The sequence below is a fragment of the Pagrus pagrus genome, assembly GCF_965226575.1.
Source record: "Pagrus pagrus genome assembly, chromosome: 8".
Classification (NCBI taxonomy): domain Eukaryota; kingdom Metazoa; phylum Chordata; class Actinopteri; order Spariformes; family Sparidae; genus Pagrus; species Pagrus pagrus.
Genome location: NC_140192.1, coordinates 25,299,618 through 25,421,513, shown reverse-complemented (window position 1 = coordinate 25,421,513; position 121,896 = coordinate 25,299,618). Strand labels below are relative to the sequence as shown.

The window sequence follows — 121,896 nt, the reverse complement described above, 5'->3', positions numbered from 1 at the left end:
CAGTCGCATTTTTCGTCAAATATTCTAGTACTGAAGAGGGGAGCTGCTGCAGCAGCCATGTCGAGCTTATGACAGAGGAACCTTTGTGATGTCATGAAGTCACAGAGTTAAAGGCGGGACTACTGACGAGGTGTTTTAGGAACAGCGTTTTCTGTTGGAAAGAGGATCTTCTGTTGGTACAGCCTCTCAAGTTCTTCTTGTAATAGGTCTCCTTTAAATTATGTGATGCATTTCAGTTATTTTCAACATTTCGTACAGGCTGTGCTATGGGGAAAAAATAGTGTTCTTATTTCTAAGCTGTTAGGGAGTAGATACTCTCTTGAAAGTGAAAATCTATTTACCCGGTACTTCAAATCCTGTTGCAGTAAAATAATTGCCATGTTTTGTTGTAAACTGATGTGCCGGCAGTGTAATCTTAGCAGGGAACCTGCATCTGAACTCACTGAAAGTGGGCATGATTGTAGAGGAGTGTTTGTCAAGAAATGGCATGAGATGAGTCTGATAATTAAGCACAGCACAAAACCCAGCTCCCTCAATTCTTTGGTGAACTTTGTCCTAAGGTTAGGGAAGGTATCGAGTGATCGCATTCAGTCAAGGGAGTGAGCTCTCATAAACCTGCCAGGCAGTCACACTCATTTACCTTCAGACATTATTTACAGGGAATCACATGAACAGTGCCACAGCCCAGATAATATTGCTCACAGACACGTCTTACCTGCTGCACCACATTTCTTCTTGCGTTATCTCGCGGTGCATCAACTCTCCATCTGTCTGCCTCGCTCTCTTTGACCTTCTTGTGTGAATGACTGACTGCTGGTGTGCGTTCGTTAAAATAGCTCGTGTGTGTGAAATAATAGCAGCCCTTTTTTTTAAACTACTGTACATGCTCGACTGCAGACTTTACATCATCTTTAAGCCGCCCTTTGTGTTCGGGCGACAGTCGCTATTTGTGTAGCCCTGCGCCTCGACATCATACAGTAGGTGCGAGTACAGTGTGCCTTCGGAAATAGAGTGTTGTGAGAAGAGAGCGCTTAGTTGTGAGAAAAAAACCGAGCTACTGTAAAAGTCCTCCGAGTGAAGAAAACCACCTTGAAGATATTACATGTGCACCGAGAGCAAGTTTAACCACATTAAAATTATCTTAACCAGACGTTCTAATTCCACAATACAATTATCACTCACTGAATAGGAAGGCACATGCCAATAAAAATAAGTCATTTCTGTTTTGCTCTGGCCCACCTCTCAATAATGCTCGACTCTGCAGCTGCACCGTGCTGTGGAAAACAAACAGTGCAGTGCAGCTGGGCTCCTCAAGACAGCGAAAGGGGAATTTTAATCCCATTTTTTTTTTTCTTTGGCACCAGTCAGATTTATTTGGTCATAAAGAAAGGAACAGCACCCCACCATCTGAGAAGGATTGGGAAGTGAGAACGCAAATTATGCCAGAACCCTACTTGCAGACTTAGAAACACAACAGGCCAGGAAATGAATCCCCAACAGGTCAAAGTGCTCAAAGCACACAGGAGTCTAATTAACTCAGATAGTGACACATTACTGGGATACCTGGACAGCCCCCTTCAGCCTGTCACACTTAGAGGGAACACTAAGAGCAGACTAAATATGCTGCAGTGCAGATTTTTACAGTGATATCATTCACAGTAACAGTTTTATCACCATGAGACACAACAGCCAAAGGCGAAGCTACACGTGTCTCTCGTCCATTCCCTGCAGCGTGGTCTGAAAACAAACTATCCAGAGAGCCTCAAACCATTTCCAGCTGTCACGTCCCCGCTCCAGTAAAACTCCTAACCTGATATGACAGGGCAAGACGAGGTGAGGGTCAGGCCTGCAGGAAGATTCATGACATGTAACTCAAACTATGAGCATATATTCATAATTGCCTGTGGTTGAAAAGTGAAGATGGCCATGTGCTGCGCCTATTGTCTCTCACGTTACCTTTATTAACTTCTCATCTTACATAAGACACTGCGAGTCTTCATACATACCAAAACGAACAATGAAATACCACAATTATTCAGTGGTGGAATGCAACAAGTAACTTACTCATGTAGTACTGTACATGTTGTTTTGATATTGTATACTTCCTCCTTTATCTTTCACAGGGAAACATTGTACTTTACTCCATTGCAGCACATTTATTTGACTGTTGTAGTTTCAATTTTCTGGTCAACATTTTGAATACTAAAAACCTCCACATAATAAAATATGGCACATTATTACAGATTAAACTACTCAACACCACATAACACAATAGAAATATTCAAAACAGTCAATTCTAGTTCCACAGTAATTAAATTAGAATATAATGTGTACACATTCAACAGATTCTTTTGTTTCTGGCCACCTGATGAATGTAAATCCAACCTTTACTTATTCACTTTAACTTTATTTTGCTCTGGTTTTGGTCTCTATTGACTCCCGAGACAAATATCAAACTCTTACGCTGCTAAATGCCGCCATTTTGTTCAACGGATAGTTGCTAACTGGACAGCTACTCAAACTCTAGCTGCATAAAGTCACAGGGAATGCAGATTCCAGTGATAGTTCTCTAGAGGTTTAGCACTATACGCTGCCCTTTTCACATTTTCACATTGTGGTATGGTTAGTTAATGCATTGGTATCATAAAAAAATATGAATAATTGCTGCTTTTAGTAAGACTTTGAATGAAGGATAATACTTTTTTGTAATCAAATTTTTATTTTTTAATTATAGAGGTTAGGTTGAGTGTGACAGCAAATCATGAGTCTCTACATACATTTATAATATTAGACATTGTACTCTTTGTTTTCCCACATGTTTTTATGACATTCATCAGTTAACTGACAGACGGGCTCTTATTTGCCCCTCCAGTCTTAAAAGTTTCCCCTCCTTCCTGCCCCCACCCTGAATGACACATGGTTAAGACAACTGCAAAACAATAAGACATGAAAAAAGACTTATCTATACATATATACATACATATACACTTAGTGTTGTAAAAAGTACCCAGAAGTCATACTTGAGTAAAAGCAAAGAAAGTGTGTTCAAATGTTATTTATGGTCAAAGTGACAGTACCAATACAAAGCGTACTTGAGTAAAAATCTTGAAGTATCTGATATTAAATGTACTTCAGTATCAAAAGATTTACAGGCTGATTGTCCATTTAAATTAATTTAAAAATGCATTACTTTGGCTCTGATGCAATCTGCAATGTAACTAGCAACTAAAATGATCAAATAAATGTAGTGAGTAAAAAGTACAATATTCTCCTGTATTGGAGTGGAAGTATGTAGTTGCAGAAAATGGAAATACTCAAGTCAACCTTAAAATAATAATAAACTGAAGTACTTGAGTAACTGTACTTAGTTACAGTCCATCACTGCTTATACATACATTGAAATACATACAATAAATGATATATATATAATTATAAGAATTAGGTACATAGATCTATAAATGAAACAGCGATTACACATGTCACAAACAATGTACGTAGCCCATCCCTTTGTAATGTTATGAACTTTTCTGTACAGTCACCGCCATTATTCCACATCTGGGTTAGATAACATGATCTGATTTTTTCCGGTGTCTCCAGTATTTCCCTTCACACTACTGGTTCCAGCTAAAGAGAGTTCCAGACAGATAGAGTCTAATAATAAGAGCATTTATTTTGAAATCTTAAATGTATGAGGAGGCTTCCACCTTAACGCTAACAACTATACAGGATACTACTTGAGGTATCTTTAAACTGTTGTTGGTATTTTTACTAAAGTAAAAGATGTGAATACTTTTTCTCTGTTGCTTCACCATCCACCAAATATGCAAGTAAATAATTTAGTTAAATGTTTTACCTCTGAATGTGAGAAACAGATCATCTGTTTGCACTCGAGCTTCATCGAATGTGATGCAATACATAGATGAAAATAATATTAGTTTAGGGAGGAATAAACATAAAGGATCAGAGCATTTTTGTTGCTGTCGAGGTGCTGTGGACATTGATTCCATCAGTATTAGGCAGATAAAATCCAGTGCAACAAGCATCTGGAATATTGTTCAAAGCTCCAGTTAGCTTAGCCCCATAAAAAAGATAAATGTGTCCCCGTGAATGTCTAGAGAATAGCATGTCTACTCATTCCATTCCTCTGGTACACTGAGGCACAGGACAGACTGCAGGCCCTAAAGCTCTTCGGTTCAAGTGCAATAAAAAAAAAAAAACAAGACTATTTCTCAAAAGCCTTAAAAAATTAACCTCACAGGACATTATTGCACACCAAAACTGTGATTGAGTTTGTATGCCATTTTAAAATAGGTGCAAGAAGTTTCCATTTTGGCATCTTGGTGCTTCTGTTTGAATATTATAAACATCTGCTGTTATGAGGCGACATATTTAATCGGGCAGCAAAAACAGCATTTATATGAGTGTTTATTTGCTCGGCTGTTTAAAAGGTCACTGCAATCAGAAGCACGTATCTGCGCCATAGTCTCAGTCTCAGTGTCTGTGGTTAAAATATAACATTTGTGTGGTGAGACTGGTCCAATACAACCACTCCTTTCTGAGCTGTTTCTTTCTTTAATGATATGCCTTACCCTCTGTTAGCTGCTCGGATTGAATTTCCCATTTTTTTGTATGGGAAAGCTTGTGGCCCTCCATTAAAGATATGCAAAGAACGCACGCAAGGAACAGAGCTCTACAGAGGCAATCAGGATGTTCAATATGAAATAGTCAGTCGGAGCATTGTCTTGGTTCCATTTCCTGAAACTCTTGATAGTGACTGGGATCTCCAATGAAAGACGGCGTGACAAGAGCGAGGAAAAAAGTGGCAATTTTAATGTTTTGTTTTTTAAGGGGTGCATTCGTGGAGGAGGAGAGGGGGTTAGCTCTTTATCATGCCTCACTATCCAACCTCTTACCTCCCCTTTTGGGCCTTTAGGAGCATCCTGTGACCCCCGACCTCTTGGACAATAGAGGCCAGGACGTTTCCCAGTGAGCAGCGATGGAGCCAACAACAGGAACATGAGGGGTGCTCCTGGGAAACAAACTGTTTATTGTGCAGCAGGATGGACAGCCCCCCCGTGTCCCCGTCACTTGCTTTCGCACACAATCACAGACACTAACTACACACCTCTGCACAGGAAAGTCCTGTCAAACGACAGGTGGCAGCTTTAATGCCTCTGGACCGAATAGCAACATTAAGCTTCAGGTCTGAGGAGAGGGTGTGCATGTGTGTGTGAGTGTGTATGCTTGGCTGCAGCAAAAGTGCAAAGAGCATATTTCCTTTTCTACGCAGTTCACACAATATGAAGATATGCTGTGACTTTTACTTCTTTTATTTGTTTCACATGAATCGACCGTCTGTCACAGCCTGTAGAAAACATGTACAAATTGTTTCAGCTGTTAGTTTCTCCATCATGTCTGCACTGGCAGATGATAAGTTTATATTTAGTCAGACTTTCTATTTGATAACAGTACCAGGTCGTTTGTTGGTGCTGCCACTGCCTGTCTGTTTCAGAGGAAATCCCTCCTTTGTCTCTCAAGGAAGCTCAGCAAACTCGGAAAACCTGAAATTGTCATCAGAACTCAAACAGCTGGAACACATTTGATTACGACGAGTCACCGCTAAATGTATTAGTCAACACTCCAGACTAGTTATTACCTCGGCTCGGGAGACTACTCATTGCAAGAGCAGCACAGTAAAACCGTTTCCAGAGCTGTCAATCACCGTGCCAGAACTGTGCTGCAACACAGAGACACAGGGGGCTCTGGGGATTGCTCTTTAAGTGCTTAACCCCAAAGGATTACTGGTTCTTTATGACTATATGGGTGGTTTGTGCCTGTGCTCCACATGATGCACATCTGATAAGGGTGGATCAGAGGTGACAGACACAGGGGACGGGATCTGAGCTCATTCTCTTCGCCCTCTCTGGAGAGACATTAAATCCTGATAATCAGAGAAGAGTTGGAAAAAAAAAAACCTAAATCATTTTAGAGATTATGAATCCATAACTCATGCTTGCTGTTGTAATAATAACAGTGTTTGGTGATATTATTTTGATCCAAATGTGGAATGCAAAGTATGTTTGGACAAGAACTTTACATAAGTGCAGTTTGAGGCTCTGCTTTTACCTGCACTTTCACATTTTATGAGACTTGTTTCTTTTCTTTTAGCACATTTTAGAGGCAAATCATCCACATTTACTTCACCTCACAGGGCTCCAGGGTGCCACTATTTTGGTCGCACATGCGCTCAAAGATTTATCACGTGCAACTAAACATTTTCATTGGTTGCATCAGTGCGCCTGATATTCAGAAAGCACTTTAAACATCATCACTTTTAAACTTATCATAATTTCTTGTTGCGTGTGCTGCGATTTCAATGAAGAAAAACACTTAGCTTCTTCTTGTTCTGTTTACAACCATTTACATGAGTTGTTATATAAAGAAAGAAATTAAATTGAAATGGTTTTTTATTCCGGTTGCACCCTGAATTATTTGCTTTAACCAGCGTAAAAAGTTAGTCTGGAGACACATTTCTACAATAGCTAAATGTACATTCTCAATAAGGATGGTACATGCAAAACATATGATAAGTTCTAAATTGTTTAAACTATCTAATATATGTTTTAAACAATAATGGCAACACTTTGGAAGGGAACATTCTTCAAAATTATTTTTTATATTTTTGATCCTAAAAACTCCCAGCCTCTGACTTTTAACACGTCTGCTCTCTGAAAACACTAAAATGAAGTATGATTTTTGTACCATAGGACCCCTGCTTGTAAATGAGGCATCCCGTAACCGGCTTGGCAATTAAGCCAAACATAAAACCTGCAGAGTTCCCTACAGCCACAGCTACAGCATATAATGTCTTTTAATAAGCACATCCTTGAAGCCGTAAATGTTTATATGACTGCATCATTTAAGCCGTGAAAGCCAAAAACAACATGCAGTCACCAGCTTGTTTTAATACCCCAAACAGGAGAAGAAGCTACAGAAGGATCTTATAATGGACTTTTAGTTATTGATCCAAGTTGTGAAGCTCACAAATACCGATACAAGAAAGCAGAGGAAGATTTCAGGGATGATTCAGAGATTTTTTTCTAGGTCAAAGGCCACCTCAACACTGACAAGCAAAATCAAATCACAGCTAAGGAAATGAGCCATGAAACGCTGATTGCTCCATACATAATGACCCTTTTTTCCAGTTGCTTAGCTCAAGAATTATTTGATTGTGCAGAGTGCTGACTTCACTGCAAACATGAGCAGTGCTTGCACATATTGCCTGAGTGTATAATCAAATCAAGACCATTGATACAAGGAGTGAACAAATATCTCTTAGTATGTGGGAACAATGGATCTTTGTTCCATAAGAGAGCCCTCAGAAAGCTAATACACTGACCGAAGGTAGAACACCTCTGGGGACTGTGAGCCCGGCTTGTGCTCGGCATTAATTGGTTGCGCTTTTATTGGATAATTCAGACATTAGCGAGATCCATTTAAGTTAATTTTGAAAATGACAGTGAGCATATGTGCTTTGTCGTGGCAACCATGGGAAAAGTGCCACAGATAGGAAAACGCTTAAACTCAGACGCAGCTTTGGCGTAATTGGCCACAATAAGTGGAATGCTTTCTGTTATACAATAGAACTTGTACTTATGATGATTCATGTGACCAAAAGAGATGGATCACTGGAGTCTGCTGAGTCCAGGGTTTCAAATAACAAGACTATAGGCTATAGTCCTCATGAGACAGGTCAGCTAAGCTCCTACCCCCACCCATATCATCCCAGTTGTGACACATTCACACCTTAGCTCATACATCATTCAGAACTTAGGGCACCAGTCATGTAACTAAAAACTGAACTTCTGGATATAGGTGGGAAATTCCCCATACAGGTCAGTGATATGTCGCCTGATAGAAACAAAGACATTACTTGCTTATTGCTTCAAAAGTTTACAAGGTAGCATCAGGCTGTAACTGAAGGGCTCACTCGTGTGTCAGCAACAAACCCTATAGGTTTAAAAGTACACAGTAGCAAGAAAACCAATGTGATTTGAGATTTCAGAGGAAACTACAGTGGGTGACTGTGGGAGGCTTTGTGAACTGAGGCTTCAAGCCAACAAAGTGTGGGCTTGACTGTGTCTGAAAACCTCATGCTGATAAATGGCCTCTCCAAGTAGACAAACTCAGACCACAAGGCCCCTGCTGCACAAGACCCAAACTGCTACCTCTGCTGCTGGCTGAATCTGATTACAGGCAGGCCCTGAGGACAGGCAGGTCATTGAGAGCACAGGGATGAGCAAACAATAAGATATTATCTGAAGGAATCTTCAGCTTTCCAAAGGAAAATGGTCCCTCTCAGTGTCACATTGACGATAGGATCCTCAACCTGACACTGAATCAGCCATTTAAGAAGAATGAACACTGCGACCCATTCATACATACTCACTAAAATAATGAGAGCTCTTTTTTCACTCTTGTTAAGACATATAAAGGGAAGCTCATGAGGCTTTGCGAGACAAGGCTGTGCAGAAACCGGAGCATGCAGCTGACTCGGATGAATATGCCTTTACAATGATTGGGTATTGAATGAACAATTCTATAGTCTTTTTCTTTATTCTTGTGTTCGTGTACATAATGCACGTGTTTGGCTTCATTGTACTTTGCTGCTCCATTGTCATGCTACATTGCACTTGAACAAATTAATTTGTAAACAAAACTTTTCAGTAAATTAATTGATTCTGAGCATGCAACATTCAACGTGATGAATGACAAATGTAAATATTGCAAAAACATTTTCCTGTTGAAGTTATGCCTAATCTATTCTAGCCATGTCTTTCCTGTGTGTGTTTTGCTCTTTTCAAATAGTGACATCTTGTGGACACCTGGCCTCAGTCATTGTGTTAAAGACTGTATATATAAATATATAGCCAAATAGCCATTTATTACCCTTACGTTATACCATTGCCTTCCTATGTATGTTACTACTGCTGTGAACTTGATGATTAGGATGATGTTTCATTGATCAAAATAAGAATCACTTCAATACAATTACAATAAAAAACTTGATTGAAAGCAGCATGTAATAAAGTGGCAAACAGAAGTGACAGAATTGGTAGCTGCAGCCAAAATAGAAGTAGGCATCCAACAATATCTAGGAAGCAGTTGTGTGGAATTTTGGTTCAGAGCATGACATCATGATAAAATTGAATTTTCAAGATTCAAGATTAATTTAATTGTCATTATGCCACACAAGATTGTATGACGAAATGTCAGTTCTAGTTCCCAGAGCTGCACATACAAATAAACAAAAACTATACAATTATAGACCTAGTTGTATATTCTATAACTATAGTTTTGATCAAAAAGTGGGTCATATGCAGTTTTTGATGAAATAATTATTGTGATGATTTGCAGTAATTATTAATAGTAGTTAGAATTCGATTTTTTTAAGTAGACCATGTCAAAACTGTCAATAATAATAATAATAATAATAATAATAATAATAATAATAATAATAATAATCAAAATGTATTTTGAACTACAACTATGGGAGATGAAATTGTCGATCACGATGTCACAAAAGTCTCGCGATATTACCACAACCTGATTGCCAGGCACGAAGAGGAGCAGCGATGAGAGGAGAGAGCAAAATATCTCGGTTGTTCTGTAGCGCTAGCTAAAGAAAAAAAACAAAACAAGATTTAACATACAGTTTCTCGCCTAGGTTGAACAAGAGACCAAAATCCCCAAGCCTGTTATATGTTAGACGTAATTTCTTGATAAAACGTGAAGTGAGATTTGGAAGTACGTGGCCAAAGAAGCCAAATTGTATGTGTGAAGTGCTAACTGTTAGCTGACAGGCTACCTAGCTTAGCCATTGATGCAATGGCGTTGAAGAGAATTCAGAAGGTGAGTATGTGTTTTTTCTTTCATGTGCTAACCATACCTTCTTGTAGACATATTTCTCTGGGTGTGGAATCCTCTGGGAAGATCATACCAGTGTGTACCCATTTATGTAGCTCGACTTAGCCTTACTTTCCTGCTTTTTGTGCTCCTTTATAAAATAATTCATAGACAAAGACGAGCTAACAACTGGTGGCCCTGTTGGTGCATTGCTACAGTAACGTTAGCTATCAGTAACCATTCAAACAGCGCCATTATTCTGACAGCTATGTTTTGTTTGTGTTTAGCATTTCGTCTCTCTTTCTGACTCTTTACCAGTAAGGAACTTCAGTAAAGGTGGCTAGCGTTAACTAATAAGCTAAACAAGTCATTTCGTCGCAGTGCAGCGCTACGCTAGCAGCTAGCTAACGTTGCTTTGGTTTGACCGTTTGACATGTACAGGATTGGCTTTTCATTTCTGAGCTTGTCAGTTGTCTTTATCCGTGTGTTTGGTCACTAAGAGTTTGGCTGTCGGTGTGTTTAGTCGCTGAATGACAGCTGCTTGCTGGTTGCCAAAATTGAATCCTAGTGTCAGTGTTGCCATATATGGAATGGTAAATGGGGCACTGGAGCAGGCCACGGTGTGTATTTATATAACAGAATAGATACGCTTCCTTTCAAGAGATGTTAAATAACAGGCTTTATTTTATATTTAACCAACTGTTGTTTTCCCGTCAGTGCCGGTATGTAATGGGGTTTTGCCATAGCGTTTACAGTCATTGTTGATGTAATAACCAGGATTTTACATACTAGTTTCAAGCATAACATATTTGTGTCTTTCTTTTGAGTTTTGTTACCCCCGTAGTCAACATCCATGGGCTGAATTACACTGTTGACAGAAATGTTTATGATGTCATCTGTCTCATAACTAACATGTACATGTCAGCAGCCCTGGATCATGACTGCATAGCAAACATGGCTGCCAATAAAACCTAGTAGTAATGACAACATGGCTAAAATGTATGGTTGAACCCCTCAAAAGGTTAAGTTGGCCCTCTTTACATAAAGCCAGACAGCTGTAGCCATGCTTTTCTCTTAATCCCTCAGGATAAGTGGAAGTTATTTCCAAATAAACGTAATTCATCCATTGCCCTGATGTTGAGGCAAAGGATGTTAATGATTAATAAGTAACTGATCAATCGCAGTTGACAATGTACCCAATTAAAAATGTATTAGCCAACAATCAGAAAGAGACACAAAAACACTAAAAAGTCTCTTGTTACAAATTACAAATACTTTCTTATCAAATCTATCAAAATAAAACTGGTATGAGAACATGTATTTAGATAAAATAAAATGAAGTAAAGTAAAATACATTTTGATTTAAAAATGATACCAAAGGACAAACTTAACAGATTGATATTATATTTTAATCATTTAGTAGCCTAAGTGTAAGGTTGACATTTTTTATGCCAGTTGTTGAATGGGGAAAAAAAATAATGGCATAATTCAAAATGATGCCATTATTTTCTGTTATTTAGTTATCATTCAAGTAACTTGGTGTTTACTTTATCTGTTTTGTTTTTAGCTATGTGTAGCCTTCTCTGACCTTGGATTGAACATGGATCATGTCAGTGGTTGTTTTCTAGTGGAAAAATGTCCAACATATTTCATATATTATTAATGGTTAACTGATAATCGATTGTTAAGGCAGACAACTATTAACTAAAGAAATAGCTTTAAATTTGCATCCCTGTGAATGTATACCTATTTTAAATACAATGTGATTGTCTTGCCTTTAGGAACTGTCTGACCTGCAGAGGGACCCACCTGCTCAGTGCTCCGCTGGACCAGTTGGAGATGATTGTAAGTAGTTAGAAAATTGCTGCATCAGTGTCAGCCTGAATATTTTTCACATCATTAGATTACATCAGCAGAGAGTATGCCATTGTGTGTCAGAAGTTTGCATCCAAATGTTTATACTAATGCATCATTAATTGTTTTTCCCCAGTGTTTCATTGGCAGGCAACAATAATGGGTCCGGTAAGTAACACTGTAACTCAACCTAATTGATGTATGATTGAAATAAGCATAAAAAACAATAAACTTGCTGTCAACAAACTTATCTTGCTTCTATTTTTACTTCCACAGAGTGACAGCCCATATCAGAGTGGAGTGTTTTTCCTCACCATTCACTTCCCAACAGATTACCCCTTCAAACCACCCAAAGTGAGTCAGGGTCTGCTTTGTGTGTCACCTAATAACAAACATTCCTCAACTCACTTCTCATTCGTTTATTTTTACTGTGGTAACGTTAATTGGCTTCACTGGAAAATTTCAGCATTCTTTCCCTCTTTTGTCACAGGTTGCATTCACAACGAAAATTTACCACCCTAATATCAACAGCAATGGAAGTATTTGTCTGGATATACTGAGATCACAGTGGTCACCTGCTCTTACAGTATCAAAAGGTAAGGGATTATACAAGATTCACACTAGAGCTGAAATTGTATTTATTATAACAGTTGTGAATGTTAACAAAGATGCACATTATCATATCCCTGACTCTGTCACAGTAAAATGTGATTCAGTCATTTTTAGTTATGAGCTACACCTAGGTTTGACAGGTCAAATCAAGTTTGACTGCATAGACAGTTGTATCACTGCAATTTGCAATTCTGATTATGAAAGCTGAATATAAAGTGCTATTTTGTTGAAAGTATGTGACATTTTTTTGGGAAAATCATACCTTACACTATCTTGTGGACTACTAGATTGTATCCTGACTGAAGTCCAGGGCTCTTGTATCCCTGCAGGTGCTGTTTCGTTTACTTCCCCAGTGATAAAATACTGTATATGTCAGATAATTGAATTTCTTGCCACATTGCAGTATCAAAAGAACAGACTCTCAAGTAGTGTTGTCCAACAGACTGATTTTCCAATACACATTGATTCTAAATATTTGTCTGAAATTTACTTATTATTTACTTATTTTGTACTAGCTGCACTTTCTCACTCTTTTCTTGAATACTGGTAGTCATTTTTTTCGACCTTGCAATACGAGGTTGCTGGTCTTGTGTGATATGTAATGTTTACTACAGTCATTTTGCTGTGTCAAATTCCAGTACCATGACAACACTACTCTCAGGTACTTTGTACAGATCATTTTGATTCTGGTAGCCTTTACCGTTTCCTCCTGGTATTGATTTTCCTCCTGTTGAAAGCAGGCAGAGCAGGTTTGTATAATGTCAAAAGGTGATGCTGACACATTCCCTCCATTTGCACAATCCAACTTTCTCCCAGCTGATGTCAGTCTTCAACCTTGTGTCTCAAATCAGGTGTTAAGACCAAATTTGAAATACCATTTTGAATCAGGTCCATGGCATTAAGTGTCATGTTTATAGGAAAAAAGGCACAAAACATATTGAGATTGGCTTTTGTCAATTTTGCTCCGCCATATTTTCCTGTCCTGAGCATGTCAGGAAATGTACTGAAATGAGACTATGTAGACAAAAAACAACTACTAATGTGATTGTCATGAAATGGTTAAATTATCATACATTATGGCAATTTTGGCATTATTGATCATGCATCCTAAAGAAGGCAAAATTACCATACAATTACCATAATGATTGTACATCTGGCAACCCTGCTAATCAAGGCTATGGCCGATTAATCCCCTCTCATTGTCACATTGAGTTAATTGTAAACTTCTTTCTGAATTATTCTTCCACAGTATTATTGTCTATCTGCTCTCTTCTTTGTGACCCAAACCCGGATGACCCACTGGTACCAGAGATCGCACATACATACAAGGCTGACAGGGAAAGGTGAGTGCAAAGCAATAATATGACTTACCACGTCATCCAAGTTTGCTCACTAGTGTTTTTGAAGATGAAGTTAACCTGAAACCTTTTCTGAACAATGTGTTTTACAGGTACAACAAATTGGCAAGAGATTGGACACAGAAGTATGCAATGTGAGAATGCCAGGGAGATCAAAATACAATTAAGAACAAAAGAAACACGTTTGATTTGTAACTTGAGGCAAATGAGCAACAGAGGGAAAAAAACTAGACAACAGCCCATCTTTTGGAGGAGGAAGCGATACAATGAGGTACAGTGCCACCTGGCTTTCCATGTGCTGAGCTGCTACCATGTGCTGTCCTTCATGACTTGTATGGATCTGCTGAGCAGGACCTGATGGACTCCTTAAAGCACTCCCATATGGAATACCGGAAACTCTTCACAGTTCATACCGCCACACTCAGACTTTAAACTGTTACTCCTGCTATTGTGATTATCACTAGCATTGTTGCTATTCATACGCATCATTTTCACTGTCCATGATTCATATCATTGTGCTACTCAGAAAATGTTTGATTTAATTTAGGAGATTGGTTGTCCCTTCATGTTCAGAGGTACTGTCTGTGTCCCACTGGATTTCTTGTTATTACTGTATTTCCATGTATTTAGTGGCCTTTCTGTGTTGTTCTTTTCGGTAAATGTGCAATTGAGGCAGAATGTTCCCTGTCCAACACAAAATGGTGCAGTGCCATTACCAGCAGCTGATCTGTTGGCACACACTGTCTCTACCCCGAAACAATGTGAAAGATATAAAGAGTCACTTCAAATTGCATCAGTATTTAGAGGTTTTGAAGACACTGGAAAGATGCTCTTAGGAGCCAGCGGGCCCTGGTCTCACTAGGGTGAATGTCAACTTCCATTTTTCTCACTCATGTTGTCATTGCCCTAATATCCTGTATAAGTAACCACCCATGGCTGGTGTCCATAGTGCACAAAATACTACTGTTGTTTGACTTGTTACTTGTTGTGTAGCTATGAACATAGCTACTCTTTGGCCCATAGCTAAGCTGTGTGCCACTTCCTCAGTACAGTTACTCAGGTATCTAACCAACTCATCAGCCTTTACATGCAGTGACCCATGGTGAGAAAAATGACCAGGGCTCATACGATCAGGCTTCTAAAAAATGGTACTTATCTAAGTTCACTGTTTAGTTCACATAAAAGAAAAGATTACACTTCCTGAAGAGGCAAAATGATCAAAGCACTCCTGAAAGTCCTTTATGCATATAGGCTCTGATGTCCTGTAGTTCACAAAAATATGCTGTCCCAGAAGTACTGTCATTTCTTCACAGAGAGGATTTTTTTTTTTCGTCATTGTCCCTCTCCAGTTCTACTCGTCAACATTTCAATTTATTTTCAGAAGACATCTGCATGTGAACAGCTTTTAAATGACGCTGTTGAACATGCTACTGTTTCTCTAAAATGAAATGGCCTTTGGTTACAGCTAGTGTCACTTAGTATACTCAAAATGGGAACTTAAACATTCTTGACATTTTGCAGAACCTAGTCAATTCAAGTCATGTGCATCCTGTTACTTAAGGTGAATAAATACAGCAATTGCCATGACAATGTAATCTGCTTTAAATATCAGGTGATGTTCAGTTTGTCAACATTTCTTATATTCATGATCAGGTCTACAAACACGTTTTGTTTGGGGATTAATAATCCACACTGACAGTAAAACAGGTAGTCTGGGTGATACATTTGTGACCTTTTGTATTGTATCTTTGAAAGCTTTAGGTTTAGGCATTTTTTTTTTTCCATTAATGTCACCAGAATTGAACATGATTGTGATGTGTCATGATGTAATATTAGTTTTAATATAATCCATTGTGACCGTTGGATAAAGTAGTTAGGAAATGCTATAATTTTGTTTTATTTTTTATCTTGGCTCATAATGTGCTGATGCTGCCAATATAAAGGGAATTATTTGATATTATAACGGGATACATTTTGTTATTGAGACATTATTGAGTGGATTCACCCAGAAAGGTTCATAGTAAAGCATGAAAAATTTTAGAAGCTTTGATTGTAGAAATAACACCACAGTTTAGGCACCAAATATAGATTTGCATCATTGTTAGCTGCTGTAGAGAAAATTATTAAAACAAGTTGTCCTGAAATACAGTATATACTAAAAGGTTTAAAAAATGTATACTCAAAACGCAGTGAAAAGTCCCTCTGCTGCCAGACCACAATTGAAAATGACTTGTGTGTTATAGTACTAGTTAAAACTTTGTGTGCATTGTTGTTTGTTCATCGGGCTATTTATTTATTTGAAAGCTGAGTATCTTCCAACTGTACGATTGAATGCCACCTCAATTCATCACACGAGTGATGTGACATTGACTTCCTATGTCCAGTGTGCTCAGTAGAGTTTATATAGGCAGCTTGGCATGCTTTGCACTCTGGAGAACCTTCTCACAGCCATTTGCCAGATATCAGGGATTTCGTTACAATTCATTTGCCTAACACCTCTGACTAAAATTTTAGCCTTAACCCTCATTTGTGTATATATACAGAGAGAACATTGTCATGAACTGTAAATTTGCTATCAGGGCTGTATCCCCGAAATGGGCGATTCACTTCATCAGTAGACATGAAATCCTGCTTGAACAGCACCAATATTTTTGTTGAAAATTTCAGCCTGGCTTTCTCTGAATGCAGGACCAGCCTTCATGCATCTTAAAATTTGAAATATGTGTGCTTGAACTGCCACCATGAACCTCCACATGTCCTCACATAGCCTACACAAGATAACTATTGACCGTGTCATAACATATGAATAAAACTCATCTTGGTTTCCTGTTGTCTGCAGTCATTTTTTGTGCGTCTTTACAATAAGTAAAAAGTTTGAGCCATAATTATAATTAAAGGCTGAGCTGATGTCAGAAAAAAATGCTCTAAATAATAAGTGAAAATGTTGATATACTGTACCTGTGAGCACATGCCTACATAACCAGAAATAATGCTCTAAATATTCAGAAAAATGTGGGAATGTTGTACCTAGGAGCGCTGAACATCAGGGGGCGTTTGAGTCGACAATATCTCATGCGAGGTTTTGCGGAGATCTTTGCACAGAGCGATCTTTATCTCGACATCGCTTTGCTAAAGTGGAAATTTGGCTCTGATTGATGATATTTAAAGCTGGGTCATCAAAAATAATAGATGAGTTTGTAAAAGCTAAAAAAGCGAACTAACTCCGCGCTTTCGGAGTGTCACGGTGAAAAATATGCAGCGCTCCATGGAGCTGAGACGTAGCCACTAGCTGAACTAGCTTCCTGTGCGGCTGAAAGTCAGCAGCATCATCGCCACTCCTCCCAGTAGGAAGGGCGCATCCCGGATAGCTAGCTGGCTAGCTGTACTCAGCACAACGATGGCAGTTAACCTCAGCAAAAATGGCCCTGCATTAACAGCTGCATTCAAAGAAGTGGTAGATGAAAAATCAAGTACCAACTGGTAAGGAGCAGCATTTAAAAACGGGTAGCCCTGTGTGGGAGGTGTTATGTTAGCTGCAGTTTTGGCTAGCACTGAGCCAGTCGTCACCCTAACGTTAACTACATAAACTTAACCTTAGACTTAATGGTACTTTGTTTACCACACCAGACATTTTAATTAGTAAATTAGCGATAACGTAAGATGAAGTCGGCTTTGTTTATATGGGAGCTTGCTCACATTTACCGAGAGTCTGACGTGTATTAACGCTTGAAGATGAGCTAACTGAACAGCTAGTAACATTGTTAATTAGCTAGATACACTCACCAACTAACCAACAGGCTAAGTTAAACACTTCACCGTTATGCTTTGCATGTGTTTTTGGCAATATTTTGACACGCTTGACTGGCAAAATTTGAATGAGCAAGTTGCTCGCTACCTCACCTACTTCCTGGTACGATATCAGAAGTTAGCTAAATATGGATAAGATGAGAAAGTCAAATCTAGGAACTTCCTCTATGCGTCGCCTAACGCCACAGTGTCTGTTGGAGTGTCTGTGATGCCTGGAGGTTAAAATGACCTGTTGATGACAGCTTCTGTGTTTAATGATGACCTGATATAATTAATCCCTGGCAGGAATTGCCCAGGGACTCCTGCTGGTCCCACACTCAGCCTGAAACAATCTCTTCCGTGAACGTTTGCCACCCTTTTCTCAGTTTGAGCTATTTAAGTCAGCCACCGCCCTGTAATATCACAACTTGCTGGTATCGTAGTTTTTCTGAAATGGTGCTGACAGCAAAAAGTAAAGATGTTTACGTAGAATAAAGAAGTGATCATTCACGGCCTAGTTTCAGTGTGAGTAAGTTCCACTTACCTGGCCCTGAGAGTATGCACTGAATACAGGGTACCGAGCAAGCAAATACAGTTAAGGCCACTGAACCTTGTTTTCCAGGCCTCATTTTATTTTTACAAACATTAAAACACACTGATCTGAAATTGTCATTCCAAGTAGAGATGTAATAGGTACTGTAATATGCAAGGTGATCATCATGTCATGGCTGCATGACAATAATATGAGCAGATCTTCTGTATTGGAGCACAGCAAGTTTTAATTGTTTTGTGTCTCAATCATTTAGCATCAATGGTTTTCTATTAAATGGGACCTAAAGGTGCAGATAATATTTGCAATCTTAATTAAATCTTCTCCATTAAATTAGGGCTCCCATTCATTGATTCATCTGCAGATTCTCTATTAATTGATGAGTTATCTTGACTGTAAAACATCTGAAAATAATTAAAAATGCCCACCACGGTTTCACAGAGCCCAAGGTGACATTTTTAAATGTCTTGTTTTATCAGTTTACTATCATATGCATCAAAGAGAAGGATTAAATCTGTTCATTTGAGAAGCGGGAACCAGCAGGTTTGAAAAACTGACTGAAATGATTAATCAAGTATTAAAAATAGGTGCAGATTAACTTTCTGGCGATAGACTAATGGTCTCGGCTCTATGTTTATTTATAGCTTTATCCCTGCCTCATCTCCTTATTCCCAGCAATGACTCCTGAGCACAGTGATATAACAATAAAGGCTACAAGATGTCCTTAAAGTATTGTTTATACTTTCCTGAACAACTAACCTAAACCCGACACAAGAAAGACACTCTCGTAAGTGTGTCAGCATAATGTTTTGATTAATATGATTATAATATCTAGTATTTACTTTATATTCAGGGTCTAAAAAAATAATCTCAACCCGATATAATACCCACTGTTAAACATAACCATACATCAAGGAGACAGACTGTATTTCAACTAAAAGAGCACAGAAGCTAAGACTTTTTCAAATTCCTTAATGCTAATGAAATGGCAGAGAAAAGGTGGTGAAATGTGCCTTTCCTGCAGGAAATAGTTGGTTATTAACGAGGGATTCAGTTTGTATAGGGCTGCAATCTTCACTTATTTTTATTGGGCATGTACTACGTAAGAAAAGTTGGTCTGCCTGTAAAAGCTCCTGACATGACTGATTTAAAATGGGATTACTCTCTACATATATCTACACTAGCCCACTTCCTCTGAGTGAAATGTACCCTGTTGGAGGGTGAAGGAGCTTAAAATGGGTTTACAAAACATCCATTGTTTTGTTTAGTGTGAAATGGTGCACATCAACTTCTGGAACAAACTCTTTTCTGTCTGTCAGTGTGATCTGTGTTGCTGGTATTTTAATATCTTTAATCTGTTGTTTTCCACAGGGCCTTGTTCACCTATGAGGGAAACAGTAATGATATCCGTCTGGCAGAAAAAGGGGGTGAGTAGATATTGCATTTTTTTATGATGGCAACACGATATTATCAAATGTGTGCAGGAATTTCATTGTCAGCAGCATACAGCTGCAGCACTGGAACATCGGCACAAAAGGATTGCGTGCCTCTGCTTTCTCACCCCATCATTTGTCGAGGGAAAAATGTCAGCCGTTACACAACCGACCACAGTAATTTGACTTTTCCACAATGTTTATGTTTCAGATGGAGGACTGGAGGAGTTGGTTGAGGAACTGAACAGTGGAAAAGTGATGTATGCTTTCTGCAGGGTCCAGGATCCCAATTCTGGTCTACCCAAATATGTCCTCATCAACTGGGTTTGTGCTTCATTTAACTATTGTGCATTGGTTTGTCCTCTTTGTAGTGGTCATCTTTGAACTGTTGAACAATCCTTTGTGTTGCAGACTGGAGAAGGAGTGAAGGACGCCAGGAAAGGAATATGTGCAAATCATGTCAGCTCCATGGCCAATTTTCTTAAGGTAACACTTTACTTGTATTTTGGTCTAGTTTAAATATGCATTTGGATTTCTACTACACACTCTGTGCTTACAGAGGAGTTTAATGTGTTTGCTATTGATGGCTTTGAGTAGCACTTACAATACTTCAAAGCATGCTGCAGGCAAAGCTTTGCCTTTTATCATACGGGAAAAAAACACGTGCGAACCAACTGCTGGGTGGTGCATGCACAAATCAAGATAAGTGCAAGTGTTGCTCTATTTGTGTGAGCATTAAAATGAACTTTCGTGCTGTTTCAGGGGGCCCACGTCACAGTAAACGCCAGAGCAGAGGAGGACGTGGAACCCGAGGCGATCATGCAAAAGGTGGCCAAAGCCTCAGGAGCGAACTACAACTTCCACAAAGAATCCTCCAGCCGCTTCCAGGACAGCGGTCCTCAGGGTCCTGTGGTATGCAGCGCATGCAGTTCCTGCTTATGCCCTCCTGTTTGTTTGTGCTTCATGCTAGAAAGATAAGCGGAGCGCAAGATCTTAAGTAGGCTTCTTAATCTCCAAATGTGGATACATTTAAAGTGTTTGTGTTTTTTCCTCTTTGTTATGGCCTTTCTTCCACACACAGACATTTCTAGCTCTGACAACAATTGTTCAAACCAACTCTCCAAAGCAGAATTGGAAAATGCCGACCTCCAAGAACAACCTTACCCCAGTGACTTTAGTTTATTTTGTTTGTCTATAATCATGCTCTCTTTTATGAGAGAAAGCAACCGTTCATTCATATCTGATAATTGGTTGATAAAAAAAAAATCAAAAGAAGACACACTGTATTAATTACACACATCATGTCTTCATACTTTAATGGAATATACAGTATATTTCATCAGTTAGAGAGAAGCTATCATTTTCACCCATTTAATGATTAATGACTGAATAGCAAGTAGTGCGAAATGGAGCTTTTCCATACACATCTGCTGGCTCAGCTTGACTCAGTTTGACTTGGCACATGATTCCAGCGCAGCAGGGATTTGCATTTCAACAACAACATGGCTACCTGTTTGACGGTGTGTCTTTAGTTGATGATGCACTTGTCTTGAGAAATGGTTGAAGGAGCGGCTCTAAATACTCTTCCTCCCTGCAGTACTTTCAAAGAATAGCTGCTAACAAAGATCCAAGAATTCAGTGATTAACATGTGTATTTCTCATAAATTTTCACAATAAAAGTCCTCCCTAATTTAGTTATTTGAGCTTTTTTATTATGAAGCAGCAAAATCAGGAAATGTTGGGTTTTCACCAGCAGTCACTTATCAGGAATCGTGAAACGTCTGAAAGCGAACATGATGAAACTGTACTTTCAGGGACGCAGGAGAGAAACTAAACTTCAAACCACAGAGATTCAGTTAGAAGCTACAAAATTACTGGGAGCTGGTCCATTGTGGGCACAGCCTGGCTCAACTCAGCACAGTTAAACTGGTAACGAGAAAGCAAATCACCATGGCACGGTTTCACTCAGTGCGGCCAAAAATTACGGTGTAAAGCCCCAAAAGGCACAAATGTATTAGGATGAGTAACAACATGCTAACAAACTGCTAACTGGTATTTGGATCCAACCATTTTTGGTCTGTTTCTGTGTATCAATAAATGGTCTTTTTTTCTTCATGTAGGGCTCAGTGTACCAGAAGACCAACGCTATGTCTGAAATCAGGAAGACCAACAAAGACAACTTCTGGGCTCAGGCAGAGGTAGGCTCCTGAACTCTTTGCTGACTTCAACTTTACCATAAGTAACTGCAAAAAAGTTTTTTTTTTATTTATTTAAGATTTCTTAAAATCACCAACCTCCCTCAGTATCGCAAGAGTTAGCACTTTTGAAACATTTGACAAATATCGCCATGTATTTGTAAATCTTGTATAAAAATCCCAGGCAGGCAGTTTTTATGCATCATGAATGTAACCGTAGTCAGCGAAAGCATTGTTGTAGCTCTGTCCTTTGTTTGCAATTTTGGCTCATCACCATACTGTCACAGATGCACCCAGAAAGTGGTGCTCATTGCTTGCACTTTTCTTAGAAAAACTATTTTGTAACCAAGCTTATTAATGACAGTAGTATTTGCAAAACAGTCAAACCAACACTGACCATGTCGGTGTGTTCGGCCTTTAGAAAGAGGAGGAGAAACGTCGCCAGGAGGAGCGACGCAAGGCCGATGAGGAGCGCCAGAAGCTGGAGAAAGATAGGAAAGACAGAGAGGCCAAGGAGGCACTGCAGAGGGACAAGAGGGACAAGGAGAGAGCCACTCAAATTGACCAACAAAAGTAGGTAGCAACTGACGGAAATTCACACGGTTGAGACCGGTTTCCAGTTGCAGCTGGTGATAGTCGTCTCAAATTTCATTTGTTTAATAGGAAGTACCAGCAGCAGGTGGAGGCTGAGAGTAAAGAGCAGGAGAAACAACGTTGGGTGAGTGTCTCGCTGTCCCATCAGCTGACTAGATTACACCTTAAGTCAATGGGTTTCAGTGTGAAGGCAAACGGATCAGATGCCGAAATCGGTATGAATGTGGATTTGTGTAAAATGTACTTTTATATCGAGTGTTACCCACTTTTCTATGATTATGTTGATAGTTAAACAAGTCTGGGTAGCACTCACCACTTGTAAACACTTAAGTCAGGGAGGTAGCTAACGTCAGCAGTACCAACATTGATATGACACCATCAGGAGGAGCAGGAGGAGACCCAGGCAGCCCAGAAGAAAGCAGTCAACAGAGGTGAATCTGTGGAAAAGGTCAACGTGAGTTCCCCTACCGAAAGTGCTCTCCTCTGGTCAAACTTCTTCTTCATGCTTCTCTCCAAACTATTGATTTTTTTCTTACCCTTTCAAGCTCAGCGTAACATCTTCCAGTCTTTACTGCATGATCTCTCCTCTCTCTATGATCATTTACAGACATCAGTTCTGTAGCTGCTCTCTCAGTCAGTCACTACATTATTAATAAGCCACGGCTGTCTTATGCTTATTGTGCGTATTATTTGTTTCCCTACATCTAGGAGGCGGCGTCTCTCATTTCTCAGCGTGCTCTAAACCCCAGAGAGATGTTCAAGCAGAGAGAGAGAGGAATAACTCCAAGTGACTCCGACGTGCCCTCTGCAGCCCCTGCTAGCCCCCAGCCAGGTATCACTGTGACCTCGCCATATACATCTGTTTGCTTTAAATGTCCCTCCTGCAATACTGCAAAGCTCTGTTAGCCTCGCTGTCAGGTAGCGGTAGGTGCAAACTGGATTTTTTTCTAGTGGAGATGGTCTCCCACTGCTGTCTTTGTTAGAGCTTTAACTTTCCATCAGACTGTCTACTGGTCTCATAGTCATAAATAACACTGTGTCTCCATTATGGTGTCTTCTCTACTTCTGCTCAACCTCTCTGCACTTCTCTCTCGTCCATTGTTTTTGGCATGTTTTGGGGGTTTCCATGTGTCTCCGCTCAGGGCGTCTGCAAAGCCCTTTTCTGTCTAAGACAGTGTATGAAAGTGAGCGACCCAGCTCACCTCAGCGCCAAGCTTCTCCTGTGCCTGCAGGCTCCGCCTCTCCTGTCCGTGCCACAGGTGTGAGCTTAAAAACACACACACACTCAAAGAATCCATACACATCTTATTGGGTTCCAGTCTCATACTCATACTGAAAGCTGCATGCTTCATTTCTCATTGTTGATTCTGTGTGTCATCATCTTCATAATCCTCAAAATCATCATGAGTCATGCTTCCATTGAGTGTATTTTCTGTTTCCTAAGAAACTCCCAGATAATTAGTTTGTTATTCCATAAGTAAAATGTGGCCCTCCTGTCTGGTGGTGTTCATCCTGTGTGGACTTGTGAACGTGTTCCTCTGTGTACATTGCATGTCTGTGCTTGTGTTTTGGGTGATAAGAGCCTGATGAGGCTGATGGGCAGTCCAGGTGTGAGTATGATGAGCAGGAGACAACACCCGAGGAGCCGCTGAAAGGTGGGGCCCATTTCACACAAGAAGTTAACCCTTTACACACCACCTTCCCAACCCTTCCATCTGCTTCTCATTAAAATGCTGTTATAATTTGTTATGAGCACTTATTAATCCCTGCTGCCAAATCGGGCTGTCAGGATCCGCTGCTGCCACCTGCTGGCAGAGAGACGGACCAGACGCAGTCACACTGATGGTAATCTGTCTTTACAGAGGAAGCACCAGCTGCCAACTCCTACGTCCAAGAGCCGGCTTATGAAGAGCCAGCTCATGAAGAGCCAGCTCATGAAGAGCCAGCTCAGGTAGTTGTTTACTTCCCTTCAGCAGGAAATGCTTTGACTATTTTTTTCCACCATGTAAAAAATTCTGAAGCAACTTAATCTTATTTCAGCCGCAGGTGGTGGAGGAGAATAACTATGAGGCGCCTGCTGAGGAGACATCAGACAAAGGCATCTGTGCCAGAGCCTTATATGACTACCAGGCTGGTGAGTTTTTTTTTTTTGTCCTACACCATAAAAGCACAATGGTCAGTCAAGTAATTGTCACAAGGATTAAAGAGGAACACAACACACCATTTAGCCTCAATGTGCCCACTTCACGAATTCAAAAGATGCATTCAGACCCACAGTCTCAAACAAGAAGTATATCTAGTGCTATGTTCCACGAAAGTCATACTCCTTTCCCACTGGACATGGACACCCACTTACCTCTGTCGTATAAATAGTTTTCTGTCCAATCAAGCAGTGCTTACACATCGATTAGCTGGTGTTTCAATCTGAAAGAGAGACTGAGGTAAAAGGTTAGCGTGTCACAATCTCCAAATCTACAATTCAATTTGACTTTCAATTTTAAGGTCATTTTTGATTCATTTTGATGTTAAATACTACCAGTAAACTAGTTGTGTCGTTTTTTTCTCTTTCGCTCTCTCTCTTAAGATGTGTGCCATATACGCACAAGAAGTTATGGGTGGAAAGAAATTTAAAGCCCATTTCAAATTATTTTCAACTTAGATCTGAATCATCCTACAAAGTATCACAGAAGTAATCAGCATAACATTGTCACTGGCTTCCACAAGTGCATTTGTGACATTGAATGTGACACAAAAACATAAAAATATGAAAAGCAAACTTACCTACTGGCAAAATGAAAGGAGTCAATCACCTAATTAGAGTAGGTTTACCCATGTTTAAAAAAAACCTGCATATACACACTAACGTTGGTGTAAAAATGATTAAATAATAGTATTGTTTGCTTGTTTGTAATGTTTGCAGAGTTGTTATTATAGTCTAATGAACTTTTTCTTAAAAGTCCAACAATGATCATAAAGTGTGCTCATCATAAAGCAACTTTGCTGACTTTCATGAGACTCTGCTCCTCTCCTTCAGCTGACGACACGGAGATCTCCTTCGATCCTGACGAGATCATCACCGGGATCGAGATGATAGACGAGGGCTGGTGGCGAGGCTACAGCCCAGGCGGCAGCTTTGGAATGTTCCCGGCCAATTACGTGGAGCTCATCTAGCCCAACGCAGCTCTCCACACCCCCACCACCCCAGATTATCGCACTGGCAGCCCTGGCAGAGGACCTCTGCAGTAAAACAACACACAGCAAAGTCAGCACCTCGCACACAAGTGAGCTGAACAGGCTGGAACGGAGCAAACCATCCTCCACATCATGGACCAATGAACGGATGGTAATCGAGGGCCAGAAGTTTTTTGAAATCTCTCCTCATTTCAAGAAAGCAATTCCATTAAATTGTTGATGTTGTGAGCAAATGATGGCATAGTTTAGGGATTTGTGAAGACCCATAGGCCGACCAAAACTCCCTCCCACTCGCCCCAATAATACATCTCTTTACCTATAAATGTGATGCAGTAAAATATCAGCCTTTGTTAAGTCTTCAATTCAATTGTGAGTATTAACAGCACTTCTTGTTAGCATTCCTTACAAAGTGACTTTGGTTCTATTTCAGGTATAATTTTGTTGTATTTGTAGCAAATGCTCCTGTACATTTCAGGATTTAAAAAAAAAAAAAATCAAAGATGGTGGTACCGGCTACAGTATAATCTTTTGCCTTTGCTTTTGCCTTTCTTTACCGGCAGACTGAATTTTCCTGTGTTTTTTTATGTGATTGAACTTACATCCTGTGTGAATTTCAAACCATGTTTTACTGATCTGACTGTGGTTGAAGTGAATATTTAAAAACGAAAAAAACAACAACAGATGTTTGCTGTGCTGTGGGTGGCTGATCTTAGTGGGGGGGAATGCATAAAACGGTTCAGTTCCCTTTAACTGTGAGTATAGAACAGTTGTTTTTCATTTCAAGTCTTTAATCATCTGAACCAGATTATTTCAACATATTTAACTTTTCAGGGACGAGCTGAAGAGAAGAAATCACATTTCTACGTTATTTTTCTTTTTTTGGATCTCGCTGGTCTGAGGTTGATTTCTCTGATAATTAATATGTGGTATTATGGTGCCATAATGAGGGGAAGTGAGTGCAGCGATTGGTGGCATTTTAATCAAACATTTGAGCAGTTTGACAGCAGAAGTTCGCGGTTTTTATCATGGAACAAAATTCTTGCTCTTTCAGGCTTTTAGGTCAGTCGACAAAAAGGAAAAATGAATCGATCGTGAATAGAAAAGGGCATCGTGTATCCAACGCATTATTCATGTTTTTGTTTTTCCAGAGTCTATTGTAATGCACAGACAGTCTTCATAATAAAATAAATAAACAAGCTGTGTCGTCATATCACTTCTTTCACAGGCTGCAGACGTTTTAGAACAGTTAGAAATAACAGAACACCATGAGGGATTTTCAGAGGTCTAACAGGAACTCAGACGTATACACAGACTCAGTATGTGCTCTACAATCGGTTTCCTGGAATGAGGCAACAGCTGGGGAATTCACCTCTAATGCATAGGTTTCATTTTCACACGAAAAATTTGATTTTACTTCTCCCACATCCTTCAGTTAAATCTTTGTTCGGCTGAATTGCAAATGATTTGCCCTGCAGAATTCAGTTAGATTTTTTAAATAAATTCAAAATATTTTCCCCTCATACATGTCATATTTTTGGTCCATATACTTGCATGTCTGACAGATCATACGTGAAGTTTGATTTCCACTGTGTGTTAAAGGTGCAATACGTAAGAATTTGCCACCTTTTGATTTCATACTCAAAACAAACAGAGTAACCGCTAACTGCAGCTGCCCTGTCAGTTAGCCGTGCAGCTAGTGATTAGGACTGGGAGCTCAGGGACTAAGGACCACCTTGCCTGAGTTTCTGACTTGGAATTCCGACAGTTTGTTTTTTGGTTTTTGGTTTTTTTTGCGTTTCAAGTGCAATGGAACGCAGCATTGATGTGCTAGTCAGCACAGAAGCTTCGGACCGTGACGGGGCTAACTGGTTAGTATGCTAATTTCAGCAGATATGCTGCAACTTAATACATAGACATAGTCCTGCTATTTATTCACATTCTTTTGATCATTTTAGTTGATTTTTGAATGTTTTCAACTAAAATTCTTACACATTGACATTTGTCACAAAACGCAAATCTTTTATTGTGCAAAATCACACTTTTCTGCTAAATATTGCTCCAGAAGAAGAAACAAACTTTAACATTTTAGGTCATATTGTTGAAAAAATGTCGCTTTAATAGTTCAATGAATAGTTCAAAATAGTTTAATGTCCCGCTCCTGTGAAATGGAACTGTACAATACTTCCCCACCTGTAAACTGTCATGGAAAATGTCTTTAAATGTATATATATATATACTAAGATTGTTCCAGGTAACCCAGTTTCATGATGAACTCCTCTCACACCTACACCATCTAGAAACTATAGATAAAAATATGAACTCCCACTTATATCTGCAAGTTATATCAGTTTACACCTCTGCCTTTAATGATTGTAGATAAACTTCTGTGAGTTTGTTTGCATCCTACAACCCGTTTATTGTGGAAAACCCTGCTCTGCACATAGTTTGTGACAGTTTCTCACCATGACTTGAATGTTACATGTTTGCATTGTGTTCCCAGGATAGTGACTCACTTCAGATAGGAAATCTTTTCTGTGTTGGATTCACAATATTTTCTCCACACCCTCTCATTTACATTGCGCTGCCCTCACCTCAACCTCGTATGTTCGTGTCAGTGAAAGTCTGAAATGAATCGCTGGGGATTTTTTTCAGTCTCACAAGCCATGTTTTTGCTCATCGCATTTGTTGTCAGCTGCAGGAGACGGAAGAGTTCTGCAAAACATATTGTCAGATTTAAATGGAATTAAAATACATTTCCTATAAAGCCTCAAGTATGACATAAACAATGAATGCATAACAGTTCAAATCTCACCACACGCCTGCTCTCTGCAGGTAATTCCTGCATCAAGAGTTTGTTTCTCACACTCTGTGTCTACATTTGAGTGGTGAATCAGACATCTAATCTAGATTAAATGCTTTATTGCTCAACTAAGTAAATACTCATTGGTAACCAGGTGTTATTTACATATCTGTTTTAATATCTTGTTTCTGTCTGAGTCAATTTCTTCATTTGAGATATGTGAATATCACATTTCTTCCATTTTTGCAGAGAGCCTTGTTGATCACAATTTCTCAAAAAGCAAAACAAAAACTTTTTTTTTTTTTCAAACCCCAGAAAAAAATCCCGCTGAGACTTGGACAGTCTGCAGATATTTGGTTATTTTGACATTTAAATGTTAATCATTTTTGAAATGTCACACTCTATCCGCACCAGATGGGGGAATAGGGCATCCCCCTTTGAAACAGATCAAAAACATGCGGAGGAAATGTGGATAGTCGAGAGCAGCTTCATCACTCAGTCAGTGCTTCTTTATCACGAGATCTGTGTGATTTGACTGAGTGTAGGACAGTCGAAGGAAAATGGAGGGGAAATACAGTAAGTTTCAAATGTGACCTCGTGAGAAAATATCAGAAAAAACTGTCTTTTTGATATATTTTTAAATCCATAAGGTCTGTTAAAAGCAACTTGATGCTTTCCAAGGTCCCTGGCATGTGGCCATGAGGAACATAAAATCTCAAGACAACTCCCTCTGACTCATTACTGGCATTAGAGAAATGGATGACCGTTTTTTGCTCATCTCTAGTGGAAAAAGCTGTTTCCGCATTGTCCTGGCATTTTATTTTTAACCAGCACCTTTAATGCAATAGGCAGTAGAAACCTGTTTTAAAGAAGTAGTGATTCTCCTCTTCCTGAAAATATGAAGTCTATAATCCCTGCAGCTACCAGCTTGTCTCAAAACGTTCTTTTAGATTACAGACATATGAGCTATTAGTGATAGCATTTGGTCCAGTTTAAAGTGCTTTTTACCCTGAACAATTTGATTTAGTTTAAACTGCACGATGCAATCAGAAACAAGGTATACACGTCACAGAACATGATGTTCTCCTCCTATAATAGTACTTACGTTTTGAACAAACCTTCCCTCTGTCGTGTTTTATTTTAACATCCTATACACTCATGTCAAATTAAGGAAGGAAGATACTCTCACAGTGCTAATTCATTGTGGTATTTTTTACGTCACGTTCTACTTCTTAGGAGATATTTTGTGACAGAGGAAATGTCTGAACCTTTTCACACACAGCCACAAGCTTATGTATAAACGCAATATTTATTACCACGCTGAAGCAGCAGCACGCATTGTAGGGACCAAGTAATGTCTCCAACACTTTCTCTATAAAATGAAAACAAAATGCGTCACTTTGTTCTGAATCACGTTATCTGATCTGCTGTGTGATTAATCATCTTCAAGATAAATTTGATGCTTTCTCGCGCACCAATGTTAACAGACAAGAAGTGGTTGATGAAATACCGTAAATTCAGTAATGTGATAGTGAAGAAGACATCTGGTTATTTATTTTTTTTCTACACTTAGTCACCTTTAAACCTTTATTTGGCCTTGAGTTAATGATTATTTTACCTTTATTTCTTCGCCATCATTAATAAATGATAACATTTATGGTCAATTAAACTTTAGTTAATAGTTATTTGACTGTTATAAAGGATAAAATAAAACAAACAATAAAATGCTTTATAAACCATTTATTATGCAGCTGTTAACTGTAAAGTTGCAACTGATGTTTAAAATATTTAATAAATAATAATGTAGTAAATACTGTGTAGGTCATCTATAAACATTATCTGGATGCTATTATTAAGTTGAAACTGATGTTTATAAACCTTGGGAATTTATTCGTAAATTGTTTATAAAGCCTTTTTATTGTTTTTTTTTAACAGTCAAATAACTATTAGGTAAAGTTTAATTAAACATAAATGTACCATTACTTAATGATGGTTATTATAAAGTGTTACCAACCAAGATTGTAATCACTACACTAAACTTAGTAACAGTGGAAACAGACAACTTCCCCTCCTTGGTGTTATTGTTGGCGCCGCTGTTGTAAAGACGACCTGATCACTTTCTATCTTCCGCGCAGTAGCGAGTAACAACAACAGAGGACAAAACATGAGTTTATTCAATCATTTAGTCCACAATGTAGATGTGGAACCAAGCAGAAATGGTGCCAGGCTGCCAGCACGGCTGCATTGCCCGGCAGCAGACAAAACAGTTTACAGAACACAAGAATCAATCTAAGCGTGGAGGGTATTGTTATTCTATAGCCATTACACTGTGCATTCAACACTTACTACGTAATCATAAGTTCAAGCAAAAAAGTTGCGTAGTGCCTGTTTAAGTTTATGTTTTCGCATGAGTCCGTTTGTTGGTCGGTTGGTTTGTGAGCAGGATTACACAAAAACTACTGAACGGCTTTTCACGAAACTTGGATGGAGGATGGGTCTTGGCCCAGAATAGACCCCACTGACTTTTGGTGCAGATGCAGGAATTGTTTCTCACCTCATTTAACATTTTCACATTTTTGTTAATCTCTCAGGGAATAAAACACGGATCTTGATTTTTTTTTTAAATCAGGCATATTTAAGGGGCTGGTATCTATGAGGGAGTACAATTTGAAGTGGATGCTAATAAAAATCCAGATACCACCGATGTAAAGCTGAGATCATTGGGATTCAGAAATGTACAAACGGTTTTTAATGTATCTGTTATAGTTTTAGTAGTATAGTTAGTTTTAAGTATATCCAAAGGGATATGATGCATTGTGTTGCAGATTCAGATCTGTGGGAAGCGTAAACTACACTCAGCAGCTTAACATTTAGACGTTTAAATCTTATACCCAGTGGGATCTGCTTTAATTATCATGGTTATTATCAGTTATGGGTGGTTTAAAATGTTGTCGTGATACAGGGCTATCAAGTTTGATTGTGAATCAGGCTTGACTGAATTAAAGGAACTGTTGTCTATTCTATTTCACTAAAAACATACCATTTATTAATGATGGTTATTATAAAGACGACCAGGTTTGAATCATTGCATCACCATACTGACAAACTTAGTTAAGTTATTATAACATAGCAAACTTATATTTTTCCTCGCACAACAATTTGTGGTGCCACATACAAAAGCAGCAGTGACATTACAGTTCATCCGTTGCCAACAACACCATAAACAAAAGACACCAACTTAATTTTCACGTTTATTTACCTGTAAATAAATAATAAACTACTGATTGAATGACCGTTATAAGTGCAGCTGCTGTCTTCTTCTGCCTAAACCTCAATAGATGAAACAGAGAACAGACATTGTGAGACTCGAGTGACCAGAAAAACAGAAGAAAAAAAACTCTGTTTCCCAGACTTGAGTGCTGATGAGCGATGATTCGACCAATGAAACTGTTCTGTGGAGACGCCTTCCTGTTTCGTGGTGTGAAGTCGAGGAGAGCGCCTCATGAATTACTGTCACAAAACACAGTCAAGCCAGAGACTGAAGACAACGTCTGGAAATGGGTGAGTGTCGCTTTCATCTTTATTGAGGGCAGATACTCTTCATTTTTACTGTTTCATGTGTTTACTGTAACATGTTTAGTGCTGTATAGTTTAGTTATAAGTATAGTTTGTGGACTTGACAGATACAAGACTTTATATGACATGAAAAAAGTCTGCTTTTACAAAAGTCAGTAAATGTACATTACATATGTGAAAGAAATTCACTGTTTTGAGGAGAAAAAACATAATTTCTCAGTAATTTATTATCATTTTCGATATAAGGCAAGTGCTAAAATTAACCTATCATAATATTTTGCCTTAGATCAATATCAAGAAAAGATAATGTTAATGCATTTAATACGAAAACAAACCCAGAAAATGTTCGGTGCATGTTTGAAAGCGCACGAAAATTAACGCAGTATATGAAAAATATGTCTTCAGCGCCTGAAATGGAGAAGTTAGAGGCTACTGAAAGCAGAATTAAAGGTTCAAGCCACAGCACAGGAAACAAGTGATCTCAAAAGAGAAGCATATTGGTTTTGCATACAAATGATATCACCGTGGGTGGAGGGCTACGAGGTTTGTGAGGAACAACGTTTCATTCTCAGAATCTGGCTGTATTTCATCCCCAGAGCTTTTTGTTTTTAATATCCGTGTTTTATTTTGTTCACAAACGAACGAGAAATGCAAAAGTACTCCCCATAAAAGCCGTAAGAATGAAATGTTAAGTATTTCTTAATATCTCATATTGCACTGGTTTTTAATCAGCCTTCCTCGCAGGCTGTTATGCTTTACACGAGGTACATTGCAATTTATTGCTTGAGATTATCTCACTATTGCCAAATACTGTAGTTTACGTGTTACAATATCATACAGTGAACTATACAAGCGGTTTTGTTCATGAGCAGGAAGTGGTTTTGCAACCTGTGGTTTTATATCACACTCAGTTGACAATATGTTCGACAGATTTCTATTTTTTGTGCTGGTCGATCTTACGACCGTTACACAAATGACCAGAACTGCTACATTTCCAGCAGTGTTGACAATGAGTTTGGACATTCTTTAATGAATGATAGATTCGTGCTCGACTTTTTGAAATCAGGAGTGAAATCAGGAGTAAGATGGTTAAAGGTGCACCGTGTAGTTTTGAGGAAGAATTTTTAATCAGAAGAGAAAGACTGATGTTTTATGCCTAAACAAACTAAACAAACAAACTCTCTTTGTTTACATGATTAAATAAACTGAATAAACAAACCGACCTTAAAGGACAACATTCATACTGTTTATAGGGACCTTATTTTCCTTGCTTATTCACATATGGAATAAAATAAATATCTCTGACTTTGTATAATCACCTCATTAATATTTTAAATATTAAAATTCTGAGTTTGAATTTCTTTTTCCAAAACCGCATAGTGCCCCTTTAATTTCTGTGTGTCTCAATGTTTGTAGCTCAAGAGGACCAGAGCGAGACGTCACAACAAACGTCGGCCAGTGATGACGAGAAGGGGCCGGAGAGTCAGGTAACTGTGCTAACCTCAGGCTCCTATAAATGTCAGTTGGCCTTCTGGCAACAGTTTGGGCAATTTCCATCAGTTACTGTTAATTGGTGACTTCACGTACGATTACTCAGAGTGAAATATACGTTGTGTTTCATTTCCCCTTTTTTTAGTGAATTTGAGATAGTGGCAATTTTTTGAAGTACTGATCTTGTGTGTACAGTTGTTTCATCTTGGTGGCAGATTGTGAAATGACTAACAAGGAATTAGTGATTCTGTATTCTGAGAGGGCCGAGTAGGATCACACGCACATCTCACGCTATAAGACGCAACACAATATTTCATTTGCACATACAGAAACTGCAGGAGGTCCTCAAAGTCACTATTCTGGTAACTGAAATGAGAGGTACAATATGAGAAACACAAATTAGCTCACCGAATTTCCAAAAGATGATGCTAGTTGAAAGCCGGTGGTTTCTGTGGTGACTTTTGGCCTGCCGATTGCATCAATCCAGCCCGCCACTGACAATCATTGCGAGAATCACATATCAACACATTGACATCAACACCTACCCACACGGTTTTCCAAAAAATTTCATCTAGTGGAAATCAACTTTCACAATGATATTCGCTCTCTGGTGTCGAGTGAGATCTGCTGCAAAGGGGCTACAGTGTGTGGCTTCGAGTGCAGACGTTTCCTGTAGGCAACCATTGATGCATGAACCTGAAAGTTTTGTGAATCACATCTGAAAACAATAACTGAAAGTTGAAAGGCCTTTACTGAATACCGGTGATTTTTTCTGCAAGATTCCAAGCAAAATTTGTCAAACTTCTCATCATTTAAGATGCAGGGTTTCCGGCCAGACACAGTGCTGAGAAGGTGTTTGTGAAATGTGATTTTTTTTTTAGACATGTAGAGATTATAACACAATCAAAACATCAGGAGTAGGAAACGCAGGTGATACAGAAAAACAGTGGAAAGTCAGAGCTGTTGGCTGGGAACGGCAGCATAGAGCCACTGAGCTGTGACTCAGTCGGGGCTATCTTGGTTAGAGGCCTGCACCTTCACTATTACTCACTATGTAGGCCTGCTTCTCGGAACCAGGAACCACATAGAGGAACTTGATTCAATATGAAACCACCTCGAGCCATTTTGTTGTACAATGACTGCCTTAGAAATATAGCAGTGTCTACGTGCGGTGATTCAAAATAAAATATTGCCATTGTCCATTGTGGTCTCTTTTGACATTCAATCTATCGAAATTGATCGACACAGCCGTGATGTGAGATTTCACATCGAAATATGTGGCGTGAAATACCGTAATCTATGATTTCACAGCAATAACAGACGTCAGTTTGTCGGCATTCGTACTTTTTGAGCCGGTTTTCACACATAATGCCAGAGAAGCGTAAGCAGTTTCTCTAGTTACGTGTTCAATGTTTAATACTTCTCTTGCTGAAGTCGCTCTAACTGATGATTTTATTTCTGCAAGCCTTCACTGTTTCATTTCTCCTTTCTTACAAACCACAAATAGTGACATTGCCAATTTCTTGTACTGGAAATCTGGGTAGTGTCACTCTTGTTACAACTAATTTCTTGGTATCTTAAAATCCTCCTCCAGAGTTACTGTAACTGGTATTGCATAAAAAATACAGCGAATGCGCAACCGCTTAGATTTCAGAAGAAAAATTACGAAGCATTACCTTTATTCACAGTCTGGGTTTCTCGTCAGTCATCAGCGATACGTACAGTGTTGTTTGCTACACTTTATGTATTTATTTGTCTTATGATTGTTTTTTAAAAGTGACATTTTGTGATACCAGTGACAGACAACTCTAGACCAAAAACCCCACAAGTCTGCTGCTTTCTCTCCAGACAGGATGTGTAGCGGTTATCTATTGAAAGTAGCGGTAAAACCCTACCCTCTGATTTTGATGTTTCATTTCAGCATTTGCATCCCATGAGATGACTTTGTGTGTCATTTCCCCCCCCATCTGTGATAATACCGTCAACTGTAAAACAGGTTTCTATGGCGGTGCAGTGGACCATGTTGCATTTACAGGAGCTACTTGGTTTTGATGCAAAACACTCTTCTTCTTTTCTTTTTTCGTCTCTAACACATCCGTTTTCTCTACTTTAGGCTTCTCCCTCCGTCATTGAGATTCATGACTCTATGACTGAGTGTGAGGATGAAGCGAGGCCCAGTCTAGTGCAGATGGAGGAGAAGGCGTTTATATCAAGTCTGCACTCTTTTATGAAGGACAGAGCTACACCCATAGAAAGGATCCCACATCTGGGCTTCAAGCAGAGTGAGTTCATTAACATTGCTGTTGCATGAACACCACATTCACAAGGAATTTGAGTGAAAATAATTAGTTTCTTGTGTCTTTTTCACTCCCAGTTAATCTTTGGAGGATCTACAAAGCAGTAGAGAAACTTGGGGGCTATGATTCAGTAAGTACAAGTTCTCTCATCGACTACACAGATGCGTAAAGCTTCAGTGTTACAGGTTTCTAAGTGGAAAATGAGCTATAGGTCAACGTGCTGCGACATGGTGGTTTCTACCACAACGGAGGACATTTAGGCTGCAGAGCTCTCGGCGTCAGCGCCCATGTCACTCTGTTGTGTTTGATGTTGATGCTCAGAGAGTGCAACTCATATGAAAATGGCACCTGAGACGGGCTGGGGCTTGAAACAGAGTTGACCCCGGTCACCACCATCACCTCTGCCACTGCGCCCCAAGGTGTAAACACAACACATAAGCCACCCACGTATGAGTAGAGCTAAAACAAACAAAAAAAGACAGTGCTCTTTCAGTACTGAAAACCAGCAGACATGGCATTTAAAGGGTAACCAGCTGCCACGATTCACCAAAAACAGTTTTAAAACTAGACTAAAAGTGCGTTTTATACTGTATATAGTACCCATTCTCCTAGTGTTGTATCCGAAAGTCATATTTGCGTGAAAGTAAAGATATTGTGTTTAAGCATTACTTCGGTAAGTGAAAGTCACCCATATGAAAAGTAGGCTACTTGAGTAAAAAAGTCTTGAAGTATTGACAATAAACTTACTAATGTATCAGAAGCAATTTTCTGGCAATAAATTCATATGAAAAATTAAATTATATATATTTACATATATACACTTGATACATCATGCATACATCAGCCTGGCATTTTTCTGATTATGAGTTTTTTTTTTTCATGCAATTGCAGATAAAATAAATTAATTTTAAAAAGCATTCATTTGGTGCTGATGCAGCATACAATCTGCAACATAACTAGTAAATAAAGTTATCAAATACATGTGGTGGTACAAAGTAGCAAAAAATGGAAATACTCAAGTATAAGTATCTCAAAACTACACTTAAGTACAGTACTTGGTAGCAAGGTACCATTCAAGGTGTTAGTCTGACTACCTGGAGAAATTTTAACTACGGTCTCCTCTATATGGAAAGTACAAATAGGCCTATATAAAGAAAGATATATAAACATTTGCTAGCTAAAAGTCCAGTTAGCATCACGAGACTGACCATTGGGATGAATACAAACAAATAACGTTAGCTTCAGAGAAGGTAATAAGGTTTGTTAGCTTAAATTAAATTCTACTCATGAAGCTAGCTTTACATAACAAGACGGCACTTACTCAAGTTTCAGTGTTACCTCGTTAGCATTAGGTTAAAAAAGGGATCAGGTAGGCTAGCTCACATGATTATGGGCGATATTTCCGGTCCTCTTCTGGAACTTGTGTTAGTAAATAGTATCATAATAACTGACGCAATTTCAAGGCGAAGCAATAATAATAGTGTAAGTAGTAAGTAGTCAATAAAGTAGCTCACCTAGATTTTCATGAATTGTCCCGTGTCCGTTTGTTGGTTGGTTTGTCGACAGGATTACACAAAAACTATTGAACAGATCACCACAAAACTTGGATGGAGGATGGGTCCAGAATAGACCCACAATTGCTCTAAGTACATGGTTTAGCCTCCTATTACCATGGAAAACCCCTGTTCCAGTTAAGTGACAGGATGTGCCAGAAGTCGCGCCCTTAATTTGCACATGTTTCACGGGGACTAGGAATAAGGTGGATAGTCAAACTAATTTTCTAGAGCAACTGGTCCATCCATACTGATGTAATATTCTGGTCTAATACTCACCACGCGCTCATTTTTTGGCCCCCTGGTGGCCTTCACAAACTAAGCAGCCCTTCAGATTGTGATTCTCAAAGAGGAACATGAGCGTTTTTGTTATATGTCTCACTAGGTACTTGGCAGGATGAGCCATCGATTCTGCCCCAATCTATCTGTGACATTTCTTTGACATTTCAGTGATATATGATCATTACCGTAATTAGTTGTTACATGCTCATTTTCTCCATTGCTGTATCCAACAGGTGACGGCTCGACGTCTTTGGAAGAAAGTGTATGATGAGCTGGGAGGAAGTCCAGGTAGCACCAGCGCCGCTACTTGCACCCGCAGACACTATGAGAAGTGAGGATGATTCAGTTTCTGACTAACATGTCGATTCAATCGCTTTATCAACAGATGTTTAATCATAACTGTATTTTGTTTAGGCTGGTGCTGCCCTTTGAAAGACACATAAAAGGAGAGGAAGACAAACCGCTGCCTCCAAGCAAACCAAGGAAGCCTTACAAGAGAAATTTGGATGGCAAAGTCCATAAAGTTGAGAGGAAGAGGAAAAGGACTCAGTCAGATAGAGACATGGATTCTGAGGTAACATCTGTTAAAAAGTCTATAAAAAAGAGAGAGAAATCTGTTTTATTGCACAATGTGTCTGAAAATATGCCCTGTATTATATTATAGATACTCACCCAGAGAAGTCCAGAGGCTGCCTGCCAAAGTGAAGCAGTGATCCATTCTCACCACGCTCTCTGGTCTGCCAACTCTGACAGATGCCATCCAGACTGCTCTCAGCCAAAAAGAGCCACCAATCTTTGCACTTCGGTCTACGCCCGCCTTGTCCAGGTCCCCACATCCAGCCCCTGGACTGCTCACATCCCATCTGCTGCTGGTGAGGTCATCTCACCTCTGGAGAAGAAAAAGCGAATGGCTCAGGCTAGCCTTAAACTGCCCCTGAGCCCGCAGAGCGAGGATAAAGAGAGGCCCTCCGTCATTCAGTGCTCCCAGTCTCCAGCCCGGGCTTCTTCCAGCCAGAACTGCAACTCGTCTGATGGCTCCCCAGTCCCTTTATCCTCCTCGTCATCCCGCAGCCCTTCACCTCTGTCTGTTTCATCAGAGGACGATGCAACAGGGAATGAAGATAAACCTGCATCAGGCTCTGAGCTACCCCATAACTGTTCCACCTCTGAGAAAAATACATCCAGCAGTAGTGAGGACAGCAAGTCTGTGAGCTGTAGTCAGACATCCAAAGACCCTGCAGGACGGAATAAAGACGTTTCTCACATCAACTCCCACTCTGCAGACCCCATCAGAGTCCAGATTCAAGACTCTTCTGGGAAGCCAATCCACAAAATGAGTAGCAGATATTTCCCCTATCACATCCCCTCACCCTCTGCTTTCAATGTGAAATCCAACTGGGCTCCGACATCTACCTCTAGTTTCACCAAAGTTATTCCAAAATCTGTTCAGCTTCCGCGGCCCGCTCCCATTCGGCCGGGTTATAAAACCCTCCAGGGCAGGTTGATGCAGCAGCAGGACGATTCTCTGACTTGTCCAAAGAAGCTGAACAACATAGATCCGTGGCTCTATCCGACAGAGAAGAGGGAGAAATCCAGGACAATGCTTCAAAAAGTTCCTCCCGCTCAGCAGAGCCTATCCCATTCCACCGCCAGCCTGCCGGCGTCGTGCGTCCTGTCAAGTTACGACAAATCAGGGAGAGACTCTCGGCACCAACCTCTATTACACCCTGCGTATCTCCCCAGCAGAATGAGACTACCTCATTCTCAGCTGATGTACCATCATGTCCCAGTGAGCCCAGCTCTCATTGGGTCAGCTGTTTACCCGTATCCCTACACCTTTCCTCTGTTAAATCCCCAAACTGGATATACCCTACCTGCCATGAGCCCCATCTATCCTCACAAGCTGTGAGTCTTTGTTTTTCAACTTCAGACTTAAATAATTGTTACTTGACAAAGAATGTAGGCAGCCACAGACCATTTTCACACGGCAGCCATTTTCAGTCTCAGTTACTCAGTAATGTTAGCTAGAAAGTGGTTGAATGCTAACGTTAGCTGTTGTCGTCTAATGGAAGCTAATGGGTCATCAAATGTGTTGTTTTACCTTGAAATATGGCCCGATGTCCCTCCAGATTTTCATCTTTTGGTTGCTGATGAACTGGGAGGGGTGAAAAGATAACAATTTATAAGATTCCCCACGTTTATACGACCTGCAACCCAGAACCAGCAACCGGCAGTGTAACACTGGCCACCCTGACCGAGACGTCAGAGGAAAATGGCTGCCATGCAAATATTATTGGCCGACTTTTCCATTGCTCGGTGTAAGTTTGATGAAGCCTTACTTGTGTTTGTGTAAACAGTAGCATTAGTATGCAGCACACAAATGTTTAGGTTCTGTGGCTTCACTCAAATTACACTGAAGGGAAATGAAGTCACAGCGGTGGTGCTGAAGACACTGATAAGATCACAGGGAAACAGGTTGAATCTAAATGCAACAAACATGTGCATTATTAAAGCCATAGTACTACTCCAGTGCCTACTAATAACCTGTAACATGTCCAAGTGATGCAATTAAAATGTTGTGTATTACCAAAGATAATAGAGTAATTATTGTAAATTCACTCGAATCAATTGCATGTACAGGAAAAAAATACAAATTTAACGACAGATCTTTATGATTGTGACAGATTCACATAGATTGATTAAACAGACCCCGTTATCTTGAATTCAAAACTACAGTTCTTGCACATTTGTACGCACAATTTGTAATACTTTGTGTTGAAAGCAAAGAACCTCCTACTGTAATGTTCTGTATGAATATTGTATGTTCCATGGATAAGTGTTATAATATTTTAGATTTCATATGCAGATCTCATTGTCATTCAAATGTATTTAAACATAAAGTAAGTAAATGATCATAAATAAACATAAAACATAATTAAACCTTTGGTCCATTGTTTTCAATCACCTTCCGCCAAGGAGGCTGTTTTCACCCGTGTCTGTTTGTTGGTCAGTTTGTCAGCAGGATTACACAAAAACTACTGAACAGATTACCACAGACCTTGGATGGGGGACGGGTTTCGGCCCAGAATAGACCCCATTAACTTTTGGTGCGGGTCCAGATAGGATAGAAAATTTCTCAGGGAGTATTGCATGGATCTTGATCGAAAGAAAGGGGACTGTTGGGCCTTAGCAGAGGTATGCGCTCTACTACAACTAAAAAGTGCCATTTTAGTTACAAAAATGTTGAAATGTGAAAACTATCATGATATATTTCAAGATAACATTACATTTGGATAATAACTGTTGTCTTTCAATTGTTTTTTTTCAGTTTTTAATGAATTGGTCACCTGATGTATAAGTGACTGACTGAATAAGGCAATAAACAACATTTATGAGTTGCAATAAGAAGACAAAATGGGCAGGTCTTTCCTGTGTTCTCATGACACTATGCACAGCTGTTCAAGAACAAACTATTTCTGAACTCAGTGATTAATCACACCAAAAGTCTGAGCTGTCCCAAAACCGTTGTGACCTCTTCCTAGAACTCACTCTGACCTCATTATACTTCATGTTGTTTTCGAGCATAAACTTTTCTTCTGGGCATGAACGCCAGCTGTGTTATAAGTGTCTGTTGATCTGCCTTACAAAGTGACTGCAGCTCCCACCAGGTTGTGGTGACACCTTGCTACAACCCTGCAGGTCTGATAAGCCCAGACTGAAGAAGAAACTGTGAGAAAGTGCAACACCGAACGTCACTGTGGCATTGCCACATCAGTGCTCGATCTTTTCTGTTGAAAATAACAATGAATTCTGTGGCAAGCGCAATGAGGAGGAAAGAGAAAGAGGAAGTCTGACAAATGAGATTCTGCTGCAGGCCACAATGTGGTCTGAGCAAGACAGCTGGAGCAAACGAAGCAGATGATTGTATTTCTGTTAAATTCACACTAACTGATAGAGATACACATGGGTGGAGAAGAGACACAGTTGTGCAAAGTGGACAGTCATGTATATGATTTTTGTGTGCGTGTAAATATTAAGATTAAGATAGAGATTAAGATTAAGGTTAAGATTAAGATTAAGATTGAGATTGAGATTGAGATTAAGATTAAGATTGACTTTATTTATCACACAACAAGGAAATTACTTGTAACAACGGCTCGAGATGCAACAGTACAGGAAAAAGAATCAGAAAAAACGTAAAATACAAAATAAATAGAAACAAAACAAGATATTTACAAAAAAGATATTGTGGAAACAAGTGAGTGGAAAGTGATTGTTCAGGTAGTGCTTGAGTTAAACAGTCTGATGGCTGTGGGGATGAATGATCTGCTGAAGCGCTCCTTCTTACACAGTGGGTGTAAGAGTCTGCAGCTGAAAGAGCTGCTCAAGGCTTCCACAGTCTGGTGCAGAGGGTTAGAGGTGCTGTCCATGCTTGACATCAGCTTGGCTAACATCCTCCTCTCACCAACCACATTAAAAATAATGACATTATTATTTTTTTGTATTCATTTTCTAAAAATACTTTAATATTCCATGATTTCATGGCCTGCAGCTGTTAATCATAGAATTTAGTTTAAAAAATAGGTTAAGAAATTTGCTGTACCATTATACACTGCCGCCATCGAACACTATCTTCAGTAGCTGTAACATACAGGACAATGTGTGTATCTATGACATATCAACTAAACAGATGTTTGACAACACAACATAAAGTGTCTTAGTTAGGTGTGAGGCCACCATGTGCCACCAGAGCAGCTTCAATGCACCTTAACATTAGTCTTTTAAACTCTACTCGAGGGAAAGGACATTATTCTGTCTTCTAAAAGATATTCCCTCATTTGGTGCTTTGATGAAGGTGTTGGAGGACACTTTCGAACACATCAGTCCAAAATCTCCCTTATGTGTTCAACTGGGTTGAGATCTTTTGACAGCAACATCATTTCCATACTCATCAAACGATTCAGTGAACCCTGTGCTATGTATGCATGTGTCACCCTGGAGGAGATCACTCCACTCAGGTTAGATTTGTTTCATACAGGATGAATGGACACCCAGAGCAGTTTTGTATTGATTTGCAAGGCTTTGCATTTTTTGGTTTTGGTCCACTTGTCTCTTTAGAGGGAGACAAGTGGACCTAACCATGCCGGCAAAATGCCCCTCAGAGCCACCGTGTGTTGTTTCTCTACTCATTTATTCAGGTTTTTCCTTTAATTTGTCTGCCCTCTCTGTGTAGTGTGCAATACTTAATAATATTAATGTAGTATATATTTATTCATAATAATATAATAATAAATAAGAATTCTTATTATTTGTCCAATGTAATACAATAGGTAGCACTACCAAATATTTCCCTGAGTAAGGACTCACAGGAAGTACTGCTCCTAGGCTGTTATATTTCCGCCTCCCACTGTGGGAGAGGCAGACGCTTACACCAACCATGATAGAAAATCCTGCTTTTATTTCTGTAAAGCAATATCTTTTATTGTACAAGTCGTTCGTCTGTGATGTTCACTATGCACAGCCTGCGTGAAACCTTGCCTTAAAGACATTACGTAGGGTAAAATAATACAGGTAACTTCTCGCGAGAAGAGCTCCAATGGCGCGAATAAACAAGGAGGTTCTCCAGTAAATACATGCTGCTGGGTAGCTAGCGGGAGTTTCTTCAGTAAACTTTACTTAAATCTTCGACTTGAATCGATATACATTTCGGTTTATAAGTTGAACACACAGTTTGTGTGTCGGTGAAACTCGGTAATTTGTCGTGACTTCGCAAAGAGAAAGTATGTCGGACGCTTTGTCTGATGACGGCAGCGACATCAACCAAGATGACAGTCAGGAGGATGTTATGACCCCGGCGGAGCTGATCGCTAAACTGGAAGAAGTGAGCTCATTTAAACACGATATCTCGTTTTACAGCAGCACGGAGAGCCTTAAACCTCTCATAGTCATAGCTCTCATTAGACGGTCTACTACAGTGTCCTCACAGTTGTGTTCCTGTGTGTCACTCGCAGGCTTGGCTGAACGAGAAGTTCTCCCCGGAGCTGCTGGAGAACAGGTCCGAGGTGGTGGAGTGTGTGATGGAGCAGCTGACTCACATGGTAAACTCAGCGGGGAATACCTCCTGCTCTGTGGGTTGTATGTTTAGAAACTCTCTGCCTACATTTCTAAATGTCAGCAGACAGCACACACATTGTGATACAGGTCTATAAATGGTTGTTGTTGGTTTAAATGAATTATTAAACTGCAGAGGCGGAGAAGTGTTATCTGCTTCATTCAGTCTAATAAAAGTAGTAATAGATAGATAGATAACTGCCAAGCTGAAAAAAAGCCATAACAAAGCCCTACACTGAAGATGTTATTCAACGATACACAAAAATATGAAAAAGATAAAAAATGACAAGTATGTAGGGACATTACTCTGGTGGGTGTCAAATTCAATAGTACAGTTTCCCCTCTGAAATGTAATGGTGTGAAAGTATACATTGGAATGAAATACTGTAGTAATTTACCTCAAAATGTCTACTTAGTTACATCCCACCTCTGTTTAACTATGAATAATTTAGCCTATACATTAGAAATGATCCATAACAATCCCCCAGAGCTCAAAGTGACACATAGCAATACATTTTAGAAGCTAGCACCAGCACATGTCTGACCATTTGTGCTTTATTAATGATAAAGACACCCATAACATAAAAATGGCACCGCTTATAAGGATATAATAGGGCTATATCAAGTAAAGACAAAGTTCTGACATTTCAAAAATAACGTTTTAGAGAAAAAAGTTGTAATATTACAAGATTATAATCATAGCATTTTGAGAAATAAATTGTAATACTCTACTGAGAGCCTCCCATCTGTCTTTTATGTGTCGAATGAGTCATGCTGATAACCTGAAGGGACGGGTTTCAACAATAGGCACCTTATTTTATGATCAGAGAAAATGAAGCCAGTTACATTATGCATGACTCAGTCACCAGATGTGTTTTGAAGCAGCAGCTGGAACTGGCAGAGGGGGCAGCTGAGACCAGAGCTCAGTCATGGCATCAGAATGATTGCAGCTCAGTGGGCCTTTATGTAAATGATACGAAAGGCATCTGGAATCTACCTGTCTTATAGTCTGCTCAGCTGTGCATTGTATTACTGCTCTGCTGATGTGGTACTCTCCCAGTCAGACAGTGTCAGACGACCTTCTGACAGACGCATAGTAAAGCGGATGTGCACTGCTCTTCATCGGAGGTGGAAAATCGAAACTACCCGTTTGAAAACACTTCCGATCAGGCATAAATCTCATCATTGCGTGACTTCTTCTCCACACAAATCTTAACTTAGTCACCTCTGATGAAGTACAGTGCACAAATGCTTCCCTAAACATTTCAGTGGGAAACATCCTTCTGTAGGGAACCTGTCTATAACTGAGTGGGACGCAGAAGATGTGTGATACTGCAGGATTTTACCACTGTAGGCCACAATAACCTATGGTCTGTCAGCAAATGCTCTAACATGCACATGTAATCCAGTCAATTTATAAGCATAGAAGCACCTTTTCTGTGGTGAAGGAAGAGGTTCAACAAGCTTACTAATGTTTCGAGGCCAGGCGCTTCTTCATCAGCGTCTTTAGTTTTTTCCTCTCTAACAATTAGGACTTTATTCTTGAAATATTACACATTTATTCTCAAATTATCACAACTTCTTCCTCGTAATATTATAACAGATTGTGGCACAGTGGCAGTAATACTCCATCATACTTTTCAATTGCCTAGACTGTGACAATAAACACTTTTTATTAGGTTTATCAGTTTCTTTAGCCACATAAATAATTTATCACTTCAATGATGTGTGAAAAAAATGACTAATAAGAGGTCCTACAAAAATATCTGCGTTTTAAAGCAATTTTGAGTAATCTGGCAAGTGTATGTACATTGTAAATCTGAAATCTGTATAATGTTTCTGTACCAAACTAATATTTTAATCCTACTAAAAAAATAGGCAATCCAAGTACAAGAAAATGTGTAAATCAAACTAGGAAGCAACAATAGAAAAGTTTATATTATTGTGGCTGAATCATTAAAAGGCCAGTCATTAAAAAAGCTAGCATGTTTTGACCACTAGGTCTTCATCATGGCTTCTAACAACAAACAACATGATAGTGTCTCACAGCAAGGGCCAATTGGAGGCCACCACATGACCCAGATAATAACATGCCAGGTGAAACAAATAGAAAATAATTTTAAAAATTTAAAAAGAGACGAGATGACACATAAGTTTACTTGCACACCACATGCAGAAAATAGACACCCATATATACAATATTATACCCCAAAAGAAAAAAGAGGGGAGCCTATACAGAAAAATGTGTTTGTAGAAAACATCTCAAATCCATCTCCTTATTGAGACCTGACAGTGTCCTGACCTTTCCTCCAACAGGAAGCCAACCTGCAGCGGGTGAAGAAGGGTGACGCCAAGGCCAGCATCCATCGCATGGAAATCGACAGGATCCGCTTCATGCTCAGCAGCTACCTGCGCTCTCGTCTGCAGAAGGTCGGTCAGGTTAACAGTGTGCCACGCCAAATAAAGCTCTCATCTCATTCGGCACCTGCTGACAAATTTGCCTGGTCTTTGTATGTCTAGATTGAAAAGTTTTTCCCGCATGTCCTGGAGAGAGAAAAGTCTCGAGGTGAGGGTGATCCGTCGCTGCTTTCACCTGAGGAGTTTGCCTTCGCCAAAGAGTGAGTGTGGTAGAATAATGACAGAGCTATTTCAACGACTGCTGTTTTTTAGTTATTGAAGGTAAAAACACATGTTCAACTGTCATACAGGTACTATGCCAACACAGAAACCTACCTGAAGGCTGTAGCACTGAAGCGCATGCCCCCGAACCTACAGACAGTGGATATGCTCAAAGCAGGTACATTTATTCTGCTTTTTTCTCTCTGTCTTCATACTTGTTCAGCCTTGGATGACCGGCCCCAAAAATACTAATATTAGCATGCACTGGCAGAGGGTGGCATTTGCTCTGACATTTCCACTGAACGTCATACTACATCCTGTCTGTTCTAATGTAATCACAGTGCCTGAACCTTGCTTGGACTCCTTTGTGTTTCTGCGGGCGAAGGAGAGGCAGGAAAACATCTTGGTGGAACCTGAAACAGACGATCAGAGGTACAATTCACCCACTTGAATTATTGTTTTCAAACCCCACAAGGTGGCAGCGTTACCTTTTTCCATTCAACGCTGATATTTTTCTGCATAGATACTGAAACAGCTGATGTTATCTCTACTCTTGTCTCTTCTATCAGGGAGTATGTTGTGGATCTTGAAGAGGGCTCTCAGCATCTAATGCGGTATCGAACTATAGCACCGCTCGTTTCAAGTGGAGCTGTCCAGTTAATATGAATGTAGAGGTGAGTGAGTGTGAGTTTAACTGTGCCATCTTTCTAATTAACTTAACACTGCCCTCACACCCTCTTGACTACAGACATCTGCTTAATCATTTCTGCAGATCTTACATAAGCAGCTGCTTTGCAGAGACATCTGGATGTATTTTTAGCTCACTTTTTTGCATTGTCTCTTGGTAACAGATTATAAAATCTCATTTAAGACAATGTGTTTACAATAAGGCAGACTTGTCATTTCACTGAATCACAGTTAACACATTGTCATTTTAATTTTCCAGGTCTGTCTGTTGGTGTGGATGTTTTGGCTCCAGAAGGTCAAAAGATGAGCAACGCTTCAGTTTTTTTCCCTCATTTGCAGTAATGAGGAAGATCAACCTGCAAAAAGGGGACCTGGAAAATGCACCCAGTTGTCCGGATTAGGGACTCATTTGTGGGACTCAAACAGAGACATGTGTGGCATCATGTCTTCAAGTCATTTCTGGCATTGTGAAATGTGCCTGCTGACGAATGAACTCTGCTCAGCAAAGCAGCTTTTGCAGTGCTGCGATGTTATTTTTGGATCTTTTTAATCATGTCACAACATAAGTTTGGTTATGTAATCATAATGTATTCTGGTGTGTTGGTGTCTGTGAGACTCGTAAATACAAATCTAGTTACTTATCCAGATGACTCACATTATTGGCCTTTTTCCTCCACCGCTCCATAACAAGCTGCGTCAAATGACTCGAAGGTGAAATTTCATCAGTTGACTTGGCATCAGAGTGCTTTCTCTCCCAAGGTGCACATGTTTATGAGCGTGCAAGTTTAAAAGAACAGTGTTTCTTTTGGTTTCCATATTTTAATAACATTCACACTAAAACTAATGCATTACTGTCATTAGAATGAATAGAAATCCTGTTAATGTTCAGATTACATCTTCTCTTCAACTTGGCTAACAGATCCAGAGCAGTGTATCGTGTTTCAACGCTCTGCATAACAAATTTACAGGTTTTTTGGGGGTGGTTGTGTTTTTAGTTTTGCCCTAAAAGGATCTGTGGAACATTGTCTTTCTGAGACATAATTGTTGTAATAGCATGGTTATGTAAGAGCTTCAGAGAGAGCAATCAGTACTTATTGTTTGCCCTCGCAAATAGCCCAGTGATAGCAACTAATAAGGGACTGAGGGAGAGTGTGCTTATCAAAACAGGATCACAAGTCATCTGACTCTTTGTCTCTTCAAATGCACTGCTAATCGAGCTAATATAGACTATAATGGACTCTAATGGATATGGTGCTGTAGTGGTCCCAGTGTTATTTAGGGATTATGAATCATACACTGTTTTCCTAGATCACAGAGATGATCTAAGCATGAAAGGTCAAGTTGGCTTGGACGCCTGAAGAATTAGAGCTGCAGTTATTAGTCGATCAAAAGAAAATTGCTAACTGTTTTGATAATCTGTCATTTTTCAAGTAAAAATGTCAAACTTTTGCTGTTTCCAGGTCTTAAATGTGAAGATTTGCAGCTTATTCTTTGTCATCGATGAGTGTAAACGAAGAGTTTTGTGATGTGATGATTTTGGAAATTTGTAATGAGCATTTTTCTCAATTTTTTTCGACATTTTACAGACTAAACTATTAAAGGTAGGGAAGGTGATTCTGAAGAAAGATAGTTGATTGTTCAGTCTCATTCCCACGTCGTCAAATACTGACTTTGGGTCGATATTCAGCCTGGAATTCAAACCCAAAGCTGTGTTGAGAAGAATAAAAACTTCTGTAAATGATTGGTTATGATAGCATTTGATTTTATTAAACACAGCAACATCATCGTTTTACCTCAGTCAACCTTCAGTGTCATAAATAGTCAAATCTTAAAGCAACATTATGTAGAAATTTGCATTTTGGGAGATTTGGCACACAGAGTGCAACACAGCTGTCGTAAATACAAATCCCATGTCTAACAATTTGTCTCATAATAACATCATAACAATGTCATGTGTTGAAAACTTGCATGTTGAAGTAAACGTATGTAAAGCTGTGATCCTGCCCTCAGTGAAGTTACACAGTGCAGAAACAAGTCGTGACAGTGACACCATTCACCCTTCCCGTTACATTATGTTGCTTCAACCTCTTGCTTATAAGTGAGTGTGAGATCCTCGGTCATCAAAATGCCCTTATGTTGGGTTTTTAAATACATCTCAGTATCTCTGGGACTTCCTTGTGTGGTACACCGTTACTGAAACACAATATGTGCATGTGCGTACTTGGATTGAATCTCGAATGTCTCCCTCAGCATGCTGAGAGCAGTTTTGTAATCCGGCCCTCCCTGGCTTCAAACACACATTGACACACCTCGTAAGGATGGGAGCCAGCCAGCAGAGGATTTGGATCCAGGCGAAGGCCTCAGTGGGATCTGTGTCCATTGACAGGTCTGAGAATAGAGCCCTGGGATGACTGGAATAGTTTCCACAATGCAGAGTAGTGTTACATACAGTAGACCTGCACGTACTTAATCCCCAGTGTTAGCACTGGACATTCTGAGGTGAACATACAGAGACGTGGTTTGACCTAAATCTTCACAGCTAGTGTACTGGCGCATTAACATGTTTTTACCTGATAGTTAAATATGGAATCAGGCTGAGCAGAAGTAGCACATATGTAGAGCTGCAGCGATAAGTGAATATGTCCATCCAAAGAAAATTAACTATTTTGATAATCAATTAATCGTCACTTTGAATGCAAAAAGGTCAAATGTACGATGTTTCCAGCTTCTTAACTTTCAGGATTTGCTGCTTTTCTTTGTCATCGATGGTAATCGATGAGTTTTTGGGTTTTTTGAGACTGAACGATGAATCGATTAATAGTGAAAATCATCCTAAATTGCCGCCCTACACATGATTAAATACAAGGAATGTTGCTGTAAATGACCAGAACTTGATATATGGAGGACTAAAACAACAGCAGAAGACCATAAAACCACAAGACTCGGCTGATTGGCCAGGAGAGCAGTGAGGGTGGAGTAATACAACATGACATCTTAACTGAGGTAGTATAAATAGGAGCCTGTGCCACATTCTGCTGCAGGCGAAAGGGATGACGGAGACTACACACGACAACTTGCTGCTCTCGGGACTTTGTAAGTAAGATTTTTAAGTGTTTAAGACTGAAGAGATTTTTTTTGAGGGATTATAAAAGCAGAATTGCACAAAAAGAGAGATTGTTGATGTGCGTAACAACGATTTCATCAAATCATCTAAACACCTCTGACATGTAATTTGTTTTCCATTTTCTAGAACTTCAACCAAACATCGAGGATAATATTCCCATCACTCAACACCAGACTGCCAGTATGGAGATGTCCAGTACAGCGTAAGTACTTAATGCAAACTATTAATTAATTTTAAATTGTAAATATAATCCCATTTTTGGTATCATGTGATGCATTCCTTGATATTGCATCTCACGAGCCAATGACAGCATATACATGCGTTGAATGACACTTCCAGGGTATGTTATTGATCACTGTTTGTCTTTTGCAAGTGTCCTGCCGGAAGTTGGCCTCAGGTCAGCAGCCCAGTCGTCTGGACTCGCAGAGATCGCTGTCCGACTCTTCTTAAACCAAAGTAAACAACTGTGTCCTCATGTTTGGGTACCCATCCTGAAGCCCCAGCGCCCCTGCATCCGTCCTCAAGTTACAGATCAGCTGCCCTCTGACATCTTGAGCCAGGCCTATCTGACCCAGCCTTTCCCTTTTTTCCTGGACGACTTGGATGACGATGAGCTTTTCCTCCCGATGAAGAACAAACGCGTGGTTTTCGCTGACTCACAGGGCTTGTCTCTCACAGCCGTGCGAGTGTTTTCGGATGAAGAGGAGCACGCTGACCTCGACCTCCTGCCGTCGCTGCAGGATTTGGGGAGCTTGACGGAGGACGGCTACAGCTGCACTGTCAGCACATGCTGCCCAGGAACGCAGCTCAAACTGGGCTTCCCGCAGCCCTCTGCAGATTTCCAGGCCTTCCGTGCCAAGCTGGCAAAGAGCATGGTTATCCTGGAGAACTGCAGCGTTAATGAACAGGCCCTCAAAGGTACTGTCAGAGTCAGGAACATCAGCTTCCAGAAGGATGTGCGTGTACGCATCACCTTCGATTCATGGCAGAGCTACAGAGATGTGCCCTGTACGTACCTGCAGAAACGCTTCGGAGGACCTCAGACGGACATCTTTGAATTTGACATTGATATTCCAAAAGTGCTCGATGCCAAAAGGAAGATAGAATTCTGTTTGATTTATTTACCAGCGGGGCACAGCGAGCCTTTCTGGGACAATAACAATGGACAGAATTACAGCATCGCCGTGTGCGTGAGCTCACATCTCTGCCGCGGGAAGAATCTAAGTGAAAGGGCATGACTTACTCAACCTAGATAGGATCCCTACTTTTGTCACATAAAGCATCAGTCCTGGGGAAAGATGAAGTGGATTTTTTTCCCCCATATTCATTGTTTTCACTCTGGAGCCCATTTCCACAAATATTTGGTCAATTTTGACTTTGTATTTTGTAATTTCAACTTTTTTATCTCACATATATTACTTTTTATCTCATAATTATGACTTAACGTGGGGATTTTTTTTCATCAAGCTCAGCTCTTATTTTTTCTTTAACTGGCAGAAATGAGCTTCCATAGAAGCGGTACTTGTATTTTTAGAAATGTTTTAACGTCTTGGTAACTTCTTTGTATAAAAGTTTCTAGAACAGGTCTTTTTGGTTCCATTTCATCTTCTTTCACATTCAACATCAAGCAGGCGTTTCAGTCCACAGTCTCTTGTCACGTGCTACATTTTGGCCTCTCACCTGAATTCTCATCATGTCTTACTGCTGTGCACCGGGGAGGGGATCCCTTTCACTTCGGGCATTTCTGGGATTCCCATATAGGTCAGAGATTACAAAGACGGGACAAACTGAAGCACCATAGGAAGAGAGAAGCTAATCTTAGCTCAGCTCTGTTTATAGAGCCGGCGCTCGCTGTCACAGGCTGATTGCAGGGAACTTTGTGATACCATCTTCCCCATTACCTTCCTAACACCCCAACACACTGAACAGCCCTGCTTTCAAAGTCACATTGCAGCATATTTCTCTGCGGTAAGAGTTTTCTGTGCAGCATTTAGACACTGTGTGTAATTAAGCGTTATAATAAATTCAGAAACAGAACTCTACAGTTGATTTTTAAGAAGCATAATTTTTTTGGCAGGGATGTAAGTTAAACCTACAATGCAGTATTAATCTGGTACATTTGGCAGAAGTCTTTTTTTTTTTAAGAAAAGAACATCTGGCAGTGATTTTATAAAGAGAGCATCGCAAGAAGCTTAAATAGCAAAATAATTTATATATTTTTTTAAAACCACCGACTTTTAAAAGGTGCATGCTCCTAGTGTTTGCACTTGCAGCTTGTATCAAATCGCATCCAACGAGTAGTCCAGCATACAAGAAAATTAAATCAAATACAATTTATGGAAAACATTTCAAAAGTTTTGAAAAAGCCACAAAGACAAAAGAGAGCAGAGATGACTCTCAACAAAAGAAGGATTGGGGATTTTGTCCAGTCTTCTAAAGCCTATCATGTCTTTAATTTTGGATGGATGTTTGCTGCATTTCCAGCTGTGATCATGATGAAGTTCTGCGATACACATTGTAAAAGTCTTCTATTTAAAACGCACTATTCTAATCCACGCAGGAGGGAAGAGGGTCAGCAGCATGCGCACACCCTGAGAGGTGGGCTGTCTCCACTGTGCTCTGACCTACACATGATGGGCTCAACTGTTTTGTCTTGTGCTACACTCTATCAGTATTGTGTGCTCACACACCCCCAGATCAGCGTCCCACACTGATGTTGCACACTTTGCAGCTCGGGTCCTTCTTGGCGTTGGCTGTGGTCAGACTCTTGAGCTGGTGGTGTCCGCTGATCTGCTCCACGCTGCCCTGATCCAGGTGAACCGGCTCTGTGAAAAGCACCTCGAGGATGACGTCACTGGCGTGGCAGAACAGAGGCTCCTCCCCCGGCCTCTGGGCGTCAGTGTACGTCAGGAAGGGGTTGGAGGCCAAGTCCAGCATGGGGAGACGGGTGCGACAGAAGGTATCTCCCTCTGAGCCGACGGGGGCCAGCACCAGCACCACGTAGTGGTAGGCTGTGTACATACAGTAGAAGTCTGCAAAGTACAGGCTGATGTTGGGGTTCAGCAGGTGTCCAGCTGGGATCTGGAAACGCAGGGGGCCGTACGGGGAGTCTTTGGGAGGGAGGCCTGTGTCGAACTCTGTGTTGCAGCTGAAGAAGACTCCCTGCAGGTTACCGTTGATTGGAGAACCGTGACTCCCACTGCAGTCTTTTAGGGCTGGACGCATCAGGCTGCCGCACTCCGTCCTAAACCCAGACATGAAGACAAAAAGAGTGTTATACTTTTCAATACCGATGTTATTCTTTACATACTGTGACGACACAAATAATCCACCCTACTGTTGGAGGTGCAAATACACACGACAGGAGGTGCCTTTTTGAGCGTGCAACAATAATTTGAAGTTGATATTTACCCTTTTTATATTAGTACAACTTGTCAGTAAACATGTTATCCAGTTAGATTTCTGCGCTCCAACTGCTGGAGCAAAGGCTGAAATATTCTGGACTGAAGGATTGTCCCTACAGATTTATTGGTTTCCACAGTGTTCTTCTCTCAGGCTTTTTATTCATGGCTCAGATCCCTGCAGGTCCTTGCACTGGCACCGACAAAAAAAGACGTATTTAAGAGATAACCTGAACGCAATGCCAATGACCTCTTCGTCTGCACCTCCAAAAATATGGCTGTTCGGTCACCACACTCAAATTACAGTGAGTGAAAGACTTGGGCCCAATGTCCCCCCTGAGGTCTTTCACCCTGAGCCCTCGGGGACTACCGTCACCTGGTAGGTATGATGTCAAAATTCTAGTCAAAAATCTTGTTATGAGTAATATGAGACAATAACCTGACTAGTTACATTTCAGTGAGATATAAGGATTTGTTTTGGGCATCACATCTCATTTCAAGAAATCCTAAAGAGTAGATTTCCTCTTATTCCACTGGCAGGTTTTTAACTTGCAAGCACAAAAAAACACGTATTCATCCTTTTTCTTTTGAGCTTGTTTTTGAAGTGTCATTTTTTCCAGTGTGTGGATAGCACAGCACAACCTTGTGGTTTTGGGACTTTTTATTTCACGAGTGCTCATAATAACAAATGGAAACATATTCAGTGAGAGGTTTCAGGGAAGAACTTTCATTCTGTTTCAAAGGCCTATTCACTTTTTTGTTTAACTGAGTGATTTAAATAGAGAATCAGTCCTAGATACATTGTAAGGTAGTGATTTAGAAAATTTGTGAGTAAAAAACGTTGCATATGGAATTATGAAATTAATATTCAAGAGCGCCATCATGTGGATTATCGTTGATTTTTATAATTCCCTCAGGCAAAGAAATGCGAACTTCCCTTAATATTTTGTATTTCTGTAAAATAAAATCAGCCACAGCAAGCGGGCGAATAGGTTAGCTTAGCACAAAGACTGCAAATAAGCCTCGCCTTGCTCAGTCCAAAGGTAACAGAATTCACCTATCAGCACAAATAACACCAGTGCCAGACTAGTCTTGGCCGGGCGCAGTAACTTCCTGGAGTCAGGTCGTCATCATGCCAGGCAACCAGTCAGGAGGCTAAGCACATAACCTCCATCAAACCACAACATGCTGTTTTTACACTTTGTGCTTGTATGTTAAACTAAGATTTATCACTCTAATCAGTAAACTGGAGGGGAGCTTGTGGATTTTGTTACCTTTGGACAGGGGGGGTGACTATTTACCATGCAAACATGAGAGTGGTATTGATCCTCTTATCAAACTCTCAGCAAGCATGTAGTAAAACACATATTTGGCTAAATACAATACTGTTCTTTTAATTGCTGCTGGGATTGCTTGAAGTAAACAATGAAGAGATATGCAGCACTCACCTGACATAGTCGAAGTATTCTGGGTGCTGGTTTCGATAAAACACAGAGAATTTGAGCAGCCTCCCTGCTGAGACCTTGGCCTTGTCAAGAAGCTGCTGCAGGTGTTCCATGGCATAGTCTGCAAAGTGGATGGAAGTTTTGTCATTTCAAAAGTCTGCTCTACTTTGAAATGCTAATGACTACCGGGTGCTGAGACAGAATTTTTTTTCTTTTCCTTCCACTTCTGTGCACTGCAGCTCTCTGTTCTTATCGTGTTATGCTTTAGTTAAAGCTGTCATACTCTGTATAATATCAGTGTTACTTCAGCTGTCAGGCACGGTGTGTCATACCCCCGGTGCAGAACTCCACCACCTGGCTCCACTCTGACACCACGTAGTCGCCGTCTGGCTGTCGGACAGCAGTTTGGACAGCGACGCAGTACTCTGTCCTCGGGCTGAGGAACCAGTGTCCCCTCACTGCCATGGGGAGAGGCACGGCCTTGGCCACCAGCTTGGTCGGCACATCCTGGAGGACGAAGCAGGAAGGAGTTGACATCAAGGACAGGTTGCAAGGCCGTAACAGGCTGCGGCGTGATGAATTAACATTTCAAAGCAAATGTAAATGCAATTGTTAAGTCAACCATTTCCCTCCATAAACTTTGCCTTATTAGCATGATGTTCCACTTCAAGCTCGAGCTACTGTAACTAGGATACATCTAATCAAATCAGCGGCTTTGTTTTGGCCAAGGCCTCTGAGAAGCACAGCTAATTACCAGGGGCTCAGAGGCCCATATATCCATAGCAACATCTCTGATGCAAGTTTGTTTGTGCCGCTTTGTGTATCACAGAGAGAGGGAACATTTCCTCCATTCAGGAACAACTCGCTCAGCTTTGGCTCTACAAAAGCACTTTTTCAGCTGTTGAAAGCCGGCTGCAATAATAGGCCCTAATTTCAGTCAGAATTCTGATTTGAAGTGAAAGGAGGTCGTAATGTTAGGCTTCAGGTACTGGAGCAGCAGACACTCAATTGATCACTTAAATGCTAATAACGTTAGTAATTTGTGGCCATTCAACAAATGTAAGAAGGTATAAGTTTTCTGCAAGCAACAGGCTATTCAGCCAGGACTCTACAGCCATGCTAGCTGCTCATGAGGCTTCACCTAGACACAGATAAATGCTCACATAAGCTTAGCATGTTCACCACCTGAGTTGAGTGCGTTAGCGTTACCAGAGCAACATCTAACTATAAAAGCAAAGAATCTGTGTCTGTCTGTAAGTCACACATCTTGAGAACCGTTCATCTGATCTGCTTCACACTTAAGAGGTGAAGGAAGTGCAGTGTAGTATTTGGTGCAGTTTGGACACATGACACGTTCAACATTAATACATTGTGAAAAAACGCCACTCTCTGCAGCATTGGGGGCATGGCTTCAGCACTCTGGCTTCATGGCTCTGCAGACCGAAGCTGTCGTGATCTCATGGGGAAGCAGACTTAAACAAAATGGAGATAAGCGTGGTGCAATAGTTTGGTATAGTAACACGGTGCAGTGAGAAAAAACAACAAAAGCATAGGGTTAAACAAGTCTGGATGAGTGGCGAGTTCTTTCCTTCAACGAAAACTGGAGGTAAGATTTATAAGTTTCTGTCAACAGTAGTGTGCTAGCTAACGTTAGCCTCAAGGGCTAAAAAAAAAAGCAGAAGGTTAAATGGGTCTGGGTGATTAGGAAGACGCAGTTAATACGGCTTTTCTATTCTTCAGCGAGAACTGGAGGAAAGATTTTACGTTTCTGTCAACAAAATTATGCTAGCTAACGTTAGCATCAAGGGCTACAATGTGTACCGTTGCTCGGCATCAGGTGCTCAGGGATGCCTGTCTCATTAATTGTTTGTCGGCTCAGAAACTACCGATGTAGTCATCCAGATTTTTAATTGTAAATATCAAACATGTTTGATATTATCATGGCGGCCCCGATGAGTCCGTGAGCAGTTCAGGAGGCTTAAGACTGGATCTGTAAACCCCTTACCAGATAATCTCTGTCGAACAGAATGTTCTGAACGGGCACTGCAACTAGTTAGTGAAATACCAATAAACACAAAGTATTGCTTGAAAGATTTAAATTGACCTGTTCATGGAGCTGGAAAAGTCAGAGAGTCACCTAAGCTATTATGTTTCATCCCGAGGAGAACATGTCTTTGCATAAATTTCACGCGAGTCCATCCAAAAGCTCTCAAGATATTAAACTCAAAGCCAAAAATGCAATACAGGTCTGAGGATCAGCAAAGCCATGAGACTTCAATGAATGTCTTTACAAAATGTCATGGGAATCCATTTAATACTTTTTGAGATATCTCAGAACCGACTTACTATCCAACACACTGAATTTGCAAACTGTTAAAGTTATCTCAGGGCTGCAGAAAGTAGCTGGTCCTAAACTGCAGTACAGATTGTCTCCCCCCACTGACGTAAATTAATGGTCCCTGACAAATAATTTATTTTTGTAAAAGATAAACAGTTTTATTGATGCCTTGTATCTGTGGTGTACATTGCTTTACAACAGCTCTGTGCTGCAGATGACTTTGCCAGCTTTTGTTCACTTTAAGAGGAAACAATGTACAAAAAGTGACTCACTGGCCTGCAGCTGTTGACTGAACTCATTTTCTTTTTTCGCCTGTATTGGAAGTGACTGAAAGGGCGCAACCGCTGTTTTCTGCCTGCACATTAATGCAGAATATCGCGAGGCGGTTAGACCCATCTTTTAACCTGACTGGACCTCGATAAAAGCACATTTTTCACTGATGTGAATCGGGAATGTGAGCAGAGACGGCCGGCACGGCATTGATGGGATGGACGGATGAAACCAGGGAAAGAGTGGATGATGTTACATGATGTGGTGACGAGGATTCAGATTGTCAGACCCTGTGTTTGAAGCGGTTGGGATCCCTGCTCTCTTTGCGGCTCAGGTCGATGAAGAAGTGCGTGGCTCTGGCGGTGTCCTCGGGGGTCATATCCCACACGATGCGGAAGGAGTCACAGGTCACCTCACAAATCTGGATGTTGCACGGGGTGGCGAGAGGGGCTTCCATTTCTGTCATCTGCCATTAAAGTGAGAGATAAAAGAGGATAGTTAGACCAGAGGGTAATCTGGGAGTGTAATGCCGATGCTGGATAGTGGAAACATCTGCTATGAGAGATTAAATTGTATCAGTGGACACTATACAGTGGACACTATACAGCAGTTCAGGAACATCCCAGACAGATTCCAATTAACCTTTCATTTAAGGACCTGTGTCTGAGTTTTTTATTCACTGACCTGCTCTGTTGCCCCCTCCTCCCCCCTTTGTCTTGCCCTTAACTGACATTTCCCGTCATTACACAACTCGATGCGCTCCCAGCTGAGTGACCGGCCTCTGCTTTCCCCTGTTCATTTCATAATCCACCTACAGCAGTCTCCCAGCAACAGCACTTCTGCAGCCTCCCTCAGTCTTCTCCTGCGATTTCTCAAGGAAGGGGTCAAACACCAAAACACTGCTGTGCCCGTCAGCAGCCATTTAAACTCGGGGTAACTTTTTAAACACTCAGTGCCGTGGCCTGAAGTGCATGCCATTTTCAGAACAGCTGAGCAAGTGAACTGCTTGCAGCTCGAGGGAAATCTTCCAGCAGCTTCTATATGAGCGGGGTTTAAGTAGCTATCAGCTGCAAGTGATTTATGATCATATTTCCTTTGTTGCCCATCAGTGGTTCGATCCAGGCTGCTGCACATGGCCCTGAGTGCTGGGCTGAGGGGCGATCTGTTGGTAAGCCTGTGTTTGTGTTTGATTAGCTGTCACCTTCCCTCTCATAAACGGATTGTGAGGCTCTGCAGCCTGTGCACAATGGTCATCTTCTTCTGCCCTGAGACTTAGTGCACATCCATTCCTCCATAGTTTTGCTCTTGCAGTCGCCTCCTCAAGCATTGCTCACTGATCCTGTAGAAAGCATTTCCTCTCTATTCTTCTGCATCTCAAGACCAGGAGAGCACATTCATCTTCGCCTTATTAAAACTGCTCTCACTGAGCACATGCTAAATCACAGAAGTGCCCAAAATAGCGCTTTAGTACGAACAATCATTTTACTGTGTCTGTGATCCTAAAGACGCCCTGCTGTAGTGTCATTGTCTGACACTGTGAGGTCTGTTAAGGTGCTCTCCAGTCAGTATGATGGACAGGCTGCAGCAGCTCATTAAAGCCTGTGAACTGTGAAATTTGTGCGGTGGCTCATTCTCACGGGGGGCCAGGGGAGAGGGCTGTTGCATCACGCATGTATGTTTCCACACGTCTGTTTCCCAGCTGCTGCTCTCATTTCTTACCATGGTGTCTTTTCAGAGATGGAAAACTGGGGCAAGAGGGAGATTCTCACAGGACAAGTTATCAAAGCCCCCCAGTCTGTGTGTGTGTGTGTGTGTGTGTGTGTGTGTGTGTGTGTGTGTGTGTGTATGTATGTTCCACTTTTGGTTCAATCAGCCTACATGTGAACACGGTTCATGAGCAGGTTCCCGTACCATTCAGATAAATCCAGTTGCCCTCATTTATAAATCAGCCTGTAGAGCCAATTATCTGCGCTGCAGAACTACCCTTGATAGTCGGGCGACTGGGTCTAACTAATAATTAGAACAGGGAGTCACATCATCAATCATAATGTATCTGGAAGTGTGCACATCGGGGCTGTTTAGAGCTCAGTTGCACTACAGAGATGTTGTTATCTCTGTGAGACAGCATCATTAGAGAAGCTGCTGCATACATGCATATGGAGCGAGGCAGGCGGAGAGAGCAACTCTTTGGTTCAAAGTCATTTTTTTTTCTTCCAGGCAGAATACTTTAAAGCACATTTAGATAGCTGCATGAGGCTGGAGGAAAAGGCACAATTTCCTCAGTGCCTTTTATACACTAAAGAGGGTGAAATGGACTTCACACAGTGTGACACACTAATAAATATTGTGTGAATTTACAAAAAAAATCAAGCTGTTGTACAGAGATGTTGTATGACTAACACAGTTTGACGCGCTGCACTCCCCTGCACAATTAAAGCAAGCGTTGAAATGTAGGGAAATGAGCACCAATCGCATTAGACGAAACGGCCGATGCTGCCGCGTGAAACATCCTCACAGTCCTGTGTGAAGTGGCATTGGAGGGATGCAGTAAGCAGTTAATGTCCTGACACATTCAGCAGAACATGCACATCAAACTCAAGCATCAACATCCCAACTACTGTATCCATCTGACTTTATGTGCACAAATGAAACGCACACTCACAACTCACATGCAGAAGGTTTATTCTCTGAGCACCACAAGCATCCATAAGTCGGCTGATGTAAAAGAATTCCTTACTTGTGTGAGGCTCAAATCTGTGATGGGAGAAGATTACAGCCCGGGTGAACGCTTCTATCTTCTTCTTCCGCTTTCCTACTTGTCTCCTCTGCTGCAGCTGATGATAGATCCCCCAGGAAAACTGATTAGGAGGTGAAACGAACACACAGCCTCCTCTCTCTTTTTCCCTCTCTCTTTTTCTCTTTCTCCTCTCCGTCTGTTTCTCTCTCGCTCTCTGTGTCACACACAAACACTCTAACCCCCCTCCCTCCCTCCCTCCCTCCCTCCCTCCCAATCTCTTTTTTTCGCTCTGGGCTCTGAGGATGATGTTTACTTGACTCATGGATGCAGCCACACAGGACGAATTAAAAGAAGCAATAACATTACAAAAAGGGAGAAAGAAATAAAAAAAAGAGAGGGAGGGAATTTTTTTTTTCAACTGGAGTGTGAGCACAGTGAGACGCTCCATCAACCTCGTCAGCATCATGCTCTCGCCAGCCACTGAAACACAACACATCACAGCGAGGAAAATCTGCCCCTGAGGCACAAAATCCACACACTCTAATATAGAGTGAACACTCAGCTGCTTGCATACATGCCACCTCTCGGTTATAGAGACAGTATGGACACGAGGGCTGTGAGGGGGAAAATAAAGCTTTTTTTTATTTATTTCTTTTATACACGCTCCACTGGCTAAAGAGATTATGCCCCAGTAAATTACATAGAGCACCATCAAGACCTCAAAAAATATACATGTGCCAACTGTCATGCCATATGGACTAACTCCACAGGCCATCTCCCTCCAGCTCATCCGGGGGCGAGGGATGCCACTATGTTAGTCCAGAGTAAGCAGATTTCCACTGGAATTCATTTTCAGAGCGATGGTTTTGCACTCATTCAGCCGCAGGGGCAACTTAATTTTGGATTTCATTAGAGATTAGAGGGACCCCTCCCAGATTAATGGCTATAATCTGCTGCTAAAACAATGGATATGTGCATAGAATAAAGACAGAAAACAAAGGGATGAGCTGATAGGGACAGCAGAGTCCTCTCTCAAACACATCAATTCTGCATTTGAAAAATGACAAAGATAAATTGCCATAATTCCACCGGCTGTGTGAGGTAGTGAAAAGCTTCATTTATTTCTACCCAGCCGCAGATAAGTGATACCCTCAGAGTGTAATTAAACTGCAATCATCCATCATTAGTCATGCCATGACAGCCTGCCTCTGTCCAAATAACCCGCTCTGCTCCAGAGGTGGGAATAGTCAGTTTGTTGGAGGAGGGCTGGTTGAGTGTTGAGAGGCCTCATTTAAACTTTGCGATGTCCTAAAAAGGAAGGTATCCTTTGTATTTCAAGCACATTTTTACATTTTCCAAAAATTGTGCAGGTTTATTAATCACAGCCTACACTCTGCATGTTAGGAGACCAACCCCAAGGTCCACGCGTTATCAGCAGGACCAGACATCACCAGGTTGGAGTGGATGTTTGGCCTCAGGCACCGAAGCAGCAGAAGCAGCCCGGAGCAGCCTGGAGCAGGAGTTTGTTTATCCTTCTTGTTCCTTTGGTGTGAAATGCAGGATGGTACCAGAGAACAAATTGCACATAACGGAGGTTTAAGCATCGCATTTGCATTTCTTCTCATGAATCTGTGTGAACCAAATTGTAAATACATTTCACAAGTAGCTTAATGCTGACTTGATGTCTGTGGAAATGACATGAGCAGCTTTTAAATCTTCTTTGGGACTATGGTGAGTTTTTCCTGATGGGATTTCCCGTCATGGGTTCCTCAGTGTACATCCAAGAAGGTCACACATTTACAAAGTATGTTGAAGGATAATACTTTTATGAAATTTGTAAATCAATTGTGCTGCCACAACTGGGAAATCTATCTACAGGAAGTGTTGTGTGATAAAACTACATGATGGCTTTGATTTTAGTAATATACTGTAGCTTAAGTGTTAGCTTAAATGTTGCTGTTGCTGTTTGTTGGTTGGTTTGTCAGCAGGATTACACAAAAACTACTGAACAGATTTTCACAAAATTTGGATGGAGGATGAGTCTCAGCCCAGAATAGACCTCATCAACTCTTGGTGCTGATCCGCATAAAGGGATTGATCCAGGAATCTTTTTCTCCATTTTTCTAAGATCGCAAGATCAGCCATTTTTTTTGTTTTGTTTTTTACATTTTTGTTCATTTCTCTGAGAACATGGATCTTGATGGAAAAAAATCAGGCGTATTTATGTAGCTGGTATCTATGAGTGAGTACAGAAAGGGACTGTTGGGCCTTGATGAAGGTATGCACTCTACAGAGTGCTATTCTAGCTTTCTGATTTGATTGGACATCTTTTGCTGTTTTGTCATCGTACTCTTGACTGAAAACTTTCTTTTGTGTTTATCTTTTGAAAACACCAGTAGCAACAAATGTATTTGCCTCCACCCAAAAATATTTCGATGTAATCTTGAAACATATATAGGAAACTAGAGACCATCTTGCGATGGGTTCACAGCAGCCGCTACGCCTGTCAACATGTTTATGGTCCAACCCATGGTTACTCAGCAGTTATTAGGCCTACTACATTATTAGACGAGTACACAGCAATCAATACTACATTATTAGGCTACATTAGCACTCAGTATTAATGAGTTGGACCACATCTTATAACTTGGCCTTCATTTCCATCTCAACTACACACCTGTGAAGTTGTGTGCCAGCTCCTTGCACGGTTGTGACACAAATCTCTTTACAGACAGACATATAAACACCTGGCAGAGTACTCAGAACGGATCCTGTGGTTTATTCCTGCTGGTGTCTCCAGACTCTGTCACAGCTGTTTGAAAGTAGGGATTCATTTACTAACTATTCATTTTATGACATTTTATCATGATAATTGTTAACATGCACTTTTAATGTCTGCCATTGATGATGTCCGCTATAGATGATCTTAAAGCAACATTACATAGAAATTGGCATTGTGTGTGATTTTGGCGCCCCCTACAGTTTCTGACTGCAATAGGACCAGCATGAATACAAATCCCAGGTCTGTAACAATTTGTCAGAAGTAATGTAGGTGCTCACTTCAGACAAAACTGATTACATCACAACAATTTTGTGTGTTGAAAACTTGTATCTTGAAGTAAACACTGATCCTACTCTCTCACTGAAGATACACAGTGCAGAAACACCATTCAGCCTATTACAAAACACTGCACCATCACAATTAGTTTGAAGCTGTTATTTTAAGGACAAAAAGTTACCTCACGTTGCTTTAAGCTATTGTTGTTTTTGTCCGTCTGTTGTGTTTTTAATGTGTCTGTGGGCCTATGTTCTCTGCTGTATCGCAAACTGCCTCTCAGAGGACGTTAACGTTTTTCTATGTTAGCAGCTGTTGAGACTGGAAAAATGTTGTCTCTGATGAAAAGTTGATGCACTGTTGCAGCCTACTCTCAGGTGCTGGAGCTTGGACCGACCCAGATTATATACTAAACCTGTGAGGAACAGAGACGTGGGTAAAAATAAACAAACAAACCCTTAGTCTGCACAATCAAAGCTAAACTGTAGGACTATTACACGGTGTTCCTTCCACAATAACATGGTACTATGTATATTATTTCCATTGGCGCTGCATTGGCCAAGTGTTATAGCAACTGTACTGTTATAAGCATTATGTAACCCACTTATAATGTAGTAGACTGACCCCATGTGCTCTTTATTCACATTATATTGGCCTAGGATGTAAACAATGTATGAACAGGGGCTGGGGTAGTCTTTAATTCATCTCAGACTTGAATAATGTGTTATGTGACTTACCCTACCTTCTTTAGATTGTGTGAGTCAACTCTGCACTGACTCAAAAAGACACAATGTCTCATTATTTGTTGATTTACAGATTGTTTTCTGTACATCTTATAATTGTAAATTATGAACTCGTAATAAATATACGAATAGTCCAGAAAACCACACCAAACTACGTGTAATTATAGTCACACTAGAGATAAACGATGACTGCGGCTCTCTCTGCGCAGGCTTGATCCGCGTCAACACACCGGCTGATGACGATGCGGAAGTGTCATGGCGCCGCCCGTCCTGCAGTGTCAGAAACAGCACTAGCACAAAACAACTTGTAATGACTCTTCTGTCACACGTTTGGGATCAATATCTAACCAGGACATCCGAGGAATCATAACGTGAGTGTGTGGAGGAGCAGGGTGTGTTAGAAGTTACACCTGGCAGCGACATACCTGCGTTCAATCCTCGTATTCGTGTTTTCATTTGGCCACGTGTTGCTGGATTTCTGCTGTGTTGTTGGCGAAAGAAATGTCTAAATGTTAGGAGCCATGGTCGCGATGTAAACGAGAGGCTTGAGTTGGTCATTTGGCTTGTAGAGTTAAAATGGCTGCCAGTTGTTTGTGTTGTTTATGTCACTGGACTGAAAGCATGCAGAGGCCCATCGTGTAGGGATCACTGATGCCTCCAGTCGAAAGAAGCCTGTTTTTCTTCTTCGTGTCATGCTCAGGCAAAAGCTACACTGACACATGTTTGAATAATATGAGGTCAAGTAGGCTACAGAAACAGTGAAACAACAATAACACACATACATGAAAATACAGTCCTGTCTGGCATCCAAATGATGCCAGTGTGAATGATCAGTAACTGTATTTTTTCAAAGTTTCCCCATAGAGCTGCGACATTTAATCAATTAGCTGTCAACTGTTACATCATTAGGCAACTATTCTCATGATCAGTTAATTGGTTTGAGTAATTTGTCAAGACAAAAAGTCAAAACTCTTAAATGTGAATATTTTGTGGTTTCTTTCCTCCTCTGTGACAGATCAACATCTTTCGCAGTTTATAGTCCAAAATTTTTTATAATTGACGGATTAATCAACAATGACCATAATAGTTGGTCTCATTTTCTTCTGCTCTGTGGTAATTAAAACCTGTGAGACAAAAGAAAGTATTCTTAATGATATTATACTTTATAAATGCTGTACAAAAAAAATTTATATACTTTTTTTTCCTAAACAGTTTAATTTGGTTACTCAAGTATAGCACTTGTTAGTCATCATCATCTAGGCTTTACTGTTAAGATAAACTTCCATGCAGAGAAATTAAGCAACTGTTTTACAAAACTGTTACGAGTTAGTAGTTAATTCAGTAGTTAATTGTCAATGTCATTCTGTTAGCTGCAGAGGAGCTGTGTTCTTTTCAACACAAAAGAAGTCATTATATCTAATAGATAAAGATCTGAAGACGTCATCAGTGCTGACTGATCATTGCTGATGTCAGAGATGTGGACGAGTCACTGTTTTGATTACTAGCAACTTGAAAACAAATGACTTGAGACTCGACTTGGCCTTGGACGTTAGAGACTCGTTACTTGACTTGACCTAAGACACGATGACTCAAATGACTTGTCTGTGTCTATTTCATGTTTTCAGTTTAGTTTTTTAATTGTCTTTAGTGTGACTATCAGTTTGTCGCTGTTTAAAAGTGATAGGATGGAATATATTGGGATTATAATGTTATTTTTTTATGTGATTACATTTATTTTACTGAATATCAATAATGACAATTCAGTTTGTATTTACTATCATACTTTTTGGACAGGTTGAATAAACTGTACAATAATATCGCTATTAGAGAGGAGCTAATTGCTAATTGCTCTTGTCCAATGACAAGATGACAATATCTATAGAAATAATAACCGCATTAGTGTTCATATAAATAATAGTCACAAGTCTTTATTCCCCTTGCCGCATGTCTCCAGGGTAGGATGGCAGATTCGGGCTCTGGTGACCCCAGTGGTCAACGTGCGCCGACCCCTGGAGGTAGCAATGCGGGACTGCTGACGGGCCGCCGGCCAACAGCCATCTCTCAGGGCCGTCTCCCCTCAATGCGATCTAGAGACCTCACCCTGGGAGGAGTGAAGAAGGTAACGTGTTGAGTTGTGTTGTTACAGAGAGTTGTAGAAGATGACTATTGTCTAAGAACAATAATCAATAATCTCAATAATTCCTCAGCTACAACACGAATGTGATCTGAAGTATGTATTCATGTATGATCAATTTTCTTTTGTAACTGTTCACATACTTAATCACTGTTTTTGTCTTTTTTTAGAAAACTTTCACACCCAACATTATCGGACGAAAAGTCAAAGAGGAGTAAGTTCATAATTGATGTTGAGAAAAAAACAAACATTTTTCTGACTCTTGACTAATAACTTCTGTCGTAACAGAGCAAAAGTTGAAGGTGGGCACAGGAGAGAAAGGAAGGATGGAGAGCGAGGTCGTGGCCCCAGAGATCGAGGCAGGGGCCGGGGTCGCCCGGAGGTCATCCAGTCCCACTCTATTTTTGAACAGGGGCCTGCGGAGATGATGATGAAGAAGAGAGGTATTAGCTCAGCTGGATAACCACTCAGTAACCACTCACTATAATTAATACTCCACACATGCATCGCTGTGTCATCTTATCTTTCTTTAAGTGTGTCTCTGTATTGCACACAGGCGGTTATGAAAACGAGAGAGATGCTCCGAGCGTGGGACCTTCACCCATCATCAATATTAAGAAGGAGAAGAGAGAGACTGAGGAGGAGACCAAAGAGATTCTGCGCAATCTGGAGAGAGATAACGTAAGTCGTCTTAAATCAGTAGCTTTATTTTGCATTTTCCATGAGTTTACCTTTCCTCTTGCTTTCTTTCAGTTCATAGACGATCCGTTCCTGAGGAGCGAGCAGAGGAGCTGCCCTGTCCAGCTCCCTCTCGCTGTGTCAGGATGGGGATTCAAGGAGGAGTTTAGTGCGGCTGCTGTTAAAATTGAAAAGGAAGAGGAGGATGCTGAACCCATGGACTCTGCTGTAGAAGGTAACTGCACACTTTTGTTGTTTTCACTATATTTGTGTTGAGTATGACTCAGATACCAGTGCGTTAAAAAAATATGCATATTATTGTTATTCTTTAACAGCTGTATACTACTCACCCTGTATGGATGTGATATGATTGTTATTGTTTCATGGCCTGGCTCAGGTTGAACTCTTTGTAAAACATGAACACCCACAGACTTATTACCACATAACTTGCTTTTATTATCTAGTTTGACCATCAGTCATAACTGAAAAAAACACAAATAAAATAATCTAGAAATATATAACATTTCCTTTAAAATAAATATATATATACATATACATATACATTATATCACCAATTTGCTGGGATTTTTTTCATTGTAAAATATTGCCAAATTGTTGACATCATGCCAGCTCTGAATAATGTTACATTAAAGTGGCCACAGGCAACTTCTCCCCCCAGCGTTCCAAGTGGTAATATTGTTGGTGCTGCTGTTGCAAGACAACTAGACTGTTAATCTTACTTGACCCTGGTGGCCGTGTGCCTGCTGGCAGACTAAATTTAATTGTGCTAGTGAGGTTTATAGGGAACCAATGTAAACTCTAATGGTTTCATTATTCTGTATCCATTATATTATGCAATCAACATTTACTTCATAATGAGCCGCTGAAGCAGAAAACTTTATTGGCAGCAGTAGATGCCAGTGTGCAGCCGTGCAACTTGCTGTGTAGGCTGCTGTTTTAGAGCAGCGAAAAATAATGTATTTATGGGAAAACGGGGGTTTTATTGGGTGGAGCTTTTTTTAAAAGGTGTTTTGCCACTTTTGACATGGGATATTTTCCCCTGTCAGCCAACAGATACGCAAAGGACAAGTGTAAGTTTCCTGATATGTCCTTAAAGTCGCTGCGTTTATGGATATTGACTAGCATACAGGTGTATGAGTTGCTGCTGAGAAGGGCCAGGGTCCTATTTTGGGGCATTGGACCATTTTCACAGCAGACATTTTGACTTGTCAAGGCAGGAAAAGCTCCAGCAACACTTGTAGTGCAAGTGTTGCTGGAACTTTTTGACCTCTTTTTTTCCCTTCTCCGTGTACCTTTTAGATGTAAGCGAAGTTGTGCCAGAAACTACTGTGCTTCTACAGAGCTGGTATGCTGACTCACTGACATGACTTTTACTGGGACACTTAATGGGACGTGCATACTCACTGATACCAGATCCAGCACTATGGGCTGTTTTTGAGACATCTGCGATACTGTTATCCTGAAAGCAGGAAATCCATGATAAGAATCTCGCTGCTCTCTTAAAATGCACATTATCTTCTTTCCAGTGAAAAAGGAGCCAGAGGAAACTGAAATCAAGAAGAGTGAAGCAACTTACAAGCCTCCTCCTCTCCCTGAGCCTGAAGTTCTTCCTGACCTGCTGCACAGATGGAGTCTGAGCAAAGGAGAGGAGCTGTTCTTCATGCAGCTGCCCGACTCGCTGCCCGGCCAGCCGCCTACTGTGGAGCACAAGCCGGTGAAAACAGAGGTGCAGTCAGAGGACGGACAGTCTCTGCTGCTGAAAACAGAAACTCAGGTAGATTAAGTTCTTGTCTTACATGTAAAATATATGAAAATATAGAGGTTATGTGTTTAAACCTGATTTTCAATGTGAAACAGGAGCAGGAAGTTGAAGAGAACAACTGCAATCTGAAAGACCTGCGGGAGGGTCTCGTAGGGAAGATGCTGGTGAGGAAGTCAGGCCGAGTACAGCTCATACTGGGACAGGTGACGCTTGATGTGTCTCTAGGAACAACATGCTCTTTCCTCCAGGTATGACGGTGTCCCTGCTCCTATCTGTGCTCGTCTCTGTTACATAATCTTATCTTACAGAATCAGAATTATAAACATTTCTGACGTGCCTTTCTCGTCTTTCTCAGGAGCTGGTCTCTATTGGTACAGAGGGAAGAACAGGCGACATGTCCGTGTTAGGGAACGTCAAACACAAAATGGTTTGCTCCCCAGACTTCGAGGCTCTACTGGAGAGCTGTTCTTGATGTTCAGCAGAGCGGTGGAGACCTGAGCGTCCTCAAGTCTGACAGGTGGAAGCACTTGTGGTGGTTCGTGATGTTTACCCTTACTATGGACGGTCCCTGGAACCTGACATGTTATACAAGAACGATGGCCGTGCAGACTTGCTGTAATGACATGTTGAAACACACTATCTATGAACATAAATGTATTTTCTTCTTGTGGAACAGGCATATTAATTAATTCAGGGTTCAAAGGTTGAATGCTGTGCCAAATTTAAGTACTGTTGAATTTACTTGACACGACTGTACATGGTTGTAAATGTGTGAATAAAAAAAAGTTTTTGTTATTTCAGTATGCTGGAGTCAAATGCTTTAAATATTTTGTAACTTACCTCGAGGGGCCGTGCAGACGAGAGGAATCAGATTTCTGCCGCCTCCCAAATGCAGCGGAGATAAAGAGCCTTTTGTTTTTCAACCACTACATCTTAAGAATTTAACAGTTATTAATGTTTTTTAATTCATTTGAATGAACTCATGGGCACAGATAGGGTTTTTTTTTAGATATGCAAATGCTATGAAATCTATTAAAATAAAAACAATACAGTACTGCTTGTTAAAAATACCAAGTTATTTGTAATTTGAAAATAAAAACTGATATTAAATTTTAGGCATAGTCTCCACACTGGTCTGACCCCAACCCAGCTACACTAAATTGATGATCTCTGCTAAGTTTCCACATCATAGATTTGAAGTGGCCAATAAAAATATCTTAAAAGTGAATTTCTGAAGACAATAAGACTGGCTGTTAAGTAGATACCCTTTGTGAGTGTAATAAATATAAGTGCAGTCCAGTAGATCAATTTTTGAAAATCTCCTTTACAAGCAACCAATGCAAACGAGACAAAACACAACAGTATGATACAGTACGAATCAGTAGAAGAAAACGACTGATTCAAAGACAGGCTGTCAGTAGGCCACCTGTTTTAAAGTTTAACCCTGGGGATTAAAATGCGTCTTATTTGAGAATGACATGACATTAAATACTTGAATATGCCTCCAGTCATTGCTGTGATTATTTGCAAGTTAACTTGACAGATAATAAATGACTTGAGACTTAACTTGGACATAAAAGACTTGTGACTTGAATAACTTGTCTGTGTACATTTTATGCTTTCAGTTCAGTTTTATTTATTTCTGAAAACATTTTCTAGTCTTGCTGTCAGTCCGTCAATGTTTAAATGAGATGGGGAGGGAATATTTAGCAGAAATAAAGCCTTTATAAAGTGAACAGCTTTGTGTTTGTATTTATTTCACCGCATATCAGTAATTATAATACGAATTTAATTCACTGTCATACTTTTTGAACGGATTGGATACATTTAAAACATTTGATTGAAATACCCATCTATCAAAATATTTGCTCTACAGCGCCTCTATCGGCCAAACGTTGTCGGTGTAGTATCTCACTTTGACCACCAGGTGTCAGGGCACGACTGAGCGTTGCTACGTGGGTCCGGCTGAGGGCTGCTCGTTTTAATTACGCAGCAGCGTCGAGCCGCCCGCTGTCTGCCCATGTTGTCCGCCGGGTGGAGTTTGGCTACAGTCCGCAAGACAAAGACAAGTGACCGGCCAGAGAAACCCTACTGTACCGGCGCTGGAACACAACGTGACTGAAGGTAGGTTAACTCTCAAGTCTTCTGAACTAAATGCGTGGTAACGGTGTGTTCGGCGGACAGCTGGTATGATACTAAATCCACGTTACGAGTCCCGGCTGAGAACAAAAAGGTCGGCTCAGCATTTCATGTATCCCCCGGGACTGTAACGTTACTCCGGAGTGAGCTGAGCGAGAGGAGCTAGCTGCTCGAGCCGGAGCGCGGCAGAGACAACGTTTAGCACAACCGTTAGCTCGGAGGCCAAGAGCTAACTTCAGACTTTAAATCATCCGTGTGAGTACAGGAGTCTTCAGTCTCACGACCCGCCGCCAGCTCAGGTCGTGCTCCTAATCTATTGTCTCTGTGGTGGCTAAATTATCCTAGCAAGTGTTAGCCGCGGACTGTTTTTAATGATGCATCTAGCTAACCCGGTGGGGTTTTTACACGGCGGGATGGAGCCTCTCGTTAGCCGTCCTGCAGCATCATCACAGGGGATGAGGACAGAGGGCCTCTGACGTTATCTCTGCACCGAGGCTGATAACAGCAATTTTGGCATGTAAACTTAACTGAAAATGGATACATGACTCATTATTCACCTTCCTCTTAGGACCGGGGACGTCACTTTTCATAATAAAAGGCTAGCATTAACTTTGTTTAAAGGTGTTTAATATCCATACAAAGGAGACTGCCACGAGGATACATTTTCAGTGTTGCATGATTCATTACTCAGGTCATGGAGGACATATCGTGACATGTGTCACCCTAAACGTTTGTTTTTACATCTTTGCAGATCTGTGTGACACCGAGCTGCAGAGCCCCTGGATCTGCCCCAGACAAGAGAACCACCTGCTGTGCACAGTTGTTTTTGTTTCCGACTGTTTACATTTCTTCCACCAGCGGGACGCGTTGCACAAACAGCAGAGGACATCTGCAGCGAAGACCTGCCTGTGTTTCATCACCATTGCTTCGAAGACTTCCCTTTTCTTGGAATTAAATTCACATGAATTTCAGAGGCAGATTAATGGTGAAAACAATGAAATTCCGTGACATTGCCCAAGAGGGCAACCTCAAGATGGCCACATGTATTTGTGTTGATTCTCTGATCAGTGTGAGGAGAAGCTCCAACCCCTAGTTATCTTCATGAAGGCCTTTTTCTGACGAAAGATAAGGGCCACTTGGGGCCAGGAGTTGGAGAGCCGTACCTCCACTGCCATTTGCTCTGCCCTCTGATTTCAACTATTTGATAGAGTTCAACGCCCTCCTGAAGTCAAGATGGAGCTTTTCTTCAACCCTTTTGACAATTTGGTGTGTATCCTCCTTGGCATCTCCTTCACCGTGTGGTTCACGCTGCTGCTGGTCTTCATCATTGTGCCTGCCATCTTTGGTGTGTCTTTTGGCATCCGACGTCTCTACATGAAAACCTTGTTAAAGATCTTTGAGGTAAGAGTTTTAATTGCAATTTAAGGTGTTGTGTCAATCATAAATGATCACTTTTGGGTTGAAGCTGAGGATGTAGTGGAAACACAGCATACACACACAATTTAAAAGTAAGTTTGAAGGTGTGTTAATATTCTTGCACAGATCCAACTTTAATTGCACGGCTCCTGCTCCTGCCAGACATCCTGTTTCTTTAGAAACTAGTTTGTCAAAGCTGTTGACCCAGTCCTCAAGGCCAGCCTATGTTTGATCTGTCTTTGCGCCTTATGTCCGCCCTTTAATCAGTACAAATAGTTGGGGCTTCTGCAAAGCAGTTAAACAATTATTCAAAGCTTCAGCTCTGGTGAAGTTAATTAAAATCTCTGACTTCTCATGCATATCTCAGGCCAATGGTTACCTGCAGGCTCTATGTTTGCCTTTAGCAGCCAGCCAGCCAGCCATTGTATTATTCACTGGCTGATACAGATTAACATCACAGCCTCAGGTCTATTTCTCCCTTGTTATGTAACTGGAGAAAACGGTGGTACAGACCTTGTCAGTAGCTGTTGTCTGTGACGTTGCTCCAGCAGCCTGGAACATTATTAACTGATTTGTGGTTTTTACTTTCTAGAAATGAGTTTGAATCACAAGTGATGGCATTAATGCATCAGATTAATGTGCAATGAGGCTAGTTGTTTACCATTTAATGGTCTCCTCTCCTATGTGACTCCAGACACAGTTATCCAGTTTCTCGCTTTCTGCTGTCTTTGGTGTATCTTTATAACTAAAGCTGTCATCACTTTCCAGCATGTACCTCTGAGAGCAGAGCTTGTGCCAGAAATAAATGGACCAGCGGGAGATATGAGAGACGTTCTTAGCTCGTTATTCCAGTCACAACCATTAGATTCAGAGAAAAGGTCAAAGGACAAACTGTGCGAAGCTGAAGCAATGTTTTCTTGTTTGAACTATTTGCATACATCTCATTGCTTGGTCTCAATTTCGGGCTTAAATTAAAAATGAGAATTTTCATTTGTCCTACCCACAATTGCATTTTGTTTTTGCAACGAGTTGCTCAAAGTGTTGTATTAGTGTTGCTGTTGGCTCATCATTTTGACAAATAGTGATCAGATGATGTACGATTTCATCGCAGATCGCAATAAAAACAGTCGATAAGTTGATCATGGTGAATTTCCATTGTTGCAGTAATCGTGAATATCCTCACGAGTGACTTGAAACAGCTGTCTAGCTCAATAATGTACAGTCCTATATTGATTTCCTGCCCAGTCATTCCAAAATCCTAAACCTATCACAATAGCTAAATGCTCCGTCTTCCCATTGTATCCCCCACAAAAAAAGTTGGATTGGATGTGCAGAATGATATGGATTCCAAACTAAAGAACGAGCTGCACACCATTTATTTATCCTTTTATTTATGCAGGCGGACCTCAGGATTACTTTCATTAAGAACTTTCACTAAAGAAATTCTATCCTATCTGTGATTTAAAAAAGATTATTTGTTTATTTAGTAATTCCAGTATGCTTGGTATCATTTTAAGAGTTTTAAACATATTTTGATGATATCAGTATGATCACATGCATTGCAATTGTTTGGGCTTATCCTGATTACTTAAGTGAAATGAAAGTGCTGTCATCCCACACCTGTAATATTTCATAGGGGATAAATTAGTAAAAACTTCCTCTTTGACATGCAGCCCTGGAGCCACTTGCAAGCTTGTTTGCGCCTCCTCTCTCCACCCAAAGAATCATAACTGTCAAGCACAGCTGCATTTTAGTACACTGACTCAGTAAAACGACTTGTCAAGACACGATTGAAAGGTCTCTGTAAAGGGCAAAAGGAATGCTAAGTTAGCTAATACTATGTGTGCCAATTATATATGAGTAAATATGACTAGACTAGATCAATCAAATGGACGTATCACAGCTCTGGGCTGAATATGGTCAATCCTCAAAAAGTCTGTGCTTTAGAAAGTTGTTAAAATGTTATGAAATGAAAGTGTATTTCCAACTCGGCTGTCATGTATCCTGTGTAAAGACAAAACAGGTTTTAGTTTGCCCTAAGTTAGAAAAAATGTTTACCCTCAGATAATGTAAAGAAAGTAAAAGTATGAAAGAGGTGTAAGTTTTTTCAGCATGACTTCTGCAGCTTTAAAGTGGAGGCACCATCACTCTACATTCTTAGAAGAATTTTCCAGGTGCTCCAGGCTAATTCCAGTTGTATCTGAGTAAATCTCCTGTCAGCTGTCTGTTTTTATTCCCTATCACTGATTGATTCATACAAACCCAGGGGTTATCATGAGTCTGGGACTTGTTGGAAAAGTGAAACCCATCCAGTACAATCATTTCCTGATCTGCTTGTCTTCCAGCTAGAACATTGTGTCCTTTTCCTGCCTCTCACTTGAAACAATCTGTTTTTTTCCCCCCATCTTAGCATGCAGAGAGTGCACTCTCCATATGGAGGCAGGAGAAGTGCACATTATAGTGTTCGCTTTTTGGATGAAGCCATTAATGTTAACTTTTGAGAATTTAGAATCTTGTTTCCTCAACTTTGTTAAATTTGCACCCAGACAGTTTACAACATTAACAACCTCACTCCGACCAGAGAGATTAACAGTAGAAAACTTAGAAGTAAGCAGCTGTGAGTCTGATCACAATGAATAACTTGAATGTTCAAATTGAGCTACACAATGAACAGCTGTTTTACATTAATACATCTGTTATTGTTTGATCTGTGAATGAAGAGATGTGTATTTTGTGTCACTCGTTTATTTTTATATATCTTTGCTCTTTCTTTGTAGTGGGCCACACTTAGGATAGAGAGAGGAGCCAAAGAGAAGAATCACCATTTGTACAAACCCTACTCTAATGGTAAGATGTGTCTTTTTGTGCATGCGTGCATGTTCTCAAGGTGTATTTGTTGCAGAGGTGTTGCTGACATTCTGTTTGTCTGGGCCACTCTAGCTATCATTGCCAAGGAGCCCACCTCGTTGGAGGAGGAGATCAAGGAGATCCGGCGGAGCGGCAGCAACAGAGACCTGGACTCAGCCTCTGAGTTTGAGATGTCCGACATCTTCTATTTTGCTCGGCGAGGAGTGGAGAGCATCATGGACGATGAGGTGACCAAGAGGTTCTCTGCTGAGGAGTTGGAGTCCTGGAATCTGCTGACTCGCAGCAACAACAACTTCCACTACATCAGCCTGAGGCTGACCGTCCTATGGGGGCTAGGCCTGCTGATCCGCTACGGCTTCCTGCTGCCTCTCAGGTATTAGCTGTAACTCAAACAGAGAGCCTGTTTGATATTAGAAGGGTACCCTGTTCGACACAAGTATTAAGGAAAACTGAACACATTGAATCAGGTCCTGGAATGGAAATGTATGCCTTCCTGTGTAAATAACCACCACAATGCATAATAGCTAAATATGGCTTTGACATCGACACTCGTATAACTCGTACAACTCGTATTACAATGTCAGTAATTCAAAGCACTTATCAGTAAAACACAGCTCTTGGGTTCTGCAGCAGCAGGAAATGTGTCTCCTCCGTATCAATCTGTTTTATTTTTTGCCTTTAACTAAATTTAACTTTTGGATTTGACTTACACACTTCAAGAGTATCCCCTGATGTGTGTCTGATACAAAGTCTCAGTGATAAAACCCCTGCTTTTTATTAATTTTAAAAATATTTTTATATTTGTTGACTTCATTTTGGTTTGTATTACCCAGTGTTACAATGTGTTCACACTGGTCAGTATCTTTGTCTCCATCAAATACAAATCAGCCTCTGAGGTGGTGTGACTCTCTTTGAGGAGTCACAGCTGAAGTAAAAATCTGCCAACTGTACATGGTGGGTAGTCCAGGATGCCTGGGCATTTGGAGGATTATCACCAAAAAGACAAACCAGACCAGCAACAGAGCTATTACCTGTGCATGGTTACAGAGGCAGCATGCATACACACAAACATGTTCACAGTTATAGCCAATTTACTCTCTAGCCCACCTAATGTGAATGTTTTTGAAGAAAATGGAAGGACCTCAGCTCACAGGTTCAAGTTCAAATCCAGAGCCTTTTTGCTGGGATGGGACACTGCTACCCAGTGAGCCAAGATGCGTGCCCATTATCTGAAATCACAGGTTTAAATTTTCCTTAACAAAAGGCTCAAAAATGTTGTGCGTTTCCTCGGTACATGATTGAAAATGTAACTATTCATTTCCCCCCAAAAATGTATAGGTCAACCGCTTTAAAATGTCATATTTTTCAGTGATTAAATTAGTCCTTTAAATTTTTATTTGCCACCTTTGGTAATAACGCGTGCCTGACGCACTCCTATTTCTGCTGGCCTGATCTATGTTTAATTATTCTTAGTGTGGTCACTATTAAAGCTCCCGATAAACACAAAATATAAATAAATATGAAAAACATTAGTTGCAGCCCTAGTCATAAGATAAATGTTGTGGTGAACTGACACTGGGAAGTTCTGATGTTATATTAATTTTGTGAGGAGACTGCGTGCAGCCTTGTTAAAGAATATGAAAATTCATGGATTGTGGCTTACTGTATGTGGTTTGAAACTAACTTTAAACGCTGGCACATGCGGGGAGTTAAAGAGGGAGATCCTCGTTCAGGGTCAGCTTAGACAGGCACAGGGACAGTGACTCAGTACTAAGCCTGCCTGGCTCATTTCCAGCTGCCAGTGGGGAGACGAATCAGGCCACCGCCACATAGACAGACATCATTCTAGTTTCCCACCCAGCTAATGGATTCTCTCATTCAGTGCCTGTCCAGTTGAATAGTGTCCAGAGTCCAGTTAGTCACCCACGAGCATGGAATCTTCACCTCTCTAATGTTGGAATAATCCTCGCACAATTTAATCAGCACCTTCTCCAACCCTGGATGATTGGTTCATCCAGATTAAGTCCACCTGTTGGCCATTGCCTGATATGCCCTCCTGCAGGTTCTAGAGTCTATTATCAGTGACAGCAGGAAATAGAGAGGAGGTGATACTTTGAATTAATAACAAGAACCTTGCTCCTCTGGATAGCATTACTTGTGGCCTTTACAAGTTATCTGAGTGGTTACTCTGTTAAGTGAAAGCTTGTAGCACAGACAGGCTGAGGTTCATGTTCTTGCATTTAAATGTCAGATATCATTTGTTGAACCTAAACATGAAATCCTTCCTTTCTGTATAGGATTATGTGTAACCTGCCTGTCTGTCTCTCCACCAGGGTAACTCTTGCCTTTACTGGTGTAGGCCTCCTTGTGTTCCTCACCTGTCTTGTTGGGCTACTGCCGAATGGAAGGTGAGAATGACGGTCAAGCGGGTCTGTTTTCATTCCTCAAAAGTATTCACTCAGATCCCTGGATGTAACATGTGATCCTCTTACTTTGTTGTCTTGACACACAAAGTAAATCATGCTGTTGTGTGCTTCTTCTTGCAGGCTGAAAAACTTCCTGAGTGAAAAGGTCCATTTGATGTGCTACAGAATATGTGTCAGAGCTCTGACTGCCATTATAACCTACCATGACAGGTAAAGGAACTATGCAGTAAATGTCAATGTTATTGACTCTTCATACATAGAACGGTAGACTTTTTCACACAGCAACAGACTTCCTGTTTACAGTCCCTATCAGACAAGGACAGGATGTGTAAAAGGGAAGACAGAGCATATGTGCGAGAGTTAGTTCAGGTTCTGAAAGACTTATTTAGTCAAATGAAAATGACTTCTGGTAATAATGTCAACAGAAGTAATTGAAGCAAAACAATAATCCATCTGAGACCCATTGCAGCCAGGCTGGTTTCCTCAAACCACATGCACTGGCAGTCAGCCACAAACACTGAGATTACACACAGTGCTGTTCATAGCAGCAAGAATAGTCATTTTGAAGCCATGGAGGTGATGGTATACCAGCCATATTAAGAAAACATTATTGTAAACCCTGTATATTCTTTAATGAAAGCATAATAAATGCACTCATATTTGGTTAGAACTTGCAAACGTTTTTTTTTTTTTGGTTTTGTTAATCTGTATCATAAAGGTTAGCATGATGGGTGCCGCTGCTGGTTGATTACTTCTCTATTTGCTCCCCCAGGGACTTCCATGCAGTTTCTCAACTTGTTGGTCAATTTCTCAATTTCTTTCCTCTTGCATACTGTGCCTTGACAACTTATCTTAAGTTCTCACAGAAAATATTAATAGATATGTAATATATTTTTTCCTTTATATTAAGTTATCGCATGTAGCCACACCACTAGCACTTGGTTTAAAGTCTGTACCTTAAAATTCGGTTCAAAAAGTGTAGCAGTGCTGCTGTTGATTATTGACATCAATCCCACTTAAACCTGCTAAAATCAGGCTTTTGTGTGCAATGGGAGTGTGTACACTCAGCATTTACACCCGGGTCAATTGCCTCTGCAGTAGACACAGGTTTTTATCAGCTCAGCTTTGATCTAAATGTAATACCCAGTTGAACACGCTAAATTGTGCCACGCGAAGTGATGCTGCGTTAGCAACATCCGCTGGTGGCGTTCTTAAAAAAAGGAAGGGATTTGGAATGTGGTCTATTGTTGTTTTCTCCTCTATTACAACTGTTTCCGGCGCATTCGTGCTGTGAAATGTGACTTCATTGACGTACATCGTAACGCTTAAGATAAAACAGACGGGCTGCCTTGCTAGTGGGAATGGGGTCAATAGGCGATTTCTAGCGGGTTGACCCGCATTTTAAGAAAACCTGTGTAGACTTTTTATTTGGGCAGAACTCTGCACTGATGCTCACATTTGACAAGCAAACATATTTTCCTTTGCTAATGTTTATCTGTTATTGTGTCTCTGTATCGGCCCAAAAAAACAACATCCACCAATCCCTACAAATGGTATCTTATGAATTTGATATTATAAAGTATTACATTTTTCATAAGGCCACAAACATTTCATGAGGAACCATGTTACAACTGATAGCTTTTTAAATGTCATGACATTAAGCAGAAGATAAGAACAGTTAATGTTCTTAATTTTAAGTTCATAAATTTGAAACCAGGGTCATATAAAATAATAGAAAAAAAACTAAGCCGCTCAAATGCTGCTCTTCTAGCTCACATTGTCCCATTGTTCTTCTTTCTCAAACATGATCCACCGCAGATCTCTTCCCATGACAGGCCTGTGTGAGATTACATAATGTCAGATGAGTTATCCTTAGAGAACAGAAAGCAAGGTGTGTTTGCAGTTGAAATGTGAGAACCCAGAGTGTGAGTACGAAAGTGAGGTGCCTGTGGCCTTGACTGTACATTCATATTCATTGCAGCTGACATATGAGCCCAGGTAAAGCACAAAGCCCTAGTCAGTAATGCTTTCTCATACACAAAGACATGGCACATTCAGTCAAGCTGCAGCCACTTTTTAAAACACAAAGCCCCATGCTTGGAGGTGCTGAATGCACATAGCTGTCTTGCAAGCACAAGTTTCATGTTCCTGAATGGATCCAAAATTGTGCTGTAGTATTATGGTCCAAGTGGATGTTGGTAGTGAGGAATATATGGTAAATATGGTAGAGTAAGGATGTAAGAGGAACATAACTATTGACAGCTTTTATAGAGAGGAATGCCACATGCAACAGGATGTAGAGGAGGAAGTTGGTGCATTTATCTACTGGTATTTGCCCATCAGTTAGAATCTGTAATACAGCTGGTGTTGTTTCTGGTTAGCTGTAGTGCAGGTTTGACTAAATTTGAAATTGACGTGTGAGAAGCCATGTGAGTGTGAGATCAAGGGACATTGTTTGTGAGACTGCCCTCATTATGTGGATGGAAGTGTGTTTGATTAATTATCAACCCATATCTTTAGGCGCTAGCCAAAAAAGAAGTAGTTTCTTATAAGAACATGATTTTGCATGACCATTAAGATTTTACTTCCAGTTACTTTGTGAAGTTAGAGAAGTACGTTTTAATAAAGGCGCACTTGTATCTTTAAATTCATTAGGGAAAAAACACATTGATACAGATAAAGTACTCACAGTTGAGGCAAAGATATGTATAATTTCTTATGTCTAAATGTCTGCTATCTAGGACTAGTTCTTATAACATGTTTTCCTCTCTAGTCTGGGGCTAAAAATACACAAGTGACACAGGAAGTGTTGCTCTCTCTCTCTCTCTATTTAAAATTGTAACTCTATCTTTGGAATGTATGTTCAAGTCCTGCATGCTCCCGGGGTCAAACCTTTAACAGATCCCTATGGGTTGCTTTGTTTCTTCCAAGAAGTCTTGGCGTATTGGGCTCTAAATGTGTATTTTGACACTTGCTGCTACCACACTCAACACTGTTTCAGCTAATAAATCCTCTGGGAAGTGCCTTCAGCTAATAAATCCTCTGGGAAATGCCTTCATGATATTAACACCCTTACCCTTTCTGTCTCCTCTTTTCCAGTGAGAATAAACCCAAAAATGGAGGAATCTGCGTTGCCAACCACACCTCACCCATTGATGTCATCATCTTGGCCAGTGACGGCTGCTATGCTATGGTAACTATACTGATGCCTACCAGGAAGCAACAAAATAGTAGACACTGATCACTCTTTCCCTGGCAGCTACTTGTTTGTTGGAATGACTTTTGTCCCTGAAAAAGATTTGTTTCTATTTTTAATGTTTGTGTTGTGTCAGGTTGGCCAAATTCATGGTGGCTTGATGGGAGTCATTCAGAGATCCATGGTCAAGGCCTGTCCACATGTGTGGTTCGAACGCTCAGAAGTCAAAGACAGACATCTAGTGGCCAAAAGGTAGTATCACAACCTTTGTTTTTATTGAATTTTTACTATTGTAGTTTTTCCCCCTCAGTCTATTTGGGGGGAACTTCAGTTCAAGCAATTGCAAAGAACATTTTTATATTGAAATTGAGTGTCTGCTAACTTTTGTGTGTGTAACTTGGAAGAAATGTAGTTTGTGTTTCTAAATTCTAATTTTGTATACTCAAGAAACTTATAATGAGATTTTAAGTAATGACTTTAATACTTCTTGTTTTGCAGATTGAGTGACCATGTAGAAGATAAATCAAAACTGCCTATTCTTATTTTTCCAGAAGGTGAGTTTGTTTAAAGATTTGGTACAGAAATGAAAGACTTCATAATCACATTAAAGTCATCTCGACTTTTCAAAGCCCTCAATTTATTTTTTCTCTAAATCTCCAGGTACCTGCATTAACAACACGTCAGTTATGATGTTTAAGAAGGGCAGTTTTGATATTGGTGCCACAGTCTACCCTGTGGCCATCAAGGTGAGAGTGATACTGTGTTACCTTTACCTGCTACATGTTATTTCACTTTATATCAACACTTAGTTTGAAATAATGCTGGTTTGACTGTTCATTGTGGTGTGTTTGATCCTCACAGTATGATCCCCGATTTGGAGACGCCTTCTGGAATAGCAGTAAGTTTGGAATGGTCAACTACCTGTTGCGAATGATGAGCAGCTGGGCCATCGTCTGCAGCGTGTGGTACCTTCCCCCCATGTCTAGAGAGGTGAGACTCCATTGTCTTCTGTGATGAATGAATCAACCAACATATTAGCAGAACAACTAATTGTTTTGTAGCGTTCAACACTTACAATTCGACTCATATTTGTCCAGCTGAACCCTTCGTTCACAACATACCATGTGATATGCATTGCGCTCCATATTTAAATAAAGTTTTTATAGTTGATAATAGCTATACATAGGTATGTCAATAGCTGTGTTAATTATTTGTTGTGACCGCTTGTTTGCCTGTTATCTTCATGTCAATCTTCTCCAACAGGAGGGTGAGGATGCTGTACAGTTTGCCAACCGTGTAAAGGCAGCCATAGCCAGGCAAGGTGGACTTGTCGACCTCTTGTGGTAAGATAAAACCCATTCAGCTCAATGTTTCTACCGCTTCACATTCAAACCCTGTGACTGACTTTGGATAATGAACATGCTTAAACACATGGCCGTCATACCAGACTGCAGTTATGAGACATTTTGACATGGCATCGCAGGAAAAGCAAAGGTGTAATCAATAATCATCTTCACTTTGTGTTTTCACAAGCTGACAAAGTGCAGGTGGGTGATGCGGTCACCCAGCTCACCTTGCTTTGTTTTGATTGGTCCAGTGTCTGCTGGTTTTCCTTCTACAGATATGTACTTTACGATATTTATGAACAGGATGGGTCACATTAAGGCTTACACCCTTTTTTGTGGCTTTGTGTGTGTCACTAGACACACAGGATGTCTCCTGGCGGACACCTCATGAAATAAAATAAACGGTTGTACACAAAAACCGTCACAGCATGGAGTTCAACTTTGCTGAACTGGTTCTGGCCCTGGTATCTTGTATGCTCACTCACTGCAGTGGCTTATTGGGCCTATTAATACAGCAGAGCCATCGTTAATGTTTTTGCTTCCACCTGTGCTTTTCCTGTTATGACAAGTTTGAAATCCTGGCCATGAAAAAGGTCAGTCTGTTGTTGTCACTGTTCTTACAGACTCCCCTACACATTGCTGCCAAATGCTAGAAATATGCCAGATTTGTTTACTATACAGAGACAAAAATGGTCACTGCAGCTGTTACAGTGTTTCCACAGTGTTGTCATTTAATATAACTCCTTTTCTTTAGTTAATGCAACAACCATAACTTTGTAGTCATTTTTAAATATTCTGAAGTGCTAAACATAAACAGTCACAGCAAATATCTTCTATATGTTATTAATCACAAATACTATAGACATTTCTGCCTAATATTGTAATATGTTGTCCACATCATTGACATATGTGGTTAATGAAAATATTAAAAGCAGCTTACAGAATAATAAAACATTTTTACAGTTGACATTTTGACTTGTCAATCACAGGTGTATCTAATAACATTTATTATGCCTGCAATTACACTTCCATAGTGTGCTATTGTGCATGTTGACGTATTGACACCTACTGTAAATCAATCAGCACCAGCATTTAACATTACTGCAGAGAATGTATACGTGTATGATGTTAGTCGAAAATAAGGCAGATGGCTATTCTTTTCCAATCACTAATTGGAAACTCTTTGTTTAGGGATGGAGGATTGAAGCGTGGAAAGGTTAAAGATACCTTTAAAGAAGAGCAGCAGAAGCTGTACAGTAAAATGCTGGTGGGAACCCAAGAGGACCGCAGTCGCTCCTGAAGGACTTTTGTGGAGGTGAACTGGCTCAGAAACCCACTTGGGCACCTCTGACTCAATAGGCAGTCAGCAGGGCTCACATCCTCTCTATCGGAGCTCCCGGACTGGAAAATTCCCTCTCTGATGTCAACAGCACTCCATTTGGCTTCCTCGGTCACTGCCTCAGCTTGGCATGTTCAGTTTGCGTCGCTGTTACGGGTCATTCTGAGTCTGCTGCCCTTTGTTGGAAAAGCTCGACTGAAGCCTTGCTTTTAATAAGAAAAGCAAGGTGTGCACAGTACAGGAGCACTGTCTTCCTTGGTGGCAGTCTTTTGAGGGAAAACTTGTATTATTATCTATCATTGAGTTCCTGTCTTTGTTTGATAGTTTCAACTTTTTAATTTGGATTTTATTGTCATGTTTTTTTTCACACTGTGTTAAAGTTACAGACCTGATTATACCTGGGATGTAGAAGAGTTAATGTAGATAAAACCTTGTTCTTAAGCTAAACCTGTGACTGAGTTGGGGTTTTGCATGACTGGCTCCTGCCCATAATTTAGGGCACAATGCCAGATTTTGTTACATTTCAGATATTTTTATGGGCTTTTTTCCATGAGAAAAAAAAATGTATTTTATGCTTTGTGTTTTACATTAAGACTTGTATCAACACATTCGGTCACTATAGGAGATACAATGCAGGTCAGCTCTTGATATGTGGTCTTTTTCTGTGTTATTTCCATGGAATGTGTAAAACCTCACATTATGAAGTGGAAAGTGCACCCACAGTTACTCTGATGGAGGCAGATACTCCTGTTTCAGCTACTAATGCAGCATGACAGGAGTAAAAGGATTTAACAGTCCATTCATTAAGAATTAACGTGGGTTTTGCTTTTAGCATTGTCCCGTAAGGCCTATGGTGCATTTAGTGACATAGGATAATGACCATTACAATTGGTCAGAATGACAATTAGCTGATACACATCCATACTAATACACTTCCTAACAGGCATCATGTTTTCATTGGCTTCCTGCTTGTGCAGTGACCATTCTGCCTAATTTATTTTAAGTGAAATCTTAAAGCTATTGTCTTTATTTCCCCCTCATCAGCGATCTTTTCTCCCACTTGGCAGCCACAGAGTGCAGCTGTAGTTTGGACTCCCATTTAGGCGAGAGTTGAGGAACATGGTGGACAGCCTTCAGGGCTCGCTCCCTCTAGTTTGCTGTTATCAGGGATCATCATTTAGAAAGTGTCAAATCTGTTCATCAAAATAAATGTTCAAGAATGTGACTCTACCTTTGACTTAAAGGTTTTTATTTGTGCTTTTCACACTGTGTCTCACATGTGTTTTCCTTTGATGCATAAATGGGTTATGAACTTGTTCTTATAGAGGCATAAGACACTAGAAGCCTCATAACATGGCTGCAGGTGAATGTGGAGATTTAAGTACACATTTGAGATTCCAGAGTAACTTGAGAGTATTTGACGAAAGTTTCTGTATTCAGTAGGGTCTCACAAAATGAGTCATTAAAAGTTAAAAGTGATGAAACGGCCAATGTGTGCAGCTAAGAACTCACATCAGACACTGTCCCCGGGCGAAATACCAACTTCTAAGGGAGTCCTGTCTTCCAACATATTCATTTTTATATATATGCACTTTACAGTTGCATTTTTAAAAAATTGTGTAGAATAAACCTTGGGAAAATATTAAATTCAAGTGAGACATTAACTTAAAATCAGCCATTGGCAACTACACCGTGACAGTAACCTCCAGTGTTTAGGGTAAATGAACAAATTCAAACTGCAATGTGTTCCACTGCTAAATATGTCCCATTTACACAAGTTAAATGTACAGAAAATATCACCAATAATACAGGTCTTATTTAGTGTTTAACACAGCCTAGCTAGCTCATTTAAAAGTTTGTGTTCTCTTTCTTTTACTGAAAAATATTTTCCAATCTTAAAGCAATTCTTATTTGATATTTTTAGAACTGAAGGTTTTGCTCCAAAACGTCCTGTCTTAATTAGCTCTTGTCTTCTGTGCTATTCTTGGCTTGCAACCCTGGAGTCTGGTAACATTTCCTGTCTGATTTACTGTCCAGTCGGCACCAAGCTGCTATAACACAGTCTGCCATGAGGATTAAGAGCTTTTTTTGGACGTAATATATTTTCTGTTTATACCCTAGCTGATTATATAAAAAGGACCCAGTCCAAAATGTCTTTCCATGAATGTTTATTGTTGATTCTTCTGCAGCTGCTTCATCCAAAGCCCAGGCCTCTCCTCCTGGCTGCAGGAAACGGCCTCAGTCTCCTTTCAGAGAGGTTTCCCCTTTTACTGTCTTTGTTTCCAAACCGGTGATGGACATGGCAGCATTCTTTAGCATCTCTGTTGTAGCCGTTTCAAATAGATCTGTTGATGTTGGTGAATAAAGCACACAGTGCTCAGGGGAGGAGTAAGAGGAAGCAGGGAGCTCAAAAGGTTGGCTGTGTAAACCATGCCATGGTTGAACAGCTCACTGGCAGCCCTATGGAGAGCTAAAGTCAGGCCCCCCTGCAATCTTTGCTGGTGCTCAGTTTGCTGGATGGCACAGATCCATCTACTCCTAATAAAGATTTTTACAGCTCCGCGGTTCACTGGGCAGAGAGAAAGCTACTGTAGATGCGCTGTAAAATATTATGGCAACTCTGCTGTTGTGATGACTGGAAGTTGTGGGAGGCAGGCTGTTCTGGTGAAAATGACTAAACTGTAGGTCATGCGTATAAAAACAAAACACTGGCATACTATCTTTTCTTGGTGCAGGGCTTCTTTACACAAGAGCAGTTGCTGCGATGTAGCAAAGGTGGCAGTGATTACTGATGTGCACACGCCTAAGGCAAAGTCACAGATAAAGATAAGACCCCCCTATCAAATACATTTTTGAGGTTTGCCGATCGTGAACCAGCATGGGTGGAGTAAAAAAAGCAAACTGTCATTGAAAGAAAATTTCACAGAAAGAAAGTGACTAACTTCCTGTTGTGTTGAGACTACACAGAGCAAGCCTGTGATGAGTTGAGACCTGTCAGGTATCATCAGTGTCCTCGCGTAATAAGTCATACATTAAGGTATTTTGATGTCATCTTACAAGTTATTATTGTACTAGTATAGGAGTTAAAGGTGAACTGTGTAGTTCTGGGGAAGACATTTTTATCTGAAGAGAAGCTGATCTTAAAGGACAACACAACTTCATACTGTTTTACTTTGTTTATATATGGCTGACCCTGCCACCTTTCTAGCTTCAAACAGTGTTCTGGGACCTTATTTTCCTCTGAGAACAGCTTGTTTATTCTGTTATGGAAAAAATAAATATTTCTGAGTTTGTGTTATCATCTCATTAATAAATATACAATTCTTAATTTGAAATGTGTCTCCAAACTATACATTTCCGAAAGTGAATAAACAAGCCTTCCTCAGAGGGAAATATGGTTGAGATTTCCTCTCCAAAACTACATAGTTCCCTTTTAACACATAGAAGGGTTTAGGTTGTGGTGATGATACAAATAAAACAATAGGTTTGTGGTAATAAAACACAAGTTTCCACAACTGAATAAACAAGCTGTCCTCAGAGGGAAATAAGGTCCCCAGAATGTTGTTTAAACCAGAAAGGTGACTCCTGAGAAGATTCCTGCAAATATGAACACAGTAAAACAGTGTGACATTGTGTTGTCCACTGATGGCAGTTTGTTCATTCAGTCATGAAAATCAGTGAATGAAGATTAAGATTTCCTCTCCCAAACTACATACTGCCAGTGTAACACAGTAAAAAAAAATCAGGTTTGTGGTGATAAAAGATAAGTTAACATGGTAATCAAATATGGGATTATCCTCAGTGGAGGTTTCACTTTGGACTGGCTGCCACCCCTTCGGCTGAGCGGAGATAACCTCAACATAAGGAAGACAGTAATTGAGTTGAAATGGGCGGAGGCGGAGCCCTGGAGTTAGTTAACGCTACCCAGCACCGCCTGCTCCGGTTATCTACGCGTTTGACAAGGCAGCAGCAGATGCGCCGGCCAAAGCCAAGTCCGCTAAGAAGCTACTAGTCCAATTAACCGAGGGGAGGCGGAAATCCACGCATGTCGGTCGTCAAACCAACTTACTTCACCGCGAGTCGGCTCGGCGATGGATATGAGCGCCGCTCCGGCGTATGATGACGACCCGATACCCGCCATCAACAAACAAGTTGGAGCAGAAGCGACGCAGTGTCCTCAGTGAGATGTTGGTGCACTCTGAGCGTTAATAGTCGCGGTCTTGGCTCACACAGTAAGCCTCTATAAGCTCCCGGAGAGGACAGGCCTGGACGCGCGTCATCTGGCGACGCGACGGAGTTTCCTCGAGCTGTTCGTCAAGGTGGACGTTAACATGGAAACACACACTGATGTGCTGCTCGTCACCGCGAATGTCGGCTCACTCTTTGACAATGTAAGTAGACGGATAAAATTAAAACTACACCGGGCTGACATGAAGCCAGAGGATTGTACTTAATGCTGCCAGGAGTGATAAGAGAAATAATTAGTGGAGGTAGGTTTTACCTTGAACGCGCTCCGCTGCTAGCATACATCTGTGGTAGCTAACTTATAGGATGCAACAAGTGTGCTAATTAGCACGCGCGTAATGAACTAACGGTGCTGTAGTTGTAATGTTTGTCTGCTTTATGTCAAACACCACACTGTTGGGTTGCTCAGCCCTGTTTCTTTGTCAGAAGTCAGTAGCGAGGGCTCAGAAGTGTTCATCCGCTGTTTTTGATGAAAAAGAAAAAAACACGGACAAAGTTGATGTATGAAGTTATTACCCGGAGGACCGCAGCGCCACCGCTCACGTCACCTGCTCCCAGTCGGACCAGTGACCGTGAACGCATCGTTTAGACTTGAGATTGTCTATAAATCTCTGCTAATGAGTGGAGAGACTGCTGTCACATCTTAATCTGTGACCCCTCGGTGACAGTACTGTGACATTGAAGGGTCAGCTCTGAAACCGTCTCCACAGGTTGACTATGGCACCTATGAGACAGGGAAACCTTAAACCTACATGTAACAAATTATTATTTCACTGTGTTAAACAAAAAAGTTTTAAGACTACATACCTGAAAGTATTTAGAAACAACAGGGGTCTCAATTCGATTTAAGTGTGTGACTAAAAAAAAACACAATCTTTTAAATTAATCTTATTGGCAATTTTATTTATGATTATACAATGTGATATTACTTAATTCTGTAACATATCTTGTGTTATCTCTTTAATGGTTCCGTTGTCAGGACATTTTAGGTTAGATAAACCCCAGGCCCCCGGAGGGTGCCGCTCAGCCTTGCTTCCAGACTTAAGATATTTACACATTTTTTTCCTATGACATAAAACACATCATTTAATGTTCCACAGTTTAATTATAAAATGCATACATGTCTTAAAAATGGAGGTTGCTACCAAGTGGCTAAATGAGACTGCAGATGTTTCCACAGACATTAAACGTTTTTTTTATGACGCCAGTGGCCGTAATGTGAACTGCATTCAGCATCCTGTTGCTCGCACTATGCGGCACAAACCAGCATCACCCTGGGCATTGGCCAAAACACTGACATACAGGAGACACAGAATGCTGGGAAATAACTTAAAACATATTCAGAATAACTATAAATGTTTTCTTTGGCCCGTTTTTCCATGATACTAACTCAATTTTACCCAATGAACTATGTGAAGATTCTCCTGAGGCACATAAAGCATTTCCCCCTAGACCACCGATTTAAAAGAGGCATATGTAAAACTGTTGACAGGATTCCTTGAACAGCAAACGAGGTCAATTATGATTCTTTCTTTTATGAACTTTTCATCCATGGAGGTTTTATATTTGTAAAACTTTCCTCGAGCCCAGAAAAGTGTGGCAAGCAGCTCTAATTGGAAAGAATGGGCGCCATCTTTGCATTCACTATCTAGCTCTGCTTTAAAGTAATGTACTAACTAGCTCGACGTTTGCAAATTATCAGCTAACGTTAAAAACGACCAACTGTAAAGTTGGTTGCTTCATAACGTTAGCAGAATAAAGCAATTTGCAAACAGCAAGCGAGCCAATTTAACAGCCAGAGTTTAGATCAATAAGCGAACCCTATACACTCAATGCAAGATTTTGCTATGTTAGCTAACTAGCAATTCATCCATGTTACCAAGTAATTAGGCAAATAAAGCCAATATAATTCGTCTGATTTGCAATAATGTCAGCTTTGACTTTGGACTCTCCATTTCTAAGCTAATGTAAGCTAATGTTGCACACTATTATTGCTGTCGGGGAGCGGAAGAGAGACGAGGCACTTGAGAGTGCACATAAATGTTCCATCCTTTGTATTTTCCCAGGAAGAAAACTTCCATCAATCCATAAATCAATACAGGTCATTACGTGTCTCACTTTGCATGGCAATATAAAGTCATTTATGTTTGTTAATTGCGTCATATTATTACACACAGTACCTTTTAAGTGGACTCTTGTCCAGGTTTGGCCCCCCAGAATTATCATCACCTCCGGCAACTACATGACATGCAATCAATCCCTGTTGACAATCACTGTTTATTATGTTAGTACAGGGAGGGTTTGTGTTACTCATAGTCAGTATGTAGTCACACTGTATGACATTTGGAACGGCCAGCTCCAGTGGCATCACCGCATTTCCATAATGTTAGTTGTAGTTCACTGCCTAGTCTTTGATGTTTCTATTACAAAATAATAGAAAAACACCTTTATTATAAGAGATTGAAGAGATTAGACTGGAATTTAACTATTCTTAAAATATAGCTAAATAACCAGTGGTTATTAGATTTGGTCTATGCTCGCCTGACAAAACTTAAGACACTGCAGGGGGGAGGGCTCTTACGCTCATGGAAATTTGGCTCGGGCCCATGTTTCCGGTTGCCAGATCTGGCTCCAATGAAAACATGTTAGATCCCATTGTGGGAGATATGTAAACAGATGAATATCTTCCCCGGGGGACTTGAGCTTTTCTACTTACTTAAGCCCCCCTATTTCTGTAAACAAACACTCCTAAACGTTCACCCAGCCTTTCGGATAAGAGCAAGGGCTTAAGCACATCACAGGATAAATCCTATTGCTTTACAGTGCTGGACCAGCCGACCGTCATTACAGAGCAGTTTAGCCAGTGAGACGACTCCGACGCCACATTATCGCCAAAGACACATTTCAGCCCCTTTTCCAAGTATTATCATCAGGCAGCTTGAAACCACAGACATTATCTGAATCACCATGCTGGATCCATTAAAGCTAACAGTTTCTCTGGAACAATTATCCTGTGGACCATCACTAAAGACCTCTCTAGTCCAGCGTGTCTGGTCTTGTTGCCCAAGACAGTGCTGCTAGTTTGCCACAGGAAGAAAAATATACGGTTTTGTTGCTGGAGAAGGTGTTTCAGGGTTTCCTCTTAATGTGAATGTGCTGTAATATACGGCGTTATATTTAAATGTCTTTGGGGTTGTTGGACAGAGCCAATGTTCATGAGCGCATACAGACTGTGTCAGTCCTTAGGTTACAGTGCCTGAGCTGCAGTCATCCCTGTCCCCCTGCCATGCAAATACATTATGCAAAGCCATTTTTGGGCCTGTGTGAATGCACCTGGCGTCGTAGAAGATTGTACATTACTCTGTGATTAAAATGTGGGGCAAATTCTGACAGGTGGTTAAGAAACGACACGTTCAAATGACGCAGTTGAGTTTACGGGACAGTTTTCGAGTCGGAGAGGATTCTCTGGTATGAGAGGAGACACGAGAACCATTTACTGTCAATGTGACTGTGATGTTAGCATTTAATTTTACTTGTCACATGCGCTATGATCCTGTGCTTTCACTCTTACAATTCAAAAGATTCACTTATTTATCAGTTTACAGCTACACAAGGCAACAAGTTGGAACTAATGAACAGAAATTCCACATCATGAAAACAAGTAAGAACATGTGTCCAATGTCCATTATATAAAAGAGGTTATTATTTGGCTAAGATGAATCAACAGTGCCCCACTTAAAAGATTTTATCGCCCATCGAGATAAAAACCCTCAAGTTGATTGTGGTCAATTTTATTATTTTGAATTGCCTGTCACCATGGCCTGCACAGTGTGTCCCCCACCAAAACAAGTTAAACCGGATGTGTGTAAATACTAAAGGTTCCAAACTTAAGAACGAAAAAAATGGGTTTTCCGTCTCACTGTGATGCAATAAAAATATCAAAATGTAAGGTTAAACAATGCCAGTGTCTTGTTTTTATTTTAAAGTTTAAAGATACTTAGAAAATGTTTGGGATATAATTGCAAATATACTGGATTCAGTCCATTTACTCGGTAATGAAAATAGCAAAGAATATAAAAGGGGAGGGCCTGCTGAAGATAAGCCTTAAGCTTCTCTGACAGATTGTTGTGTGTAAGGTTTTTCTGCCTGCTTTCCTCATACATGCCTTACCGTGCGTGGTGTATCTGATATCTGTTGGTGTTGTTCCTGGAACATTGTAATTAAAGTTGCTCCAGGACCATCATGAAACTGTGATGATAACTGCATCTGAAATGAGCTGTCTCGGACTCTCACTCAAGAGTTTGAAACATTATACTGTTCATTTAATATTTTTACACTAACTTCACGTTTTATTTGCCGTTTCTTTTTAGTTATCTGCCGCTGTTTAGTTAGGTTTTGGCACTAAAAATACTTGGTTCGGTTTAGGAAATGATGGTTTGGGTTAAAATAGACCCTTTTTACAACAGTAAAAATGTGTTTGAAAGGAAAATTCCTTCCATGTGTGTATTTTTCATGTCTTTTTCCACGAGTTGCATAAGTAAAATGTGATTGGTTAGTTTTAACCATGGTCCTGGAGCAACATTACTCATGATTTTCCAGGAACAGCACCAGCACAGCGTTATCAGATCGTAACACTCACTCCTATACAGCTGTCAAGTTGCTAGGCAGTCTTAAACTCACCTTCAGGAATGATGTGTGGACCGTTGCCATTATGGCAGGTGCAGCTACATTTTACTACACTACTACATCCTGGAACACACTGTGGAAACATACAGGATTATGTTTCCAGACAATGTCTATTGTTTGAACCTTTTCAGGGTTAAGATTAGCTCACAGCATTTCCTCCCTGTGATTGCTGACTCCCTGACCTCCATTTGACCTGTTTCATCTGTTAGCTGGAAATGTCATTTTAAGCCAGAAGCTATACTGTTTATTTGAATAAAAAAATCAGTTTTTAGACATAAACTTCTGATAAATATTATGGAAGGCATCAATCAGTAAATGGTCCTTGTTTAAGACAAGAGACATGCACTTAAACATGAAGATAATGTAACGAGGACAGAAGCATGGTGTCTGTGAACTTCAAAGTAGTGGGACCTAGCTAACGTTAGCTTGCCTGCTAAAATGGGTCAGCTACTATAAAAAGAGTTTATACGCTGTTGTTACAACAGTAGTCAGCCCAGCATTTGGATTATTAATACTGCACGCAATGGCTGGTGTTGCCAGGTTCACAACCAGTGTTTTCAAGTAAGCTAACCAGCCACACAGTCATTCCCATCGCTGCACTGATAAAATGTAAAAAAAAGTCACCAGAAATGGGACATTAAATTAATGTTGATGTTGTCATCTCAAAGTCTATGAGGTTTTTAATGGGTTTTTGGTTAAATGCCTGAAATAAGTTATGTGATTACCACACATAGGCCTACCAAGATATTTACAAGGTTTGTTCTATGACATAAAATGCATCATTAAATGTCCCGCAATTTACTTATAAAGCTAACAAGTTGCTCAATGAGACTACAGAAGTTGTCAGAGACATTAAACATCAACACACCGAACCCGGAAACTCATCTACTCACTAGTTCATCTTTACAGGCTGACTTCAGTTGCAAATAATTCTAACTCTAACTTTACAACTTGTAGATTGATCAATTTACAGAAAACATATATAGTAATTGTGTAGTAAGATGTTTAATGGTGGTGACGTTGAAGTCATGCGACCACAATGTACGTAGTCTGTGTAAAGACTAACATTAGCTCATTACTTCTAGAGATTTATTTTAAGTATTCGAAAATCGCAAAAGTGGTGTTCATCTGTGAAGATTATCTTTCTGAACAAAATATATAACATACATATATTTAAGTATATACATATATGTAAGTATCATAAACTTGTGTTTGCCACAGAGCTTATTCTCTGCTGGGTTATCCTACAAAAATATGTAATCGTGACTTAACTCTATTTGCTAACACATTAGCCAAAACATCTTTATAATGTGTCAGTCTTGTGTGATGGAGCAGGTTTGATATGCAGGTTTAGTATTTTTTTAAGGAAAAATGATAAACATTGGCTGGTTCCAACTTCTTAAATTTAAGGATTTAATATTTTTCTTTGTCATTTATGGTAGTAATTGATGAGTCTTTGGGTTTCAGACTGTTGGTTGAACAAAATAAGCAACTGAATGATTGATTGATTGATTGATTGATTGATTGATTGATTGATTGATTGATTGATTGATCGATCATGAAAATAATCAACAGATTCCTCAAGATTGAAAATAATTGTTAGTTGCAGCCCTAATGTACGGAAGCAGAAAACAGCTGTACTCACATTTTTGTTTTTAATGTAATTGTCTTGGCATCACAAGTCAATCCAGCTTTGTTTTCTTGATAACAAGTCAATTCGTTACCATGGGAAAACAAAAGGTTGTTTGCAATTGTTGCGTACTTAAAATGTTTTTTGGAGATCTGCAGTGCCATATCAGCATGTGCAGACAGCATCTTGACAACTTTAGCAACTGATTTAAGCTGAAAATGGCTGATGTGGGACTACTCATTATTGATCAATGCGGCTTACGTATATACACACTTTATTATGGCTTTCAAACTCCTAGCAGTGCTTACCATAATTAGCCATAATGTAAATAACCTCATGGGTAAATGGCAAAAGTTCAAGAAAACTTCATATGATTTGCTTTGAAAGGCCCAAGCAGTGTGTGTATGTAATGTTTTACTTTTATGAATCTGATGAAGTTGTTTTCTCTCAGTAAATTATCTTGAGAAATCTTGTTTTCTGGCAATTACAAGAAAAATTAACTCATTATCAAGGGAAAACGAGCTGTTATTTTGAGAAACTCAAATAATTAACTTGTGATTGTGAGATGCATTAAAACAAATTGCAAGAACGGCCTTTCTTGGCTTCTGTAGATTTTAGACCATTTCTTCCAGAAATTGCTTGCCTTTGATGATTTTTCTCTTTCTTTCTTTTTTTTCATAGGTGGGTGAAATTCAAAATGAATGGTTACAAGAATTGTATAAGGTAAGTTTGGGCCTGCTGGGTCTCACATTAATAATTCATAGTTTGACACATTGCTATTTCCACTTATTCCTGGATGTGTCACATATTTTTCTCTTACAGTTTGTGGACAGTTTGATGGAGTTATGGGAAATAAAAAGAAATCATTTCAATGGTGACATTCCAATATACAAATCAGCTCCATGGGTCTTTGGAAAACAGATACTGTGCTGATAACTGATTACAAACTGTAATCACATCAGGTCTAGAACAGAAATTCAGCAGCAGAAAAACACCACATGACCCCAAAAGGATTGTTAACTTCACCCTGTGACACACGATGTTGACCTCCTTTACTCCTCATTACTCTGTAATGTAAAACCTGTACACTAAGACCTGTTTGTGCTGCTTTTGTTACAGACTATCCACAACTACAAGCCGCAGTTTATCGCCCTGCACTTCCAGGAGGTGGGAGGGAAGGACTACATGGTCAACATGGGCCATGCTGAAAACTTCTTTAGGTAGGACTGATGTGCTGCTCATAATCCATGATGCTCAGTCCTCAAAAGCCCAAGTTGACATATTTAGATCTCTTGTTTTATCCACCAAGCAGTCCCAAACATTAATATATTCAGATTACATTCACAGAAAATTAAGAAATTAACAATTAACAAACATTCATATTAATGAAACTAAAATAGGTTAAGTTTGAATTATGCTTAAAAAAATAACTATCAGAATTTAATAAACACAATAAACTAATCTCTTCTGCTCAAAAGGAGCAAGCTTTTTCACTCTGCCTAATGATATCTCTGTTGGGCTCTTTGTTTTCCAGGAGCATTGAGTCCAGTGAGGAAATGAAAGACTTTGACAGGGTCTGCATCTATGTGGACAACCAGTTCCAAGCAGAAGACAGCTTCACAGTAAGAAACACAGCAGTTCACATGTTCTTCCACTAGATGGGGTCCTCCTCCATGTTAGTGCTCATAGGTAGTTGGAGGTATTAGATGAGACGTACTCTGCTGTGTTGCTGGCCAACCCTTTAGGGAGGGCCAGAGTTTGTAGACCCCAGTGGAGCATCAGAAATGGGGATTTTTCCTGTTATAGTATTCAATATAATGTACATTTTGGATTGGAAAACAGCCATCATCTGACCTCATTGTACTCTTGGATTTGTTTATACAGAAGTTGTGTTTTCACTGTTAAAATAAATAAATAAATGTATAAATAAAAAGAACAGTAGAGTAGAGCGCCCTGATGCAAGATTTGACAGTATGTGATAAATTAGAGGTTGAGCATGATGGTTTACATTTTTATACGCCCATAATGTAGATTTTAGTCGTATTAATCTACAGCTATTTTTTGGAAAAAAATAGTGTTTAAAAACATAAAAAAGTTATCAAAAATGAGTGAGATTAGAGTTAAACTCAGTGTTTCATAAAACGTCTTAATTCTCACCATGAGGCTAATCTGACTCATCTTGCAACGGGATCACACAAGCTGCGGCGCCGTCAATATGTTGACGTTCCCATTCGTGATTACTCATTAGTCACTATAACATTATTACATAAGTACTGAGTACTCTTGGGTAGGATCACACCCATCGTCGCTACTTTGGCGCCCTTGCTCCGTCCACAGCCATCTTCAAATTTATTTTCACGTGTGTCCGCGCACGTGTGTGTTTGTGTCCAAGGGACACTTATATCAGGGTTCACTGTGAACCTATGTAATACAGTCGCGTTATATGATATGGGCACAGACAGAAGAGATGCTCTTAAAAACAGGTTTGTTAAGTAACTCATGCCACAACCTACATCTTATAATGTCATTTATCGTTGCCCAGAGTCTGTCTCCATGTCGCAAATTCCAGTGGCTGGCTGGACGCTGCTCGGGTCGAGGGCTCAGGTTCAATCTCCACACCGGTCGTTAAAGCCATTTCTTGCTTCTAACTTCTTTTTCGTGACCCTCACACAGCACAAGCACATTTTCAGTCTTTTTCCTTGAATTTGTAGCTGCTCATTATGAGTTTGCCAGTTTTAATTGTCTAAAATTCTGCCCTAGTTGAGATTAACACCTCCACAACCCCAGCTGAGAAAAGTGGCTGAGTATTTCTTAAACTATTAACCCTTACTCCTCCCATGTGATACCCTCGCACTGGACGTCTGACAGTAGGGGTCAATGGTTGCATCTGTAGACTGAAGGTGTGCGAAGTAAAAAGGGGAAAGTCAATGGCCAGGTGTGGGGGAGACAGGCCAAAGTCAATACATTTAACTCGAGATTAAAACTATTGATTCCAGCCCATTTGTGAACGATAAATAAAGTGTGAGGGGGGGTGTGGAAGACAGCTGGGACTAAGTTTCCCCTGCGCTCGAGCGTTCGCACCCTCCACTGTTTGCCCTGAGAGGGTTGCAGCCCCCCCACCCCCACCCCTCCTAATGCCTCATTCTCATTTCGTTGGTGCCACCTGCATTGATTTTCAATTTGTTTCCCCTTGGCTGCGGATCATCAGTTATATGGCCAAGAGAGAGTTTGGGGGGTTCTCCTTTCAGAGGGGCTGCAGGAGTAGAGGGGGCAGACTTGCATGCATTCCCAGTACAAATGGTGTTTTGATAAAAAATCACTTGTAAGTCAATATTTTTTTATTAAACTGTGCACAAACCTGATTGATGAAGATAGGTGTTTGGCAGAGTATGTGGAGGAGAATGTGTATCTGTGTTTGAGTGTGTGTGAGTGTGTGTGCACTTTGCCGCACTGTTTAAACATGAAATTGTACTAATCCAACATAAACTAGGCCAGATTTAGATCAGTTTTCCTGAGCTAATTATCTGAATACAGTCCTTGAATCCCCACCAAGAGCCATCATTTTGCTGTAATTTTCTAACTTGAACTTAAAACTTTTTACAAACTTGCTTCTCAAACAGTCTTTACGCAGCTTTTAGTTTACAACCCTATCAGACTCGTCCAAATAGCTCCCCTGCTCTATCCTCAGTTTGGACAAGTTGGTCGCTAATTGCCGCTCACTGGAGCCGTCCACGGAGACACTTCCATTTTATTAAATGAGGATGACTTTGGCACTGAAGATAAATGATCTCTTCAGGGAGAGATCTCTCATGCTCCGGCTAGATGTTTGTGTGGGGGGGTTGGTTGCACAGCGGTCCGTCACGCCCCGAGCCCTCTGAGCGCCGGCTGATTTTTCTTCAGCCCCCAGTCACAGTGGCAGCGCTGGCAGACAGCAGGCCTACTGCTTAATACCTTTTAAATTGTTTTAATTTTCTGTCTTTATTGATCTCACAGGGCATGATTAATCAGATCAGTGGAGCAGGCAGTTAGTACATTAAAAATTGTCAGCCCCATGTCAGGGATGATTGGGTGCTGAAGTGTGTGCAAGAGGGGCAGTATGTGGACGTGTCATGCAGTTACGTGTTCACTTTAACGTCTCTATTCTTTAAAGTTTCATGTGTCTTTGGGAGAGTAACAATAAACTGTGTCGCACTGCATCGTTCAATACAAGGCTCACAATTCAGCTCACATGATGGGGAAATGAACAGTTCAATTCATCACCTCAGAGGCTGGATTGAGATGATTTTTCCTGTTTTTGTCACCATTTTTAGATGTTTAAGTTTGATTGTGGATCACAGCTGTGAAAGCACTCTAAATGAGACGGACAGAGCTCACCATTTTTGTGCACCTATGTGATGTTTTGGTTTTAAAAACATCGGGGGGCAAAACAGGGGGCTGTTTGCACCTTGAAAGTTATTTTGCGATCCGCCAATAAACACAGAGACTATACATTTTGAAAAAAAGACAACATGATAGCAATTTGCAACACATGTTCCATGAGGGTTCAGAGAGGAGGGAAAGGAGATTAGCCTTTCTGACACTCAATTGTGCATAAACTACAGGTTATGAACTTCTTTTTAAAATACAAAATTGTAAATTATCAGTGAAATGATCGGTTATGTTATTTGTATGGGCCGTGAGAAGCGTCTGTTATCGGTATCAACTGAAAACAGTCTATGTCTATCATCCCAAACTAAAACAAACGTAGTCCTTTATAGCTTGCTTGGAGTAAAAAATAATATCTTCAGTGTCTTCACGTCACACACCTTTGTCTGCTTCTATTGATGACAGACACATTGTGTTTGCGTCATTTTGAAGTTAAACTGTGATGCCTTAGAGTTTTTTTTCTAGAGCCAGACCAATATATCGGCTGGCAGATATTATTGACCAATATTGGCCTGTCACAGATATATTGGTATCATCATTTATGTTCCCTCATATGAATTTTTTTATTTAGAGATTATAATGCAGAAAAAGGATTCTTGGAATAATTTGTAATGATTAAATTCCCATTTACTGTTTAAGTACAGTGATGTCACTTAAAATGATACATTTTATTAAACTGGAAAATATCCTGCCTCTGTTGCTCTTTGGCACAACTGTATAACCACATTTTAGGAATCATTGAAAGTAATGTCTGTTTATCAGGTAATGTATCAATATCACAATATCTTATATAATACTACCTTATACTGGTGTCAGTATTTGCCCTTTAAATTGTGTATCTTTACAAAGAAAATTAAAATGTCTCCTACACATGTCAATATTTGGCTCAAGGGCTCTCTGGTATTCTTTGCAGCAAGTGTCTGAAACTAAATGTGTCTGCAACAACACTGAATGTGTATTTTCAGAATGAATTTGCACTTCTGAAATGTTTTGGTTTTAAAATTGAAATTGATTTTACATACTAGAAGTTTTTTGGTACGTTTATCAGATTATATTTCTCTGTCTCCACAGGCTTTGGGGAGCATGTACTTCATCCACAAGACACTGAAGGACATCCATCAGTATGATTTTAATGGTAAAACTTTCCTCTTTATGCATGATGTTTGCATTGATTTTCATCATTTTATTGTCTGTCAGCTGCTGACGGATTCATAATGCCTTTTTTCCTTGAAAAAATGAGATGATTTCAGATCTCAACCTGAACCACTCCCCCTGCATCCTGTACTGTTTTGGTAATGGCTCATACGAGCAATGTTGCATATGATTGGCCAGATTCTTGTCATTTTTTTAATATCAATGGTTCCAGAACATTTCTCTGTGTCTAATGACAGTTTGATGGCCACCACTCCTGGCCAGATATTTGCAAAGAGCCTGAATTTAAAATGGAGCTGTTATCTTGCTGCTGCATAGTCCAGTCACGTTAGGCGTGAAAAAGCTCCCCAGAAAAGCTTATGGAAGAACCATAAACATCCTGCAGCTGCCACTCGCTGTGTGGCCCAAACCGATTGTTGCTCACCAAACACAGTCTAATGGCTCGCTTATAGATCCTCTCATCACATATGCTGCTCTGATGAGGTTAACACCAGTTTATTGATTGGTGTTTGCATGTTTTCTCACTCTTTTACTCTCTCTCCCCCCTCTCTCCCTCTCACAGTTAAGGATTTTAAAGCAGTGTCGGGCCAGAACAAGCACGTGGGCTCTCTGGATGGGGTCACCACAGTGGAAAAAGAAAAATTCCCAAAGAATTTCTGGCCTGATGTGAGTATGTATGCATGAGTGTGGGTCTATGTATGCCTACATTTGTGTGTGTGCGTGTGTGTGGGCAGGTTTGGGGAGGGGTACTTGAGGGCCAAAGGGAGGTGTTGGGACAAATGAGTCTACTGGGGCTGTAGGGGCTGTCTGCCTGCTCTGACAGGGAGATGAGACAAATTATGTGAAGGAATCAATAATTATCAGTTCGGCCCTTCGAAGACACGGCTCACTGCTGTTTAGTGACTCACTCTAATTTGTCTCTGTTGCAGTTCAAGTGGTCCAGAAAGGGCTTCATGAGGACCCGCTGGATCATACACAACCAGTATGTACTCTTCACTAAACTCACCTTGATAAAAACATCAAGGCTGAACTCAACTCACTTTCACTTTTGGTTGTTTGTTGATGTTTTTGAAGTGGAAAAACTGTGTGTTCAACTTTTGGAGGCTGTTGATAGATAAATACAAAGACACCCTGGTCTCATAAAGAGATGTCAAGGTTTTCCAGAAAAGTGGAAAATAAAAGAAAGGAAATCACGATTGACTTATCGGTCATTAAACAAAGGTGCAGGCTGTTTTTTTTCTCTCTGCTTCTTATTCTGACTCCACCCAGGAGGCAGCTGCTGATAAAACACTTTGGAAAATATAAACCTTAATTTGAGATGTATGAATCTCGAATCTCGTTTCTTGCATAACCATTTTTAAAATTTAAAGCAGCATTTTATTAATATGTTTGTATTTACATTGGATCACAGGACTACATCTATGTGACAGAGATCACTCTTTAGCCTCTTTCAGACTGCCAGCCAAAATCTGTTTTTATTGGTTACCCAGATTGTATCCAGATGAAGTCTAGACAGCAAAAACAAACAAACAAACACTTAAAATATAATTTTTGCAAATTGGACTGAAGGAGGTGGATGTGGTTTGAAATGCGCCTAGAAGATCTATAGATGTGTCTCACTTTGGACGCTCTGGCTGCTTAAATCACTTAAGTGTCTTTTGTGTCACTCGCAACAGGACATACAAGGAGAAATACAGAGTTATGGGAGTGCATCAGAGTGGCCGAGCAGAATCCATGCTCCTACTAGAATAGTGGTATGGAAGACAACACGGAGTACAACAGTCCGTGGACAGTCACGCTGAAATAAATGTTCTCCTCCGCGAATTGGCTCTCCATATCTCATGCTTCCCTGTTAAAAAGCTGCATCACCAGCGTAAAGAGTGATTGACGCCTTCTTCATTACCTGAGCAACCTAAGCTGATTGGTGATGGCTAGACGCAAAAATCTGATCAGATCACTTACAGTTATTGGTGCAAGAACGTCTGACTTAAGAAACAAATCTGATTTGCCTCCAGTCAGAACAAGGCTTAAGTGCAGAATCCACAGATAATTGTTACCCGAGTCTCCAGTTCGATTCAGCTCTACAGTGCTTTAGCATCATTTAGCTAATTGTTTTGGCTATGCACACTGCAGTTTTAATGGTTCGTTTCACTTTTGCTACTGTTATCATTGTTGTTTTTAGACACAGCATACAGCTGCAAGAATAAACCTCTAAAAACCAACTGTACACTACCTGCTGTGCACCAGACACCAACCAGCAGACACACAAAGTTTGCGACTAGCTTATCAACAAAGTGGAGCGTTTCACAACTAAGAAGGCAGGTGTTTTTGCTCTGGTGTTTGTTGAGACCAAAATAGAGCTAACAGGAGAATGAATGCTAGACTCAACTTCATCAGGTTGCCAGAAACACGACTCAACTTAAAGCGCATTTTGCAACTGTTGGCTAACAAGTTCACCATATCAACTTAACTTAGTGATAGTATGTGAGTGTTGTGTGTACAGCTTATTTCTGCAGCCAACAACAGGTCAACAGTTTAATGCAGGATTAACCAAAGCCAAAGTTCAAATGTTAAATGTTCTGTAAACACAAGAGGACAACATAACTTCTAACCTAAATGAAATGGTCTAAAATTGGCAAATGTTTTGATTTAATCAGTAAATATCTAATCCATATTTCATACTTGACAGTTTCCACATTTTAGTTGGTATAAGAAAACATAGTGAGTTACGATATCCAGCCCTCCCTCTGAGTTGTTTGAACTTTCACCAGGGTCAGAAACAATTACTCACTGCTGCTGCAGTGACTCTAACTCACACCTTTTGTTTCCACATCACCCCAGTTACTATTTTCATCTTTCTGGCCTCTGAAAATGATTCCTTTAGTTTGAAAACTAAACTGTCCATGTGAAAATTATGAACTATTTTACATATACATAGACAATTCAGCATGGTGCCCTAGTACACATTTGAATTTAATTATCAGAGAATATATATATATTTACAAACTATGCTTTGAATCCACTGAATTGAAAGTTAAGCACAGCCTGAAATGAACCTGCTACAGTCTGTGTTATCTGAGGACATTAGTCACTATCTGCTCTGCTGTGCTGTTACCTCGGGGTAAAAACAAAAGGAGCCCACAATCTGTGTGCCACAACATCCCACTGTGAGTCAACACAGGTCGTTGGTTGGATGCACATTAATTGTTTTCCAGTGACAGCCAAAGAAAAGGGGTGAAAGCTCGGCAGAAAAGACAAATGTGCTTGTTTGTGGACTCAGTATTAACACAAGTGCACTCATTGATAAGAAAGCTTCTCATGAGTGACACCCATGTGCATACACATGCATGTACACACCTATCAGATGTCAGGCGTTAGTGTTATCACAGTGTTTCCTGTTTCTAATCTCCATCTGCCACAAATCACCATATTTCGTTTGTGTGTGTTCTTCACAGAGCTCTGGACCTGGTCAATGTCCACCTGTTCCATGATGCCTCCAACCTCATTGCCTGCAACTCAAGTCCTTCCATTTACTCAGCTAACCGCAAGAACGCTCTCAGATATGTCATCAACAGGTCAGAGTTCAAGCTGCCAGCCACAATTATGCTGTAAAATGTACAAGATGACAGCAAATATAGACCGAATATAGATTGAATGACCTCTATGAATGTGTATTTCACATTGGCTAATGTTGTAAAGCCTGTCCCATCTTACTATTCTAAAAATATTATCATATTTTCGGGAATTTATAAACATACAAAGGAAGCTTTATTCGTGGAAAACACCCAAACATATGTAAGGCTGTTGACATTTGGTAGCAACATCTGTCCTGAGTTATGTGATCACAATTAGACAGCTCTAAGTTCAGGAGTGAACACACCCAAGACGCATTGAGGGCGCTTTCTAGATCCAGTCACTCAGACCAAACTGTATGTTTGGCCTCTCTTAAGCTACCAATGTTAGCAGCAGATGTTTGTGTCAATCCAGCCATTGAACTAGTAACCGCAATTTCCCCAGACTCCTTTAACAAACTGTGTGATTATACGTGATGTTGAATGAGGAGATACTTTGCAAAACTTTATTCATACCTTCTTGTCAATTGTGCTTTGTTGCAGCACGTTTAGTCGTTTCTTTCCTTGTAAAAAGTGTCAGTTTGTCGCAGCATCGCTGTACCAGCCTGTCTGCTTCTGTGTTTAATTTGCGTCTTACCTGCCAACATTTAACAGCTGTTTAAACACTGTTAACTTATTTCATCATTAACCCAAATTTGTGAAAGAAGACATTTTTTATTGAAGGTGTCATATTTTTTTTTTTTACAAATACAGTAAACAGTAAACGGTAACCAATATAGGCAACTTCCCAAGAGTCTCCAGACTCTCTTAAAAATAAAAAAAGAGTATTGGAGTTAGGATAAATGTTGTAAACTTTGTGAAATGCTATCTACAACGAACTCTCAGCTATTTGAGCCTTCTTGTTAATTCGGCAAACAATATACATGAAGATATTTATTTGTGTGAAAAACAACAACAGATGGTGTGAACAGCCACTGTGTGTACCTGACAGTGTTATCTTCTTGCAGGATATCAGACAGCCGCTTCCTTCCTCTGCCTTTCTTCCTGTTTGGAGATTTCAACTTCCGTCTGGACACACAAAGTCTTGTCCAGGTAATTTAATTTCTCCTGAAGCTCAGGTGATAAGGAAGTGTATCAGCTGGGCATTTTTGACACAAACCTTTCTTTGTGTTTGTGTTTGTGTTTCTGTGAGCAGCATCTGTCGACTTCGGCAGACGTGCAGACAGTGAAGAAGGACAGCAGTAACGAAGTGGAGAAAATCATCTGCGAAGAAAAGGACAACGACCACAAGGTGATTAAACCCAGCTCAGTTAAGATAACAACTGACATGTTATTTTTCGTGCTGCTTTCCACTTTACCTGCCTTCATGTTACCGGCAGGTGCTGCTTCACATTGAGGAGAAGCTGTTCACATACCTACATCAGGCTGTATTCAGGGAGGACAACGGCAAAGCGGTGAGATAACAATCTCAACTTTAACCCACTCTGATCTCATCAGCTCCACCAGAGTCTCAGAGAAACTCTGGGACCTTAATAGAACAGCCTGCTTGGCAACAATCTGACATGTCTTCACAGATTTTAGATTAGACCCTATCAGCGGAAATAGAGTCCTGAATGACAGTAAAGTAAACACAAAAGTTTGGAGGTGAACCAAACCCTGATAACGCATCGTGTTTTAACCCTTGTATAAGTTGTACTTACTCACCTGGTACTTGTGTTTAATCAGTGATGACCTCTTTTCCTCAGCTTCTGAAATATGACAAAGAGGCTGCAGCCTTTCATGATGTTATTGGGGAAGAGGACATCAAATTTCCACCCAGGTAAGTCCTCAAACTGAGCTGCTTGTTCAGAGTATAAACTCCCACCTGTCATTGCCCCCTAAACGCTCTGTCTCTCTCAGCTACCCCTACAGTGAAGAGTACACTAAACCGACCCAGTACATGAACACTCGCTGTCCCGCCTGGTGTGATCGTATCCTGATGTCACACACTGCCCAAGAGTCCATCCACCAGGTCAGTCAATGCTTACTGTCACTGTATCATATTTAATGCTGAATCTCTTTATCTTTACATTTCCACATAGCTTACAGAATATATGCACTCATACATACAGAGTTTAATACAAGATTACAAATTCTTTATAGGTTATGTGTTGTCAGGTAATGCTCCAGGCAACTGCTTTCTAACACCTTTGTCATAACAATATTCACATTCTCACCTGGTTACAGAGTTTATAGCTATAGGTTATATTATTTTTCTTTTACATCTCCAATTAAGGCTTCAACACACTGTATCTGAATCCCTTATCTTACTTTTAAAAGAATATTCACCCTTGTTTTGAGAAAAGTCTTTTACCGCGCCCTTTTGACTTTATCGCTGCCTCATATAGGTGTGTGGGGGTTTTTGCTGGTTGTTTTCATGCCTCCATGCTGGCGATAGCTGTGGCTTGAGGCTTGTCCCTCTGCCTGCCCTGTTTTTGTGAACATGATATCTCTGAATCTCACTGATTAAATGTGTCTCGTGAAAGATAGCTTTGACACGTGAAAGCGTGTTTTGTGAACTTACAAAACACGCTTTTGGCCAGTACTCAAGAATTCATATGATAATGAGGACAACATTTTTACACAAATGTGTAGCAGGATGAAAGGGCTAGGACTAGTTTAAAAAGGTATATTACAGTATTGTAGTAGCGTCATGCTGTTGATTTCAATGTGACACTTCTGTTTAATGGCTCTTTTTTGTGGCCTAAAATTTGCAGATGTAAGCTTTAATTTTGTCAAGATGATATAAAGGTTTGTTCTTTTTTCAGAGAGATGACGGTGAGAAGAACGTTGTTTATGACACAGTGGGTCCTAATGTCTGTATGGGAGACCATAAGGTAACAGTTTAAATAGAATTTTCTGTATATTGTGCTGGCAAACAAACAAACAGCCATGTAGAGTAACTCTGCTGTGTTCTTGTGGTTTTCTCATAGCCGGTTTTCTTGTTCTTCTCACTGAAGACAAATGAACATTGACTTGGATCCTTCTGAATGGTAAGAGCATGTGCTGGTGAGTGTGTTTCTATACTATACAGCATGTAGAGGTGTTTTATGTCTATGTGGTGATTCCAGAGGGGGGATTCAGTGTGTGAGAGCGATCACAGTAATCTCGCTCCGCTCCCCAGAGAGCCATAACCCAAGCTGGCCCATTGGAGTCGGGATATGAACTAAGATGAAGTGCCTGCGGGACACGAGCGAGCGCTCCTTTGTGTCCAGCGTAGTAGGACCACAGGCGATCAGCACCTTTCACTGATCTATGTCTATCGAATCCTCTCCACTGTCACTGTGGCTACACACTAAGTGCATTGCCGGCCCGCTTTTCATTAATTACCACCTGGATGGCCGGCTGGAGAGACATGCATTGTGCCGGACAGCATATTGGCATTTTTACGGCCATGATTTTGTTTTGCTGCCGTTTAAATTTATTTTTTTAAGGATGGACTGCTTTTTCATGAGGGTCCATCTTCACAGGGCTGCAAAATGATGAGATCCACACAATGAAGGTGCGACAGCCAGCCTGCTTTTTATCATTGTGAGACACAGAAAAAGTTCATTCCAGGACAAAAGTAGCTCGACTACATTTTATTTTTTCACAGCAGATGAATAATGATAACGTGGGATTGGTAAGCATTATTAATGAAGGCGTGTGCGCTTTGATTGCAGCTTTGAATGACTTCCAGTAGCATTGGTATTACAGTGAAAGACAAAAGGGCACTTTCATAATCACTGTCAACACGATACCGCCCACAGTGTCATTCCTTTGCTATTGTTTCTGTTGGCATGTGTTGTATTATGTCCGTGTCTATGTTTGTGTGTGTGTCTGCTGCAGGTCTATAACCATCCTCAGAGCTCTGCCACACTCACAGAACTAGAGAGTAATTAGCACGATGGTCACCCGCCACAACCCACCCGTCAGCCAGCTGCTGTGAAAGCCTCGTCCTCACATTCCCGGTGTCTCACCTCTGATCTCACTGCCACATTCTGCCAACCACAGCTCGAGTGGCACAAGCACAGATTTACCAGCAGCTTTCGTTGATTTCTGAGTCTGTTAAATCCCCTGACCTGAAAGCTCACTGTCGCTGAAGAAGTGGGGATTGTTTTCTGAATACGACCAAACGGTGAAGAGTGTGACTGTGGACCAGCCCCTTTTTATGGATGTGTACATGTAATGTATATGCAAAACAATCTTAAATTCTGATTAGATTTTTGATTTAAATTGTTACATTTAAAAAATATTCCCATTTGGATTTTACAGGCATTGTCAGACAAACAGCCGCCAAGACATCACAAATTTACTCATTTCTTATCGGCCCAGAATAATTTCTTAAATCTCTCCGTTAATCTCTAGCAACTGAACTGGATTCCACTCAGCAGGTGTTAAATCAGCTAATCAGAGTCCAGTATTGTGAATGTCCCTTGTAAATAATTTATAGGATAACATGATGAAGAACGTTAGTGTTGCTGTGAGGCGAAACTAAATGATGAAAACTAAAAAAATATGGGATCTGTAGTAATCAAGTATCAGACGGACTACGCATGCATGCTTTTATTTTGTATTTTATGCTATTTTTAGTTCACGTGTCTCCTTTTTTTTTGACGTTGTTTACTATGACTGTAGGCAGGTTGTTCAGGTGAACAGGAAGCACAGTAGAGGAATGCTGCTGTCTCAATATCCTGTTGACCTGTTTGATTTTCTCTGTAGATAAAACATCATTTACTAAGAATTTCTTACTGACCTGTTTTCATGTTGCTTATGTGTAGCTACGTCCTCACAGCAGCTTTAAGTAGGTCATATAAACAAAAATCTATTCCAGGATTGGTTTTTGATAGATGTAAATGATGATTTTAATGTTTGTAGAAATGACACTAGACAAAAGGCCAACAACATTTTAAAGCGACTACAGCAGTTTTCTGTTTATGAATGTTATGGTAGGATTTAATTCATATAACACAGCAGCAGTGTGTTTCACCCTGTTGAATTTAAAGTAGCATTCTCTTCCCGTTTGCTACCGACTATACATTGATACCAAGTGCTTTATTCCACGAGCTATAACTCAGCAGTTCTCATGTTTTGATCTCCTCACTCAGAGAGAGTCATCTTCAGTTATCTTTCGTCAGTTAGTCTGCACAGAAATCTCTCAGAATGTTCTCATCCTGTTCTGGCATCGACCTTATTTCATTGCCAAAAGGTGACACGGTCGGCGTAATGCGTCTGCTTCTAACTGTGGTTAAGGAGTTTGGATGTTTCCGGCACGTGGCCTCACTTGAACTTCACAAAATTCTGTATATAAACGTGTGAACACAGAAGGCACTGTTTGGATTTCTTTGATTTTTGTCTTATTTTGGTTGGTTGATTCATAGTGTCATATTGTAACACCAGTGCTGTTATATATTTTTAATGTGTGAATTATTGGTTAGATTATTATTTTTCTTGATCCAGTTTTAATGACTAATTGAAAGAATTTTAAAATATGTTTGTGGGTTTCTTACTTCCATCCATTATAACCAGATCACTCTTGAGGATTGGATTGTGTGTTTTCTTAAACTTCTTTTGTGTTACAACCACGATTCCAAAAAAGTTGTGACCCTGTGTAAAACGTAAATTAAAAACAGGATGCCATCATTTGAAAATTAACTGTACTGACAACAGTTGCCATTTAGTAATATTCCTTATACTATCACGTTTTGCAAATAGGTGAACCTCGTCACGTCTTTGCTTGCAAGGGACTGATCTTTTCGAGGATTCACATTTCATACCCAATCATGATACTATCACCAACAATGAACCTGTTTACTTGTGGAATGTTCCAGACACGTGTTTTTGGGATAACTTTCCCAGTCTTTTGTTGCCTCTGTCCCAATTTTTTTTAAAACATGTTGCTGCCGTCAGTTGATGTTGATGAGGTCAAACATTAAATACATTGTCTGTGTTTAATTAAGTTTATGTCAAAAAGGATTTTTAAAAAATGATCACAATGTTTTATTTATGTCACACAGAGCATCCTTTCTTTTTTGGAATCGGTTGTACGCAGTTTTGGGGTCATAAAAAATACTTTTCATGCATAAATTCACAGATACTCATATCCCGTTTGGACTGTCGTTAATGCCTCGCCATAACAACATCTAGTTAAGAGTCACTGATGCAAATATTTGTGCAGATTAAACAGTTTGTAAGTGATTAACTTTTAGCAGTTCACTGTTGACCAGTCTTGGGAGTGGAGTTCATTGTAAGGCCAGTATTACCTTTACATTATCTCTGGTCAAACACTACATCATTGTGATATTTCACTTTTGTAAATAAAATATTACCCTCATAAATAAGTTGCATTGTTATCGATCGGCTTCAGCGGCAGCACTGTGTATTATGGAGTCTATATTACAACACATGTCGGGGATTTTGAGACCAACCGCTTCGGCTTTTGGGAACAACCACAGTCATCACTTTACCCGTCACTTGTAGTCACACCTGTTTGGGGAAATCATACTTGTCAGATGTGATCATATACGGCTGTTGAACATGCACTGTAGCAAATTCCCACATCAAGCTGACAAACCAGAAAGGTCGAGCATTGATGCTGCCAGTAGCTGTAAGACAAAAGCACATGGATTTTGACATGTACGACTCTTTCCCGCATGACGCTGATAAACCTGAAAGCCTTGCTGCCCACAAGAATGCTGCTGCCGTTAGTCAAGGATGTTATGTCTTCACCCATGTCCATTGGTTTGTCAGCAGGACATTACACAAAAACTGCTGAACAGATTTCCAAGAAACTTGGATGGATGATGAGACTCAGTCCAGAATAGACCCTGTTAACTTTTGGTGTGGATCATTTTCTTTTGTATTGTGAGATAGGGTGTTTTATGGACATGGATCATCAGGCGTTTTTAGGTGACTCGTCTCTGAGTGGCAAAAACGTGATGCAGAACTTGCAGATTCTAGTTAGAAGTATTGGTACATTTCCCCCAGTTTTATTCACATTAAAAATGCAAAACTTATCTGCGAATAAAATCCAGACTCATGCAAAATGGACATTGACCCTGCACTCACTCAACCCAGGGCGTAGATGACTGTGTGTCTGTTATGCATTCAGCTTCCATAGTTTTAGCATTCATCTGAGGGGTGAGCTGCGTGTATTTTGCAGCAGCAGAAGACAAATTACATCTAAAACTGAGGAGGTATTAAGCCTGCCCTCTAAAACTGGAATTGGCTGCGCTATTTAGAACATTTTGTTCAGATTGAACGTCCTCGAGGGCCAACAAATCAAGACACTGATTCTAAACTTTATTGCATTTCATTTCTGTGTTGATTCAATGGTTTTACTCTGATAAATACAGATTTTTTTTTTGTGCAGCAGGTTGGAGGGAGACTTAAATATGTATTGCTTCCAAAATATTCATAAACCTCATTTTGAAATTATTTGCATTATCACTGCTTCAGTGTGTACTTGAGACGTTGGCAGTGAATGATGCACAACTACGCCGTGTGAAATCAAAGCAGAATGGTCTCCTCAGCTTCTCTGACAGAACCATCCGGCCTGATGTCAGCTGCCTGCCTCAACCATATGGGGCTAAACTCAGAGCCTAAATGGTGAATGAGCTGGTCTGTTGGTATTGATTTCATGTTGAAGTGGGTTGCGGGGGTCATTGTCTTCAATTAAGCCCGACCACACCAGTAAATCACACAAGATCAGACCTTTGACCTCTGCACTCCTCTGCATTGTTCGGGCCTTTTCGCTCGCAGCTCGGCGGCGAATACGCTGGCAGGACTGCAGCCAAACAATGTGTTTACAGACAGTTCACCAGCATGTTTGATAAATGATTCACACAATTCACCTTAATGTTTGTATTTCAAACGCAGGCAGACAATCATGAGTCTCAGCTTAAGCATTTTGCAGAATTACAAATCTTACTTGTTTCCCTATAAATGTTCTGCACACTTCTTTCTCTGCACTGATTTCATATTAAACAAATGTACTCCTGCCTTTTAAACACCCTGTATTTCAGTGTTAGCAGGCCTGTGGTTTATCAGCATATAAACCCAGAATTTGTCATTAAAGCTACGTCTGCCACTTCTTTGCGCCATCTTTGGACAAAAGATGACAAAGGTGAACCGATGTAAAAAAAAATTGGTGTGGTACCGTCAGACTAAAGAGCAGCTTCTTCAACTCAATTCATGCGCAGCAATCCGCCATAAAAATGTGTTTTTATTTTATTACTTATCAAACTCACATAAGTCTGAATCGGACACGGTGTCTGCCAGTCTACTCACTGATGGTCTTTTTTGCTGATGTAGATCATAGACAAGGATCAGAGTTAAATTGAGACTGTTTCATAACCAGCTAAAAGTTCCTTGTAGCACCTTTAGAAAATGTGAAATTATATTGTTTAAAAGCAAATTCCTTCAAAATAGTTGTCCCAGAATTTCCTACACATTTATCACATGATCTCCTACAGTGAGGCTGTAAAACTCTTTTGTTTTACGTTTGCAAGAATTTGGGATTTATTGATGAATTAAGGAGGTTTCATAAAGTTGTTTTACCACCTGTCATGTCTGGCAGTTCCTGCGGTCAGTTTTATTTTGAAATTGAAATAATCACAATCTGTTCAAAAAGAGAACACAAGACTAACTTCAGGTTACTCTCTTTTTTTATTTACTAGTATTACCAATAGCATCATGCAGTTTTTATAACGTAATTTTCTTCTGTTTTTACAAAAAACACGTGTATGAGGTAATCCCCCAACATCCCGGTGTAACATCAAACAGGCCACAGATGATGTCTTTCTTACAGTAACTTATAAAAGTAAACGTCTTTATAGCTTCATTTCCACAGCCTGTTCGCAAATGACCTCTTCTGAACATGCTTGAACTTGTATTCAAAATGTTTGACTTTAATTACAGCATGCGGGTCTGCAGAGAAACGCGCGCCTGTGTGTGTGTGTGCGTGTGTGTGTGTGTGCGTGGGGCTCGTCAGACGTGGTGCGGGCCCAGGCGCAGGACGGAGAAGGCCCTGCGGTGTTTGCGCAGCAGCAGCCGGATCTTGTCGTCGTCAGAGTCCGGGTCCAGCGGCTTGTTGTACTCCTCGTCCTCCACCTCGTTCTCCGAGGCCTCCCCGCTCTGCCCCGGGTGGTTCGCCTGCGTGGAGCTCGGCTCCGTGGCGCTCTTCTTCCTCCACTTGGTGCGTCGGTTCTGAAACCACACCTGAAAACAACAACAACAACAACAACAAGTGTGTGAGGTGGAGATGGAGGTGGAGATGGAGGTGGGTGAGTATTCCTCTGAACGTGCTTCTTTATTTTGTAACTCATAGAAAGGTATGACAACCATCCCTGACCGCGTTTCTGCATGATGGAGAGCAGATAACCTATTTATGCCAGTTATGTTGTTTATCTGACCTCCTTATTTACTAATGGGACGCTTTCATAATGCTTCACCTTTTTCTATTCTGCACCTGAAAGTAATTCATTAACTATATTTTTTATATTTTTGACAGTTTGCCTGCAGGTAACTTCACAGGTGCACATAAAGCCATAAAATACACCAAAGAACAACATAAAGTACATTAAAGTCATGAGTTTTAAAGTCTAACCCTCGATGTTATCTGTGTGCTGTTGTCTTTACCTTGACCTGGGATTCAGTCATGCCCAGAGAGTAAGCCAGTCGTGCTCTCTCAGGCCCGGCCAGGTATTTTGTCTGCTCGAATGTTTTCTCCAGAGCGAAGATCTGATGTCCACTGAATGTCGGTCTGGTGTGTTTCTTCCTGCCTGACATCTCCCCCAGAGGAACACCACCTGAGGAAATCAAAGTGGACAGAAATACTCATAAAGAATACTAAAACAGATGGATTTGATGGACAGTATTTTGAATAAAGATCAAATATTGTAAAAGTTTACTAAAACCATAAACAAAAACAGTTGCATTTGCAGCAACATCTGCATACTGAATACATTTATGAATACTCAACATACGGACATTTGGAATTTACTCATCAACTGATCAGTAAACCTCTTATTTCCCTCATGAAGCTGCTGAATTTCAGGCTTTAGCTGTTAGAAAAAGACGTGTTTTTGACTTTGTTTTAAAAAGTGGCGAGGATGGGAGCATTTTTTAAACCATCTTTAACATGTGCAGTTTTAGGCAAAGTGATGGGGGATCATATGAGCTGCTGACATCAGCAGAGTCGACAATATCAAAAAAATTCTCAGCATAAAATACACACAACCTTTACTGCACGGTAACATCATAGTGCACTGTATGTAACAGGGGAATCAGTAGGAGCGACTTTAAACCGCAGCTGCTGATGGAGAGCAAAGTGCTCCAAATGGTCAGTTAATAAATGTATCAACAGTCAGCTGGACGTCTGAGATTTACTCTACATTTACTCATTTTAGCATGCGTAAATTCTTATTTTTGCATTTTCTTGAAGATTATACCCCCTAAACACGACTCTTAAAATATAAACCTACACTTAAACTTTTTCAAATGTTAATAACGTGTTAAATTATATAATTCCTCAAAAAATCTGAGCATTACTCAGTTTTCCAGAAAAAACAACCTAAAGGTTTGTTGTCAAATCATACTACTTGACAATGTGCGAGTTTTTGAAGTTACTGCGTATTTCTGTATCGTATTGAATTTTTTGAAATTGTAGTGTTGACGGTCTGCCAGATTTACTCATCAACATCTGTCATGTCTTATTTTTGTATTTTCTTTAAGATTATACCCCCTAAACATGACTCTCAACACACACACTCAAACTTAAACATTCAAGATGTCAATAACAGATTGAATAATAACTCGAGTCCAAGCATTACTACAATACAAACTCAAAGTTTTTTAGTCCAACCATACTAGTGATGTGTCTGAATTTTTGAAGTTGTATTTTTCTCTATCTTCTCTGATCAGATTGAAATTTCTTTTAGTTAAGACAGTAACACAGTGAGACATCTCTAACAGTGGTGCTGACACAGACAGTGAGGCTGTGATGTGTCACTGGTCTGCATGCTGAGTCCAGTCTGCAGTGTTCAGACTCACTGTTGCTGCACTGCTGCCTCCCTCCTCTCCAGTCACAGCTGCTCTCCGCCCAGCAGCTCACACTGCGACCCTTCATGGGGCACTCGGCGCCGGGCTTGGAGAAGCCGCCCAGGTTGGAGTTGTAGTCTCGGTTATAGTACATAGATGTGCTGGTGACGGAAGGTCCGAATCCCCCCATGGTGGAGTATCCGGACAGGAGGGCGGTGGTGCCCGTTGAGCCCATCCCGACCATTGAGCGGCTCAGGATGTCGCTGATGCCGTGAGGGGTCCCTGCCTGCAGCTGGCTGTTGAGGCCCGGGTTGAGTTTGTAGAAAGAGTTGGGCACTGAGTACTGGCACACTGGTGCCTTGAGGTCCGAGGGGAATTGGTTCAGGCTGTTGTTGAACAGGAAAGACCCCTGGATGTTTGGATCCATGGGGAGAAACTGTAACTCTGCCTCCAGGTCTCAGTAACACATCCAATAAGATCCAGGCAGGAAGAGACCTCTGAAGGGCCCACAAGCAGTTCTCTGGATCACACCCACCGTTCCCAGATAGTCAAATAATTAAGAGCACTAATAGCAATTTTAACAGAGCCCCTGGTGTTTGCCAAAGTTGCTACCACATCAGAAACAGTGCAGCAGCAGATAAACTCTTCACTCTCGCCCGTCACCGCTTCTCAGCCACAGTGTGGTCTGTGATAATCCCATATCTGAAGTCTGGGGCGAGCCCTCCGGACACAGATTTGAGTGTTCTCCTAAAGACACGTGCCTCCTGCCGGCTCTCTCCTCAGATATCATAAATAAGCAGTATCTGGAAATGGAGTGGCACCTTGATAAAGATAGGCCACATTAGAATGCAGCCTGGGATTGGCCTGGGTCTTACAGCTTTAATGGGCTCCCATTGGCTCCTCTCTGAGAGCCAAGCCTTTTATTGGAAGGCAGCAGATTAATAGTGTTTTGAACAGGTGGAGTGGGAACAAGTTGATTTTTTGATGGCCTGCCATGTCTGACCAAGTGTGGTGGAGCAGAGGCAGCTCAGAGGAGGAGGAGGAGGAGGAGGCAGAGGGCTGCTGTGTAGTTTTGAGACAATTATATTGTTGTGTTGTGCATAAAAATAATCTAGACAAAATAATATCTATATTTTCTAACTGTTTATATTAGCATACGTAGGTTAAACATTAACTATAGCTTATGAGCATGCATATTAGTTGCATATTGTTTTTTGTGTGTGTGTAGCTTTATGTTTTGTTAACAACAGGCCATATTTGTGAATTTGTTATTAAGCCCATAATGAGCAAAGCATATTAAGATCAAAATTCATGCACAGCAACTTCCTTACTTACTATCAATAAGCAGTAATTCTGAGATTATTGAGGGAAAACCCTTAGTTAATGGTCAAGTAGTTGTAGAATATGGTCATGTATTATTAAGGGCGTTATCATGACTAATAAAGAGCCAATATGTATACTAATAAGTGCCTAGTTAAGCTCTGTGACCTCGCTGTGTGGCTGAGTGGTAAACCTCCACATTCACCACATGAATGATAAAGGAACAGTTCTCTCAAAAATGAAAATTCAGCCATCATCTACTCACCCCATGCTGATGTAATGTCGGGTTAAGTATCTGGAGCTTCACAGCACAACAGTGTTGCAGTTTTCCCTCCTAAACAACTGAATTAGCTGGGGACTTGTTTTATTAATAAAAATAACAGTGTGACGATATGTGTCAATAATTTTATTAACCGCTGTGGAACTAAGTGCTAAATATTAATCTCAACCTGCTAAAATTAATTTTAGGTTGTTTTAACGGATTATTTTTTGCTCAAAAACAATCTTTGTTATCTTACATTAATATTGTCTATTACTTTACAAGTAAAGAAACATTCCGCTGAATTCCGCAGATTGTCATTCTGGATCACTGCGGAAAACTGTAAAATAAAATAAATAAATAAAATAAAATAAAATTTGCTGATTCCATTTGGATCACTAATGAGATGCTTATAAGCAGTACTATGTGTTAATAAGATTATGTATGTAAGTGTCAATAATCCAGTGATGCCAAATACCCCTACAAGGTATAATGCTACAAAAAGCAAAGTCAATTGCTGATAATGCACAATAAAGTCTGTATTAATCTTAACAAAGCAACAGAATAAGATCGTAGGATGACATAATAGGTAACTTAATTAAACTCAATGAATGTGTTTGTAATGCTACTATAAACAACTATAAAAAACTCATAAGGCTAATATTACTGCTCATTAGCAGTGTGTAAACGGCTAACGAGGTTTCTTATTAGTGTTTATAAATGTCTCATAATCTAACAGAAAATGTGATTATGATGCTTTATTAGCAATTAAATAGTCTCATTCACACACAATAATGGTAATAAGTAACTTATGACGACTTATATTACTTATTACCTTTTAGCTAATACATACAAGAAGGACTTTAACATAACGCATTACAGAATTGAATATTGAACTGATGTACATGGGTTGGGTGATCGTGTATAGGCATGTATGTGTACATACGGGCGTCCACGATTTACACTGACAGTGACAGTGCGTGATGATATGCACGGTGCATTTCAGATATTCTCCTTCCTATATTAATCATTTATAAGTTAGTCATTGCAATTCATATTAAGGCAGATTTAGTTTGGGAGAATCTCTGACCCATCACAGCGGTTTCATTGCTTCTGGGAGCAATACACTCATTTATGACGTGCCCTGCCCAGACTTTCACCCTCTGTTGCAATAGTTTCAGCACGATTACTACTCCAGCTTCACTATACGACTAGTTAAAACATGTCACAGAGCTGCTGGACTAATATCTTAATGTATTTCAATATGATTTAGTTATAAACTCAGATTGTGGTCCAAAGGCACTACACATGAAGACTGAAATTAAGGTTTTAATCCTGAATTCCATTTGACTTTCTACCATAATAACCAGAATTAATTTATGATGCCTTATAATATATAATAGAACAATTTCAGTCATAGAAATGTTTATATAATGTCATTTACTTTTATGCTCTTTGACTAGGGTTGCATAATTTTTCAACTGTCAGGATGTAAAGACAGTTTTCCTTTCGTTATATGAAAGGAGCAGCAATGTATTCCTAGAATCAAAAACTTGTTCTACAGGACATAATTGCCTTTATAAGAAGATGCTTCACATTAAGTTTAGAGACATGTTAAAACATGTCCACACTCAGGATATGCTTTCCACGTGGCCTGGGGGTCGATCAGATAGCAGGATTCAGGGGTTTTCTCGGGAAAAGACATGTGATTTTGGGTCATGGTAGGAGCAGAGCTAGTAACTTTCCAAGAGTGATGATGTCATTTGGCTTTTCTACATGACACTACTGCCAACCAATGAGGACTAAAGGATTGACGGTGCATGTGTCCTTTAGAGGGAGACAAAGCTCAGCAGACACCGGAGTCGGGTCTGATCCTGCCATTGTCTCATCACATAACTATGCATGAAGTTCCTTGAAATCCAATGAGCCAGTCAGGAAACTGATATCCGGAGTTTTAGTGGAAGTTTCCATTATTTGTTGCATCAGGTGACTTTTCCAGTGTTTTCCTCAGCTTCAAACAAGTAGGTCATATTGTGTGAGCCTGTTGAGCTTTGATAAAATGACAATCCTGAGTTCAAGACATTCAAACATCAGATCCACTTCAGCTTTAAAGAACAAAGTCTGGTAACTGTGCACACAGTGTCATCGTTTAGCGTTTCAAGAGGGGAATATGTGCTTCCCATGTTACATTAAATCAGAATCAGCTCTTTTGGCCAAGCATGTGTACACATACAAGGACTTTGACTCCGGCTTTTCATCGCTGTTAGTGTACTTACACAGTATACAGTGAACTCCACCTCAGTCACTGGTATGTGTTTATTTACAAAGTCATTCGTGGCAAACTTCCTATTTACTTATCTTCTTTTCTAAACCATAAATATGGAACGCACAGTCTCCGTTCTCTTGACATTTTGCTATGTGTTGTTCCCCTGAGTCCAAGCTTTTTTGGTTTCCTGCACCTTCTGCATGGAACAATCTACAGACTGAACTGAAACTTCAGAATATTGAACCACTGAACATTATAAGACTGTGCAAAAGTTCGATCTGATTATTTAAGTGTGTTGTTTTCTGTTCATTTGCTGTTGTAACTCTGTTGCTGCTACAGGTCACTCTTGTCTGTGATCTCAGTGGGACTAACCTGGGTTAAAAAAAAAAAAGGCAAATGAAATTAAAAAATAAATAGAGATGCAGCCAGGAATAAGGACAAGAACTGAACAAATCATTTAAAGGTAAAGAATAAAGAGTGGTGAATGTGAAAGGAGAGTATGAGTACAAATGGGTGCATGAAATCCAGATACAGACAATTTAAAAGGTTACACACGGGCAGAAACTACATGTTATCATGGTATCATCATGTGGACAACAACATGTGGATTACAATTAATGTCAAGCTGATGGAAATACCAGCAAGTTTATATCTCTCAAATATACTGCTATATAGTTGCTCTATAATACTTTTTAATCAGTTTTATCTTGTGCACAGACACAAACACGTGTTTGCATGACCTTTGTCAGCATAAGACACAATCAAAAGACAATGACACATAATGAAAATGAAAATGAAAATAAGTCCAGGACCTCACGTTGTTATTTGCTTTAGGCTTCTCTGAAGGCCATCGATTTAAAAGAAGTCATATATGACAATCAGGAAGCGCACTGTAAAAGAAAAGAAAAAAAAAAAAGTTGGCCTGCTGTCCCCGCCCACAAGTTTAGGAAAATTCCCAAAGTCTGGATCCTCCCTCAGTCCCTCCCCTTTCCCTTTCCCTTCCCCATGTGATGAAGGCAATGTTTTGTTGACAAACCCCACACGTGCGCCTTGTTTTAAAACCAGCCAAAACTTCCCCACTTCATGACAATCGAAGCGAGACACAGAGGAGAACACACACACTTGTCTCAAGACACGAAGAAAAGAAAGTAACTATTTGCCTCTTCAAGATGGTGAAGGAGAGCAGCAACGGCAACCCTGGTGAGATATTCATTCTTTTTCTTCAGTCTTTACAGAGAACTTCACATTTCATTTACAATACTGCTTTAAATGTCAGTAAGATCCTCTGTTAACCACACTTTGTCAACTTGCCAACAATTATTATAAAGTATGGGCTTTGATGTTATTACTAACACTAAAAATACAGTTATTATTAATTTGTATAATTATTTTAATTTATTTTTAGGTATTAATGATCAAAAAACAACAGAATTTTATTTCAAAGGTAAATTATTTTTTATAATAAAAAAGCTATTATTACACTTTTTATGATTTAAAAACAGCCCTATTTTTCTCTTAACAAGAGCTACTGAGAGCCAGCGTTCTGTCCATTAAGACAGGGATTATTACTGTTAAAAAACGGATTAGCTGAGATGTCAAACGGAAGCATGTTTATCATGCCAGGTCTTGTCTTATCACACAGTACAGCACTGTAAAACAGGTGATAATACTGCGGAAAGTGACTTGAAACAAGCAGAGGTGATTGAGGATTTACAACCTGTGCTGTAAAGTGTCCGACACTGAAAAGATAACTATTAAAAGCAGGCTTTACTGGAAATGCTCACTGTCTCGTACGAGAAAAAACTTCTACAGTAAGCGGTAGGTTAGTGGTGTTGCCACATGTGTGTGAGTCACACCTGAGACACAGATGTTTGCGTTCGCAGGCCATCTGGTGGGTTATCATCATTCACTGCAACTTTTTTATTTAATTATTTTTATTAGCTTTTAAAGAACATTTAAAAAGGACACAGAGCAATTCAGAAAGAAAACAATGAAAGAGAAATGGCAGGAAAGAAAAAAGACAACATGTAAACACATACAAAAACTTTCGCATGACTGACACACCTTCACCTGTCGCTCAGAAGTGAAAGCACAGGTGTACCACTTTCATTATTATGTTTTACAATCATATCTGCTGTTATTCTTATAAAAGATCAGTTAGAGTCGATTTATCACTGTAGTAAAGCAAGAGATTAACTAGCATCCGGTTTGAATAAGACTTTGTGACCTTGAGGAGAAATGTATGCAGTAATTGTATTGACTAGATTGTTTTACATGTTGTCTCTTACAACACCTTGATCTTATTATTAAAATGAGTTATCAGTGATTTCATATCATTTAAATATCATCATTTTAAAAATGATTCACTTCTTATTGTCAAAATTCAGCACAATTCTGCAGAAATGTTCAGCTGATGTGGTTGGTTACTACGCTTCATTCAGGAAGTAGAGGCAAAACCTCCCAGCTTGTTGTTGTTGTCTGTAAACGTGCACATTGTTGTGCAGATGTAATCAAGATTTATAGTTGTGATTTTGTTCTGTTGCAGTTGCTGAGTCAGAGGAGACACACAGGTGCAGCCTGTCCTGCCTCGGCCCTCTGACCTTCCACTGTCAGGCCGTGGGAGACAAGGTCAGGCTGAGCCGAGGGGGTCGACTGGCAGAGAGGACGGGCCCCACGTTCAAGAACGGCCTGGTGTTCAGCAGCCGCCCGCTGAAGATCCAGGAGAGGATGCGTCTGAGGGTGGAGAAAGATGTGTCTAACTGGCATGGAGCTCTGCGTGTGGGCTTCACCAACGTCTCGCCCTCAGCCAGATCTCGGCCTCTGCCCACCATGGCCATCCCAAACCTCACTGACACACCTGGGCACTGGGCTGCTCCTGTGCATGAATCCTGCTGCCAAGCCGGCACAGAGCTGGAGTTCTGGGTGTCTCATGGAGGCACCGTATACATCACAAGTACAAACATCCGCCAGCACAAGCTGCTTACAGGAGTGGATCTGAGCCAGCCGTTGTGGGCCATGATAGACGTCTACGGACAGACGTGCTCCATCTCCCTCCTTGGTTAGTTTTCTTGTGAACAGCAGCGATGTGTTGTTTTAGCACTGCCTGTTTTTCTTCTCCTTGGTTTGTGGGCAGGACGTTTCACATGCACTGACGCTGCCAAGTTACTGTTGGAATGACGATTATGAAAGATGAAATGATTAAATTCTTCTACTCTTTCCTGCAGGCTCTGAGAAAAAGGAGTTTTTATACACCAGACGCTCGTGTCCTGCACCTGAAGGCCTCACCTCACCTGATGTCGACTACAGCTACAGGCTGATTCCTGATGGAGACTGTGATGACAGCATGTCCTGTCTTGACATGGAAGTCTCAGCAGGTAAGAAAGAGTCCGTCCAACCAAATACTATCTGATGTGCACATTTGTAATCAGAGGAATCAGTTTGTGTTGGAGTATCTTCTAACTGTGTCTTCTCTGTTTTGACCACAGATAGAGGCAGTACAATGGACTGTGTGGTGTGCATGGGAAGAGAGGCCACAGTCACTCTGCCTTGCGGCCACCGGTGTCTGTGTCGTCCCTGCGGCTCCAGAGTCATCCAGCAGTTCGGCAGTTGTCCGCTATGTCGACATGAGATCAGAGCGCCATCAGTGGAGGGGAGGCGTCTCTCCGGGCCGCTCCAAGCCTCTCAGTGACTGAAACAAACAACCAAAAACACCACGTGTAGCACCGGCTCAATGTGACCTGCAGCTCATTGGTTGGGGCAGTTTGCTACGTCACCACAGTGATCTGATTGATGGCTAGTCAGGAAACTTTGTGACATGTTGCACAAATGATTGTATAATGTGTAGATGTTGTACAGCACGTGTACAGTAAGATGTGAAGATACTGAGCTGGATTGTTTTCTGATCATGTAAAAGAATGTGTGAAACTTTGCTGCTTTAAAAAATTGCACT

The 121,896-nt window shown here is 40.4% G+C and overlaps 11 protein-coding genes across 19 annotated transcripts in view; 9 read left to right on the top strand and 2 right to left on the bottom strand.

Annotated features, from left to right (window-relative positions):
* Positions 1 to 9,620: 9,620 nt before the first annotated feature.
* Positions 9,621 to 16,555, top strand: ube2d4 (ubiquitin conjugating enzyme E2 D4). Of its 2 annotated transcripts, none has more exons than XM_084360615.1 (7): positions 9,621 to 9,912; positions 11,688 to 11,751; positions 11,897 to 11,928; positions 12,037 to 12,114; positions 12,251 to 12,356; positions 13,622 to 13,715; positions 13,823 to 16,555. In XM_084360615.1, the coding sequence occupies exons 1-7, from the start codon at positions 9,889 to 9,891 to the stop codon at positions 13,866 to 13,868; spliced, it is 444 nt and encodes a 147-aa protein (XP_084216741.1). In that variant the 5' UTR covers positions 9,621 to 9,888; the 3' UTR covers positions 13,869 to 16,555. The 2 variants fall into 2 exon arrangements, with proteins under 2 accessions (XP_084216741.1, XP_084216742.1); XM_084360616.1 differs by lacking the exon at positions 9,621 to 9,912 and adding an exon at positions 10,094 to 10,526.
* A 444-nt stretch (positions 16,556 to 16,999) lies between these two features.
* On the top strand, positions 17,000 to 26,678 carry dbnlb (drebrin-like b). 5 transcript variants are annotated; one of them, XM_084360019.1, is made up of 15 exons: positions 17,002 to 17,210; positions 19,438 to 19,493; positions 19,711 to 19,823; positions 19,911 to 19,985; positions 20,262 to 20,411; positions 21,620 to 21,697; positions 22,116 to 22,267; positions 22,358 to 22,412; positions 22,671 to 22,742; positions 22,997 to 23,120; positions 23,431 to 23,547; positions 23,869 to 23,943; positions 24,151 to 24,239; positions 24,329 to 24,422; positions 25,323 to 26,678. In XM_084360019.1, exons 1-15 carry the CDS (start codon positions 17,128 to 17,130, stop codon positions 25,457 to 25,459), a joined length of 1,470 nt encoding a protein of 489 aa, XP_084216145.1. In that variant the 5' UTR covers positions 17,002 to 17,127; the 3' UTR covers positions 25,460 to 26,678. The 5 variants fall into 5 exon arrangements, with proteins under 5 accessions (XP_084216146.1, XP_084216145.1, XP_084216147.1 ...); XM_084360020.1 differs by lacking the exon at positions 22,671 to 22,742 and having other exon boundaries at positions 17,000 to 17,210; XM_084360021.1 differs by lacking the exon at positions 23,869 to 23,943 and having other exon boundaries at positions 17,003 to 17,210.
* A 5,043-nt stretch (positions 26,679 to 31,721) lies between these two features.
* On the top strand, positions 31,722 to 40,335 carry arid5a (AT-rich interactive domain 5A; the record flags this gene model as incomplete). Its single annotated transcript, XM_084359524.1, is given in 8 exon segments — positions 31,722 to 31,818; positions 31,821 to 31,841; positions 33,273 to 33,343; positions 35,461 to 35,629; positions 35,722 to 35,774; positions 37,713 to 37,810; positions 37,894 to 38,053; positions 38,144 to 40,335. Coding segments are annotated over 8 exon segments (1,914 nt in total). The 3' UTR covers positions 39,389 to 40,335.
* Positions 40,336 to 43,091: 2,756 nt separating this feature from the next.
* Positions 43,092 to 47,539, top strand: gins4 (GINS complex subunit 4 (Sld5 homolog)). The gene is made up of 8 exons (XM_084359814.1): positions 43,092 to 43,360; positions 43,491 to 43,577; positions 45,907 to 46,020; positions 46,111 to 46,208; positions 46,299 to 46,387; positions 46,551 to 46,641; positions 46,779 to 46,883; positions 47,156 to 47,539. Exons 1-7 carry the CDS (start codon positions 43,262 to 43,264, stop codon positions 46,873 to 46,875), a joined length of 675 nt encoding a protein of 224 aa, XP_084215940.1. The 5' UTR covers positions 43,092 to 43,261; the 3' UTR covers positions 46,876 to 46,883; positions 47,156 to 47,539.
* Positions 47,540 to 47,647: 108 nt separating this feature from the next.
* On the top strand, positions 47,648 to 51,605 carry ppp1r3c2b (protein phosphatase 1 regulatory subunit 3C2, duplicate b). 2 transcript variants are annotated; one of them, XM_084359812.1, is made up of 3 exons: positions 47,648 to 49,989; positions 50,147 to 50,222; positions 50,394 to 51,605. In XM_084359812.1, exons 2-3 carry the CDS (start codon positions 50,203 to 50,205, stop codon positions 51,256 to 51,258), a joined length of 885 nt encoding a protein of 294 aa, XP_084215938.1. In that variant the 5' UTR covers positions 47,648 to 49,989; positions 50,147 to 50,202; the 3' UTR covers positions 51,259 to 51,605. The 2 variants fall into 2 exon arrangements, with proteins under 2 accessions (XP_084215938.1, XP_084215939.1); XM_084359813.1 differs by having other exon boundaries at positions 47,648 to 49,993.
* Positions 51,606 to 52,264: 659 nt separating this feature from the next.
* phyhip (phytanoyl-CoA 2-hydroxylase interacting protein) lies at positions 52,265 to 60,407 on the bottom strand. Its single transcript, XM_084359811.1, has 5 exons — positions 60,212 to 60,407; positions 57,764 to 57,940; positions 55,199 to 55,373; positions 54,870 to 54,987; positions 52,265 to 53,264 (listed from the first exon to the last, which is right to left on the bottom strand). The coding sequence occupies exons 2-5, from the start codon at positions 57,938 to 57,940 to the stop codon at positions 52,718 to 52,720; spliced, it is 1,017 nt and encodes a 338-aa protein (XP_084215937.1). The 5' UTR covers positions 60,212 to 60,407; the 3' UTR covers positions 52,265 to 52,717.
* Positions 60,408 to 64,225: 3,818 nt separating this feature from the next.
* On the top strand, positions 64,226 to 69,399 carry polr3d (polymerase (RNA) III (DNA directed) polypeptide D). The gene is made up of 9 exons (XM_084359636.1): positions 64,226 to 64,380; positions 65,964 to 66,128; positions 66,314 to 66,357; positions 66,432 to 66,586; positions 66,700 to 66,824; positions 66,897 to 67,056; positions 68,369 to 68,616; positions 68,700 to 68,852; positions 68,960 to 69,399. The coding sequence occupies exons 2-9, from the start codon at positions 65,970 to 65,972 to the stop codon at positions 69,074 to 69,076; spliced, it is 1,161 nt and encodes a 386-aa protein (XP_084215762.1). The 5' UTR covers positions 64,226 to 64,380; positions 65,964 to 65,969; the 3' UTR covers positions 69,077 to 69,399.
* A 1,175-nt stretch (positions 69,400 to 70,574) lies between these two features.
* On the top strand, positions 70,575 to 84,564 carry LOC311261174 (glycerol-3-phosphate acyltransferase 4). 2 transcript variants are annotated; one of them, XM_084359632.1, is made up of 13 exons: positions 70,575 to 70,728; positions 71,495 to 72,144; positions 74,937 to 75,006; positions 75,100 to 75,400; positions 77,361 to 77,435; positions 77,574 to 77,663; positions 80,553 to 80,646; positions 80,786 to 80,901; positions 81,148 to 81,203; positions 81,310 to 81,395; positions 81,511 to 81,639; positions 81,913 to 81,992; positions 83,187 to 84,564. In XM_084359632.1, exons 2-13 carry the CDS (start codon positions 71,977 to 71,979, stop codon positions 83,293 to 83,295), a joined length of 1,374 nt encoding a protein of 457 aa, XP_084215758.1. In that variant the 5' UTR covers positions 70,575 to 70,728; positions 71,495 to 71,976; the 3' UTR covers positions 83,296 to 84,564. The 2 variants fall into 2 exon arrangements, with proteins under 2 accessions (XP_084215758.1, XP_084215759.1); XM_084359633.1 differs by lacking the exon at positions 70,575 to 70,728 and adding an exon at positions 70,835 to 70,998.
* Positions 84,565 to 87,233: 2,669 nt separating this feature from the next.
* inpp5l (inositol polyphosphate-5-phosphatase L) lies at positions 87,234 to 108,389 on the top strand. Of its 2 annotated transcripts, none has more exons than XM_084359635.1 (16): positions 87,234 to 87,725; positions 94,577 to 94,618; positions 95,015 to 95,115; positions 95,430 to 95,517; positions 99,392 to 99,455; positions 100,035 to 100,138; positions 100,402 to 100,454; positions 102,928 to 103,047; positions 104,052 to 104,136; positions 104,240 to 104,335; positions 104,424 to 104,498; positions 104,790 to 104,863; positions 104,944 to 105,055; positions 105,852 to 105,920; positions 106,017 to 106,092; positions 106,912 to 108,389. In XM_084359635.1, exons 1-15 carry the CDS (start codon positions 87,666 to 87,668, stop codon positions 106,056 to 106,058), a joined length of 1,185 nt encoding a protein of 394 aa, XP_084215761.1. In that variant the 5' UTR covers positions 87,234 to 87,665; the 3' UTR covers positions 106,059 to 106,092; positions 106,912 to 108,389. The 2 variants fall into 2 exon arrangements, with proteins under 2 accessions (XP_084215761.1, XP_084215760.1); XM_084359634.1 differs by having other exon boundaries at positions 87,235 to 87,725; positions 106,017 to 106,076.
* A 3,321-nt stretch (positions 108,390 to 111,710) lies between these two features.
* On the bottom strand, positions 111,711 to 114,853 carry nkx6.3 (NK6 homeobox 3). The gene is made up of 3 exons (XM_084360858.1): positions 114,115 to 114,853; positions 112,702 to 112,871; positions 111,711 to 112,281 (listed from the first exon to the last, which is right to left on the bottom strand). The coding sequence occupies exons 1-3, from the start codon at positions 114,527 to 114,529 to the stop codon at positions 112,051 to 112,053; spliced, it is 816 nt and encodes a 271-aa protein (XP_084216984.1). The 5' UTR covers positions 114,530 to 114,853; the 3' UTR covers positions 111,711 to 112,050.
* Positions 114,854 to 118,919: 4,066 nt separating this feature from the next.
* LOC311260770 (E3 ubiquitin-protein ligase NEURL3-like) overlaps positions 118,920 to 121,896 on the top strand; it is a 3,209-nt gene continuing 232 nt past the window's right edge. Inside the window, exons 1-4 of the mRNA XM_084358977.1 lie at positions 118,920 to 119,147; positions 120,493 to 121,005; positions 121,172 to 121,321; positions 121,433 to 121,896. The exon at positions 121,433 to 121,896 is cut by the window's right edge and continues 232 nt beyond it. Coding sequence (XP_084215103.1) covers positions 119,117 to 119,147; positions 120,493 to 121,005; positions 121,172 to 121,321; positions 121,433 to 121,635 — 897 coding nt within the window. The 5' untranslated portion in view covers positions 118,920 to 119,116 and the 3' untranslated portion in view covers positions 121,636 to 121,896. The remainder of the gene's footprint in view (positions 119,148 to 120,492; positions 121,006 to 121,171; positions 121,322 to 121,432) is intronic.

Bases quoted from the DNA above. Each gene is read 5' to 3' on its own strand.
- ppp1r3c2b (XM_084359812.1), top strand. From the start codon at position 50,203: ATGGAGATGTCCAGTACAGC. The intron at 50,223-50,393 runs GTAAGTACTTAA...GTCTTTTGCAAG, and splicing joins ATGGAGATGTCCAGTACAGC to TGTCCTGCCGGAAGTTGGCC.
- phyhip (XM_084359811.1), bottom strand. From the start codon at position 57,940: ATGACAGAAATGGAAGCCCCTCTCGCCACCCCGTGCAACATCCAGATT. The intron at 55,374-57,763 runs GTCTGACAATCT...TTCGTCCTCCAG, and splicing joins CCAACCGCTTCAAACACAGG to GATGTGCCGACCAAGCTGGT. The intron at 53,265-54,869 runs GTGAGTGCTGCA...GTCTGGGTTTAG, and splicing joins GAATACTTCGACTATGTCAG to GACGGAGTGCGGCAGCCTGA.
- nkx6.3 (XM_084360858.1), bottom strand. From the start codon at position 114,529: ATGGATCCAAACATCCAGGGGTCTTTCCTGTTCAACAACAGCCTGAAC. The intron at 112,872-114,114 runs GTGAGTCTGAAC...TGATTTCCTCAG, and splicing joins GAGGCAGCAGTGCAGCAACA to GTGGTGTTCCTCTGGGGGAG. The intron at 112,282-112,701 runs GTAAAGACAACA...TGTTGTTTTCAG, and splicing joins TGACTGAATCCCAGGTCAAG to GTGTGGTTTCAGAACCGACG.
- inpp5l (XM_084359635.1), top strand. From the start codon at position 87,666: ATGGAAACACACACTGATGTGCTGCTCGTCACCGCGAATGTCGGCTCA. The intron at 95,518-99,391 runs GTAAGAAACACA...CTGTCTCCACAG, and splicing joins AAGCAGAAGACAGCTTCACA to GCTTTGGGGAGCATGTACTT. The intron at 104,336-104,423 runs GTGATTAAACCC...TGTTACCGGCAG, and splicing joins AAAAGGACAACGACCACAAG to GTGCTGCTTCACATTGAGGA.
- polr3d (XM_084359636.1), top strand. From the start codon at position 65,970: ATGGCAGATTCGGGCTCTGGTGACCCCAGTGGTCAACGTGCGCCGACC. The intron at 66,129-66,313 runs GTAACGTGTTGA...GTCTTTTTTTAG, and splicing joins CCCTGGGAGGAGTGAAGAAG to AAAACTTTCACACCCAACAT. The intron at 66,587-66,699 runs GTATTAGCTCAG...TATTGCACACAG, and splicing joins GATGATGATGAAGAAGAGAG to GCGGTTATGAAAACGAGAGA.
- gins4 (XM_084359814.1), top strand. From the start codon at position 43,262: ATGTCGGACGCTTTGTCTGATGACGGCAGCGACATCAACCAAGATGAC. The intron at 43,361-43,490 runs GTGAGCTCATTT...TGTCACTCGCAG, and splicing joins TGATCGCTAAACTGGAAGAA to GCTTGGCTGAACGAGAAGTT. The intron at 46,642-46,778 runs GTACAATTCACC...CTCTTCTATCAG, and splicing joins CCTGAAACAGACGATCAGAG to GGAGTATGTTGTGGATCTTG.
- dbnlb (XM_084360019.1), top strand. From the start codon at position 17,128: ATGGCAGTTAACCTCAGCAAAAATGGCCCTGCATTAACAGCTGCATTC. The intron at 22,268-22,357 runs GTAGGTAGCAAC...TTTGTTTAATAG, and splicing joins ACTCAAATTGACCAACAAAA to GAAGTACCAGCAGCAGGTGG. The intron at 23,944-24,150 runs GTGGGGCCCATT...CTGTCTTTACAG, and splicing joins ACCCGAGGAGCCGCTGAAAG to AGGAAGCACCAGCTGCCAAC.
- LOC311261174 (XM_084359632.1), top strand. From the start codon at position 71,977: ATGGAGCTTTTCTTCAACCCTTTTGACAATTTGGTGTGTATCCTCCTT. The intron at 75,401-77,360 runs GTATTAGCTGTA...TCTCTCCACCAG, and splicing joins GGCTTCCTGCTGCCTCTCAG to GGTAACTCTTGCCTTTACTG. The intron at 77,664-80,552 runs GTAAAGGAACTA...CCTCTTTTCCAG, and splicing joins ATTATAACCTACCATGACAG to TGAGAATAAACCCAAAAATG.
- ube2d4 (XM_084360616.1), top strand. From the start codon at position 10,437: ATGACAGCTGCTTGCTGGTTGCCAAAATTGAATCCTAGTGTCAGTGTT. The intron at 11,752-11,896 runs GTAAGTAGTTAG...GTTTTTCCCCAG, and splicing joins TGGACCAGTTGGAGATGATT to TGTTTCATTGGCAGGCAACA. The intron at 12,357-13,621 runs GTAAGGGATTAT...ATTCTTCCACAG, and splicing joins TGCTCTTACAGTATCAAAAG to TATTATTGTCTATCTGCTCT.